This window comes from Perna viridis, chromosome 13 (assembly GCF_037379345.1).
Source record: "Perna viridis isolate PV_CMFRI_1.1 ecotype Kerala chromosome 13, ASM3737934v1, whole genome shotgun sequence".
Lineage (NCBI taxonomy): Eukaryota > Metazoa > Mollusca > Bivalvia > Mytilida > Mytilidae > Perna > Perna viridis.
Genome location: NC_142457.1, coordinates 36,087,296 through 36,212,855, shown reverse-complemented (window position 1 = coordinate 36,212,855; position 125,560 = coordinate 36,087,296). Strand labels below are relative to the sequence as shown.

General features: G+C 34.1%; 3 protein-coding genes across 11 annotated transcripts; 1 reads left to right on the top strand and 2 right to left on the bottom strand.

The window, feature by feature from the left end:
* Positions 1-31,594: 31,594 nt before the first annotated feature.
* On the bottom strand, positions 31,595-42,235 carry LOC148600646 (uncharacterized). 2 transcript variants are annotated; one of them, XM_088557981.1, is made up of 6 exons: positions 41,886-42,235; positions 39,810-39,927; positions 39,135-39,246; positions 38,150-38,289; positions 36,387-36,544; positions 31,595-32,099 (listed from the first exon to the last, which is right to left on the bottom strand). In XM_088557981.1, the coding sequence occupies exons 1-6, from the start codon at positions 42,091-42,093 to the stop codon at positions 32,029-32,031; spliced, it is 807 nt and encodes a 268-aa protein (XP_088414107.1). In that variant the 5' UTR covers positions 42,094-42,235; the 3' UTR covers positions 31,595-32,028. The 2 variants fall into 2 exon arrangements, with proteins under 2 accessions (XP_088414107.1, XP_088414106.1); XM_088557980.1 differs by lacking the exon at positions 31,595-32,099 and having other exon boundaries at positions 34,936-36,544.
* A 12,374-nt stretch (positions 42,236-54,609) lies between these two features.
* On the top strand, positions 54,610-83,986 carry LOC148600645 (uncharacterized). Of its 7 annotated transcripts, none has more exons than XR_015917826.1 (4): positions 72,397-72,582; positions 77,865-78,002; positions 79,062-80,734; positions 82,062-83,986. XR_015917826.1 is itself a non-coding variant. In XM_088557905.1 (4 exons), the coding sequence occupies exon 4, from the start codon at positions 79,125-79,127 to the stop codon at positions 80,562-80,564; it is 1,440 nt and encodes a 479-aa protein (XP_088414031.1). In that variant the 5' UTR covers positions 72,397-72,582; positions 77,865-78,002; positions 78,739-78,835; positions 79,062-79,124; the 3' UTR covers positions 80,565-80,952. The 7 variants fall into 7 exon arrangements, 6 of the variants coding, with proteins under 6 accessions (XP_088414030.1, XP_088414031.1, XP_088414026.1 ...); XM_088557905.1 differs by lacking the exon at positions 82,062-83,986 and adding an exon at positions 78,739-78,835 and having other exon boundaries at positions 79,062-80,952; XM_088557904.1 differs by lacking the exons at positions 72,397-72,582; positions 82,062-83,986 and adding an exon at positions 54,610-54,648 and having other exon boundaries at positions 79,062-80,951.
* An 18,737-nt stretch (positions 83,987-102,723) lies between these two features.
* Positions 102,724-114,082, bottom strand: LOC148600644 (uncharacterized). 2 transcript variants are annotated; one of them, XM_088558678.1, is made up of 2 exons: positions 113,959-114,082; positions 102,724-110,097 (listed from the first exon to the last, which is right to left on the bottom strand). In XM_088558678.1, exon 2 carries the CDS (start codon positions 110,091-110,093, stop codon positions 108,588-108,590), a length of 1,506 nt encoding a protein of 501 aa, XP_088414804.1. In that variant the 5' UTR covers positions 110,094-110,097; positions 113,959-114,082; the 3' UTR covers positions 102,724-108,587. The 2 variants fall into 2 exon arrangements, with proteins under 2 accessions (XP_088414804.1, XP_088414805.1); XM_088558679.1 differs by lacking the exon at positions 113,959-114,082 and adding an exon at positions 111,224-111,311.
* Between the last annotated feature and the right edge of the window lie 11,478 nt (positions 114,083-125,560).

Here is a 125,560-nt window from a genome sequence, read left to right as displayed (position 1 = left end):
ATGGGCCAGGCTTCTAATTTTGATAAACTATTAGTTTTGCGAAAATCAATACAAAATCGAATTGTCTGGTCCTTTTTGCGAACTAAACAGATGTAACTTGCCCATGGACTACAGATGGGTTCTATGACGCCCGTATCCAACATTTTTTTTCTAATTCCTGTTCTATAATAACTTTCTGAGTATTTGAAACTCTCGCAGGAGAAACTCTTACTGGTTTAACAGATCCAGTTTTTATTTGATGCTTAACTACATCAGTTTGGCCTAATTTCCCATCTGGACCAACAAATATATCTTGAAATTCTAATAAAAGTTGAGTTATCCCCCCTTTATTTTCTAAGGTTAAATCTGGGGAATTATTTTCAAGTAAAGTCTGAAGATGTACAGGTAATATTTTATCATAGCCTATTACAGGTTTTTCAGATTCAGTTTATATCATGTCTATAATTTCAATGTTTCCTACTATAAGATTCCTTTTTAGCTTCACTGATTTGTCATTAAGATTCAGTATTGTTATATAAACCTTTTTTTCAGGTATCAAATTATTTCAGGATCTGTCTAACAATAACCCTTTTTGTTTAATTTTAAAGTCAGATTCTATCAAACCATATATATATATCTAAACAATCTCCCTGTATGTGACCTTTTATAAGTATTTCACTTTTAGGGTAAATATCAACATTTTCAGACAACTTTATTCTAGCACAAGTGTCTGATTTTTGACATTTAAGTTTTACAGTGTAACCACTTATGACAACAACTGGTTCTGAAATTCTTAAGTCACAGTTGTGTTTTTTCAGGAAGTCCATGCCAATAATTCCACTGAATTTTGCTTATCTGAGCAAAAATCACTGGATGTTCAACGAAAAAATTATATATTTCCATTTAACATTTTATTTTGCCCTTGACATTCAATTTATTTCCATCTGCTATGTGTAGAGTGTTGTCAGCTCTGGACAGATCAGATGGCCTAATACCTAGCATCCCTATTTATTCATCTGACATTATAGATACAAGCGATCCTTTGTCAACTAGCATATTTAGTTTTATATTATTTATTTCTACAGGAATGTAAAAACTGTTTAGACTGGTTGAAAGGACATTTTTCTTAGGACAATTAGGCTTTTCAATTTTTTTTAAAAGTTTCGTCTTTAACTTTTGGCCCCTGTTTTGCAGAACGGGCTGACTTGTAGGCCTCCAAATCAGCCTACTATGGTTTCCCTCTGTTTGGGTGTCAGACTGGGATTCTGACAATTTTTTGTCCCGTAATTTGAAACACCTACTTTTAACATGTCGTTTCACCCCACAATAGGTGCAAATCATGTCCCTTTTTCTGAAGGGCTTCTCTTCAGAATTTTTATTTTCTAATTTCCATTTTTAACTTTCATTTACTATTTTCTTTATTTTTTAATCTAAATCTGGTTGTTCCTTAAAACTCTCTCCTTTAGGAGATTCATTTTTTTAATTCTTTAAAAATAATTTGTCTCATTTTATTTTCAGGTTTTAGACTTGAGTCATTTTCCTTTTCAGCTATAGTATAAGAATGGACTCTAATCTCATCTGAGAAATGGGGCTTTCTTAATTGGTCAATTGAGCCTTCAAAAGCCTCAAATTCAATAGGATCTAATGTCTTAGGCTTGTTTAACAACTGCACGTATCTTTTTAAGTCATGATTTCCCATACCCTCAACAAAGTGGTCCATAACAAGTGAATCTATTGAAAGTAAATCTAAATTTCGGTATGCTTGGGCAGCAAGTCTCCTTAATGAATGTCCGAAATCAGAAATAGATTCTAATTTTTGTTTTTTTTCTATTCTAAAATTCAAATTTATGAGCTGTTCCAAGCTCAGTTGGATTAAACCTTTGACTTAACATCTTTTTGATAAAAGAGTAATCATTTGATTGCTGTGGGTTTAATTTACTGAGGCTCCTCAGAGCTATTCCCCTTAGGCTCATTATTAATTGCTGTGCCATCTCATGTGGAGTCCATGTATTCCAGGTGGCTACCTTTTCAAATTGTATAATGTAGTCCACCCAGTCAGTTGATTTTCCATCAAAAGTATCTGGATCTTTGTGGCGCCTTTTCCCAGGGTTTATTAAAACTATATGGCCCAGTATTCCAGGTATTAATATGGTAAGGAGGTCGATAAGGTGGGATATTTTACAAAAGTGCAATACCGTATTCACATAGCATTCTATCAGACCAAAGAATGCTTGTATGTAACTAAATCAATTACCTGCCTTCACAGTTGGTATTTCTGCGTTGTCTTATTCTTGCAATGCAGATGTTAATGTCGTTTCTACTATAAACTCCCTATGAACTATATGCGTCTGTATACACGATTTCTAACATTAACGTGATTGTATTGCAAAACACAATTTTGGAAAGCAGTGAATGATTTGATCAAGGATCAAGTGAGGTATTTATGGTATATGCAGAAAAAGAAAACTTAATTTAGAGAGATATACAAACCCGATAATTAATTCGTAAAATCGGTATTAGATCAATAGAAAATGCCAATTCAAATGTAGTTGAAATAGGATAGGTAAGTTAGAGGGACCTATTAAGTTTGGCTGTGTGTTCAGGGTTTTAAAAGAAATGTAGTTACGTAGGGAATTTTTTGTACAATATTTATTTACCTCGAGTTAATAGGGAAGAAATCTTAAGTTTAACGTACGTCACTTCTGCCAAATGTCCATAAAAAGCTTGCGAGACACCAAAATATGATAAAATGTTCAATGTAGAAATTCATTATAGAATTTATTGTTCTAAAACTAAACTTGACTTATTGAACCATGCTGGAGATTACCGAAGCCTGTAGGTGTCAGATTGCTGTTTAATTTTTAAACGCTAAATTTGACTACTACGGAAGCCTGTTGGTGTCAGAATGCTGTTTTATTTTTAAAAAAATGCTAAACTGACAACTTGAATTAACTACGCTGGACTGTCAGGGAAACCTGTAAGTGTCATATTTCTATTTTATATTTTAATCTCTAAACTGATAGCTTTGATTCAACTACTTTTACGGGAGCCTGCTAGGGTCAGAATGCGAATGCTGTATTATTCTTAAATCGGAAAAAAACAGCTTTGCTTTTGACCACATAGGATTATTGTGGAAAGCTGTTAGTGTCAAAATGCTGTTTAATTCTAGAACAACTGGGCTACTAGATCCATTTATACTGACTTCCCCATATTTCATTTGAACGACCAAACAGTCTTTTTATAACGACTAAGCCGTTATAGTGAATTTGTGTGGTCAAGAATGGTGTTCATAATTTTCCGAGTTCAGTTGATAGAGCACAAATGTATTCCAGTATCGTGAAACATACAGAATTACTCCCATAGAAATAATGGCAGTGAAGGGTTACACAATGAAACAGACGTCTATCTGTACGTTCAAGGAGTTACCCAATGGACTAGATGTCTATCTGTACCATCACGGGGTTACACAATGGACTAGATATCTAGCTGTACCATCACAGGGTTACCCAGTGGACTAGATGTCTTGCTGCAGCACCATGAGGTTATACAATAAAATAGATTTCTAGCTGTACCATCACGGGGTAACACGATGAGATAGATGTCAATCTGTACCATCACTGGTTTACACAATGAAATAGATGTCTGACTATACCATCGGCAGATTTATCTCATCGTTAAATTGTATTATAGTAATGAAAGTTAGTGTGATGATGACGATGTCGTTCAATGGCCGAAACTTCCAAGATTTAACCTATAGAAATTTTGGTAGTGAAGTGTTGCATAATGACGAGGACCTTAGTTTTCAGCACTCCCTGGATTTATCCTTGAGTAGGGATGACATCGAAGGATTACACAATAACAAGGACCTTAGGTTTCGTCACTCACTGGATTTATCCTTGAGTCGGGAGGACATCGAAGGATTACACAATAACAAGGATCTTAGTTTTCAGCAGTCACTGGATTTATCCTTGAGTCGGGAGGACATCGAAGGGTTACAAAATAACAAGGACCTTAGTTTTAGCACTCCCTGGATTTATCCTTGAGTAGGGAGGACATCGAAGGATTACACAATAACAAGGACCTTAGGTTTCAGCACTCCCTGGATTTATCCTTGAGTAGGGATGACATCGAAGGGTTACACAGTAAAAAGGACCTTAGTTTTCAGCACGCACTGGATTTATCCTTGAGTCTGGACGACATCGAATGATTACACAATAAAAAGGACCTTAGTTTTCAGCACGCACTGGATTTATCCTTGAGTAGGGATGACATCGAAGGATTACACAATAACAAGGACCTTAGTTTTCAGCACTCACTGGATTTATCCTTGAGTAGGGAGGACATCGAAGGATTACACAATAACAAGGACCTTAGTTTTCAGCACTCACTGGATTTATCCTTGAGTAGGGAGGACATCGAAGGATTACACAATAACAAGGACCTTAGGTTTCAGCACTCCCTGGATTTATCCTTGAGTAGGGATGACATCGAAGGGTTACAAAATGACGAAGACTTTTACAGACCATTTCTATCACTTTAAATTATTTGAAGCTTGGTAAACTGAAAATCGGTCTAAACCGGACGAAACTGAATTTTAAGTACAAAAGAATTACGGTTTAGACAGGTTTAAATGAACTACAAGTATCAGTCGGTTTATCGACGTATCGGTAGATAGAGCAACATCCCAACAATTTTCTGTAAAAGACATGTTACATACATTTACGAATAACATTTTTCACCAAATATAAAGATTCGATCAGTTCTAACCTCTCAAGAAAACTGTCCTAGACATGTCAGAAGAACAGTTCTATGACAGTTCTAAGGCTATCTGTTCTGACAGTTCTAGCAGAGCTGGCTCTACTAGTAGAACTGTTCTCCTAGAATCAGCTCTACTAGAACTGTCAGAAGAGTTGGCCCCACAGTAGAACTGTTCTCGTAGAATCAGCTCTACTAGAACTGTCAGAAGAGTTGGCCCCACAGTAGAACTGTTTTCGTAGAGCCGGTTCTGCTAGTAGAACTGCCACAGGAGTTGGTTCTAGAATTGTTCTATGACACTTTTAGAACTGTCCTAGAGCTGACACTTTTGACAGATCCTATGAGAAATTAAAAACCGATCTCATATGTTATAACCATTTAAATTTATATGTAACATTAGTTCTAATTGGTCGATTATTTTCATTAAAATTTACTATAATTGCCTGAGTGTGACATAATGCACGAACTCATTTTATTGCATATAACGTCATTCACAATCACGTGATACTTTTATAATACATATTTGTAGATAATTATATCTTATACTGCTTAATAACTTTTATCATATTTTTAAAGTTATTTCTTCTAACGAACAGAAACAAAACAACAAACAACGAACGATAAAAGACACAACATAACAATTTGTTTTAAAAACTGCCTGATTCTTACGGAGTCTTGTATTTAACTAAAGTTTTGCTTCAAAAGTACTATTTTAATCATCAAAGAGCAGACATTCCATTAAAATCTGACAGATTTACTGCGCACCAACTGGTAAACGATCCGCGTGCATTTACATTACATAATACGAATAAAACTTCGCTGTTGACATTGTAAATAATTATGTATCGCCCTAATGTTTTCAAAAAAATCAAAAGTCAATATATTATAAGTAATGCTATGGCAGAATGGACGAATTTACAGAAACAAATCCCACACAAAAGAAAACAAAAACCAAAACAAAAAAAAAAACAAAAAAATCAAACAAAAAAAACAAAAACAAAAACAATAACAAAAACTAAAACACAAAATAAGAACACAAAAAAAAACATAAAAAAGTAAAAAAAAACAAAAAACAAACGAACAAACAACACAAAAACAAGACAACGAATACAAAAAAAACCAAAGCAACAAATAAAAAAAATAGAAAAAAATAATGAAAAAAAAAACAAGACAAAACAAGACAAAAAAAACAAAACAAAACAAAAACAAAACAAAAACCAAGAAGAAAATTAAAAAAAAAGAAAGCACGAAAGGAAACCAGTTATGGTGTATTTGTTAAAAGTTATTTAGCAATTGGCGCAATATTCTACCACTCCAAGAGAACTTTGATTTAGCGATATGATTGGCGCCATATTCTATCACTCCAAGTGAACTTTGATTTAGTGATATCATTGGCGCCATATTCTATCACTCCAAGTGAACTTTGATTTAGCGATATCATTGGCGCCATATTCTATCACTCCAAGTTAACTTTAATCTAACGATTACGTTGGCGCCATAGTCTATCATTCCGAGTGTACTTTAATTTAGCGATGTGGTTGGCGCCATATTTGATCATTCCGACACCATTATAGATCATTCCAAGTGTATTTTAATTTAGCGATATGATTGGCGCCATTTTTGATCACCCCAAGTGTACTTTAATTTAGCGATATGATCGGTGCTATATATTCCATCATTCCAAGTGTACGCTAATTTAGCGACATGATTGGCGCCATATTTGTTCATTTATAGTGTACTTTAATTCAGCGATATTATTGGCACCATAAGCGATCATTCCAAGTGTACTTTGATTTAGCAATGTGATTAGCGCTATATTCGATCATTCCGGCGCCATATTAGATCAATCCAAGTGTATTTTAATTTAGCGATATCATTTGCGCCATATTTATTATTCCAAGCGCACTTTAATTTGGCGATATGATTGGTGTCAATCTCATGAGAAGACGCTTACCCTACCGGTGCACCTGGTCCATGCTCACAGTTTTTAATGGAGTCCGAGTTGCTTATTTGCTTTTATTACTTTGTATGTATGATTTTAGTTACTCTATGTTCTTTGTTGTGTGTGTGTCTGTTTTCAATGTCTGGTTTTTGTCCCTGAATTACATTCTTTTGATTACCGCTATAACGTTGGTCCCCTTGATTACTCTGTCATATATTTTACAAGAAAAAAGAATGAACTCAATAAATAAAAAAAAGAAGATAAATTAATAACTATATTTTATAAATCAATTATGTATGTGCATGTATCTTATTCTTAGGAACATTTTAATTCAAATCGACAGTTGAAATGGTAAACTATGGGAAAAAAGCGCATTGAACCACGGAAGCTAATTATCACACTAAAAGATACGGAGTATTGATAAGCGCTGTCAGCTTCCTACAGGAAATATATGCACCTTTTACTAACACGATATCAAAAAGAATTCGTGCCGTAATTTTCATTGTCATGTTTAATTACAAGGTAGTAAATAGACGATTTTCACACAAGTCAGCCATTAACATGTACGTAGAATCTATAATTGACAGATAAAGGGTTTTGGATTTGAAGAAAACAAATTCCAGTAAGAAATATATGTACATGTATGTGGAAATACATTTCTGAACACTAAACTATCAGAAATGTTTCTTTGTAGTAATCAATTCAAGTTTGAATTCTTTTGTCCTGTCTTCCGTTGCAAGTTATCAGATCTTACGCCTATTGACCCAAATTGACTTCGATATAAACGAAGAGCTTTTTCGGAACGGATATGAATGTGAGATGGTCTTTTGTAATTCCGTCTAAATATCGGCAAAAATACCGACACGTCAGCGGTGGGATACTACAAAAACATTGCATGAACGTAAAATCAGGAAACAATGATGATCTACATGCACAGTGTAGAAAACCGAATAAAACAGATAACACATAAAAACTGAAGACGTCTCATAAAAGACTGAACACTGTCAAAACGAAATATGCAATAACGGAGGAATTGGATCTCCCGAGGTGTACATCTCTGTCCCAATCAGTATATAACCCCGTCCTTTCATGTAATTAGTACCGTATCACTTTTTTATGAGTAGAGCTCATGGCTTGTAATGTTTACAGTCTGTATTCTGACACCAATAAGCCTTCATAATAGTCCAACGCAGTTAAACAACATTTAATAAAAAAAAGTTCAGTGATAAAAAATAAATGAGCCTTTAAGCCTTTGGAATGATAAATCAGGAAGCGGTTACATGTGTGCGGAGGAAATCGGAAGCAAACCTAATATACGAAGTATCCTTTGCAAAATTTCATTTTAAGCTGAAATGCCTTAACTACACCTCACAAAGAGTATACATACTGAACGTTACATCGATTTCAGTCTGCATATTGTACATTACATCGATTTCACTCTACATATTTTACATTTCATCGATTTCAGTCAGTCGACTGATATAGTGATTTTTTATATAATATAAGCACTTACCAATAAAGTTGTAGAAACTGATTTAAAAGTACAAGGAAATATTTCCCGCCAAATTTTATCATGTTATCAAGAATTCGTATAATTATACAGCGTTTCCATGGGAACAGAATGTGCAACAAACACAAAACTCGAGTATTTGAAATTATCTACTCTTCTACGTGTGTAGTAATTATTATTGAACAAAAAAAAAACAGTTTTAAATTCTTTTTCTTGGCGATTGTTAAAATGAGCTGGAATTTCATTTGAAATACGCTGCAAATGAACTCTTAAAAATCTGATTTTTTTTCTAACATTCTAAAGAGAAATTTCCAAACATATTCAGTGATACAGAGATCATTATAAGGAGGCAGACCTAGGATAAGGGACATAACTATTGAAATCAGTGATTTGTATCATATTCAATTTCACCATCGCTTATCAAGCTTTCATTTGAAACACAATGAAATCTATCCAAGTTACTTTGATGCTTACATGAGATTGATGATACTTGCTGAATACAAACGTTGCAATCATTTGTGTTTCATTCCTTAGGTCTTCCGCCTTAAGTAGAGTGATGAGTTTTGTCAACTAAAAAGATTTGAATGTCTCATATTTTTGCCTGATTCTTACAAAGATCTCTACCTTTTGATGCCTATATCAACATTGGTTGAGACAATCTATTGTTACAGAATGCAATTTAACAATGTTACCACTAAAGTCTAAGGCAATAAATCTAATACACGTTCTAATAAAATCAAAGCAATATTACTGCTGTACTTGTTTAAGTAAATCGATTGAAAAATTCTTCCTTTCTAAATAAATCAATTATTAAAATTCCAAAAACACCCATTTTTACAAAATAATAACATGATCATATTAAACCAGGAAAAGGATTTATTCCCTCAATTGCATCTGATAGCAAAACCGTGTCTCGATTAAGACACGCTGCTGTTATCATTAACATACCTCTACACAAGAAAACAAAGTATATTTTGCAACCAAGAAAACTATTCGTTCAAAGATAATAGTTCATTGTAAAATTCGTCAAAGTTTCCTAAAATTGCTGACTCAACAAGAAAGACACAATTCCAGTCATTAAGCTTGACATTTTAATCTGTTTCCGGTATACCGTGAAATCAAAAATTTTTGTGCTCATTAATTAAAAAATATAACATGTAAAAAGGCACACATACACACAAACAAAACACCCCCCTGAAAAAAAAGCAATAAGACAAAAACACCCCCACCAAAAAAAAAAAACAAAACAAAAACAACAAAAAACAACAAAACAAAAAAAAAAAAAAAACAACAAAAAACAAAAAAACAAAAAACAAAAAAAAGTAATGTGACTTGTTTAAAAACTAATCACATGACATTTTATTTTGACGCAAAAATTGGGTCCAATAAACAAATTAACATTTACAGTGCTAAACCAAACAATACAAGTCCAATACTGGCTGGGCATTTTTCTTACTGTACAAATATCATTATACATGTATTTTTTTATTCAAACTATTCATTTATGTATTCGTGTACATCTATATATTTACAGAATATTTAGGAGATAGACATAGGGTAAGGGACACAACTCTTACAAATCATTGCAATGTTTGTCTTTAGCATTTTGCATCAATCTAATTTAAGCATCAAAGTAACATGGATTGATTTCATTTTGAAATCAACGAGTAAGTCATTAAAAAGATTTGATGACATCACATTCATTACAAAATTTATCTATAAGATGAGGGACGAAATTTTTAATCCAATTAGAAATCGTGTTACTTCTGAAATTGAATCATTCTACACGAACCTGAACAAAATCTACCAAATCTATCCTGGAAATCAGGAAAATGTCATTAAGTTCTTCACCCTCTAAGAATCATGCAAAATATGTACAAGATGTGGCACATGAAGGAAAAAAAAACAGAATTTTTTGCATTAACCAAGTATTTATACCCTATAACCTCCAGAAATAACCGTCAATGTGTTTGTAAAATTTGCCTTGTATAGATATTGATAGGTCATTTGATTGAAATGCACTACAGAAAAATGGCGGGAAACTTTTCAATTCAACTTTTTTCTTATCTGAGCAGTCAAAAAATATCTACGTCATCAATCCTTCAGAATAAATTTAAATAGTTTTTCAGTTGTTTTCTATATGTATTGAATATATTTGAGGCAAACAAGACCTAATTGACAAAAATGATGTGCCAACCATTGCCTGATTCTTACACAAAATGATACTTAAAAGTCAAACGATGGAGTTTTGACGAAGGCAACAACGAGAAAGTTAGAAATGTAATGCAATGTTAAGTAAACTTCCGGGGAAGTATCTTTATGTAAAGTATAGGCAAGGAAAAAACCGTACACATCACAGGTAGCATATAAAAAATAGAAAATAGCATCCCAGTTAAAGAATTAGTTTAAAGATGCATCCTGATGAAGAGAATGACAGAATTATCGAACTGATCAAATCTTCTACAAAAATATTCAAAAGGAATAGTTAAAAGATTTTCAAAGGAGAAATCCGTATAAGAAATGACGATACCAGGGTAAAACCCGAAAACTTGGAATCAACTGCAATGGTCTTGATTAGCCTAAATCATTTTCGATAGGTTAAACAAGTTTTATATATAGCGCCAAATTACCCGCTTTCATTACAATTCATTTACGCTATATTTCATCACAAACGGGCAGTACATGAATTGGAAAACTCCACGCAGCGGCAGACGTTTGTTTTGTCTCCCATTAACTGTTGCAGACTGGCCTTTCGAAATTTTCAGGCTTTATTCAATTCAAACGCCGTTTGACAATTGGATAACGTCGTGTAAAATCATTCACTTTACCCCGTCTTTGCAAATTTCTTGTATTTTCTGAGAGGGCTGGCTGCAGCTCCTAGAGTGAATTTCGAACGTCACACGCTGTTCGGAGCTTAATGAAGTTGTAAAATCAGTATTCAAAACGGTACATAGGATATTTTCTAATCAACCTGTTCTGGATTTCTTAAACCACATCATCCTGCTTTTTATTTGAAATTTGATCCTACACCCCGATCAAAATATAAACGGTATATAGTATTTCTGTTAAGACGAAGGAAGAATATCATCACAATCCAACCTTAGAAATAAATCATTAAACGAAGGAAGAATATCATCACAGTCCAACCCTAGAAATAAGATCATTAAACGGAGAAAGAATATCATCACAGTCCAACCCTAGAAATAAGATCATTAAACGGAGGAACAATATCATCACAGTCCATCCTTAGAAATAAGATCATTAAACGGAGGAACAATATCATCACAGTCCAACCTTAGAAATAAGATCATTAAACGGAGGAACAATATCATCACAGTCCAACCTTAGAAATAAGATCATTAAACGGAGGAACAATATCATCACAGTCCAACCCTAGAAATAAGATCATTAAATCTTAATCAAAATATAAACAAACAGTAGTATGTTTGTAAGGTCTACTCGAAAAAAAATCATAAAAAGAGAACAAAGTTCTCTTTAAGAAGGGAAAGAAAAATCACCACATCTTCAAAGTCCTACTTAAGAAATGAAATCATTACATGCAAATCAAAATAAGAACGACTAGTGGCATTTCTGTGAAGTCTTATCATAAAATACCGAAGTCTTACCTTAGAAAATTAGGATATTACACCCAATGAAAATATACAAAATTAGTGGCATTTCTGTGAAGTCTTATCATAAAATACCTAAGTCTTACCTTACAAAATTAGAATATTACATCCAAGGAAAATATAAAAGATTAGTGGCATTTCTGTGAAGTCTTATCATAAAATACGGAAGTCCTACCTTAGAAAATTAGAACATTACATCCAATCAAAGTACTAAAAGCGAAGAAGTATCTCTTTGTACTATCTTTCAAATGATGTAATCACGTGATGTAATCATCTCGTAGAGAAAGCTACAGAAGAGAAAACAATCGAACTATCATGTGTGTTGTGATAATATTTGACGGGGAACTATAAATATACAACATTGCCAAATTAAATCTTTATGTTCCATGGTACATCAATAACATATTTTGTTATTATTGTGTCTTGCTGGTGAAGTCATTTGAGACTAACGATCTAGGTACAGATGATAAGGGGAAGATCTGATATACCGTGAAACCTGTATAAAACGAAATCATTTTTTACTATAAAATGTTTGTTTATGAAGGTGAAAAAAATAAATCAAATTGATTAAATAAAATTGATTTAGATGGACTTTGTAAACAAAAAACCAAGAAAAACAAAAACAAAATACAAAACAAAACAAAACAAAAACGAAAATAACAACAATCAAACAGACCAAACCCTGAATAATGTGAAAATCTATTTAAACCAGACACTTTGTAAGTCCTATTATATCAATTTAAATGTTTCCGAAGACCTGTCTAAACCGAACTAAATTGAATTTTATATTCCACAAGGGTTTAGTTTAGAAAGGTTTCAATGTATCTCTGTTACACTGTAATTTATTGTATATTGATGACGTAATAATGTTACTGATACATATTCGATTGTAACCGGAGAAGGCTAAATCGGTCTTAGGTTATAACACAATATTGTATTTTAATTTTGTGAAATTCGGGATAGTTCAGCGTTATGGAGCAGCAGCGTCAATTTCGAATCACCTAAGTATTTAAGTCATGTCCCTTAACAACAAACTAAACGCAACTAAAAGCGTGCATGTATATTACAAATTGCGCAATCGATTGACAGTATTGACACTGTATTGTGGTGTTATTTTTGTTTTATGGTATTTTGGAACATCCCAAGCTCTCCAAGCTCTTTCCGGGGGCCCTGGTCCTGGCATTCCGTAGACCGAGGAGCCTAAGAGATGCTATTTTTTGCGACGTAACTTGCAAAACCGAAAATACCATATACCTTCTCCAGTGCCGATGTGGTATGCAGTACGTTGTCGAAACAGAACAACCTTTCAACAGGCGTATGAATGGTCATCGCAGTGACTACAAATGCAAACCAGACATCCCTCTGAGTCGCCATCTTTGATCTGCCGGACACACCCAGGAGGATCTCCACAACATTAGAGTATCTCGGGAAAGCTTTTGGATGAAGAAATTGCAAACAACTTCTCCAGATGGAATTAACGAGCAAAAATAATGCATTTTTAGGTCTTGGATCTAAGGCTGGTACAGCACTACTTGCTATACATCAATACGCCGTACTACTATATTTGGACTTTATTTTTTTAAATTGTTTTCTACAGTTAATTGCAACTTTGAAAAAAGACCCTCTTTGTTATTTTCATTCAGGCTCCTCATCAGTTGCTTAAGTGAGCCTTTGATAAAGGTACAATCACCGACAGCGCACGCGATTCAGCTTCTGAATCTGTTTTGATCTTGAACTTCGTGAGTTTTATGCTCGTTAAGTTTTGTGAGTTTTATGCTCATATAGTTTTATGAGTTTTATGCTGAGGAAGGATATCTGTTATCCGAAATATTCAATTTAAATTTTACCATCTTCTGGTGATGTTAAACATATTTAGACGTTTATTTTATTTATTGTTATGTATATATATATATTGATTTTAAACGTGAAATGCTATTATTGATGTATTGATAGTATGTCTCAATCATTGCAGCATTACAATAAAATAATCCAAATAATCGGAACAGCACGTTCAAAAGCAACATCTACACAAATAGCAACAATATTAATATCACCAACATAAGCAACAACATCAAGATCAACAACAGCAACATCAACAACAACAACATCAACAACATCAACAACAACACCAACATCAACCACAGCAAATCAACAACATCAACTACAACATCATCGACATCAACAACTACAACACCAATATCAACATCAACATCAACAACTACAACACCAACATCAACAACATCATCTAAAACAATATCAACACCAACAACAATAACAGCATCAATAACAGCAACAACATAAGAAACAACAGCAACAGCAATATCAACAACGCCAACAACTACTCAAATAGTAACAACATTGATATCACCAAAATGAGCAACATCAATATCAACATTATCAAGAGCAACATCAACATCAACAACAGCAACATCAACATCACCACAAACAACAATAACAGCATTAATAACAACAACAACAGTAGTAACAACAACATCATTAACAACAAACAAACAAAAACAAAACACAAAACAAAACAGAATTCAAAATCACAATAGAAAACTAGCAGAGGTCATAGGTTTCTGAATGGGAACACGCATAACTTTACTGAATTCTGATTGAAAAGTAATCAAAGGAACCAAAATTCTAGCGGAAATTTTTAAAAAATGTAATCCAGAAACAATGTCTGGACATGGAAAACAGAGATACACAACAAAGAGCATAACATAACCAAAATAATACATACAAAGTAACAAATTTAAATGATCATCTCAGACTTCACTAAAAACTAGGAGAATGGACTAGTTGCACCGGTGTAGTCTGCTTTTCTAGAAACACCCGCCGAAATTGCTCATTATTAAGTCAAGTCCATGGTAGACATAGGAGGAGAGGAAAACTATGACACGTTGAACAAAGAAGTTTTTTATTGTGCAGATGAATACACCGTAAGGATCCACGAGTTAACTATGACGACCAAAAACTTCTGTAGTGATATCTTCAATCTTGTAGCAACATTACCCTGTCCCAGAAGCCCAATTGTAAGAGGTCCAACGCGATAAAAAAAGTCTGCGTAGTAACAGCAAGATCTGGCATAACGTATAAATTATGATATGAAAACTCCAAACTCAGGTGCTGCAGGGATGTTGTAACAGATGAAAGGAAAGTTGACAATAAGTAATGAAAAGTCATTTCGTTTGTTGTATAGTTTGGTCAATGGTTTTCTTTTACCATCGATCTCTGAGTGTAGGTAAAGATCAGATGCTGATTGTACAGTGTCTGTAGTATCCTTTTAAATTATTTCAAGTTCTTTGGGGTAGAAGCGATGTATCAAATCCTCGAAACTAGGATTGATTAACGATAATATGTCGTCTATATAGCGGAAACTGAGATTAATGGATCTAGCTAAACGATGTTTCTTCTTTTGGATCAGATCAGTTATTAAGTGAGCATCATAGGATTAAAAGAATTGTTCGGCAAGTAGAGGAGCACAATTTGATCCCTTTGGAATGCCGTCGGTTTGTTGAAAAATGCGTCCACCTCACTGGACAAATATGTTGTCGATCAAAACCTCAAATATTTTGAAAACATCTTCTTCGGTATATTTGGAAGATGATTTGGAATTAGTTTTTACAAAGCATGAGGAATCTCTATCAAGAACTGTTTTGGAGTAACAACGGTGTATAATCTTCTTTAAATCGGGATTTAAACTGAGTATTGGAAATATAAATAAAGAGTTGCAAAGTCATAGGTTTTAATGCTTAAAGCTGTTGTATTCTGATAATAATCCTGACATGAGTGTTTCCAGAAGATATTTCGATTTTTTCGGAATCCACATTGAATAAACTACATGAGTAACAAGAGTCGTTGTAGGACTGGAGAACCTCTTTTGAAAGCTTTGAGTATAGAAGTTAAAAGTTTTGAAAGAGATTTGGTGGTACATTTAGCAGATCTAGCTGCTAGTATGTAGCGTTTTTATGAATTATTGTGTAGTTAAGGAATCCAGTATATAGACGGTAGATCACAACTAACGTCTTTGGTAGAGAGACCAAAAGAGGATAGCACAGATTTATGGTTTTCCTCTACATCTTCTTTGGTAGCAGTATAGGTCATATTACTGCTATTATTTTCTATGTCTACCTCTGACAATAAAAATTGGATATAATACGTTTTGCAGACAAAACAATGTTGTTGTGGGCTTTGTCTGCTGGTACGACAACACATTTATCATGTATAGAAGAAAATGGTTTTGCTGCATTGTGGTATTTGGGAACTGATGAAGCATGGACACTCATTGGTCTACTTAAAACGTTTACACGTTTCAAATTTAAAGACCTCACAGTCACTCCCCACTCTGACAGAGAATCAATGTCTTCTTATTTTCGTTTTATTATTTGTCTTGCGTAGTTCTTCACGACATCCAGAAGAAGTTTAAATATACAATTCAAATTTATAGAGCGTGGTTCGCGGTACTCGGGACAGAAAGCGCCTTTCGGAGAAATTCCATTCCGATGTGTTTAAAATCTCCCGTAATAACGTGACCGGAAGGACTACATTTCAATGGAGAGTTGTTGCAAGAACAGTAAAGTGGTTTAGCTTTGAAGTCCTTAATCTCGAGGTTCTGCAATAACCTTTTGATGTGAAAGCATGTAAGCATGTAAACTACCCAATTCTATTTTTGTTATTGAGTTACTTTATACGTCTATCCACATTGAAAACCTAACAGTTTCTATTGTATTTCAGTGTCATTTGCAGAGTGGTGTCCTTTAATTTTGAATTCTTTGGTACACTCCTTATAATTTTGAATTCTTTGGTACACTCCTTATAATTTTGTAATTTATATCACCTATAAACAGGGATTTTATGAAAAAAATACATTAAAATTACAGTTAGCTATAATATTTTAGACAACATATCAAAAGTAAAAACATGTAGGCTTTCCAATCTTGGATCAGATTAGGCTTTTCCAACCTTGATTCACATGTAGGCTTTCGCCCTGTGCAGGTCCGGGTGTTAAAAGAATAGGCCTGCAGCAGCGCTAAGCTTGTCGTAAAAGGCGACTAAATAGCGCTCAGAACTCTAGCCGGGGGCTAGGCGCTCTGCCCACAGAGAAACTGGGATGTGTGCCCCAGGTGGTGGAATGGGGTACCCCTGGCATGTTACATGCTGGTGTTGTCAGGCTATAATACGGAAAACCTGACCGCAAACCATAGTGGTGCACCGTGTTGGGAAAGATGTCACGTTCCTAGCACGTTAAAGAACCTGCTGTGGTATTCGATAGGAGTAGGAATCTTTGCGCTCCGCCACAGGAGGCTAAATTGCCCAACCTTATCCATCCCCCCTTTTTCTAGTGGCAATCAAAACTTGTCGACCTTGTTATCCTTGTGTCCCATCCTTTTTTTCATTTCATCATCATTTCATTTTCATTTAATCATCCTTTTCATGTTCGCCGTCTGAATATGGCTGAAATATTGCTGCTCGGACGTTAAACCCCAACACACAAACAAACAAACATGTAGGCTTTCCAACCTTGGATCAGATTAGGCTTTTTTCCTACCTTGGATCACATGTAGGCTTTCCAACCTTGGATCACATGATTCATATCTGGAAAACTAAAGTAGAAAACGGATTGGTCCATTTCAATGTAAACAATATGCGATTTATTTTTCTTCCATATTGTGGTGTCTGTATAAGAGAGTAATCAAGAGTCATTCAAAAGAATGTAATCCAGGGACAAAGACCAGACATGGAAAACAGACATACACAACAAAGAACATAAAGTAACTAAAATCATACATACAAAGTAACAAAAGTAAATGAGCAACTCGGACTCCACTAAAAACTGGGAGCATGGACCAGGTGCAACGATAGGGTAAGCGTCCTCTGCTTTTCTAGAAACACCCGCCGAGTTGCTCATAAAGTCAAGTCCGGGGTAGACAAACGAGGGAAGGAAAACTATGACCCGTTGAATAAATCAGTTCTCATGGTGCTGATGGATACCCCATAACGATCCACGAGTTCATGACAACGATCATAAAACTTCTGTAGTGATGACTTCAATCTTGTAGCAACATAACCCTGCTCCAGAAGCCTATTTGTTAGAGTTCTAGCGCGATACAAAAAGTCTGCGTAGTTTCGGCAAGCTCTGGCATAACGTATGAGTTGTGATATGAACACTTCATACGCAGGAGCCGAAGGGAAGTTGCCACAGATGAAAGGAAAGTTGACAATTCTGAATGAAAAGTCATCACGTTTATCGTAAAGTTTGGTCAATAGTTTTCCTTTACCATCGATTTCTAAGTGTAGGTCAAGATATGAGGCTGACTTCACAGTGTCTGTAGTATCCTTTATCTCAAGTTCTTTTGGGTAGATGCGATGTATCAAATCCCCGAAATTAGGATTGTTTAAAGATAATACGTCATCTATATAGCGGAAACTGAGATTGAAGGATCTAGCCAACGATATTCTTTCTTTCTGATCAGATCAGCTATAAAGTCAGCCTCATAAGAGTGAAGGAATAGGTCAGCAAGTAAAGGAGCACAATTTGTTCCCATTGGAATGCCGACCGTTTGTTGAAAGACACGTCCACCACACTGGACAAATATGTATTTTGTAGACATCTTCCTCTGTATATTTGGAAGATGATTTGGAATAATTTCTTACAAAGTATGAGAAATCTCTACCAAGAACTATATATATTTGTATCTAGGTGTACCATCTTTTTTGGAAAAACAACGATGTATAATGTTTTTAAGTCGGGATTTTAACTGAGTATGGGGAATAGAAGTATACAGTGTTGAAAAATCATAGGTTTTAATGCTATTATATTCAGATAATAGTCTTGAACTGATTGTCTCCAAAAGATCTTTCGAATTTTTCAGGATCCACATTGAATTAATACCACTACGGGAGTAACAAGTATTGTGGTAAGACTGTAGACCCTCTTTTACAGTTGTGAGTATAGAAGTTAAAAGTTTTGAAAGAGGTTTGGTGGTACATTTTGCAGATCATGCTATGAAACGTTGTTTGTATGGATTCTTGTGAAGTTTAGGAATCCAGTACATAGACGGTAAATCACAATCATCGTCCTTGGTAGAGAGACCAAATGAGGATAGCACAGATTTATGGTTTTCCATAATCTCTTTTTTTGGAGAGAGGTTTAGCAGTGTAGGTCTTATCACTGCTATTATTTTCTACGTCTACCTCTGATAATAAATATTAGATATGATTTAAAAACGTTTTGCAGACAAAAACAATGTTGTTTTGGGCTTTGTCTGCTGGTACGACTACATATCTGTCATGTATTGTAGACAATGTTTTTGCTACATCGGGGTCTGTGAAAACTGATGTAGCCTTGGCTCTCATTGACCTACTATAATAATAGAATTATATTCACCTTTCTGTAGTCTTAGCTGCACACTGGTATGTCGGGGGCAAGCTCAGGACGTCTGTTCGGTACAGCTGATCTGGTAGAACTCTCTCACTCAGTTTTTACTCATTCGTAACGTCAACTTCCGGTCAGCCAGAAACCGGTTTCCACCACACTACACTATCATACCCTTTATTTATCATGCCTAGAACAAGTTCTCGACGACAATTTGACAGTTTTGGTTTGATTATTTTTTAATGATAAACATCCAAATATACAACATATCATAATCATCTGTTGCTAAAATCATATGACATTTACATGTGTTCACTAGTGTAAGTTACATTATTATCAACATGTGTTCGCTAGTGTAAGTCACAATTTATCAACACGTGTCCACTAGTGTAAGTCACATTATTATCATATAACTCGTATGTACATATTGGCTTGCTAACATCTTCTTTTTTTTTGTGAAGCAGAGATCTAACAGTGTTTATTTCAAGAATAGACTTAGTTGAGTGAAACAACATTGACAGATTGCTGTTTTTTTTTGTACATGCAAGTTTTGAATTTTATCTATTTTTTCTGATTCTTTGAACGATTGTGCTTAATGATTTGTTAGGCGTCAAAAGTGAATGCATTTCCTTTGAACATCACTTTTTGTACATTAAGTGGCAAATCATCGATATAAGCAATATAAATGCTCTTATAGAAAATGAAGTATTTTTATTGATTTTCAGTCATTGAATAACAGAATTATTACTACAATTAGTCGAAAACAGACCACTTAATGTTTTATTGACACGAGGTGTATCTGAATTTCAGGAATCGCCATATCAATAAAAATAGATTGACAGAGAACAGTAACCAGAGATCCTTTCACAAAAAATCATAAGAGTATGACGTCATAGTAAATAAAAGTGTTGTGACGTCATAACTTAGGACTAATTTTACTCTTACGAATTTGTCCATGGAATACATTCTTTTGATTACCGTTATAACCTTGGTTCCCTTGATTACTCTTTCAAAGTGTTATATGGTTATTTTATGTTCTTTTTTGTATATTGTGTTTCTTTTGCCTGTCTAGTCTACTCTTGTAATACGTTATTTTGATTTCCGGTCGATTCTTGGTTCCCTTAATTACCCTTCCATAGTCTATGATACTTTAACAAGCAGAAGTTAAAGGAACTGATCGGAAATATCTTCACTTCTTTTAGATTCGAGTTATCATAGATCGTACAATATTTCAAGTTTTCCGAGGCGGAACAATATTGTTTGAACCTTTTGCATTGGCTACACCCATAAAAAAGCTTCAGCTTTGAAATAGAGGTAGTTTTTTTTAAATAAAGTTTCCCATTAAAGGCCTCTAATTATATTCAGAGAAGAAGGTGGTTTTAGTTTGTTTGTATTCACTTGCAAAAAGTAAAAGGAATATATTCGTTTGTACTAGTTTTAGACCCTGTTACTGATAAAAAATATCTTAAAACATTTATTAACATATTTGTCTTTTAAGTATCACTCCAGTTAAGAATCATGCAACATGTGATACATAATTGGAAAACCTATCTTTTTTTTATTTTTGATATTTTGTTTGAAATGTTATAGTTAAAAGAAATAACACGTGGTTTTTCATATTACCAATGCTCATTGGAGAGAAAAACTGAATGCACTGTAGAATTGAAAATTATGGGAGGTGACTTTGTGAATGACACTAAAATACAATAGAAACTGTTTAATTTTCAATATGGATTATCTCCTCAGAGCAGGCATATTGGAATGAATACTTATACATTTCATCATGTAGACCCATTAACCAACTTACTAAGAAAAATAAAAAAAATGTGTAGCCTTTTTTTTTTTTTTTTTTTTGGGTGTATCACATTTTATAGAATTTGCATGATTCTTACAAGGACTGTTACTTAAGATGTTAACTTAAAAAAAAGATTTATGAGCTGTTACAAAATTTACGATTGAAAAAAGAACGGATATCGTAAAACGTAACAAAGGCACCAGTTTCTAACCTAAATACACAAAAGTAAATACTTCAGAGGTCACCAAAAAAGCATTTATCAAGTGGAAACATACTTTCAGAAAGCTTTGAAAGGTCCCAACAAGCAAAGTTATAAAATCCACAGTAACAGAACGATAACTGTTCTTTAAAATAAAACTAAAAAGTTGACTGTGGACAGGCGCAGTCATAATGACTAAAAAGTTATATAACGACACGAAGATACATTAACGACCAATATCTTATGATTGTGGACAGGCGCAGTCATAATGACTGAAAAGTTATATAACGACACGAAGATACATTAACGACCAACATCTCCTGACTGTGGACAGGCGCAGTCATAATGACTAAAAAGTTATATAACGACACAAACATACATTAATGACTAATATCTTCTGACTATTGACATGCACAGTCATAATGACGTTGCATATGATGTATAGAAAGGTGATTTACGGTCCGTTCACATGACCAAAAGGTCCAACGAACTAAATATTATGTAGAAAGTTGTTTTTATGCAGTAGGCATTATTGATTATTATGATGGAGAAAATATACAGGTTTTGATATCAATTATATTAACACTTGTAACATTTGTTCTTCTGTGGCCCCGTGCAAGCCCGGATGTTAAAAGAATATCCCTGCAGCAGAGCTAAGCTTTTCGTAAAAGGCGACTAAATAGTGTTTAGAAACATAGCCGGGGGCTAGGCGCTCTGCCCACAAAGCAACTGGGATGTGAGCCCCAGGTGGTGGAATGGGGTACCCCTGGCGTGTTACATGCTGGGGTTGTCAGGCTATAATACGGAAAACCTGATCGCAAACCATAGTGGCGCACCGTGTTTGGAAAGATGTCACGTTCCTCGCACGTTAAAGAACCCTACTGTGGTATTCGATAAGAGTAGGAACCTTATAGCTGAAATATTGCTGCTCGGATGTTAAACCCCAACAATCATATTCTTCTTTGTAACTTGCCGAAACCAAACCTGATTAACTAAAAAACCTGTTTAGACCAGACCTCGTTTTGCATTCTCTTGATTACTTTCCCTTGATTACACTTTCTTGATATCAATTTAAATGTATTTTGTACCCAACACATGTCTAAATTTAACGATTTTTTTAAGTCGAGAAAACGAGGGGAAATCCCCTGAACAAGAAATCATCGGGAAGAATAAATTGTACAATTCGAAATAAGTAAAAAAGGACAGAAAGAAAACTGAATACGACAAACCAGGCTAAACTGGTTGGTGAACTTAGGTGCTCCGGAAGGAGTTCTGGCTAGTTGCATTTTCTTCAAGCACCATAGTAAACTTGTGTAAACCGAGCTGCTCTGGACCTTAATACATTGGAATGATTCAGACAGGTGTTTAAGGATGTAGACATAGGGTAAGGGATACACCTCTTACAAATCATTGGAACGTTTGTATGCGGCATTTTACACCAATCTTATGTAAGAGTAATGAAAGGGAACCAAAGTTATAGCGGTAATCAAAAGAATGCAACCCAGGGACAAAGACCAGACACGGAAAACAGACATACACAACGAAGAACATAAAGTAAATAAAATCATACATACAAAGTAAAAAGCAAATGAGCAACTCGAACTCCACTTAAAACTGGGAGCATGGACCAGGTGCGCCCCATCGTTTATTTGTCTGTAGTTCATTGGTTGTCTTTGCTTTTTTATGTGCGTTTTTATTTGTTTCACGTTGTTTTCTTTTGATTAGATTGATTTTCGTCTTTTATGAATATCTTCACTTCGTTTATGGTGAGACCTTTTACAATTTGCTATACGGTATGGGTTTTGCCCATCATTGATGGTGTGGTGACCTGCAAAAGTTCAATTGTTCATTGCGTGGCTTTTAGTGGATAACTGTCGGATTTCATTCATACCACATCTCCTATTTATACCAAGATGTTGCGAAAATTATATGTCTGTCACAGTAACAAATACTTTAAACATAATTTCAAATACATTTTGGGTTTTATACAGCTTCATAAAAATATAAGGACTTGCATATCCAACAGATGTAAGAGTTCTGGATATGAAAAACGGCAGTCTTATTTATTGAAACAAGACCCACGTAAATCCATGCAATCACAACAAATATGATGATTCAAAATCAATCATGGTTGAAGTCAGACTAGTTGATACCATAAAAAGGCTATACATTTTGATGGTTGTTATTAGGTTTGTTTGTAAATTTGTCCTTATGAGATTTTTCATTCCAATCTCTCTGGTCTTTCTCATCCAAAATCCACTACTTGCTATGGCATTTTAGTTTTAGTGTCATTTATAGAGGTATCTACCTGAATCTTGAAATTCAATGATACGTTGTATATAATTTATATCTCCTAAGACCGAGATGGATATGGAAAACAACATATTAATATTGTCAGTTACTCAAATAAATCATACTCATTTTTGTAACGTTTAAAAACGCGTCGTAACTATGTACCCTTTGTACCCTTTGTAACGTTTAAAAACGCGTCGTAACTATGTACCCTTTGTAACGTTTAAAAACGTGTCGTAACTATGTACCATCTGTAACGTTTAAAAACGCGTCGTAACTATGTACCCTTTGTAACGTTTAAAAACGCGTCGTAACTATGTACCCTTTGTACCCTTTGTAACGTTTAAAAACGTGTCGTAACTATGTACCCTTTGTAATGTTTAAAAACGTGTCGTAACTATGTACCCTTTGTAACGTTTAAAAACGTGTCGTGACTATGTACCCTTTGTAACATTTAAAAACGTGTCGTAACTATGTACCCTTTGTAACGTTTAACAACGCGTCGTAACTATGTACCCTTTGTACCCTTTGTAACGTTTAAAAACGTGTCGTAACTATGTACCCTTTGTAACGTTTAAAAACGTGTCGTAACTATGTACCCTTTGTAACGTTTAAAAACGCGTCGTAACTATGTACCCTTTGTAATGTCACGTGATTATATGTATTGGCTAGTATACATTACGTTTTTGAGTTGAATACACAATTTCAGAGAGCTACATATACGTCTTTGTTACTCTTGTTTTACACAGTTTAAAACAGTTAATATATCCGCGACATTGGTGCCGTGACCAAACGGCTGACGAAAATGACGAAAAAGAAATCCATACGAGTAGGACATTGAGGACAAATCACAAAGTTGATATAGAAAATTCATGAGGAGTTGTAGAATCCAAAGGAGCAACAGGGAGAAATTGAAATTTGTGTGAGACTTTAAAGAAGGAAAGAAACATTCTTTCCAAATTAGATAGTGAGGAAACTAAGAATGATTCTATAGAGACGGAGATAAAAGAAGTAGACAGGTATGATCTTGACATGGACCGTATTCTTATTGAAGTCAAAAACACATTTAGTCACAATGACAACAGTAAACCAAACATACACAAATATACATGTACCAAGTCAACAGAATCATAATCCCAGTAGAGAATTATTACATGTATTAGCTGAGTATACATTACTTAAAATATGTGAGCTTTCCACCCATGCATAACATTTGGCATGAAATGAAGATGGAGTGCTACTTGAACCCCCTTATACTGACGTAAAGGTCCACTAATCTTCTGAAATTGATCAATCTAATAAATACCTGTATGGGTTACAAGTAAAACAAAAAGTAAATACCAACTTCGTGTTAAGTCTTGAACTTGACTTTTTCGTTTGTAAAATATAAGATTAAAATTATACTATCTTGGCGACATTACACATTTTTATGTCGCCTAAATATTTTGTAACACAGCAATTTACGTTTAAAAGGCTGTCCGTGCAAACATCAGGCAGATCTTATGATCTTATGGTGGCACAGGGTAAATTTTATCCCATTGCATGTTTGTTCCAATGTAATGGGTATATCATATGTGTGTCAAATAATGTAATGTGTGTTAAAAATCGACAAAGGATAGCTCAGAACATACTTTTATTTAAAGTTTCCTAACCAAAACAAACAAATTTTGCTCAAATTAATTTCCCTTAATTTAATGAATTCCAATGCATTTTCTTTAATCATCTTTGAGGAAGGATGCATTTGTATTTTAAAATGGATAGAAAAAAAGAAAACAAAATTTGTCACGTGAAACTAACTACCTTGTTTTTCCATGGACTCCTTCTTAGTATTATACTAATTTTTTCTTGAATTTAATAAACATTTTGAAAATCTTTTATCGAGTCGGTATTATGATTCATAATTAAATGTAACTGTTCGTAAGAATCAGGCAAAATTGGAAAAATCAGAAACATGCATATCAAAACCCCACCGATCTGACAATGTAATACCACTCAAGGATGCTTTCTCTAACTGAAAAGACCATTATTTGATCTCTGCATCATTGGATTTGCTCAGAAATTTTTCAATGGAATCTTAGAAAGATGAAGTTTTTGACAGATGTATCTGCATTTGCATTTGATATAGTCATTTTCAGTACATTTCAATGGTCCGACATGATATGGAAAATCTTGTCTGTTTTCCCTGATTCTGATGCTGCAATTAGTCAAATTACACTAACAAAATTATGTTTTTTTTTTGTCATACCATGTTTCACCTACTGCCTGATTCTTACAGGGACTGACACTTAAACTTTGCATTTAAGGGTTCCTAGGGTTGGCTTAATTTTTGTTAGAATACGTTGTTATATTTTTTATACCATGTTTCACCTACTGCCTGATTGTTACAGGGACTGACACTTTAACTTTGCATTTAAGGGTTCCAAGGGTTGGCTTACCTTTCGTCAGAATACGTTGTTATGTTTTTTTTTTCATACCATGTTTCACCTACTGCCTGATTCTTACAGGGATTGACACTTAAACTTTGCATTTAAGGATTCCTAGGGTTGGCATACCTTTTGTTAGAATACGTTGTAAATTATATGCAAACGACGGGAAAACATGAGCAAAATATATTCTTACAATTTGATGATTTCTTATTTAGTCAAAGATATACATTATATACTTAAACCCCCTCCTTTTCTCTGAAAACTTTTTTTTTGATATACAAGGAATGAAGCCTCAGTGCTTTATTTATTTTGAAATTAGTAATATAGCGAACTTTTATAAACATGATAAATAGCATCTGATGCTTTAATTCTGTTCTGTTTTAATGACTTTAGTGGTGGGTATTGTAAGTTGTTGGGGCATGTGGCCAAAATACCATGCATACAAAAATGGATAGCACCAAAAAAATGCAAATGCAATCAAAGCCTGAATTCAATTTTAGTATCAAAACGATATTTTGACGAAGAAATATTAATGAAAACTTCATTACTAATTTGCAATCAAATTCAATTTCTTTCATATTTGGAGATGGGTATTAAATTCGTTATTCTTGATAAGATTAAATAAATTCCCACAGGTATTTGTATTTGTAATTCATTGTAGAATTTAATCTTATTTTTGGAAGTGCAAATTTGTCGTTGGGCTTCATATGACTGACATCGTTTGGCTTCATATGAATTATGCATTTGCTGTTATCGCTTTGCAACCTTATGTAATTGAAAATATTTAACTATTATAGGACGTTGTGTTGAATTCCAGATCCTTATCTCATTAAGTTTTCTTTTTTTTTAATAGTTCTTCTGGCCAATAATTGATATTTTACAAAATACATGTACTTGTAAACGTCATGTTTTATGACAATTTGGGATGAGGGTAAGGAATGATAATTAAGGGGCATTGTAAGAATGGATACAAGGGGGATTAGGAATAAGGAAGGGAATTGTATGAGGGGATGCGGGGATTAGAAACGAGGAGAGGCATTGCATGAGGGGACGGGGGATTAGGAATAAGGATGAGCATTGTATGAAGGAAGTGGGGATTAGGAATGAGGATGAGCATTGTATGAGGGAAGTGGGGATTAGGAATGAGGAGAGGCATTGTATGAGGGGACTGGGGATTAGGAATGAGGAGAGGCATTGTATGATGGAAGTGTGGATTAGGAATGAGGAGGGGGCATTTTGTAAGGGGATGCATGGACGATTAGGAAGGAAGGGAGGCATTGTATGAGGGGAGTAGAGATTATAGGAATGAGGAGGGGCATTGTGTCAGGGGAGTTCGGATAAGGAATGAGAAGGGGCATTGTATCAGAGGAGTGGGGATTATAGGAATGAGGAGGGGCATTGTGTCAGGGGAGTTCGGATTATGTTTTAGGACATTGTATTAGGGGAGTAGGATAAGGAATAAGGAGGGGCATTGTATATGGGCAGTCGGGATTTGGGATAAGGAGGGCATTGTATGAGGGGAGTGGAGATTAGGAATGAGGAGGGGCATTGAATGAGGGGATGCATTGGTGATTAGAAATGAGGATGGGCATTGTATAAGGGGATGGAGATTTTGAATGTTGAAAATGGTCAAATCAGTTTTAAAAATCACAAAAACAAAAACACCCTCTTCCAAAAAAAATAAAAAATAAAAAAACAAAAAACAAACAAAAAACAAACAAACAAAAAACAAACAAACAATAGTTTAAAAATTTGCAAAATGTCAATATGTAACAAAGAACATTGAATGATAGGAAGCAGTATACTTAAAAAACTTGGTATGTGAAAGATATGGAACAGTCTATGGAGAGAAAAGAAAATTTGTAATGTTTTTTTGGAAAGTAAGGGAATTGTGGATAAATGTTATATTTGAATATTTGAAATGTTGAAATGTAGTTTGGAAGGAAACCGGACATTTCGGTCCACGGACAACTCGGCCCAGGACCACTCGGACCGTGTCTCTGGATCAGGATTTCGAATATAAGTGGCCGAGTGGGGTCATCGTTGCTCGTGATAGGATTGTTTTTATATAATTAAATGAAAAGAATACTTAAATAAATACATTTTAATGATGTCATAATGAAACAGTTGCATTTAATCAAAAACCAACATTTCACTTTGAGAAAGGATGCATTTATGATATAAAATAGATGAACATTATTTAAAGAAAAAAAAAAAATTCATGTGTCTACCACTGCCTGGGTTTTGCTTGGACACCCTCTTAAGGAGGTAGGCCTAAGGTAAGGGACATAACTCTTGAAAACAGTGATATGTATCATATTCAATTTCACCAAAGCGTTTAAAGCTTTCCGTTGAAAAAGAGTCCAAGTTACTTTGATGCTTACATGAGATTGATGGTGAATACAAACCCTCCAGTGATTTGAAAGAGTGGTGTCCCTTACCTCAGGTCTACCACCTTTACATGTACATTTACTTTTTGAACACGTATTTTACTTTTTTGTTTATTTCGATTTATTTTTTTCAGAAAAATGGAAATAAATAATATAGACGTATGTCTATCGTTTTGCAAATTTCTATCTTTAATTTTAAAATTCAATAAAAGACGTTAAATTTCATATTACGTACATAAATAGTTCAAATAACATTTTATTAAAACAATGCAACTCTTTTTACAGTAACATCACTCTTAAACCTTTCTGAACTGTAAAACGTGTTTGGTTTAGAGAGGTAGTCAGTTTAGAAGGCGTTCGGTTTAGAGAGGTGGTCGGTTTACCAAGGTAAAAAAAACCATTCGAATTGAAAAAATGCACTGGTTTAGATAGGTTGTCAGTAAAATCAGGTTTTACTTGACTGTCTGTGACATTTTATATATTTTATACATTTTAAAATATATATACAGTGAAAGATGTCTTAACTGATAGTCTTTTGAATTGGATCAGTTTAAACAGATGTTCGAAGTTCAAAATACATTCAAGTTGATGTAAATGTCCTTAAAAAGTGTCTAGTTCAAATATGTCTCAGGTTATTCAGGGTACGCTATACACAGGTTTTGGGAATATTCAAGGTACGGTATAGACAAGTTTTTCAACGTACCACTGCTTTTAAGAATTAAAATCAGTATGTATTAATACCAAAATAAAGCATTTATTTATAGAGAAATAATCATAAAGTTAATATAATGTCAATTTCATATGCACAATTATTGGATAAAACAAGATTTGCGACATGATACTGTAGTATCATGCGTTCAAATACATTGCATGTTATTTGAAAGCATTACACGTTCGACAAGATTACTCGCTACTTGTAGAATAATATGATATAATCATATCTAATTAGGTAGTGGGAACGAACATGATTATGATTCAATTATAATGAAATAAAATCTGCTTAAAAAACTTTATTTCCGGGATATAACAGATTCTTCCTTTATTAAACTTATAAAACTTGATTAAAAATGGTAAGGATTGCACTATAAAGAAATTGTAATTGTATATGAATTAATAAAAAAAATTATGCGAATTCGGCACGAATCGGAAAAAGCACCTGGTCAGCCTCGCGTTTTACACCATTTGTAAGCCTCATCCGTATATTGTTCTTTTTTTATATTTCAAGTCAATATATTTATTTTCCTATTATACAAAGTTATTTTCTTTATTTAAAGAGGATAACCCATATAAGAACAACTCTAACTTCCACTGGGGCCCTCTATGACACAAGTAAAATCTTAACAAATACACAACATAAATACAATAATGATATATACATTGAGTAGCCAGTTTTCTAAATACATAACTCATTAAAATTTTGCGACATTATAAAAAATGAAACAAAGAAAAGATTTAGAAAGAGCAGTAATCAAAAGAATGTATTCCAGGGACAAAGACCAGACAGGGAAAACAGACATACACAACAAAGAACATAAAATAACTAAAATTATACATACAAAGCAACAAAGGAGTTGACCATTAATTTTTCAAGGGGACTTGGTTTTCTTTTTGATTGTTTGTTTTTTTGCGTGGAAAAATGTGTACTTTTCTAACGCATGTACTTGTAAGTGTAATTGTATTATTTTCTTCTTCTTTTATTCACATAATTTATTTTTTTAACCCAAATTATCTTTTCTACAAAGTCAGGATCAAAATAAATAGTGCGTCCCTAAGCAAAGTTTCATATCATCATGCCAATGACCTTTCCTGGAAACAAATGGTTTAATCTGTGACTAAGAAGCTGTTTTGTTGATCCTAGCTTTAATTTGATCCAGGGGTATGGGAGGAGCTGATGTTTTACGACGACGACGACGACGACGACGACGACAACGACAAACGCAAAGTGAAGACTTTAAAAATTGATATAGTCCGTTGAGGAAAAACAAAACAAACTCCATTAAAATACACTTGCAATAAACAATCTGACTGCTCCAGGTATGCGTTGCGTCAATGACGTATTTTTGCAGTGATCGATTAATTCAAGATTAGCAGTCTCTACCTGCAACCCTGGTGCTATAAGCTGGTTATCCTGAGGCTTCGCCCAAGTTTTTACTTCATGATCAGTGGGCAGAAACAGAGTAACCTTGATTAGTATGTTATCAAGAATTCCGCTTAGGTGCACGCTAGAATTAAGGAGCCTTCTTGGTGTGGTTTAAGGGTCCAGATTTGGACCTTGTCATTGGATGCAGGTGTTTTAACACATAAAAATGGGGGAACGTTTAACCCCGGACTTCAGGTGCAGGTATTTTTATTACACATAAAAAAATTCTTAAATTGCTCAAAACAATGGGTAGGAGTTTACCAGTCATGCCAGTTTACACATAAAAAAGGGTCCGGGCAGCGGGCGCAGATGCTCATACCTGTAGATATGGGAACGTTTATTTCGACATGTTCTACGCCTTTCCATGTCTGGACAGTTTTGCACTTCAGTAAAATGGTGAATGTGGTTTAATTAAGCAAAATAATGAACGTACAATACAGGTGTAAGGCATGTACATATGATCCTAACAGTACGTCAATTGAGCATGCGCGAAGGCGTATTATAAATCACGGACCAAACGGTGTCCGAATTGGTATATTTCCCCAAAAAAATCGCGTTTTCCATAGAACGAAGATTGTTTCAAAGACAAATTTAGAAAGAACACCTGGGTCGGATCCAGGATTTGAGTTTGGTGGGGGCGGGGGGTGGGTGCGTTAATTGGATAAAATGCCGTGCAAAGCAAGACAAACAATATTATGGAGTGAAACTTGTGGTATTTTTTTTTCTTACAGATTTAAGAGCGGGCGTGCGCCCCGCATACCAGTCCTTGAATCTGTGCCTGGGTAAACACTTTATTTATATCCTGTATCACAAATATATTGGACCTTGTATTGTTTCAGTGGAGTTGCGGCTCAAAGAAATCGGTTTCTTCCTTTAGTATTAGAGGTACCATCTACATGTATATCCTTAGTATGACAATGCAAAGTAGAGGTACTATCTATATCCTTGATATGACAATGTGAAGTAGAGGTACTATCTACATGTATATCCTTAGAATGATAATGTGAAGTAGAAGTACTATCTATATCCTTGATATGACAATGTGAAGTAGAGGTACTATCTACATGTATATCCTTAGAATGATAATGTGAAGTAGAAGTACTATCTATATCCTTGGCATGATAATGTGAAGTAGAGGTACTATCTACATGTATATCCTTAGCATGACAATGAGATAAAGCCCTACTCATTAGTCTCCGCACCCTCCTCCTCCTGTGGCGCAGCTATGACTTCCATGATCATCAAATTCGTCTCCATGCCATGTTGAATTCCACCCATCTGGTCCTCGTTTCATACGAGTTCCTGACGTCCATGTACTCCGTCGAGTCGATTTATTGTTTTGTATGCCTTTCTTTCCACAACACCAATAACCTAACATACAAAGCATGCCGAGAGCAACAACTCCTATAATCACGAAGATAATTATTTCCATCATTTAAAAATTCACTTTTTACTGATAAGAGGATATTTTCTATTTCAAAGCCACATACTCCGTCCCTTCAGAGTTTTACAAATTAATACGTAAAAACCAAAAACAGCTTGGTAGATATGAATTCGGTCGAGCATAAACTAGGTAAATTTTTCACATCGAGTTCACATCCACGAAAGCACAGGAAAGGTTGAACCATGCCATTTAATATCAGGAAGATGTCTTTTGTGATAGCCTACAAATACATATGTACATTAAGAGTAATCAAGGGAACCAAGGTTATAGCGGTAATCAAAAGTATGTAATCCAAGGACAAAGACCAGACATGGAAAACAGACATACACAACAAAGAACATAAAGTAACTAGAATCATACATACAAAGTAACAAAAGCAAATGAGCAACTCGGACTCCACTAAAAACTGGGAGCATGGACCAGGTGCACCGGTAGGGTAAGCGTCCTCTGCTTTTCTAGAAACACCCGCCGAGTTGCTTATAAAAAATCAATTTCGGGGTAGACAAACTAGGAAAGGTAAACTATGACCCGTTGAATAAAACCTGTCTAAACCAATCTCTATTTAACTTTATTGGGCCGTTTTAGACAGGTGTTTGGTATACCAAGGTTACAAGGTTAATATAAGGGGACTTTACAAATGCCTGATTTAGACAGGTTTTGCGATTACTGATCGGGATTCTCTTTAGACAGGTATCCACACTGAGAGTTCTGTCTGGTAAAGTCATCACGGCTAAGCAAGATTATATCCATTCTAGAGAGGTCTGTCTAGTAAAGTCACCACGGCTTAGAAAGATTATATCCATCCTAGAGAGGTCTGCCTAGTTAAGTCACCAAGGCTTAGCAAGATTATATCCATCCTAGAGAGGTCTGTCTAGTAAAGTCACCACGGCTTTGCAAGATTATATCTACATGTATTCTAGAGAGGTCTGTCTAGGAAAGCCACCACGGCTTAGCAAGATTATATCCATTTTAGAGAGGTCTGTCTAGTAAAGTCACCACGGCTTTGCAAGATTGTATCTACATGTATTCTAGAGAGGTTTGTCCAGTAAAGTCACCACGGCTTATCAAGATTATATCTATTCTAGTGAGGTCTGTCTACAGTTAAATTCGAACATCAGACACTGTTCAGAGCTTAACTTCAAATTCATAAAAAAAAAAAAAATGATACAGTGAGTGCGACCGGAAGTGGCAAATTGTACCAACGAAAAAGTATTTTGATGAAATTTTAAAGATCGTGAAATGATTAGCACCATCAAAACATACAGTGAAATCTGTCTAAACCGACCCCCTTTTTTACAGTAATAAAAATGCTTTGCTCAGACAGGTTTCGTATTATTATTCCTTTTAAACAGGTTTCACTGTAGTTAAATACCGAAATACCAATGAAAAAAATAACAGCAACAACAACACAGAACTAACTACCGTACACATATATTATCGACAATTTGTAATAAATTACTCCTTCAGTGAGCCTCTCAAATTCTTGTGGTAAGACATCACATACATGTATAAATGTATAAAATTATATCATTGAAAATTGCTTTACACAATCACAAAATACAAAAAGAAACTAGATGAATACAAAGCAATGTGTTACAACATATGATGCCAAGAAGTAAAGGACAAGGTCATAATTGGTATAATTGTGTTTACCTTTTTGTATTAATTGCACGTGCGCAATACATTATGCTTCCGAATTATTTTGTTCTACTGCAAGCCGTATCTTCCGGAAGTAAATGCTATATATGTTCATCAACTATACATTGCAGTGACATGACAGACAAAATAAAAGCAATTTTGTACGGTGACTAACTACAAAATTATAAGAGAACCAATTCAAACGTATTGATGGTTTTTATCGTAGAAATTAAATCCGTATACATAGTGTTTTCCGAAGTAAAAGTACAAGTATACAGTAGTGTTGAATTTACGAATCATGCAAAATATCAACCTAAGTTAGGTCACCAAATAACTTTTTATTTCATTCCTCCCAAAGCCTACTGGAACGGTATTATTTGATAAATGGTATTTCTTCACTACCGGTATGTTTGTGTGTATCGTGTACTTATTCTGTCCTATATTAGATCAAACTTAAACTAAATGTAATTAATATATTACAAAACGTTACATCAACATATTTCACGCCTATACTTGATGTTGGCCATTCAGAAGATACTCCCTACTTGCGGAGCTCGGGATGCAGCCATATTTTATCCTGTTTTTGCAGAGTTACCTCCCGTAAGAGCAGGTATAATTTCGAAGTCTCTCTAATCGACTCGGGTGCAGAAAAAGAGGTAACTCGAATGAAATTGGAATCCCCAGCAGACAAACACAGCGGTGCTTCTAAAATTTACAGGGTGTTTCATTTTGTTGGTAGGTTACATAAGGATGATTTTCATTTGTATCCCGGGCGAAGAAAATTTATGGTAGGGTCAGTAGAACGAGAAATTCCCTTTTAATTTGACTTTCGAGTATCGTTCAATCCAAAAAACGTTTCTTGTCTCGCATCGATCGGCCTACGTCCCTAACATAAAATCCTTGGTCCGACCCTGTTCTCGGTCTAAATACGCCATAACTTAAGTACATACATGTACATGTAAAGCTATAATAGTCCTTTCTATATGTTAAGCCCCGTTCATCATCATCATTTCACGTTGTTCATTTAATCATCCATTTCATGTTCGTCGCCTGAATATAGCTGAAATATTGCTGCTCTGGCGTTAAACCCCAATAATGAATCAATCAATCCATATTTTAAAGAAAAACATATTGATTTCCGCTAGAATCTTGGTTCCCAACCAAAGAAAGAAAGATAAATCTAAACAATAAATAAACCAGATCCCGTCAAAGCTAAACATCACGTGAAATTCTTTCATAACAAGTGAAAACTGACTCAACCGAACCCATTTTGGACTTTAAAAATTTGTTCGATTTAGACAGGTGTTCGGTTTACATAGGCTCAAAATACATTTAAATTGGTACGAAAGTTTAAAAAACTGTCTCGTTTAGACAGGTTTTCGGAAAATTAATTAAAAAATCTATATCAACACTGTGCAATGATTTCATAATAATATTTTAATACTTTTAGAATTACAGATTAAACAACGTAGGTTCTATCCACAGTGATTAAGTGATTCAGCTTTTTCCTGAATTCTCAGTTATAGGAGATGCACATCTTTGATATGAACATAATAATTCTACAGTGTCTAAGTCTGAATTATATTGGTATTTAACTGATTACACAACGTAGGTACCCCCTGAACATGAAAGACGGACAGACGGACGGTGTCGAGTGGCTACTAGACCTACTTTCAACTTTGATGACACGCGTAAATACTGTCCACATTACTGTCCACATTTTAAGTAGCATTTTAGCTACAAGTCATGGAAAATGTGATACATGGTTGAAAGGCCGACATATTTTTATTTTTTATCTTTTGTTTAAAACGTATGAGTATATATAATATATCATGTGAATTTTCATAGAATCCATGTTCAAAAGAGATATAAATTATATAGTTTGAACTGTTAAATTCAAATATAAGGGTAATAACTCTGTAAATGACACTAAAATACAAGAGAAACTGTTGGATTTTCAATGTGGATTATCTCGTTAGAGAAGACAGATTGGAAAGAATAATTATAAATTTCATCATAAAGCAACTCAATGACAAAAATAAAAATGTGCAGCCTTTTTGGGGGTGTATCACATTTTACATAATTTGCATGATTCTTACAAAGACTACTACTTAAAAAGATCCTTAAGAGGTTAAAATAGGAACCTAAATAGTCCTTGATATTAGTTCTCAGTGGACCACAATTGTTTTGGGACCTGTCGCATTTTGAAAATAGTTGTATTTAAGTACGTCTCCATCTAAGAATCAGACAAAATGTGTATAAGTTGTGGCATATGAAGAAAAAACCTATTGCATTTTCCACGTATTTATATCTAATAACCTTAAGAAACTACTGTCAAAGTTGTCCATTTCTTGCCGAAACTTTGTACAAAATTAACACAGGGTGGGGGTGGGGCTTATTCCATCCCCGGACCTTCCTTGGATTCACACTGCAAGGCCCGTATCCATTCAAAATATCCAAATAAAGAATTTTCTTATATTGTCCTAGACTTAAAATTCAAGTATGTATTTGTGTAAAATACTTTTTAATGTGTATCATCTAAGTCAATCTAATAAAGAGACTATTTTCATTTAACTGAGGTCAGCTGAATTTCAAGCCCTGCTTTATCACTTCCTAAAATCCCTCTCACTTAGCCATCTTTTGATGACATCATAACTACACATGACTCTTCTAAAGGGACGCTAACGGTGTTTACACAAATCTCTTGTAATATGTATAAGGACACTTCCCTGAAGACGGCATTAAAAATCCCCACCACCACCTCCCCCTCCGTCATCATTTCCTCCTCCCCCATCACAACCCCCACTATCGTAATGTGAAACTGCATGGAACCCCGTTGTATTCGATCTCACAGCTGTCGACCCAACACCTTGTCCACTTGATCTGGTCTTCTGTTCCACTTTAAGTCCGCAACACAAGCAGCCGCAGCAACAAATACCAATTAATGCAACAACTCCCCCAATAAGTCCGTAAACAACTTTCATCAGTATAGGATCTTCCTTACATTGGGCCGTCTTGAACACTCTCCTGAAAACAGGTATATTTTGGAAGAGTTAGGTTATGAGATGTTTGACATTATTGTGTACATACTACTGGCGTCTGGTCTTATCAAGGGGTTAGATCTAGTGTAAGGGACAAAACTCTTACAAATCATTGGGATGTTTGTATTCAGCATTTTACATCAATCTCATGTAAGCATCAAAGTAACTTGGACCGATTTAACTATGCTTCAAATGAAAGCTTGTATGGCTTTGGTGAAATTAAATTCGAAACAAACATATAATTAATTTCAAGGGTTATGCCCCTTACCCTACTTATATCTCCTTAAGTACAGTTCGGAAGAGATTGAGTGTTGATGTATGACAACAAGTCACATATGACCGACAATTTGACTGATTAAGGACTGGTCGATAACCGATGACCGATCTGGGCCTTGTTCTGTTAAGACAAATTACATGTGATCGACTCAATTTAATTTCAGAATTTTCATTGGAATAACTCTGAAATTGTCCGAACATTCCGCTTCAATTTCTGCAATGAATACACTCAATAAATATGTATCCGATGTTGCATACATGTATTAATGTTGAGTGCAAAATCGATCGTTGACTGACATTGGACACTGATATTCCCTGTGAATTGAAGCATTTATCTATCGCCGTTTCATGCACTATCACTGTCCTTCGGGCAGTCAATTAATCGTGATAATGCTCTCTAAATAGACAACTACTTTTTTTGTACTATGTATATAAACTTGTTCCTTTTATACATGTATTTAAAACAGAGGATAAATGTATCTTCAAGTGTCGGTATTTTGAATTTTCACTTTCAATTCCAGAAAATACGTTTGTACACATTTAGATATTTTCCACGTGAAATTCATGTTAATCGAGCTTCACATAAAATTTACGTAAACTTCACATGAACGTCACGTGAACTTCACGTGAAATTCACTTAACATGAATTGCATGCGAACAATTCACGTGAATTTCGCGTGAAGACTCAATTCACCCGAATTTCAAGTGAACTCTGTCACAAAGTTTATTTGCTCAGACCGGGTGAAAATTATGTGAAATTCGTGCGAAAATAACGTGAAATAATTTTGCCTGTGAAGCATAGGGGAAAATATAGTCCAGATGGCCTCTTTCACATCAAATAATGGAAGAAAAATTTATCTTCCTGCCTTAAAACGTTAATTTATAGTGTATATAAAAGAACTGGACGAGTATTTCCGATTGGTTTACATACAATGTAAATGTATCAACAAAAAATCAAGAAACATAAAAAAAATGACAATTCAGAAACATCGATTCCGAAGACTTGACCAATACGTCAAAACAGGAAGTCAAATCGAAATAGTAAACAATGTATAGGTGACATGTACAGGTTAGTGAAACCTGTCTAATCCAAACCTTTAGTAATCCGAAAGCCTTTCTAAACCTGACAGATTTTAATGCCCTTTTGTATTAATTAAAATGTATTTCGAACCTTTGTAAACTGAACACCTGTCTCAACCAAACACTTGTCTAAACCGAACACATGTCTAAACCAAACACCTGTCTAGGCCGCACCAATATTAGTAACAAAATGGGGTTTCGTTAAGGCAGGTTACAGTGTATTTTATTGACTTACTTGTACTCTCTGATCATATATTTAAGACCTTCGCCAAACTGGTTTTCTGTTAGATATTTATCTCGGGTTTCTTCGTAAATTATTTGTATACATTCTGCAGTCAATATTTTGTTTGCTACTTTACCAGGCGAAGAATAAACCTGTAGATTAAACAGCTCTAATTATAAACTATGTCCATGTATAGTGCTGTTATTACACACTGAACAAAAAATCTAGTTTCCTATGTTGTTTTGTATCGTTTATGGAGGTAGACCTAGGGTAAGGGGCATAACTCTTAAACGTCATTGAAGCGTTTTTATTCAGAATTTTACATCAATCTTATGTAAGCATCTAATTAACTTGGATTCATTTTATTCTGCTTCAAACGAAAGCTTATATCACATATCGCTGATTTCATGAGTTATGTCCCTTACCCAAGGTCTATCTTCTTAAACCTATTATTTACTCACTTCTGACTTAACTTTAAAAAAAAATTTAAAAAATTACAAAAATAAGGATGTTGGGGTTCTTTGTTTCAACCCCCAGATCCCTCTCCGGAATAACCTCAAATTGACAAATATATCTCATATCTATTCATCTTAAGCAGCTTTAAGTCTTATTTTCTTTTGCAGTGTAATCGGAGAAATTTCATCAGGATAGAGGTAACTGCCCCTGATTTAGCTCCAATCATTCTAGCCTAACTTCTATATTTCAGTTCTCATGTTACAAATAGTTTTAAAAATAACATTGTGAGTTGTCAGCAAAATTTTCCTCACTGTCTAATTCTTATAGAAATTGGCATACGTCTTCGGAATTAATTAACGAATAACTGACGACGATGTAGTAAGCGGAAAATAGATCTACAGGGTAACAATTGCGAATAGAATCTTTATTTACTCGACATATATCTATTATGAACATTCTATTTCTTTGGTTAAAAGTATTATACTTTTGCATTAATAGCCTAAAATTGATAGAAATACATATTCTCTAATCGCCCTCTTACCTGCCTATCCTCTTTCGAAAAGAAAATGACAACATCAGCATGACATGACCCTGTAAAATCCCACTTGTTTCTTAGGGCGTCTGCAAATTGTTTGGCGTTTAACTTTTCATTTCTAAAATGATATTAAACGTGGAAAAGAGTTATTCGGAAATTCTAACGAAATGCTCGTTGTAAGGTCGAATTTCATTGGGTAACGTCAGAGTATCGATTCAACGGTTTGCCGCTCAAGATATTTCATTGCCGATCGACGTTTTAAAGTGCAAAGTTCACAGATTCATCCGACAATTACAATTAAATGGAGATACACGTACAAATAAGATGCTCTGATGTATGTATTCAATCGGAATTACATGCCTTCGGCTATTTCCGCTACACACTAAAATGACCTTGGGTGCACAAAAAAAGAAGAAAGTGTTCTTAATTGTACGGCGTTGTAGTGATTTCTGCTAATAAAAGTTGTTATACATCCACCAAGTGGGGCTGAATATCAGTATTAAGTATCTCAAAGGGTTTTGGTGCAAAGAGTGGAGTTAAAAAAATCAACAAGTTCAACTATAATTCTAGAATCAGATTGGATTTTTGAAGATTTGCAAAATAACAAAAAATGTTCCAAGTATGAGAGTTAATTGTTCGTTTTTTTAGATTTTAACCCACGTTTGCATAATTTATACTCACCCAGACACGATTTTCATTTTATTGATTACAGCGAGTGCTATAACATAGTTATCCAGTGTGTCGTCACAAAGAGGTTTGTGAGCCGGTACATTCAACAACATTTCATCTATCTCACCAGCTGTAAAATAAAGAAGAAAACACTAAACTGAGTAAAGTGTTCAAAGTGCCTCCAATTTGCACCAGTATATTTTGTAACGTTGGTTCCCATGGCAACGGAGGTCCAGATTTACGGTGAAAGTAACAATGATGTGAGATACGTTTGTATGTCCTTCTTGCCTTCCTTTCGGTTGATGGAGAGGGGCATCACTTATTCATCACTCCTCCTACACCGCTGAATGAATGTAATGAAATTTTCACAGAATCTTTATTAATACATATGAACATTGTGTACCTAATATTTTAGATTTTGATGCGAATCAATTTGGGGTTTTCACATAGCAAAATATAGACTTTGTCATTTGTAAATTTTGGGACATGAGGACCAATCTCTTATCCGTTACCTCTTCTACACCACTGGATGGAATTTAATGAACTTTCTCAGAACTTTGTCATATATTCCCATGTGCACCTCCAATTTTAGATTTTGATCCGAATCAATTTGGGGGTTTCACATAGCAAAACATGGACTTAGTTATTTATATATATGAGAACATGGGGGATTAATCTCTTATCCGTTACTCCTTTAACATTGCTGAATGGAATTCATTGAAACTGTCACAGAATCTTTATTACACATTATTGATTTTGATCTAAATCATTTGGAGGTCAATAGATGCATGTTATGATCAAATGAGGAGTTTAAGGTATCAGTTTAGTGAAAGGGTAATCAAGGGAAACAAGATTCTAGCGGAAATCAGTTCCCAGTTTTAGTGGAGTCCGAGTTGCTCATTTGCTTTTGTTGCTCTGTGTGTATGGTTTTGGTTGCTTTGTGTTCTTTGTTATGTGTGTCTGTTTTCCTTGTCTGGTCTTGTCCCTGGATAATATTCTTTTGATTTCCGCTAGAATCTTGGTTCTCTTAATGACTTACTCTGACATCCCCATTCCCTCATTCCCCATCACCCTATATATCGAGGAATTGAAATTTTATCCAATACAGTTACTGTACTCCAAGACATCAACTCTTATATGAGTAAAACACAGTCAACAACCGAGCATCGCATTTATACACTTTGCTTCCGTTTGTTAAGGCTTTGAAAAAGGGACGATGGCTGAAAGGGACGATGATCGAAAGGGCAAATTCGTGAAGAAGAAATTCTCCTTCCTGCATAAGATTATTTATTTTTTTTTTGTGTACATGTAATATAAATGACTGATTGGAATTTTTCAATAAGGTTTCTTGACCGGTCATGAACTGTGTACGCAATTGATATTAGTTAATATGCTATAAGAGTAATCAAGGAACAAAGGTTATAGCGGTAATCAAAAGAATGTAATCCAGGGACAGAGACCAGACCTGGAAAACAGACACACACAACAAAGAACATAAAGTTACTAAAATCAAAACATACAAAGTAACAAAAGTAAATGAGCAACTCGGACTCCACTAAAAACTGGGAGCATGGACCAGGTGCACCGGTATAGTAAGCGTCCTCTGCTTTTCTAGAAACACCCGCCGAGTTGCTCATAAAAAGTCAAGTCCGGGGTAGACAAACGAGGAAAGGTAAACTATGATCCCGTTGAATAAATCAGTTTTCATGGTGCAGATGGATACATCATAACGATCCACGAGTTCCTGATGACGACCATAAAACTTCTGTAGTGATGACTTCAATCTTGTAACAACATAACGCTGTTCCAGAAGCCTATTTGTTAGACTTCTAGCGCGATACAAAAAGGCATTGTGAACAGATAATGTAAATAAAACTCCAGAATAACAATAACAGATTGTCGCTTAATTAACGTCATATCTAAAATTTCGCTGGCGGATTCGGGGGGGGGGGGGAGTAATCTCCCCTTTGTTGCAAAATTTGGACGAAAAGCAAATAAATAGTAGCCCCATTTTACCTGGGTTCCCTTTGAACAACCTTTTTCTTCAAAAGGGAATTGTATGTGCTTTACAAAAACTTTCAACTTTACCTGCCTGACCGTTCAGTATTTCACACGGGTCACATATAAAGGTATCCTTACAGCTGCGCCCGCATAATCCACTTTCTCTTTTAGGGTTCGGGAAAGAGTAACGGTCCCATTCCTCCCTGCACACGGGATCCGGACAGTCTTGTCCAGTGGTAAAAATAACCGACGTTAGGGCTACAGTAAAAACTTTAGTAATAAATGCAAAATCCATCAATTCGGTAATTAAAACAAGATTCCATATTACATATTTATTTAATCGTATGCCAACGCACTCGTTTAACACCCAATGGCAATGTTCGTCACCCGACCCGGTGGTTTTCCCAAAGATGGCGGATTTTACACAAAAATGAAAACATAAATTACCTCTAGGTGCACATATACCACACAGCGAAGTACTCCAAAGAATGCGTGAAGGTTAAATGAAGTTCATATCATTTTATAGTTGGTTGTTTGGGTTGGAAAGATTTTTAGATGTGTGGTGCATTTGATCTGCGAACAGTAATTAAGTGTTTTACAGTCTACACTTTACTACACCAAGTTATTGTACACTGAGTTCAAATATACCGTGCAAAATAAATAGCTACGCATTTGTGTTTGGCATATACACACTGTATACAACCCATTACGCGCATGCTTTCTGGTACACTGTTTAATGTATGAAGACTTCAATCGCTGCCATTTTCATTTGACAAAATGGAATGGTCTCCCATTCGACGAGGGAGGTTGGGGATGGATCCGCCCCGTTTGATTTTTTTCTTTTTGTGGTGGGTAACTACTTGCGGTCTTTTTGCTCACTGTTATTTAAGGAGGTACAATGTAGACTTAGGGTAAGGGAAATATATCTTGAAATCGGTGATATGTTTGTATTATATTCAATTTCACCAAAGCCTAATAAGCTTTCTTTTGAAACAGAATGAAATCAGAGTTACTTTGATGCTTAGATGTGGTTGATGTGAAATGTTGAACACAAACGTTCCTAATCATATTCGATTTCACCAAAGCCCATCGCTCTTTCATTTGAAACAGAATGAAATCAATCAAGTTATGTTGATGCTTACATGAGATTGATGTAAATTGCTGAATACAAACGTTATAAAGATTTGTAAGAATTTTGTCCCTTACCCTAGCTCCTTAAGTGTGAGTGACAGTGAATAAACATTTGTTTCAATCTAAGAGGTCAATTCATGTAAAAGAATTTTTTATATAATCATCACTATACTAAAACAATTGCGAGTTGAAAGTCCGTTTTACAGTGTCCTATTGGCCTCGAACATCTCTAGTTCTGTATTAGAAGTGCAATAAGTATATTATAATGCAAGGGCGGATCCAGACACTTTGGAAATATGGGTAACAGTCGGGTATTCCTAAAAAAAGGGGGGTTCTAGGACATTATTAACCAACTTTTGTCAAGTTAACATATGTAAAGGACAATTTTGAAACTTAAACAAGGAAATGGAATAAGGGTGGGGGTCTGACAAAAAAAAAGGGCAGGGTGGGGGTAAGGTGAGAGATAGTCATTTCATGTATACATGTAGACTTATTCAAACCTTTCAGTTCGTCTGATAAAATGATGAACACAAGCAAAATTATCTATGTTTTCATGAAAGACTTTCGTCAAAAAGAAGTTCAATTCTTACGTTAAAACCGTCTAACCGTGCCGGCATGGAATTTCTATGTTCATTATACAAATTGTCTTCCATAATATAGTGGATAGAATGTTCGAATGGATGTCCACAACTACAAGATGGGGTTGGCACTACATTTATATGAAATAAAGTATTTAGCGAACTGTGCATGTTTCTAAGCCTATTATGTATAGTATTATCTTTCCTTTCGCCAAAATTGAAACTTAGGGTTTTTTTTATCGAAGTTCTTTTATGATTCTTTTGAAAATTCTTATGTTTCTTGCATTTCGTGTCTCTAAATTTAGCTGATTCCAGTCTTCTACTGTTGAATAGAAAAATGGCCTGTCGGTACTAGTTAATCTGAAGTGGGGGTATAGTGTAATCCGCACTGTTGCGTAAATTATACGACGAAATCTTGTTATTAAGTGGGGGCATAAGATCGCTGAAGTATTGTGGACACAGATGGTGATGAATATAGTAAAACATGTTAAGACGTTTGAATCGTCTTTTATCTTCCAATAACTCCTAATCCGTTTCATAGTAAATAGATTCCCTGCTGGCAAAAATATGTTATTCTATAACAATAAACCTTTATTCAAGTTGCATTTTTTAAAACTATTACTAACATCAAGACCACAACCGGAAGTATATTATTTGACAGGACGAATGAAAACTAGATAAATTCGAGCTGAATATTTTCTACTCAAAACCAAATGTAGTTTTTTTAAGAACGGATATTGTTTTGCTAGCAGATTGCATCATATTGTCAAAAGGAGGGTGCCAACCCATTGTAACCCCCTCCGGATCCGCTACTGTACTGCTTGTGTGAAGGAAATCAAGGCAATAAGGATTCGAACCGCAATGAGAAGAACATTGTACAAGATAACGACTAGGTTGAGAAAATAGATTGATTGATTGTTGGGGTTTAACGTCAGTGCGGCAATATTTCAGCTATATTCAGACAATGAACATGAAATGGATGATAAAATGGACATGAATGATGATGAAAGGAAAAAAAGGAAGGGATGGGACACAAGGATAATAGGATCGACAAATTTAGAATGCTATTAGAAAAAGGGAGGGTTGGGTAAGGTCGGGCACTTTAGCCTCCTGTGGCGGAGCGCAAAGGTTCCTACTCATATCGAATACCATAGCAGGGTTCTTTAACGTGCAAGGAACGTGGCATCTTCTGAGCACTATTTAGTCGCCTTTTACGACAAGCTTAGCGCTGCTGAAGGCCTATTCTTTTAACATCCGGACCTGGACGGGGCTAGAGAAAATAGATATACACAACAGACAACATGAAAGAACCAAAATAACTCGTATGAAGAAACAAAAGCAAATCAACAACTAAAATCTTTGAGCATTGACCAGGTGCGACGGTAGGGTACATTAGCGTCATCTGGTTTTGAAGAACATCCGCCGACCACGTCCGGGTTAGACACAAGAGGAACGAAATATAATTTTTGTGTAGTCACAAGATCACCATCCCTCCTACAAATGTAAAAATGCTCCTAAAGGTTAAACAATTCCATTTCATTCTTTAAGTTAGGCCAAAGAGAGATAACAGTTAATTTCATGAACGCTCTCAAAAAATTATTGAAAAAGTGAAAATAACATACGTCACTTACAATAATATTCATATGAAAGAACTTATGTAGCTGTCTTTGTAAGAATCATGCAAAACCTGAAAAATGTGATACACCCAAAAAAAAGGCTACATATTTTTAATTTTGTAATTAAGTTGTTTAATAAGTCTTTACAATGAAATGTGTAACTATTCATTCAAATCTGCTTTCTCTTAGGAGATAATCAACATTGAAAATCCAATAGATTCTGTTGTGTTTGAGTATCATTTACAGAGTTTTCTCCCTTAATTTAGAATTCTACAGTGCATCCTATATAATTTTTATCTCATAAGGACACGGGTTATATGAAAAACTGAGTATTAATTTATGTTTACTGTGGCAATTTTAAACAAAATATCAAAAGTGAAAATATGCAGGCCTCTTACCCATAAATCACATTTTGCATAGTTCTAAGCTGGAGTGCTACTAAACACATTCATGTCTTCTTAAACTCAGGTAAAACGACGAAATAATTCCGCCATTTTGTTAGCATGAGGCCACCATTTGTGCATACATGCACAATATTTGATCTTTCATGGGCTTTTCTTAAATCGGTGCTAATGAAATCTTTCAGATGCAATGATGGTGCTTATTGAGGGATTTCAAACTGGCTTGACTATCCTTTCGGTCTCGCATAGACGGAAAGCAGGCAGGTGTTGCCAGGTTAAAACATAATATAGGGCTTGTAAATCTCGTCACGTGACCTACTGTATGAATACACGAGTTAAAGCATACCTGTTAGTATCAATGAGTGGGTACGTTGGAGATCTGTTAACATCAGAGAGTGGGTACGTGGGAGATCTCCTGTTAACATCAAAGAGTGGGTACACTCTTTGAGACCTTCACGTTTCCATTTTAGCGATCGTGCATTGTTTATCGTGCGTTTACACATCGTTTTGCGTTCGTTTAAACGCACGATAAACGCACAATAGAGGCGTTCGTTTAAATGCACGATAGGAGCTTAGTTTAGACGCACGTTGGGAGCGTACGTTTAAACGCACGATAGAAGCGCTCGTTTATTTTAGTACTTTGATTTTTTCCCTTGATTTAACTTTATTTCTCTGTTTTTTTTTTGCTATTATTAATTTTTATAATTTTATTAATGTTAATTTCTATTTTATTTTGTCTTCATTATATGTCAATATTATTATTTTTTGTCGTTTGTTTATAATGCGTTTAAACGCACGATAGGAGCTTTCGTTTATCGTGCGTTTAAACACACGCTAGGAGCGTTCGTTTATCTTGCGTTTGGTGAGCGTTTAGCGTGCGTTTGGGTATCGTGCGTGCGGGAAACCTAAACGTCTCAAGGAGTGTACGTGGGAGAGATCTCAGATTTCAAGTATATTATGTTCGAGATTTTGCGTAACGAACTAAGACTTAAAAAATCAATAAATATGTTTTTAAAACATGTGAAAAACGCATCAATAATTTTCAAAAGGGTTTTTATGAAACTTTAAGGAAAATGACTAACACTAGTAAATCTTCAAATGGTCTTTTGCAGTTTGATCTTTTGTTTTTGTTTTTGCGGTTTATATTGCGTTTGAGTCTCTGAAAGCGGGAGACGCATGCCTTGTGGAAGGCGCGACTCAAATGAGGGTAGATTATAATAGGGTATGGAAAAGGCCGATTTCTCTCATTAAATCTCTCATTTTACCAGAAATTGGAGGGGGCGGGGTAGTACATGTAATTTGAAAACAATATGTGAATTTTTTTGAACCCCTTCATGTTTATAGTGAAACATAGACCATGAACTAAGCGCCCACAGTGTCAAACAGTTTGTATTATTTTTCTAAGCATGATTCATTATTTTTCTGAGCATGATTAATTATTTTTCAATTTTGCCTGATTCTTACAGATTCCAGTATTTAAGTTTACAAACACCAGGTAGGTACATGTACATGTAGGGACAAATCCAGGATTATTGATAGGAGATTACATGTAATTTGGTCTAACATGTACTAGTTTCCCAATCGTTTATATACTTCTTCTTGTTGAGTACAAAACCACCACCTGGTGTATCCTCGTACTGGTTGATGACTATATACAAAAGTGATCGGTGCTGGAAGGACCCAAGGTGCAAGTTAAAATCCATATTTTGCAGTGCAGCTAAAAACGAGGATGTGTTGTTTATCTCAGGCTGGTGGATTGCAACTCACTCTTGAACGATTCCAAGGAGTTGCAGGCTATCACTACATGTACATTAGGACAATACATCGGAAAAAGCTACACCCATTTTAATCGGAAGTGCACATGCGTGCTTTGTGAAATATGTCTCACCATGGACACTTCACTTATAAATATAGCGGATTAATACGTTGTTTTAGGATGTTATTGAGTTAGCGGAGTTAATTTCACTGTCATACAATTTGCCAAAATGCATTCTTTTGAAAGTAAACAAAGTAAATCTAAAAACACTGTTTCCGACGACAAGTTCGCATTTCAAATATGTTATAAATCCTAAGTTATTTAGCGGAGTGATACATTGTTTAAAGGTAAGTGATTGGGTCTGTGGAAAATTTAAATTTCTTAACTGTCTATCTTCCTTTGATAGAAATATGTCATCTATTTCTTTTATTTCAATACATCAAGAAAACAGCCTAAAACTTATTTAAATTTATTCTGAAGCATCTAAATACAAAGATAGTTTTGACTGCCATTTCCCCATAGTGTATTTCAACCAAATTTGACAAGTCAATATCTTGAAAAAGCAAAATTTACAAATACTTTAATGGTTATTTCACTGAGGTTATGATCATGAGATACAAATAGTTAGATAATGCAATAAAGCCTATGCGTTTTTTCTTCATGTGCCGCACCTTATACAGATTTTGCTTAATTCTTAGAGAAGTACTTAACAACCCTTTTAAGCACCATTCTTTGTAAGAGTAACCAAGGGACCCAAGGTTATAGCGGTAATCAAAAGAATGTAATCCAGGGACAAAGACCAGACATGGAAAACAGACATACAGAACAAAGAACATAAAGTAACAAAAATCATACATACAAAGTAACAAAAGCAAATGAGCAACTCGGACTCCACTAAAAACTGAGAGAACATGAACCAGGTGCACCGGTGTGGTAAGCGTCCTCTGTTTTTTAGAAACACCCGCCGAGTTGCTCATAAAAAATCAAGTCTGGGGTAGACAATCGAGGAAACTAAAAAGGTATTTAAATTTATCCTATAGATTTTTTTGACTACTTAAGTAAGAAAAAGCATGGGAGGATTTTCACGCCAACTTTCCATAGTGTATTTCAGCTAAAGTTGACCTATCAATATCTTAGAAAGTTTAACACTTTGGTGGAGGTTTCTGGGGGGGGGGGGGGGAGGGTGAGTTATAAATACTTTGATAATACAAAAAAAAAAGAAAGTTAACAAAAATGCGTTTTTTTCTTCATTTGTCACACCTTATACACATTATGCCTGACTCTTAGACATAGAAGGACTTAAATCTTTGTTATTCTTAACAGCTCACTGACTATATGTACCCCAGTAAAAACTCTGACAGATCGAGGAATTAAAAAGGGGAACAATGAGGTGACAGACGAAGACCAAGAAATGTATTAATTAAAGGAGGCTTCTAGTTTACTTGTACATGTATCGTTGCCTCAATTATAACAAATTTTACACAAAATTATCATTTTTCAACATAAGAGGAGCGATTTCAATTCTTCCTACCCCTCTAAGTAAATTACTCAGTGTACAATCATGTATGAATCAGGTAAAGCTGCTTATCTTTTATCTGATAGTGCATTATGCATTTTCAATTCGACTTGATATCCTTGCCTAGAATAATAATAACGATTTTCTCTCAATATCTGTGGAAATTATATATTTTTTTATATTTCACAGATTCAAAATGTCTTTTAACAGAGCTTTCTGTCCCCGAATCGTCCATTTGCTGAGTTTTTCGTTTAATGTATTATTGTATATATATATATACAACATCTCAGAATATGACGACTCTATTTGCTACACTGCTCCATCGGATTAAATTGATACAGGGAAGATAACGTAAACTTATAGAAGGGTCTGAAAAATTACAGATGAACTGTCCCGTACTACCATACATCGTGTACTAAGTTACTGCCCTAGATTAATCCTACGAGGTGGAATGACCCGGCCTGCGAAAGCTATATTTTTATATAGCCTAGCTGGCCGAGTGGTCTAGGGAGCTGGACTTAATGCAGGCGGTGTTGCCATAGATGTCACAGCGGTACGAGTTCGAGTCCCGCGGAGGGAACGACCAAAAATTTGCTTCGCAAATTTGACAGTTCTAACATCGTTGTGAATTTTTCAGACCCTTCTATATATATATATATATATATATATATATATAATATACACACTTTCGTTGCAATTTCACGAGCAGGCTAGTATGTACATGTATATTCACGAGGTAGGTGCAATACTTTCAGTTAATCATTAGGGGAAATGCCCCCCCCCCCCCATCATTGTGGTACTTAAATAGTTTAAATATCCTTGACTTCGCTTACGAGTCTCGAGCAGACGGTAAAAGTACTGTAAAGATAACGCGCTTTGTAAAAACAAACGTGTCCGTATTCCTATCCCAGCAAAATACAAAACCAATGCCTTTCGAATGAATTACTATTTTGTTTAACTAGATACATGTAAGTGTCTGTCTTAAACATCCGATTAAATATTAACTGCAATATATATATATGTGATTATTTCGGTTCATAATATGGCTCTCATCATCATGAACTCGTGGATCGTTAACGATGTATCCATCTGGACCATGAAATCTGATTTATTCAAGGTGTCATAGTTTTCCTTTCCTTTTTCGTCTACCCGGACTTGATTTATATGAGCAACTCGGCGGAATTTTCTACAAAAACAGAGGACGTTTACCCTACCGGTGCACCTGGCCCATGCTCCCAGTTTTTAGTGGAGTCCGAGTTGCTTATTTACTTTTGTTTCTTTGTACGTATTATTTTGGTTATTTCATGTACTTTGTTGTGTTTGTCTGTTTTCTTTGTCCCTGGAATGTATTCTTTTAATTTCCGCTAGAATCTTGGTTCTCTTGATTACTCAGGGACTGCCTATTTGTATAAATTAATTTTCTCTGCAGAGGAGGTTTCCTCTGTAATGTTCAATTTATTCACAGAAGATAACAGTTACCCTTTAGTTAGGAGTAACTTATCTTTTCATCTGTTCATCTTGTGTTTAGGTCAAGACTACCGTACATCAGGTAATTTGGCAAAACCAGGTTTTATTTTTGAAAAGTAATAAGCAAATGAGCTAGGTTTCGCTAAAAAATAAATTTTAATTTTTCATGTATATTACTGTAAGTCTACAGTTCTGCTAAAACGTTTTTACTTTACTTCAACGCAACAGAAAACAATCTTTTTCATTTCCGTTTGATCATCATAGTGGTTAACTTTAGTGAATATTTTTGTCCCTTCCAAGTACTCCAATTGACACCATTGGCATATGAAGAATGATTTCCTCTTAGATACAGTCCGTTTAAGTTACTGGCGTGACATGCACCATACCACCACCCACCTTTGTAGATTTTAGCCCGATTTATCGTTATCCTTGTCTTTTGTTGTAAATTTACTTCCATTTGGATGAGTTTTCATAGAATCTTCCGAATTACAAATATAAGGTGAAAATGATTTTTATATGAATTATATATAATTGTCTTTTGGATGATTCTGTCATCTGGATATCAATTGTAAGGTTATCGATTTTAAACTATTAGCTGCATACGTGTACTAAATATAAATTCACGTATCGTAAAACTGTAACAAACGAAAGCCAGCTGTGAATAATAGAACATTAAATATTAAACACAGATCCTCTTCGCAGACCTAATAAAACCCGCATTACTCCGCTCTTTTATGTGCTTGCTCCCTGTATACGTGTTCTATGACTTACTGATATTGCATAAAAGATTCGTAAAAAATCAATATTTTGCCATGCAGTATACTCATCAACTTTAAATAGAATAAATAGTACTAGGGATAGAACAAACTCTCCTGTGAATTCATTCAGGTTTTATACATAGGATATACGTCACTTTTTTCTTTGTACAGTACTTGAATCGGGTAAACTTACCATTCTTTTGTATATGAGGGATGGGTAGATGTGGAATAGAGATGGGTGGAATAGGGATTGGTAGATATGGAATAGGGATGGGTAGATTTGAAATAGGGATGGGTAGATGTGGAATAGTGATGAGTAGATGTGAAACAGGGATGGGTAGATAGATGTGGAATAGGAATGGGCAGATGTGGAATAGAGATGGGTGGAATAGGGATGGGTGGAAAAGGGATGGGTAGATGTGGAATAGGGATGGGTAGATGTGAAACAGGGATGGGTAGATAGATTTGGAATAGGGATGGATAGATTTGAAATAGGGATGGGTAGATGTGAAATAGGGATGGGTAGATGTGAAGTAGAAACCACGTAAAAATTAATTCGAAATAAGAGATTGAATGTTGGAAAATTGAAAAATATATGAAATTCTAATCGATAATTAAATAATTGAAACAATAAATAGGTAATAAGGATTATATTTATTGGGATGGGTATATGTAATTAAGATTGTATTTATTGGGAAGGGTATATATAATTAGGAGTGTATTTATTGGGATGGGTATATGTAATTAGGATTGTATTTATTGGGAATATTATAAAGAATGGGGTGGTATAAAGGGTATATGAGAAGCCTATTACGAGTTTATGTTTGGTCTTCAAACATTATGTTGAATCAACTTGGAAAGATTGTTTGATTTGATATCAGTGTTTGGATTTAAGTTTGTATAATTTAGTAAACAGCTTCCTGCAGGACATATCTTGCTGCTCATTGATTGACGAAGCCAGAAAGTAAGAGGATGATTTATGCTTAATATATAGTGCTTACTTAAGTTTCATTGACTTTAACGTAAATCTTTGTACCTGTACATACATTTATTCATAGATCTAGCATTCTGTGGTCGATTTTAAGCATGCAGTGTGATTTGTTCGCTAATTTTTCACATGTGAAATTGAATTGAGAATTCGATGCGACTAAACATCTAGAAGCAGTCTGAAATACGTCTTGTATTAGGTGTTAAACTTAAGGTCCAGTGATCTAGTATGTTAAAGGAAAGAGGAAAGGTCAGACATAAACACCTTTACAAACATAGCCCTAATTCATATCCTAATCATTATTATTGATAATGGACTTACCAGCATCGCCGCTGCATCTGCCCATACCCAGATATAATTATAATATCCAATACGTTCTGTGAGCTACAGGCTAAAAACCTTTAATTCCACTTTCCATAGGCTTCTATGCTAATTTCACAATATTCAATGGCTTCTCTGGATTTACCTTAACTTTAACCTGCAGAGGACTATATATCAGCATGATTCTACATATGTCAGCTCACAATCCTCAGAATGGCATGTGGGGTTAGCAGACTTGCAGTGCAGTACTGGTCACCGGAAGTGAAGGGTCTATAAATAGCATGGGAAATCTCAGTGTTTTCACAAGATAGGGGTATACTTAAAAATCATTATGGAGATTAGGCTTCACATTACAAGAAGCAAAATGCACCTATAAAATGTACAGAAATGTTTTTCCTTTCAGAAACCGTTTAAATTTTTTAAATAAGATGAGAACTTTTTTCACAGCACTATGAGGAACAGGGGTAATTTCTGCGTAGGACTATTTTTGCGTACGTTCCAAATGCTCATTGGTTGAATTGGTGGTCTGTAACCTACAGTTAACTTACCATCACCGCAGTTGTATCTGCTCACAACAGATTATATCAACTACTTCCTGTGAGCTGCAGTTCACTTACCAGCATCCCGGCTGTATCTGCTCACACCCAGATTATATTCAATATTTTCTGTGAGCTGCAGTGTACTTACCTGCATCGCTGCGGTATCTGTTTACCTCCAGATTATATCAAATAATTTTTTATGATGATATCCAATACTTTTTGTGAACTGCAGTGTACTTACCAGCATCCCCGCTGTATCTGCTCACACCCAGATTATATGATTATATCCAATACTCTCTGTGATCTGCAGTGTACTTACCTGCATCCCCGCTGTATCCGCTTTTATCCAGTTTATAACCACTACTCTCTGGTCCAACCGTAAATGCGTACTTACCAGCATCCCCGCTGTATCCGGTTATATCCAGTTTATAACCACTACTCTCTGGTCCTACCGTAAACGTTCCATATTTTGCGTATTTTCTATCAAGTTCGAAGTCTTCTAAATCAATCCTTAACATGTACGTTCCTTCTGACGTTATTTGGTGGATGTTGTCGTTTCCTGGAAGAAACAGATTATATTATAATGATGCCAGAAGGACAACTGCTTAAATTAGAAAATTTTGTTGTTTTTGCTAACATGTTACTATGTCTACAGTGAGTAAAATGCATATTTTCAAATATGATAAAATAGGTAATCAAACCTGCATCAAGTAAATAAGAAGTTGTTTCTTAGATGATGACATTATTTTCTTGTCAATACTATGACCGAAAAAAAAATCAGCATTGACAAAATAACTTAATTTTGTAAACTTAATGCAAAAATTACCAGAAGTCGTTATGTTTTCTCATTTGCTGAGGTCTCACAATTAAATCTTTCAAAACTTCGTGATTAGTTTTCAGTTGTGTCAAAAACGTAGATATATACAGTATCATGTGTTTTGTTGTGAAGTTGTTAATTTTCATCGGTGTATAATACATGTGTATTATGTGTACTTCGTTACAACTGTAATACATTATCTATTTACTTCAATGTACCACAGCTTTTTAGTTGAACGAAGCTTAAGGAGGTAGATCTAGGTTAAGGGACTCCTCTCTTAAAATCACTTGAACATTTTTATTCAGCATATTACATCAATCTTATGAAGCATCTAATTCACTTGGATTGATTTTATTCTGCTTCAATTGAAAGCTTTAGAGGCTTTGGTATAATTAAATATGATACAGACATATCAATGATTTAAAGAGTTATCTATCTTACCCCAAGTCTATCTCTTTAAGTGCCTATACAGACTATTTTCATTAACAAAATTCTTAAAAGCGTTTATAAAATTATATATAGAAAGTTACCGAACAATGATTCGTGGCAAAATAGGTATGACACCTAAACGGAGAAGTTTGTACCGCAATGGTCCTAACTTGGCATTACAAACGAAATGTTGGCTTAAATCTAGATTTTACAGCGCGCTGCTAATTCTCTCTTTTCCATTGGGGTGTGGATATACCCGTGGCGATTAAAAAAAAAAAAAAAAAACGGCAGCTAGTTAATTTTTAACCCAACATTTACAATTATTTATCTATATTGTCATCATATAACATGGACTGAATTTTCGAGATAGGTCCAGCCTCGTATTGGATTTTCTAAATATGGTCTTCATTTCCTTATATGGAATATTACGTTAAAATTTAAACATTGTGTACATGTAGTAAATCAAAGAAGGAGATCGCAGATCGCAGTAAAGGAGGTGAAACGGTAATATGAACTGAATATATCACTGACAGGTGAAGAATTTAACAACATATATTATTTTATTTAACAGATATGCTTTGTGTATACATGCATGTGATTGTGAATGGCCTGGATTATTTTGTATGTTCAAAGAGGGGGTAAAGGAAAAGAAGTTAATTAAAAAAAAAACTGATAATTCCAGCTATTCCAAATTCATTCTAAGTTTTATTATGTCAGGAACACTTTGTTGTGCTTTGTAGAACAAAATTATTCTGATAGGCAAAATTTCAAATTCAATGAAGAGAGAATGTATCACAGGGTTCACAAGAGGTTATTTTTAATGGGGCTGCACAGCCCTGTAATTTGCTTACCCTGTTAAAATATTTTGAGGCTCACCCTATAATTTACTTGCCCCACCATAACAAGATCACCATTAGGTGGGAAGAGTCACAATGAAGAAAACTATAAGACAAGAAAATAAAAATAACATTTATTTGCATTTAAATAAATGAAAAACTTCAATTAAGTATCTCCAAGAGTACTAAGAACATGGACTAATGGTTGATTTGTCCCATTCTAGAATTTCAATCTGTGTTGGTCCCTGTGTTAGGGGCTATAACTTTCTTAATGATCAGAATAGTAACAATAGATTAATTGATATCTAGATTCTGTTTCAGCTTGAACAAGATCAGAAGATTTTTGTATCCCCACTGAACCTCTTGATTTCATTAAGAGTTTTGTTACCATGGAATAAAGTGGTGTAAATGGGGTTTGAAACTTCTGCTCTAATTGTTTCGACATACAATTTATGCACAGTTTTTTTAAAACCAACTGTGTGGTATAATAGAACTTCTATCCCCGTCATGTAGTATCTTGCTGTGGAGTATCTTCATCCCTCCTCGCTTCTACTAACCAAGCTCTAAACTGTAAAAATGATATTCTATATTGTAGTAAAAGTGTATTATAATATATACATGTAACTAGATATCATTGAGATGGAAACATCTGGGTGCCCACATATGAATTTCTCAGTTAATTAAAAAAAATCTTTAATTTGACCTTGAGGTGAAGGTTCAAGGTCAAGGGTCACCAAATATGATACACAACACATTGTCTTTGGTTGATCTACCCACATACTAAATATCAAAAATCTTCATCGAACGATAACAAGATTGACCCTAAGGTCAAATGTGACCAAATATAGTACACCAATATAGAACCATTAATTGTGATTTGTTCATCTATTTCCATGCTAAATATCATAAGCCTGCATTGAAAGAAAAAAAAGTAAGTTTCCCGGACACTAATTTCTCACCAATAAGTCATAAATTTGACCTTGCGGTCGTATTGGTTCCGAGGTATCGCCGGGGGCCAATACGGCTGTCGAGACCAATATGATTTACCGAAACCTACATGTATAACAGGGCCAAAATGAAATTACATATTAATTGACAATTTTATTAACCAACTCAACTAGATGATTTGTAGAACAGATGTTTTTGCGTTTTACCAAGAACATGTATGTTTATTTGCATTGCTTAGTCTTAAACATCACTTTTTGTGCAAAGTAGAAGATTGTTTTGGGTGTTTCTGCAGCTTTTAATCCTGTTGATCAAAGTTCCTGAAAGAACACAATTCTGAAAGCACATTTTAGATATACAAATGTGCAATTCAAGTTATAGTATGCCCTTTTGTTTTGGACATTACTAAAGGGTTGCCTGTTATAATAAATTATTTGTTCGCATATCATAATTATGTTGATTAAGTTCATAACAACACACTGCTACATACGGATGAAATCAGTTCTAACCTCCCACAAAACTGTCCTAGAACTGTCAGAAGAACAGTTCTATGACAGATTTAGAACAGTTCTCGTACCATTCTAGAGTCAGCTCTTCTGTCTTGACTTGATTAAGGATCGGATTAGTGTTCCGTTATTTTGTTGTTACGCTTACTCAACTGTTTGAGTCGAATTTAAAATATAAACAAATTTCTGCGTTAATTTTACCGTAAATATTTTATGATTTAACAACTATCCCGAAATCAAGGATAATATGTAGAAGTCTCGAAAGCGCGGGGAGGGGGAGGGGGGCACTCAAATACTTCTTTGGTAATTATGTCCTAGTCATTGAAAGCTAGAAAATAACGTCCAAAATTTTACAAACCAAACTTTGCCGAATCTTGTGAAGAGACAAACAAAATTAAAAAATGAAGAAAGTCTACAGGACATTTCTGTATATTGATCTGTGATGCAACTGAAGATACTTGTGTATCAGATATTGCTGTCTAAAATAAAGAAGAGAGGGTGGACAGGGGAGTCTTCATCCCCGCTTCCCTTACCCTAGACCATTGCTTCCCGATCCCTTTTATTAGCTTTCTGTATCTTCCATTCCCCGTTCCCCGTCCCATCAACAACCGCTCCCCGTCCCCGCCATTTTAATCACAGATTTCCGCCCACTTAACCCCCGTATACGTATCGATCCCGTCCCCCTCACAGAAGAAAAACCTCCGTATAGAAAGTCTGCATTATTATATTCAACAACGTTCGACAACTACATTACTTGAATTTGTATTGACATACCTTTTATTTTACACCAAAATCAATTTATTTTTATAATATCGTTTTCGTTTTCAGTCAGAATCGCAACGCAATATACTAGGTATACCTCTAGTATGAAAATACAATTTTATGTATTCAAATATGGTGTTTTCTTCATACGTCTGTTATTTTCCCACCAAGTATGAGTTTGATATGCGAAATATTAAAAAATCGAGAACCGCGGACCCAGAAATTTTTTGATAATTTTATATTTCGATGTTACATGGTATATTCTAACCACATGAACAAATTAGACAAATCATGAGTCCGTCGCCCCGCCTTAATTAACAACACTTCTTGATCAATATTAAAATTATACAAATTCAAAATTCAATTAAAATTCGAATTGGTTGATTGGATAAAGCATAGTCAAATACAATTTACAGAAAATTGATATTTGCGTAATCCAATACATGTATTGACAAAGAACACCGTGCACCCCCTCACTCATCAACTTCATGGTGATCTTAGGTACCTTTATACCTACCGTTACCGAATCAATTTGTCACCAAAGAATATTCTCGGATTCTTTTCCTGTATAAGTCTATAATTGTACCCCTCTGGGTCAAAAAGCCAAGATTGTTGTGACTCAATTGTTTGAGATTCTTAGCCTTCCTAGGATAGAGTGTGAATAAACTAAAAAATGTTAAAAATATTACACCTACCCCTAGAAAACTGGTCTCAGTATCAAACAAAATTCTCATTCACAGCAGAATTTAGTCATTCATAATTAAGATAATGATGTACCTAACATATCTGATCAATTCAGGCGCTTATATTTTCCTTATGGGGTGACATTACTATAAGATCGGAAGAATGGGAATTTTCTACTATATCACCCGATATTGTATTTTTTTTAAATACCGTAGTTTAAACAAGCTTTTGTGTGATACGGTTCATTAAATTCATGTCTTAGCTTCAAAATGAGCCCAAGTAATAAATATTTGAACTTTTCTAAGTCAAGGTAGGTGCAAAATTGCAACTCTAACCCATGATAAAAAATGCCTCAACATGAGCTAAAATGTTAATTTTTGGCATATAAACGGTGCACAATAGACATGTTGGGTACTATTGTTTTAATTATCGATGTATTCAACATATTCTCTCATTTCAGGGGACGGCGTATTTCTCAGTTTTAATGTGATGATAAGGAGTTTTTCATAAAAAAGGGAGAATTTTCAGAATTTCATATTTTCTTTAATTTCACCTATAATTGGCAATTTCTTTCAAATACCGTACTTCAAACAAACCAAGCTTTTGTATAGTCAAATACAATTATATAGTGCCTTAGCTTTCTAACTAGCCCAAGTAATAAATATTTGAAGTTTTGGTGCACCTGGTCCATGCTCCCAGTTTTTAGTGAAGTCCAGTTGCTCATTTACTTTTGTGACTTTGTATATATGATTTTAGTTGCTTTATGTTCTTTGTTGTGTGTGTCTGTTTTCCATGTCTGGTCTTTGTCCATGGATTATACTCTTTTGATTACCACTATAACATTGGTTCCCTTGATTACTCTTTCAAGTTCAAATAGGTGGAAAATTGCCACCCTACCCATGATAAAAAATGCCTCAACATGCACTTAAATGTTAATTTTTGGCATATAAAGGGTGTACAATAGACATGTTGTGTTCTAGCCTGCTCATTTAAGGCGCGTATTTTTTCAGTTTCATCTGTGGCAACATCCCTTCGGCTCCTGCGTATGGAGTGTTCATATCATAACTCATACGTTATGCCAGAGCTTGCTGAAACTACGCAGACTTTTTGTATCGCGTTAGAACTCTAACAAATAGGCTTCTGGAACAGGGTTATGTTGCTACAAGATTGAAGTCATCACTACAGAAGTTTTATGGTCATCATCATGAACTCGTGGATCGTTATGGTGTATCCATCAGCACCATGAAAACTGATTTATTCAACGGGTCATAGTTTTCCTTTCCTCGTTTGTCTACCCCGGACTTGACTTTTTATGAGCAACTCGGCGGGTGTTTCTAGAAAAGCAGAGGACGCTTACCCTACCGGTGCACCTGGTCCATGCTCCCACTTTTTAGTGGAGTCCGAGTTGCTCATTTACTTTTGTTACTTTGTATGTATGATTTTAGTTACTTTATGTTCTTTGTTGTGTATGACTGTTTTCCATGTCTGGTCTTTGTCCCTGGATTACATTCTTTTGATTACCGCTATAACCTTGGTTCCCTTGATTTCTCTTTCATAAAAAGGCGTATTTTCGGATTTTCATATTTTCTTCCATTTCAACGTTAATTGGCATTTTTCACAAGTACCCTACTTCAAACAAAGTTTTGCATATACAAACACCTATATGTAGCATCTAAGCTATCATATGAACCAAGGCATCGCATACTTTAACGTATCACAAGCAATAAAGGGGAAAGAATGGTACCCCATACCTACTAAAACCCAGAATTCGTATGTGGTAAATTTGCATTTTTTTTAAATGGTGTTGGATACATGTATGCCAATCATTCATCGTAGTTGCGTCTTTGAAACCTAATATGTATAAAAAAAACAATGATAGCAAACAAAATCAAATCATGTAAAACTGATATTTTAAACAAAAAATATACAGTTTACGTGTTAAAATAGGTGATAATCGTTTTATTTTTAAATTTCCCTTTTGTTTGAATATTTTGTCGTCATCGGGACAATAAAAGCATAATTTGGCTTGAAAATGTGATTGATACAAGAAGATCTCCATAATAAATGCCAGACAGACATTGCGTGCAGTTCCTGTATACTATAAACGATAATTTTCTTTCATACGGGGCAGATTTTAGTGGGTATGGGTACCATTCTTTCGGTCAAATGGCATGGAATATGTTTAATGGTGCATTGCCTTGGCTGATTAGAAAGGTAAGATGCTACATAAATGTGTCTGAATATACAAATGCTTGTTTGAAGTAGGGTACTTGAAAACATTGCCCATTACAGGCGAAATGGAAGAAAATATTAAAATCCGGAAATTCCCAATTTTATGAAAAACTCATTATTGTCAGCTTGAAACTGAAAATAACTCGCCTGAAATGAAAAGATATGTTGAATACATCGATAATACCATACTTTAATAATTAATATATGATATAATGAACATGGTATGTCAAAATGGTGGGCCTTGGGGTGATATAGGACTCTCGGGTTGATATACCGCATGTCGGTGATACAGATCATTTTGATCTGTAATATTTAGTTTGCATCATTCAGGCATCCTAAATATTTAGCATGATATCGCAACTTGTAATGTACATGATACGAATCGAGAGATGAGTTTATAGTTTCAGCTGCTTATAAAAAAGACCTAAGTCTACGATGTCCTAGGCGGATCCAGAGGATACATGTATAGTAGCGGCCTCTCTCAAAAATGCTCGAAGATTTCTCCCTTTGAGTCCGCCACTGGTTTAATAGCGGCCATTGAACCATACGTTCTAGATTCACATAATTTTGACTCATAATTACGGAGGAGGCATTTAATTTATCGTAAACGATTTCAATAAAAACTGTGCTCTCTCCTTTAATAACTGCGTTATTATTAGATCGACCACATACCTGTACCTTTATTTCTAGGCAACGCTGGTAACTTTTAAGCTAGGGATGCATACGTAAAATTTATGTAGCAGGCGACTACTTAAATGCTTCTTTAAGTGTCAACTAGACTTACATGTGTAGTGTTATTTAGTACATGTACTCATAAAGTTTGTGTTTGTCTGTTAGATTTTGTTTTTTTTTTTAATTATAAATTTAGTAAATTGTAAATTCATGGCAGAACAACATGGTCACATTTATCATTAATTACAACCAATTAAAACCGAATATGAGTTCACAAATCATCTAAGAACCTAATATGTGTACATCTTTGTTGTGTTGAGTTCAACACGACTAAGATGCAAAAGGCTATGTGAAGAAAATTTCATTTACAAGCAAACACGGACCCATTCACTGGAATACATGTACAATACACTCCTTTGTTCGATAAAGGGTTCAGAAAGGCAGGCCAAACCAATAAGATATGTACTGTTTTTAGCCATATACCAAAAATGTACATACAGAACTGCATTCAATCTAATTATGATATCCATAAGTAAATGTACATAAACATAACAAAGTTTTGCATTGAAAAAAAGCCATTTGGTCAGATATACATTGTTGGAAAGAGGTCTGATTCGTCATTAACATACATGTAAGGTTGATTTTATCAAAACTTTGCTAATTAGCTAGGCTAGCTCGATCCGGTTTGATCTGAGAAGGCCTAGAGTGTACACTTATATTGTTCATGGATTGGTGATTTCGTATATAGTATATATAACGTTTATTTAGAAGTCGGATGATATATTGTGGTTCTTCTGAAAGCTAGTTGAAAATGACCGGCGCAATTGAACATTAACGTTTTAATGTCGGTTGAGTCGTCTCTCTGAACGAGAAATCCGGTCAATTACATTTCATTGAGGTCGCAAAGAAAATGTTAAGTGTTGCCGAACAGTTTTCTGTTGAAAAATGAAGCTGCAGGTGCATAAGTTAAAGTCGGATGCTCGGAATTTCGAGTCGGAGGCTCGGATGTCGGAGTCAGAGGTTACTGATCGGATTCGCAAGATGGCAGTGATTTCGATATGGAGTATGGCGCATTGAGGCAGTCGCAGTTGCAGAAGTTGAATCAACAAGAGAAGAAGATGATGTTGGAGAAATAGTTGAAAAGGAGAAAAGAGGTTGGGATGAGTGAGAAAGAATAGAAGAAGAAGGATGAAAGAAAAGAAAAAGGTGAAGATCTTTCTGGATTAGTTTCTGGTAACATTAATTATAAGAAACATGTTAAGGTTAAAGACAATCATCCGGTTTCATAAAACTTCTCAAATTGAGATTTTCCTGAAATCCTTAAGCTTCCCCAAATCAAATTTGACCAATCAACATTTGGAATTGGCGATTTGAGGAAAAACACAGGACTTGAAGAAATTTTCAACTTGAGATTTTGTTTAAACGAAACCCAGGCCAGGATGTTAATATAAAAAAGTAAGGAAAAAAAGTAATAATATTAAAGTATAGCTTCACGTAGAGTTAGAAAGATTCTAGATTTATACAGTTCCACGGAATCAGTTAGTTGTTATGGTAGTTCTGATACGAATGATTCTGATGTATCTTGTAAAACTTTAATGAAACGCAAATACAGACGTAGAAAGAAGTCTGGTATTTTTTTTTATAATCTGTATGATGAGGTTGTGATTTAAATATGCTGGGTCTAAGATACATTTTGATGATTTAGAGTTAAATTTATTTCCGGGTACTGGAAATTTTATTCTGAGCAAAGATTACTGGGAAAGAGAGAGACGACCGAACATAGTTATTAGAATAAATTACATATTACACAGAACTTCATGAAAGGAAGGGTTTGAAAAAACAAAACAAAACAAAACAAAACAAAACAAAAACAGCATGCCCATATAATAAGGCAAACAGAGAATGGTTTAGCTGATTGGTCTTAGTACTTCTAAAATTTGAAACCCATATTTTGATTAAATATGTTAAGACTTGTGAAAAATCAAATTTGTTTTTTTAAATTAGAATTTCAAGTGAGAATGTAAAAAGGACGAGATATTGTATTTGTCCTCGGCGTTTCAGAGAAAAAAGTGTGTTCATGAAATGTCGCAGTTTGGTAAATTTAGAGGTATAGATCGGTTCCTCTATCACATGTGTGCAATTTGTTGGATGAAGGACAGGAACCGATCCTTACATCCTTGAAGCATGTTCGTGAAATTGTCCACATCAAAATAAATGACTAGAGTCAGAGTTCGATGTATATACGCCGAGCAAAAGGCTTTTGAATTCAATCCTATGGCATTTCGTCAAGTCAGTAATCAAAACTACTAAAGGAAGAGGCCGGTTTCTTTTAACCGCAACTCATCTTAAATCATACAAGATCGAATATAGTTGTGATACGAGGTATAGATGTAGTGTGGTGTACTTCCTAAATTTGAAATAATTTTTTATACGGAATACGCTTTCGCGCATGCTCAATCGACGTACATGAATATTGTACGTTCATTATTTTACTTAATTAAACGACATTCACCACTTTTTTAGGTGCAAAACTGTCCAGACATAGAAAGGTGTAGAACGTGTCGAAATAAACCTTCCCCCTTCTATGTATAAACATCTGCGCACGAAGTCCGGACCCGTCCCATTTTAATGTGTAAACTAGTATGACTGGTAAACCCTTACCCATTGTTTTGAGTAAAATATTGACTTATTTAATGAATTATTTAAAATTCAGGAATTTAATATGCACCTTTTAACTTGGTGGAGCAGAACTTTAAGAAAATAAAAGGGTGTTCAACACTTCCCCCCACCCCACCCCCACAAAAAACCGACTGGTTTATCAATCACAAACAACAGGAAATGACAGTTTTACACATTTTAATAGAATGAATTGAAAAATGTTAGTGGAAACAATTTCCCATGTGCCAACCATTCCTTATGCGGGTATGTTAGTGTAAACAATATTTATTCATGAAAACATACAAAATATACTATTAATTTACATAAATTAACAATTAAGATTCAGAAACAAACTCAAAGCTTTTATAAATCTGATTCCTATTAAGATAAACACACAAAAAGTAAACACAAGTATGACAGCTTGCTCAGATTGTTTCGTAGAACAAATATATAGTATTAAATGTCATAATTTATAATTATTATGATTAAACAATAAGTAGTAAAGTGTAAATAATTTAAGATATTTAAAGTTAGATGATGAAATGCAGGATATACTTGCAGATTATTAGGATATGAAACGTTTTGTCTTAATTATGAAATTTTGTACCAACAGAAATATATCACTATTTTGTTTGTCGGTTAATTCATTTGAACAGTATAATAAGAGCTTTTCATCAACCGTAACAGATAATTGTGTTAAAGGATCCAGCAAATATCTTTGTTGATTTTTGTATAAGGGACAAGTTGGTAAGAAATGACTATTAGTTTCAAGGGAACCGCGGCGACAGTGGGTGAATCAGTTAAATTCCTTACAAATAAATGGGAATTTAGAGAACTTGAGTTCATGCGCATACGTGCGTGTAACATTTGACCGAGACGACACCCGGTGTAGAAATAGACTGGGACTTTGTTGTTGAGATCTTGAAGTTTCCTTTTAAAAAGCGAAATTGAATTACATGTCCTTCTCCGGTTGAAGCAATTTCCAGAGTTTGATAGATGAAGGTAGGAAATAGCCCGCATAAAGACTGGTTCTAGTGTTTATATTTAATAAATTGTCCGTCTGTTGAGTATTATGCTCGTGTCTACTACCGACACGGTTGGGCACTAAATTAATTATTGTTGACCATTTTATGAAAATATAATAATTTGTGTCTCTTACGTCTGTTTGTCAGTTTTTCCCATCTAGTTTCGTCATAGAGTTTTAGAATGCTGGTTAATTTTGTTCCACCTGTTACAATACGAGCAGCGTCTAATTGTACATTTTCAATTTTATCAATAAAAGTTTGGTTTTGATTATCCCTGGTTACATCCGCATATTCCAAAATCGGACATACAAAAGACAAGTTTAATTTTTCAAGACTAAATCTATCTAGAACTGATTTTAATTTTCTGAGAATGTTGATTCTTTTGTACAATTTGTCAATTATGTAATTGCAATGGTCTATCCATTTACCATCACTCGATATATAAACACCTAGGTGCTTGTGATTTTCAACAGATGCAATTTCGTGACCGTTCATTTCTAGTGAATGGTGAATAGGTTTATTTACTTTACCAGACACAATCATTGTTTCAGTTTTTTTGAGGATTGAATTTCACTAGCCAATCTTGAGACCATTTATAAATTTTTGAGATATCACTATTTAAAGTTTCAGCCGCGCTAATAGGATTATCAACAATAACATATAGGCTTGTGTCACCAGCAAATAGTTTGATTGTTGCTTGAATTTCGTCAACAATGTCGTTTATAAATATTAGGAACAACAAGGGTCCAAGAATAGACCTTTGTGGTACTCCAGCATTTATACACAACCAATCCGAATGTGACCCATTTAAAACAACCCTTTGAGTCCTACCCTATAAATAGTTACGAAACCGTTCTAATATACTACCCGATATCCCTGATTTTGTAAGCTTGAATAATAGACCTTTGTGCCAAACTCTGTCGAAGGCTTTTACTTATGACACAAAAGACAACTCTTATTTCTTTTCCAGCGTCAAGAGCTTTTACGAAGTCATTAGATCTGTTTATTAATTGGTTCACAGCAGAATCCCCTTTCGTAAGTCCAGACTGATGTTCGCATAGGAGTTGGTTTTGTCTTAAATGATTATAAACGTGTTTGTATACACAGCGTTCCATACATTTCGACATAATACACAAAAGGAAAATTGGTCTGTAGTTTTTTACGTCATTGGGTTTACTATTTTTAAATACAGGAGTGACATGCGCTTTCTTCCACTGAGATGGAAAGATAGATTTTTGTAAAGATTTATTAAACAGTTTGCAGAGAGGTTTGTTTAGTATGTGTGAGGCTTCCTTCAATAATCTAGGATTAATTGAATCGGGACCAGATGCTATTGTACAGTTTAAAATAATAAGTACGTCTTCTATTTCAGTTTCATTTAGAGATAGTTGTGAAAGTGTAACTTGTACATGGACCTGAGTATTGGGCAAATTGGCGTTGGTTTCATCTGTTAGACTGTGCTGAGAAAAATAAATTGAATTCTTTAGCCTTATCAGTATCATTAAAAATAAGGTGATCTCCTTTTAACAAAGGAGGAATGCTATTATCTTGTTTTTTTTTTAAACCACTAAAACTTTTAATAATTTTCCACCAGTTACTACTACACGAGTTACTGTTAGAAATTTTGTTAATAAGAGACTGTTTATATTCTTCTTTGGACGTTTTAACCTGTTGAGTAACTTTGTTTCTAATTTTCCTAAATTTTTCCCAATCTGAAGCATTATTATATTTTTTTGCGTGTCTATGAATACGATTTTTTCCCTGACCGATCTCTTAATTTCATTTGACAACCAGGGTGGTTGAGAATTACGTATTGTTACAACTTCATTTGGAATATTTTTATCTGCAGCATCTAGTATAGCTGATGTAAGATTTTCAGTGATTTGATCGATATTTTCATTATTTGTAATCAAGTCCCAGTTGACATCCCGGAGATCATTTCTATAAGAATCATAATCTGCACGATCGTATAGCCATATTTTACGTTTAAATGTTCTACAATTATTTTTGGTAAATTTAGAAATGCCATAATAGGACAATGAAAACGAATTTGTTCCGTTAGAGAAGGACCGACTCCGCTATATGCAATTGGGTTCGTGTTGTTTGTCATTATTAAGTCTAGAATAGAGAAAGAGTTTTCGGTAAAAATGTTTTGGTTCATCAATTAATTGATTTAAAGAGAACTGATTCAAAAGTTGCTTAATTTTTGAGTTATGATTACAGTTTAACTGGTTTTCATTGAAATCACCAGTGATGACGATATAATTATTATTCGTATTTAAGGCCGAATCAATGCTATGCTCGAGTTTTGACCAAGTCTCTTGTGAACTATTTGGGGTTATGTAAAATGTTCCAAATAAAATCTGTTTACCATTCAAATGAAGTTCAATCCATAATCCTTCTAGTCCGTCAATTTCTAGATCACTTCTACGGCGTTAATATTATTTTTAACATATACAATAACTACAATAACACCTCCACCTGCCTTAGCAGGTCCTCGATCGAGCCGGAATGGGCTGTGATAATTTTTATTTTTAACAGAATCATCTGATTGGTTACTATTTAACCAGAACTCAATGAACGCTAAAATATCGGAATCACTATATTCTGCCTCAGTAATATCAAGTTTTTGATAAATACTTTGCACGTAAAGATGTACGAACGAGAAAGATGATCGGAATAATTCGTTAAAATTAGAGACATCATCAGAATTTACCGAGCTTACACTGGATATAGTGTCATTTAAAGGTCCGGGGTTAGATTCAATTCCAGTCAATATAAGAAGAATGAGAACGACGATTAACATAAAAAAAATATGAATAATTTAGGCATATCCTTACATGGGGACTTATTAGTAACAGTCACTGAAGATGGATTGAGAAATTCAGTCAAGTTTTGTTCGTAAGTTAACACGAAATTGATCAAAACGCTAAAAGTAACGGCACGTTTTTTATCTTTAGAAAGGACTATTAAGTTGATACAAAATACTTCAAAGAATGATAATCGTTTTTTCTTAGAAAACGTGACAATAAAACGACCCACTCTTACTCGGTATTGATCAATACCGATACCCATTCAATATAAGTCACACCGGGTGAGTAGAACGGAATGGAGTAACAGCAGACCGGGCAACAACAATATGTGCATGTATAAGTGCATTTCATCTTGAGTTTATACATTTATAAACAAAGATAATGTAAACAAAAATAAGGCAACGGGAGTTGACATGTGATAGAATCTAAGAGGATTAATTTGCATTCATAAACAATTCTACAGGTGTGAAATGACGTATTGAACAAATAGTCCAGATGGTTACGCATAAGTGATGAAAATTACTATCAGAGCTTGGGTATTATAGTAAACTTTGAATGAAATGAATAGACAAGAATGTACCTTCTATTTTCTATGTGTCACCATACCACGGGAGAAAATATTCATACATTTGATTGTGTATATTTTATAAAATGATTACACAGGCAAAACAGTTGTTGTTTTTAACATACATACGCATACTAAAGTAAAATATGAGATTATTGTTTAAGAACCGTGTACAGTATGTATGTGAAAAAAAGGAATAGATGACTCAGGATGTCAAACTTATTTTAACAAAATACTGTGGAAAAAATGAGTATTAGTAGCACTAATCACGAAGATTTACAGTATTCAATGGATGCACCTTACTTACCGGCATATGTAAAAAAATATAAGCTTGAACATGAACTGAAAAAATGTTGTACCAAGTCTGAAAAGCTTATAGTATACATATGGTTGTCTTTCTTTTATTACATTGTATGATAAAATGCACAGTTCGGATAAACGCATCCTAAACCTTTTAATATGCATTGAAATTTAGTTGAGTATCCGTTTGTCTTTCTTGTCGTCCCCCATTTCATAAACAAAACTTTGTACAGTTCTTAAGCAGCAAAAATACAATAGGTGCAAGTTCGATTTTGAGCTAGATAAAAAATTAGTTTTCGAGTTAGCAACTCACCACTTTGATAACCTACTTGAAAGCATTATTGGGCGTAATTCCGTGATAACTAACAGGAAATTTCGCAGAATGATAGGATAGAATGCTAGAAAGTCCCCTTTCAACTTTTCCTGCCGATTCAACCATAACATGTAAACGATTACGAGCGAACAAGTCCCAGTTTGGACGTTGCTCACATTTGTGTATATCTTATTAAAGGGCAACTGCGGAGTGAATTTGCGTCTAAAAAACGATATATTGAAAATAATCGATATCAAGAGATATGGCTTAATGCTTCATCTGCGTCTAGATGTTGTAAGAGGGACTTCAACAATCAAAAAAACATTAACACCCTAAAACCAGACCAAAAAGCCCCATATGACGTGTACATAGGCAGAATTCTTGATAAAATAAAAATCAGGTTTACTCCCTTGCTGCCCATTGGCCATGGAGTGAAACCTTTGGCGAAGCCTCGGGATAACCAGCTAATAGCACCAGGCTTTCAGGTAGAGATAACTGCTAATCTTGTATTAATCGATCGCTGCAAAAATAGGTCATTGACGCATCGCATGTCTGGAGCAGTCAAATTGTTTATTGCAAGTGTATTTTAATGGAGTTTTTTTTTCTTTCTCAACGGACCACATCAAGTTTTAAAGTCTTAATCTCCTTGCGTTTATCGGTGTCCTCATCGTCGTCGTCGTAAGACGTCAGCGCCTCCCATACCCCGGAGTCAAATTAAACCTGGGATTAATAAAACAGCTTCTTAGTGCCAGATTAAAACTTTTTTTCAGAAAAGAGTGAATTGGCTATGAGGATATGAAACTTTGCTTAGGAACCTACCATTTACATGTAACTTCCGGTATGGAAGGGGTGCTTAGTTTTTTTCTTTGATTGTTAAATTTATTCCGAACAAACAACAACACGGTTTTAGGAAAAACATAGGATGTTCAACAGCTTCATCCGCACTGCATGAGACAATATACGAAAATATTGTACGTAATAGTAAAGTCTGTGTAGCCTTTTTAGACACGCAAAACGCATTTGATACTGTGTGGCATTCTGGATTACTCAACAAGTTGTACCAACTGGGGATTACGGGAGACATTCACAAGCTTATATATAATGCATACCAAAATATTTGTGGAACAGTCCTATTTGATGGTGCAATGTCTTCAAACCTTAAGACTCGCCACGGTACGCCAAGGAGGAGTACTATCCACCTTCCTTTACCAACTTTGTATGAATGAACTTTAAGAAATACTTGAAGAACTGAGTATCGGAGCCACTGTGAAGATTGTATATTCTGGTTTGCCGACGTTAGCTGACGATATTGCTTCAATAGCTACAACTCCACATAACCTGCAAGTCATGCTGAACTGTTGCTATGATTATTCTATGCGTTGGAAATTCAAGTTTAATCCAGCTAAATTTTCTATTTTAGTTTTTGAACATAAATCACGTGTGGTTGGGCATGTTTGGACATTAGGAAAAGGCGTTATCGAAGTAATGGATACACAATGTCATTTAGGTATTCATATTACTGATAACTTAAAATAGGAACTTAAACTTGATAAAGCTTATCAAAAAGGTCGTAATGCTCTGTATTCCATTGTTGGAAATGGACACAAACAACCGGATATAAACCCAGTGACTACTGTAAAACTTTACCGAAAAGTCGTCATACCAACTGTGTTATATGGCTGTGAAACATGGAATAACTTACGTCAAATTGATATCACAAAAGTCAACCGTTTTCAGCATTATGCAGTCAAAATTATACAGGACTTTCGTAGACTTACCCGCTCGGATATGTGTGAAAGTTTACTAGGTATACATAAACTGGTAACTGAAATCGACAGGAGGGAACTCTCTTTTTTTTCAAAAACTTACAAATTTACCATATTCGTCAACCTATTAAGAAAATCCTTCTAAAATACTCTACTCACTTGTGTATAAGCATGACAGTGAAATTGGTTTCTTACCGGATGTATTCGAACTATTTGTCAAGTACAACCTAGCATATACCTTTAACGACTATGTTTCCTAGTATACATTCCCGAGTAAAACCGTATGGGCGAACATTCTCAGCCATGCAATACATACCTTTGAAACTAGCGAATTGCAATCTCGAATGAACAATGATAATGAGTTTATAAGATTCAAAGAAATCCAAAACAAATATGTCCCTGGATCTGTTTGGACTATTCCAAAGACGGCTTCTGAACTACGAATTTCATTCTATGTCTCAAAAATGATTAAATGTCCACCTCAACGTTAATATGTTTGTTTATCTGGACAACTTTGAAAGTGAAATACTACTTCAAACAATGATGGGTAAAGTTCTCCCTCATGACAAATTTAGTGACTCCACAAAAGAGGAATTTTTGAGATTGTCATTTCATTTTCTAAGACTCATGAACATTTCATATCTTTCCGAGTGAATAATTTTAAAATGTCAGTTAGGATAAATTTATATTAAACTGTGCTGTATTGTACATACATTTTGTGATTATAATGTATTTTTGTCTTTTTCCCCATCTTCAAACTTATTTATTCATTAAATTATTCATTTAACTAATCCTTATAAACTTTCAAGTCTTACATTTTCAAAACTTTTGTTTCCATAACGAATATTGGTCTTTACGAAGAGTATTTATATCTAATTATAAATGACATACATAGATATATATATATATATATATATATATATATATATATATATATATATATATATATATATATATATATATATAAACACAAAAATACGTTTGTACATATATATATATGTATGTACAAACGTCTCAGAATGTGACGACTCTATTCGCTACACTGCTCCATCGGATCAAATTGATACAGGGGAGATATATAAACGTATAGAAAGGTCTGAAATTTCCCAACGAAATTAGAACGGTAAAATTTGCGATGCAAATTTTTGGTCGTTCCCTCCGCGGGACTCGAACTCGTACCGCTGTGACATCTATGGCAACACCGCCTGCACAAAGTCCAGCGCCCTAGACCACTCGGCCAGCTAGGCTATATATATATATAAACTTGTCATGTTTAGCATTATGAGTTTTCATATAATCTCACTTGTCTGTATTTCAATCCTAAAAGGTCTTCATGAACAGTATTTTCCCATGAACATTACATATACACTATCACGGCTATTCCCTTCCTAAACTTACAGTCGTCATGGACATTTGCATGAATGGTGCATGTACATAAATAATTATGTTAGTTGAAACTTGTGACTGACTCATCTTTTCAAAATGAATTGGTGTGTGTGTGTGTGTGTGTGTGTGTGTGTGTGTGTGTGTGTGTGATCATAATGTTTTGAATATATATTTGTTGTATACTTATATCATGTTTATTGAATGTAAATCTCTGTAAAGAGGAAATAAAGATTATGATTATGACCATTGATGTATGATAGATGATCATTACGTAGATCCTTTCAACGATTAGTCATTTTGTATGGATTTAGTTTATGTAATTAGTACTGTCTCCACACTCTGCTCAATCGGGCATCCTCTAGTTTATGTACTACGTCTCAGAGATAATAAGAAAGAATATAATAATAAATTAATTTGCGAATTGTTAGAATTTATTTCACCAATAGGGTTTGAAGGATCTTTTAATTCAGATTCAGATCAATCTTGTCAGGGGGTACCCAATCATACGGGTGTTATCAAGTTTTGAAGAGGGAGTGTGGAAGTATGTATACAAAGAAGCCTCCTATGGTACTTTACGTAGTCTGCATAAAAAAAAAACTGCAGGAAAATCATTAGCTAATGATGGAAGTTATCATTTGTTAAAACATTTGTTATAAACTTGCCTACATCAAAGGACAATACTATTTCGATTTATGGTTGTGATTTCATTTCGTCTCGATTTCCTTCGATTCATTTAGATGTATTTCGTTTCGATTTGTTTCGTTTCGACTTCGTTTCGCTTTTTACAAGAACTCATCTTGAAAAGACCCCTTGATCCCCTTACCAGGTTTGATAACAACGTGCTAGATTAGTTATTTTGTTTTGTAGTGTTCCTAAGTAGAACCGCAATTGTCTTCATCTATAAGTGTTTTCCAATGTAAAAAGTTCAATGAGTGCAGTGAGGTTCTACGGCAGACGATGATTTCAACAATTCACATAGACTCGGTTACTCTGACCTATATAAGGTAATCTTGGTCATATTTACAGTTCATGTGAAATGTAGGTTTTTTGGAAGAACTCCATAAATGCCATTGCTTTGTTGTTAAAAAAATCGCTTCAGTTCGAAAATTTTCACTTTTTCAAGTGCCTATAAACCATCGTTTAACTTTATGTAAATAATACCACTTATAAAGGTGAACTAATCTCGTAGCATGTACCAGGAAGTAAAAAGATAACAACGGGGCGTTTTCCGAAAACTGACGTTCAAAGAAGTTAACTAAGTGCCAATATTTGGGAATACCGGACAATTAAGAGTATGATCTATTCTCATTTGAGCTTTACTTGAGTTCATTGTATCATCCTCCATTTTTCGTACAAAATTTGATGAATTTCTGCTCAAACTATGTCAAGGTTCAAATTATTAAAAAAACTTTTTGTGTTGGTTATAGTCTTTGACAGAGATGTATAATATACATATTGTATACTTAAGTCTCTGTCTTTAATTATCATTTGTTTGTCATTGCTTAATACAACGTGGGTAGATAAATATTTCATTTTTAGTGCAGCTCGGCGTATATAAACTTTACATCACATTCACAGTCGTTACAGTTTATATATATTTATAACTAATGATGCATTATCATTGTACTGCATTTGGACATATAAATTTGAAATAATTTTCTACATTACAATTTGTAGGCTATAAATATTTATTTATCTACAGACAGTTATTTGTTTTATTCTAATCAGTTTTGAAAAAAGAAAAGATTGAAAATATGAGTTATCTTTCTTTGCTTGAAAAAAAATCCAAATAAACTTGATTCAAACTAAATGATAAATAAGGATATTTACTGTATTTGATAATAATACGTCCATTGTGTCCTTTTATACCATATTATATACTTCATACAAAAATAAAACAGAATAATAAGAGATTTGCCAAGCGCAGCATGGAACGACAACAATCAGATGCCGATTCAAGGACTGGCATGCCGGACGTACACCCCCACCCTATATCTGTAAGACAAAAAAATTTCATTCAATAGCATCGCATTATACAATGTGGATGGATAAATATTCCATTTTTTAAGTGCAGCTCAGTGTATATAAACATTAGATCGCATTTATACACAGTCGTTACAGTTCATATATATGTCTAACTAATGATGCATTATCATTATACTGCATTTGGACATATAAATTTCTTCATTACAATTTGTGGGCTATAAATATTTATTTATCTACAGTTTTTTTTTATTCTAATCAGTTTTGAAAAAAGAAGAAGTTGAAAATATGAGTTATCTTTCTTTGCTTGAAAAGAACCAAATAAACTTGATTCAAACTAAATGACAAATAAGGGTATTTACTGAAGTTGATAATAATACGTCCAATGTGTCTTTATATCCCATAGTATATACTTCATACAAAAATAAAACAGAATAATAAGAGATTTGCCAAGCGCAGCATGGAACGACAACAATCAGATTCCGATCCAAGGACTGGCATGCCGGACGTACGCCCCCACCCTATATCTGTAAGACAAAAAAATTTTACCACAAGTTTCACCCAATATTATTTTTTGCCTTGCTTTGCATGGCATTGAATTCAATTAATGCCCCCCTAAACTCAAATCCTGGATCCGCCCCTGACAATATCTAGACATATGTTCGCTTGAAGCACAATCTTTGCTTCTATCAAAAGCCAAATATTGACTCCGGCATCAAAATATCATAGCGAAATTTATACCTCCATTATGATAATTAGCCTTCCCCCAGTATGATATTTAACCCCTGCGATATTTTGACCCCCCAATCACAAGTTGAATAAAATAGAGGGGTAAATATCATAAGGGGTTAATTTATTGCATCACAGGAAGGGGTTAAAATATTGCGTCAGGGGGGTTAAATATCAAAACAGGAGGTTAATTTATTGCAGCGTGGGGTTAAAATATAGCAATAAGTTTAAGCTATCGCAGCAGGGGGGTTAAAATATCACAGCAGGGGGCTCATATATAGCAGCAGGGGGTTAATTTATTGCAGCAAGGGGTTAATATATTTTTTAAAGAGACCTGTATTTTCTCTTGATATAACTGAATTAACAGTTATATTTTGATACACCAGTATTACAATGTAGTATCTGTTTTTTCTTGCATGTAACAGATTATCTCAAAATGCAAATGCATAGCTTGGCTAAGTGCTGAATGATAAAACCTGCAACTTGGTGAACTTTGGACAAGTGTGGGCACATAATTTGGTTTTGACACGCTTCAACATGGGAGCTTATTTGAATAAGATTCAGATGATATTTTTTAAAGTTTTTACACATTGTTCCTAAGGAAATGGTAGAGGGTCAGATAGTTTTTGGAGGTTTTTGCCCCACCATTTGTTTTAATCAAGGGCTGAAAGGCAGATATTTTAATCCCTTGATGCGATAAATTATCCCTTCTGCTGCGATATTTTAACCCCCTGCTGCAATAAAGTAACCCCCTGCTGCTATATATGAGCCCCCTGCTGTGATATTTTAACCCCCCTGCTGCGATAAATCAACCCCATGTTATGACATTTTAACCCCCTGATGCGATTAATTAACCCCCTGTTATGATAACTTACCCTCCTGCTGCGATATTTTAACCCCCTTTCTGTGATAGATTAACCTCCCTCTATGGGTGTAAAAATATCATAAGGGGTATGTTAAAATAACCCAGAGAGTCAGTATTTTATACGATATATTGACACCGGGGTTAAAATATCAGATGATATTTTATCCCAGGGGTCAATATTTTGTGGGGGTCAAAATATCATATGACACCGGTTATTACCAATATTGTATTTTGATAGGAACTGTTCATTGATAGAATTAATTGCCTGTGACTTGGAGCAAGTTAGGAAGACCATGTTAGTTTTTAACAAATTTAAACATATGGATTTGCAGTTCCATTGATACATCTGGGTTAGAAACAATATCCGCACAAAGAATTTCTGCTTTTAGGGTGTTTTTCAATACCTTAATCTTGGAACCTTATGACTCCGATTCTACTTTTTTTTGGGTGTGACCCTGATATTGGGGTGGGGGGATAGTTTCCATTTCAAACATAGCTCTAACTACGTAGGAAACAAATCAAGGTCCCTTTTTTCCATAAAATGATGAAGTTTTAACCCCTTTTTTGATCTTATAATTGACAAAAGCTTGTAATGATCCCTTCAAAAGGCAGAAAACAGCTTCCCCTAAATAAACTTATCTTAATTCTTGTGGTAACCGAGAATTTTAAGACGGCCTTCTTTTCCTGTCTCCCTTTACCCTCATAAATGGCCGACCCCTTATAACTTGGAAACAATAAGAGATATATGTTTCAGAAAACTGATTGTAAAAATGCAGATTGGCTTTATCATGAGGAATCCTTTGCAAAACTTTTTAAATCATAAAATACTTTAAAATCAATTAGTTTTTTTTTTTTGTTTTTTTTTTCAGGCATGGCCTACGTTAGCCCCAGTACTACATTCTGCAGTTCGCCATACCCCCCACCCACCAATTTTAAGAAATAGGTTTGAGATTGGAGATTTTTATGATTTTATTATGCAAATAAAAATAATTAGGGAACCATTAGCTGTATAATTGGATTGAACCGGCTTCACTTAAAAATGTGTCAGCTGTGTATTTCAGGAAACTGAGTTCAAAAAGGGCACAATTCCCACACAATTTCATATTAGTATTTATTCACAACTACAAATTTTCTCTTTAATACAAACAACATTTCTTTTAACTCTGGTCAGTAGTATGACAGGAGTTGTTATGAAAAAGAAAAGAATATATAAGGTACTTCTGTAAACCAAGTTCAAAGTATCATTTCATGTTTGAGAGAACAAATGTTCCTTGTATAAAATGAATTGTGTCCTAACTAGTACCTCTCTTTGAAATATATTTAGTAATTTGCCTGGAATTTCAAAAACAACCTAACTGGGATGAGGAGCTCTAAGAGTGGGACGAGGGGCGCAGTGCTGGACTAGCGCTGTTTATTATTTAGATGATATTGAGCCTATTTTGTTACATTGGTTCATCCTAATCTTGGGTCAGATTGTCCTTTAATGTATTGAGAGGGCATATAGCTCATGACACACAAAGTGAAATAAGTTTCTGTATATCAGATTTCAATCCTTATAAGTAGAACTATTTCTCGTAATTGTAGGTTGGTTTTTTGTGTACCTTACTTAAGTAAATACTTCTGGACACTGTGATTGTGCTAATGTACGAAATCTTTTAGTTATTCCTGCCAATCCTGGCTTTGACATTAGAATACTACTTTTAAAAAAATGTATTATGTATTAGAAAGCCATAATATTATATTTTTCTTTAAATTTGTGTGCCATTAGTAGAAGGACAGGGAGAGACACTTTACAATATTGGTTAATTTCAATATTTCCCTAAATTGATAGAGTAATATGCAACGAACATCTTCAAAAACAAAAGCAGACAATTTTTATACATCATTTTCTAATGATAAAAAAAAAATCAACTTTTAATATTAAAAATACAATTTCTAATATTAAAAATGCGTACAAGTGACACAGTGATAATGAAATTTAGATTTTTAGTATTAAAAATTTATATTCTAATATTGGAAAATGGTTTTCGAATATTAGAAAATTATTTTTTTTTTTCAAATTAGAAATCGGATTTCTAATATTAGAAAATGATTTTATATATTAAAAGATCATTTTTGAATATTAGAAAATGAATTTTTAATATTAAAAATGATTGTAGAATTTTTTTATATTAAAGATCATATTCTGAAATTAGAAATCGATTTTTTGATATTAGAAATTGATTTTTTAATTTTAGAAATTGGATTTTTAATATTAAAAATTCATTTTCTTCAGTTAAAAAATCAATTTCTCTTGTTAAAAAAAGTTTTTATTTTTGATAATAGTAATTTCATGTTTAATAGAAAATCAGTTTCGACATATACATATCAGATTTTATTTTGATGTCTAAATGTGTCGATAAAATATGCAAACTTATAAAATGTTGTATGACAATTGAAAAAAAGTGGCAAAAGATAATGATTTGGAAAACAATATTCAGAGGTAAGAGTAAAGGAAAAAGAGTTTTGTTCTCTATTGATAGATCAATGGATACGGCAATATTCGTTTTTTTAGAAGAACTAACTTAATTTTTTTTATAATAAAACAAAATACTATCAGTATATGATGAAAAAATATGAAAAATTGAATTAAGTTGAAAATATTCTGTATTATTTAGAAAAAAAGTTATATAGTGAATATATGACAGTGTGTGTTCCATTTTTTCCCAGGTCATTGATACAAGAAAGGTGTGTAACTCGACCACTCCACGTGAATGAACACAGATTGTACTTGCCAGGTCATTGATATAAGGAAGGTGTATAACTCGACCACTCAAGGTGAATGAACACAGATTGTACTTACATAAGGTAATATATCATCTGTATTGATGTGGCACGTGGATGGAATTAGGGTAATACATTTTTTTGTAAATAGTTGGTTGTCACGCAACAATCTTTGGATCATCTTGTAAATAGCAATGAAATTTAATTGTTCATACAAACAGGTTTGTTTTTTTTTATTATTCTCATGTTGATAACAAGCTTGCATTTAGTTTAATTCAAATAATATCCTGCCATTTTTTTCAATTATGCCTGTTTGAAATAACTTTTAAATCTTAAACTATGTTTACTTCAGTCATTATATAAAAAAATATCGTTTGGTTGACAGAAATTTAGGAAGTTTTTGACTAAAGAGAAAAAGGCCAAATTTTGGGTCAGTTGTCGATGAGACAGACATTTTGGAAGTTGTTGATTTATGTAGGAGTAAGGGTCAAATTTAGGTTTCTGTCAGATATGTTGGAAATCTATATGGTAAAGACTGTTGCCTTATTCAATTTATCATTTTTTTTCTATTATTTTTTTTAATTAAAAAAATGTCCCTGGTACTTTTGTCTATTGAAAAAAAAATTCAAACAACCTATTTACCATTCCATTTTTTTTTTTTTTATTGAAATATTTTATTCAACTGTCATACTTTTATCGATATTGATGTTTTTTTTTTCTCTCCTTTTAATGAAAAAAAATGAACTTCTATTTCACTGCTTCTTGTCGCGTTTCCTATTTTTTTTTTATACTTTTCTTGTCACCTCTTGTCTCTAATTAGTGAGACCTGAGAGCACCCATCGTTGACAGTCCGATTGCATCAATCTGACAGGTCTGGGACCGCCGCTAACTTGTATCCCTGACTACGGTTCATGTCTGTAAGTTAATATTATTACAATGATTTGCCACATACTGACTGTTAATTTCAAAACTTTTTTTAAGACCTACGATTTTTATATATAATGTAGGGCCATCATTAAGAATTAGTTTTATAAGGTCTAAACTCGTTCGAAAGTTATTAAAACTCAAATCTGTGTAACTGACGTTTTAGAGTTTTCTCCTTGAGTATTAATCTAAATATCTAATTCTCTGTTTATATTACAGAATTATGACATCTGAAAGCTGCAGCTTCTGTCTGTCACTAGAAAAGACCAGCACTCCTGAAGTATGGGTCCACAATGTGAGGAATCCCTCTGTTCAATATGTAGTGAGCACCACAGAGTACGAAAAGCAACCAGGGACCACAGCACCATTCCTTATGAAGATTACCTAAAATTACCATCTTTTATCCACAAAATTCAACTCGACTGCAAAGAACACAAACAAAAATATCAATTTTACTGTAGGTCTCATGATTGTGCTATCTGTCATAAATGTTTGCTGGAATCTCATAAAAAATGTGAAGAAACTTTACACATAGATGATGTGATCCACAATGTAAAATCATCAGCAGTTTTTGAAGATTTATGGACAAATATAATGACAACTCATCAAGCTGTCTTGAATGCAATCATTGATAGGGAAGAAAATGTGACAAAACTACAGAAAAAGAAGGAAAAACTATCAACAGAGGTGAAAAAAAGAACACAAAGTCTTATTGATCAAATTAAGAAACTAGAAAACAAAACACTATCAGAGTTAGAGTCAGTTGTAAATGAAAATATAAATGAAATCAAAGCCACCAGAAAAATCCTGGAATCAAATAAAAGAAAACTTGGTGAATTATTGGAACAGGAAGAACTCATTAAGAACCATGCATCAAATTTCGAAACATTCATTGCAACAAAACAAATGGAGAGAGAAGTCCAAGAATCAGAAGAAATCTTACACAAATTATTTGAAAAAGGAGCCATGGATAATACAGACATAGAAATGAATGAAAACATCACAGCAGACGACACAATTTTTGGAATAAAAACTCTGTGTGACATTAAAGTATCAAAAGAAAAAAATACAACATCCATAGACATAAACAAACCAAACATAGGTCAGGCAGAGGTGAAGACAAGATTCCCCAGACAACTGACACTTAAACAACAGTTTACAGTAGATCAAGGTTTGTGGACTGGTTGTTGTACGCTGCCTAATGGACTCCTGGTGTTGACTGATTGGGAGAATGGTGTAGTAAACATACTACACAGTAATGGTCAACACAAATCATCAGTCAGATTTAATGGAGGAGGAGGAGCAGTATACGATGTAACAGTCATCAATGAGAACCATGTTGCTGTTTCTAATCCTGACCCAGAAACAATCTCCATCATAGATGTAGACAGGAGTAAAATCATTAAAACACTTCAGATAAAGAGTGATGTCAGTGGAATTACACATAGTGATGGACATTTATACTTCTGTGTACCTCAGGTAGGAATCCAAAAAATTAATATAGATACAGAAAAAATAGACAAACTCCATGATGACCAGACTGTTAGTGTTAGTTCATATATAGACCGGAATGTTGATCGTGGTTCATATATAGACACAGATGGCAACAGAATATGTTATACCTGTCCTGACACAATACAATGTCAGGGCCTCGTGGATTATCAATGGATCAACTGCAGAATATGTTTGTGTGTGATAATGAGAAACATAATTTATTACTAATTTCAAGGGATGGAGATAAACATGAAGTTGTGTGGCCCTCGGTGTGTACATTATGATAAAGTGAACCATCATCTCACTGTTGTTGATGATAATATGGTGGTCAGGATATTTACTGTATATTGACTTTTGATGGAGAACCAACACTGAGATAAACAAATTCAGATTTAAAGGTAAATAAAATATGTTTAATTTATAATGATTTAATTTATCAGAAATCTTTAATAACAATATCAGAAATTTTTCTTTTTTTTTGTAAGAAGTTTTTGTCACAAACATGTTTTAATTTACTGACTTAGTTAATAATCTTTAATAACATAAATTTTTACTTTTTTATTCACATAAATGTAATAATTAACTTGATTAAAATCTGTTAAAAATTATACAAAATTTGTTTATTTAGTATAATGAATGATTGTTTGGAAATTATTATATATTTCTTTGTAAATTAGTGTTGGTCTTCATCAAGTTTGTCAAATACATGTATCTAGATATGTCATCAGTGAAAATCTTTTCACTTCATTGTTTTTGTTTATAGTTGTATTTATCATTTTCATGTTTCTAACTTTGATTTTTTTCTTAAAATTTGAAATTCCTATAATTGTTTTACAAATATTTCTTACACGTACAACATCAAATGGTGTAAACAAATAGTTATTACTTATTTTAGTCATGAATATCATGATTACATGTACATGTATGTATTCTGTTAAATTATGACTAAAAAAAACAAAAACATACTTTCAAAAATGTAAAAAGAAACTGTAGAAGTAGTAATGTAAATACATGTACTATACATGTATTTTATTTTTATCCATGATTTGAATTGTTTTACCAGACATTTCAACTTCAACTCCTGCATCATGTGATTCTTTGTGATTTTGGCTAGTATTTGCTCATTGAAGCCCAAATATAGAAATTAGAAATTTCAATCAAATGGGGGGAGGGGCGGGGCCCAATCCCCTGAATCTGCCACTGTGCTTAGGCCAAAATGAAAGTATGTGTGTTTACCGTCACATGTTTATTTTGTTTTGTTTTTGTTTTTGTTTTTGTTTTTTTTTTTTTTTTGGGGGGGGGGGTGTACAATTGCTGACAGTGCTGGCACTGGAGGCCACCATTGTTGTTTAATACGATAAATACCAGTACCGGTGACGGAAAAGAATTTCCAGAATTTCAGAAAATTGCCAATAAAAAAGTTAGGGTCACAGCAATAAAATGATGGTCGATTGGATGACTGTAAACACACATTTTTTGGCCTTAGGTTAACACTTAAATTTTATAATTATCTTAAATTAGTTCAGATCTAATGAAGGTTAATTTAATAGGAAAACTCAAGTGAAATGATGAACAAGGCCAGTGAAGCTTTTTACTGTGATGAATACACCTAGTTAGTATTTTTGTACCGTTAGTAACACTTTTTAAGGCCTTGCCATTTCAAATTACATTGTACATGTACATATATTTTAATGGTTGAATGATTTGGAATTTTTCTCATGATAGACTAAGACAATGTTAATTTATCAAGAAGAACAAGGCTCAGTGGAAGTGGATTTTAAAAACTTGGTGAATTTGGATTTTTCCATGTGGACGAGGCCATCATGATTGATCATGATCGATGTGGATATTAACATGATCAACGACAAACCGTCTATTTAGAAGTTGTGACATATTTCAATATAGCCTGTGGAATATGAATGCATCATAAGGACGCAGTCAACATGGACATTTTAAACATTGGATATTTTCTAGAGACTTTAACAATTCATGGAGTCTTCTATTATGTGCTCAGCCAATATTTTTTTTTTGATGAACAATGTCTAGTGAGAATTTATTTATATATATGTTGAACTTACATGTAGCTACTTAAGGTTTTTTCATATGTACATGTATAATCCATTGTGTCTTCAGCTATCCACATATCTTGAAAAGCTGTAGATACAAGTACAGTACAGGTGTTTAGTGATCATGGTGTTTGTTCGTCCTTCAGCTCCCCTGAAACCCCTGAATGGAATTCGATGGAACTTTCACATATTCTTTATACATGTATTATGATGCTATTGTGCATTTCCTATTTTTTTTTCTAACTGAATGACTTTTGGGGTTACCTGATGCAAAATTTATCTGGATATGTGGTGGGGGAGAAGGGCTTTCCTAATCTGCAACTTCTATGATATCGCTGAATTGAATTTGATGTTACTTCCGCAGATTATTCATTACTTGATATTATTTTGAATCTCCTATTTAGTTTTTGCATCTGAATTGTTTAATCATTGAAGGGGTATCCTAGATGTATATGGTTTTTTGGGTAGGAAAGCGGCAGGAGGATATCACCAAGTGAGGTTTGCTTACAGGTTTTTTTTTAGTACATGTAAAGAATTGTTATTTTCTTATTGAGATATCTCTCTTAGAATTATGTAATGTATGTATCGAGTGTCAGTCTCTGTAAGAATTTGGCAGTTGTTGAACCATGGTATGAAAAAACCAACAGTTTTGCTAGTGTAATTTGACTACATGTATTTGCTCTAAATTCAAAGAAAAAAAGTAAAAAAATTTCATATCATTTTGATAACATGAGTTATAATCACATTGAAATGCACATAAAATGAAGAATTCAAGGGCAGCAAATTCTGTCAAAAATTTCATTTTTCTAACATTCTCTTGAAAAAATTTCTGGACAAATCCAGAGATGCAAAGATCAAATTATGGTATGATATAGAGAAAGTATCCTAGCATGAAATTAAATTGTCAGATTGGTGGGGTTTTTACAACCATTTTGCCTGATTCTTACAAAAACTTACACTTATATATTAAGTTCAAAAAGAGATACAATCCATTAATTTAAATTCTACATGTAAGTAATTTTTAAGTACATTGTAATGGACATTGTAGTTCTAAGGGAGACAATCCATTTTGCTTCCAAACCATGTCAATGCTATCCATCAGTCATCATTAGTAGGAGTTGATGATTGTAACAAACAAAACTTTTAATCAAGATTTTATCATTTTGGGGACTTACATGTAGTTGTTTTATTTTTTATTGTTTTTTTTTTTGTATTTGATTGTTTTGTTTTGTTTTTGTAGACTTTATTATAATATTATAACAACATTTACCACTTAATTTTTTGTAAGTAATTTTAGTGCAAAAGAAATTTAAGTTTTAAAGTTGATATGACAATTACTTAATTATACCTCTATTTTGGTGTATCAATTAAGTTTTCTTCCAATTCATTATTACTGTGAAACATTTTAAATCAAGCCATTGTACTCCACAATAATCATAAATGAGATGAGTTATTGCTCCAGAATTTTCCAAGTATCCAAAAATTTACTTACCGGGGTACAATTGTTGAATTAAAGAAAATCTGATAATTTTTTGTGTAATTGTCTTTTAATTTTGTACAAATAGAAGATGTAAAAATATAAATATATATTCTACAAAACTCTCATTTTGTTTGTCTTCAGGGGCTAGTTGTAATTTCCTCCCTTGTCAACAAGTTTGAGTGATCATAGGACCATTTTTAAGGATTGGTTGTTTTTTACTTCTCTGTATCTGCCAAAATAGCAGAAAATACAGATATTAAGGCAATGGTTCAAGGTAAGGCTTGCCTTATCTCTTGGAAACCAGTAATTTATTTAATGATGGATGGTACTTCCATGAGCTAGCACATTGAATAGATTGGTGTGAACATAGAATAAAGTATCCAGCTGCTTCTTAATTACTGTCTGTAACTGTTTCCTCAATTATTGTACAAAATGGCGATAAAACAATGACCAGCCGGTTGACCCTATTTTTTTCAGGATGTGACAATAAACACACATTTTTTTGGCTTATTTCTAGGAAACCAGTGAATGATTTAATGATGGATGGTAATTCCACGAGCTAGCACATTGAACTGTTTAGTGTGACGATAGGATCATGTATAAAGCTGTTTCTTACTTACTGTCCAGTACACCAACTGGAAGTTTGGGCAACAACAAAGACATGCCACTTTTGCCTGTCTTTGGCCACTTCCTGTAGGCTTTCCCATGAGTGGTTAATCTTGTGCATTTCCAACACAATGGTATGATGCCACATTATCTCTGCTTGGCTTTCACACAGATAATTAACTGTTATCAATCAATAAATAAATCAATCAGTCAATCTCTTCCCACTGACACCATAAATAAAGCATTCACAAAATTTATACAAATTACAGAAATGAACAAACAAAAAAATATTAAGATTCTAACAGGTGTGGATCCAGATAGGTTAATACAAATCTGCAGTCCTATAATGGTGTCACTCTGTCGTCAGTTTCGTTACTGTCGTCGTAGATATTTCATGTTGATGACTTGAGTATAAGTATATAGACCTTAAGCAAATTAAATCACAAATGAAAATCCAGTATTGATTTTGGGGTTTTTAACTTGAACTGATTGTGAATGAGGGGCCAGAAACAAATCTTTTCCTGTTTTGCAGATAATAGCTTGCGTAAAGATGAATGGATCTTACAAATTGTACATCAAGGTGGCATACCCCATCTCAAAAGAAAGGCTTGGATTGACTATGGGGGTTATGCTTATTTAGGAATAAATGGCCAAAAAGAGACATAGCTAATTTAGGTCAAGTTCTCTTCCTGTCTCAACTGTCTAATTGCATTGAAATTGAAATCTGTAGCAAGCTTTGAACTTGACCCAACTCTTCATGGTTTAACCTCAGCAGTCTCCACAAGCTTAGCCCTGCTAAGCATTTCATTTATTAAATATTTAATTAAGGCTCAGACAATTTTCTAATTGGGGGGGGGGGGGGCTCAAATTTTATGTTGATTTGGATTTTTTTTGCCCACATGCAAAAATAATTTATTTTTTCAGCAACGGCCGGTGTTAAAAGTCTTATTTGAATTATAACTCACATTGTTTAGGGATGGTGGCAATATTGAATCATATTTTTTAATCGTATGACGGAGAACAAAATTTTGGCATAAATTTGGAATAAACTTATTTTTTTTATAACAAACCAAGCCAGACTCCCCCACCTTTCTCATTTTGCAGTCCCCTGATTGTAACCTTATTCCTGCATGCACATCTATATATAATGCCTTACTTTCCTATGAAGTTTTATCAAAATCAGTCGAGCGGTTTAGGAGGAGTTGCCCTTCTGAGATTTTATTATTGCAGCACTCAATTATCTCCCCTTGGCAGTAATTATATTACTTCATGCACATCTAAACATGTTGCAAACCTTTCTATAAAGTTTCATCAAAATCCCTTTCATTGTTAGAGAAGATGCACTTATGATTTATAAACATGAAACATACTCGATTTGGATTATCTCCCTTTGTAGTCTCCCTGACAGTAACCATATTTCTTCATGTACATCTTCATATGATGCCAGCTTCCTACAAAGTAGGGTGGTTTGATTTTATAACGAGTTAAAAATAAAAAAAAATTCCAGAGTTGTAGTCATATACGACTATCCACCGGGAGGCGCTGAAAAATTTGGTTATATATCACCAGAAATTAATACACAATAACTCTCAATAATTTTGGGGTGAAGCGAGGAGCTAGTGCCTCTGAGGTTTGTAAGTAGAAAAGCTGAGGACCTCTGATTGCCCTTGCGATCAACCCTTGATTGAAATGGTACCTTATGACTCACCGATACCAATATCTCAGGCTGATAACAAAGGCAATATTAAAAATTGGGGTGCATTAGTAAAAACATTTTTTGTGGTGGATTTTGATTTTTATTCTCCAAATTATTAATTTCAGCCCCCCATCCCCTCCTTCCTCCTTTCAGTAAAATATGGTCAGTGCTGCCTCAACTGGATATTGGGACTTCACTTTACATTGGCTTGTAATGTAAAGCCTCAAATAACAATCTGATAAAAAATAAAATTAAAGAGAAGCTAAAAAATATTGGTCTAAGGGAGATAACCAAAAAAATAATTAAAAACTTGATTTGAAACAAAAAGCGCAGCTCAAAATTTAGATATTTGATAAAGTGAATTCTGTCTAAATCAGACACTTTGTTGAAGATCTTTATATCAGTGTAAATGTAGATTTTGGAACCTTAGAAAACCAACAACCTATACAAGTCTTAGAGGAGCCAATTTAAATTTGAAGGATGTAGGTTTAGACAAGTTTCACAGTATGTAATTCATACAAAATAACATACATAGATAAATAAATATAGTGACTTTCCTTTGTTAGTTCAGTCTGTGCTTTTCGTCATTAGCCCAAAACCTGAGGCTAGTAAAGATTGATTCGGGTTAGTGAAAAGTCTGAGAATTTAAGTTGCATTCTTATAAAACAATTACTGCAATTGACTGTTTGGACCAACAGCTGAAAGTTTTGATGATACAGACTGTAACAGTTAGTAAATAACACAGTTTTTGTGTAAAACGTGGATTAAAATGTCAATTTTCATATCAAATAGCATAAACCCTACAAATCTGGAGAGCATAAATCACCTTCAATTTACTCTGATAAAAAAGATACTTGAACATCAGAAGTTTATCATGATGATCCCAACTGGTTATACTCCACCCAAAAAGAGGGTCAGGGTAGTTAGTAGAAAGGAAGGGTCTAGATACATTCTGGAGCACTCAAGAAGTCAGGCTGGTTTGTACAAATGAGAGTCTAAATCCATTCTCCAAGATGAAGGCAAAAAATATTTGTGGTAGGTCCTCAGTTGCTGAATCCATAGATGATGATGAAATGCCATCATCTCAAACAGCCCCAAGTACATAGTACTGGAAGATGATATTTACTCAGTCAAGATGAACATGGAACAATTGAGATGAAAGCAGACGATTTCTTCCGACACATACTTCTATGCCACTGGAGAGACACCAGACCTGAAAATAGAACCGAAAAAAATGTTGTACTTACAAGCACAAAATATGCAACTATTTATCTCATGGATTTTATTTTTAAACCAAACCTGTCCTAACAGACAGAAAGACTGATACCCAGACCACTTATACACTTGACTAATTAACCTGAGGTTAATAAACTACCTCCAACCTAACACGTAACAGACAGACATGAAACCACAATATACATGTAAACTTTAGGCTTGACTAATCAAAAAGTTAGACTGGCACCTTGACAACGTTATACACTTGACTAATTAATAAGAGGTATATAAAAACTACATCCCAAGCAAACAAACAGACAGACATGAAATCACTATATACACTTCAGGCTATACTAATCAGACAGTTAGACTGACACCTTGACTACTTTATACACTTGACTAAGTAACCAGAGGTATAAAAACTACCTACAAGCCTAACATACTACAGACAGACCAACAGACAAGAGATCACTTTATACACTTGACTAATTTACCACATGTATATAGAAAATACCCAAAAACCTAACAGACAAACAGACTGACATGACATCACTTTATACACCTGACTAATTTACCAGAGGTAGAACAAAAAACTACCTCCAAACCAATAAAGCTACAGACAGACTGACATGACATCAATATATACACCTGGCTAATTTACAAGAGGTAAAAAAAAAACTACCTCCAAATCAACATGCTACAGACAGACAGACACGAGATCACTTAATACACTTGACTAATTTACCAGAAGTATAAAAAACTAGCTCCAAACCCAATATCCTCCAGACAGCCAGACAAAAGGTTACTTTATACACTTGACTAATTTACCACAGGTATATAAAATACCTAAAAACCTAACAGACTGACAGACAGACAGACAGGAGATCACTAAATACACTTGACTAATTTACCAGAAGTATAAAATACCTTCCACCAAACCTAACATGCTACAGACAGACAGACAGACAGAGAGACAGAAAGGAGATCACTTAATACACTTGACTTATTTACCAGAAGTATAAAAAAACTACCTCAAACCTAACATGCTACAGACAGACAGACACGAGATCACTTAATACACTTAACTAATTTACCAGAGGTATAAAAAAACTAGCTCCAAACATAACATGCTACAGACAGACAGATACAAGATCACTTTATACACTTGACTAATTTACCACAGGTATATAAAATACCTAAAATAAAAACCTAACTGACAGACAGACACACAGACAGACTGACACTTTATACACCTGGCTAATTTACCAGAGGTATAAGAAAACTACATCCAAATCAACATGCTACAGACAGACAGACACAAGATCACTTAATACACTTGACTAATTTACCAGAGGTATAAAAAACTAGCTCAAAACCTAATATGCTACAGACAGCCAGACAAGAGATCACTTTATACACTTGACTAATTTACCACAGGTATATAAAATACCTAAAAACCTAACAGACAGACAGACAGACTGACATGACATCACTTTATTCACTTAACTAATTTACTAGAGGTATGAAAAACTACCTCAAAACCTATCAAGGTACAGACAGACAGACACGAGATCACTTTAAACACTTGACTAATTTACCAGAGGTATAAAAAAACTAGTTTCAAACCTAACATGCTAAAGACAGACTGACATGAAATCATTTTATACACTTGACTAATTTACCACAAGTATACAAAATATCTAAAAACCTAACAGACAGACAAGACTAACATGACATCACTACATTCACTTGACTATCAAGTAGAGGTAAACAAACACTGCCAAAACTAATGTGTGACAGACAGACAGACATGAGATCACTATATACACTTTACTAATCAATCCAAGATATAACAGCTACCTCCAAACCTAACGTGTGACAAACAGACTGAATCACTAATCTGTTCAGTATTGAAATTATTGCCATATTCAACTCAGGGGATACCAATCCATAAAAAATAAACACATTTTTCTGAAATTTGCACCAAAAATAGATCTTATTTACTGAACATTTTCGCCAGAAGTTTCACTCAATAATTTGTTTTGCCTAGCTTTGCGCGACATTAAATTCAATTAATGCCCACCCCCTTAAACTCAAATCCTGGATCCACCCCTGATTAATGACATTTTCAGAGGCATAAATCCAAGGAGAGTCAAAAATCCCTTCTAAATACAATTTTCTTACAGCAAAAGGTAATAAAATACATAGAAAACTGATTTCAACAAAAATAAGTTAAGATATTATAGCAAATACCTCAAAAATCAGAAAATTAAATTTATACTGTAAAGGGAGGTAATTCTGCAGTACATGTACAGTTTATTCAAGATGACTCTTTATGATTGCATGTTTTATTGATTTTTTCATAAAATAAAAAAGTAATTCATGTATTTTCTTAATTTCAGAGCTGACCAAACCACATACAGACTTGTGTACTTTAAAAAATCCTCCACAAAGTTGAATCAGAATAGAGGTTTTTTTTTAGTGTGTTTCTTCCAATGTTTTTTGCTGTCCTGAACTTTACATCTTTAATAGTATTTGCAACAGATATGTGGGGCAAGGATCAAATATACATGTACAAGGGATTTTTTTTTTCATTCTGTAATTTCATGTGGAAATTTTTATTTGGTCCTGTGGAACAAAGTCAAAATTTAGGACATTTGGCAGTGGTCACTTTTCATATCTACGAGGTCTCTAAAGCATAGAATGGCACTCATTAAGAAATGTTTCTATACATGTTTCCATTATGGTAAAGTTTTATTGAATTTGAAGTGGTGTAAATTTTTTTATATGTCAAAATGGGTCTCTTGAAATGCATTTCAAAATTAATTGTGTTCTGATACATGTACCTATTGGAGAGGTCACATTTTCATATGTTTTGGGGGGTTATTTCTGAGAATTAACAGAATAAAATTGAAATGTGGCTAAAAACCAAAAAAAAAATATTTTCATTTTGTCCATATCTAAATGGGTTTCCATGGAATTTTCAATGTAAATCTCTTAATTGCTTATGGCATCATGGTAAAATTGGGCATATGAGCTAATTATTGTCTCATTATGAGTTTCTGCACACACAGTGTCATAATAACAGCAAATAAACACCATTCATAATCAGTGGAAAGTGTATAGGTAACAATTTGAACATTTAGAACTTGTTTTTGATGGGAAAGGTCATTTGGTAATTTAACAGTTTTTGTCAGTTGTTGCAACCTCTTGTAATACATGCACAACTCTGTACTCCATTGGTATGCAATTCTGAAAACAAATTTGAGAGAGAAATGAAAATGTAAAAAAAAGCATGATTTCCCATTCTTTTACATATATTTTGGATAAATATGCCACTTAAGCCCCTACCAAGTTGACAAAAAAACAGTTATTTTGGAGCCGGTCTTACAATAAAGAGCTTCAAAGTAGAACAAAACCTGACCTGATATGAAATAGAAAAATCCAGTTGAGTTCACATGTACCACATAAGCATCAAAACATGCATTTTAAAATATCTGTTCACTATTTTTTTTGGCTGTAGGGATGAAATCTGAGTATAAATGGCATATTTGCCAAAACTGGCAATTTAACAGTCCTGGTCTTGGCTTGATTTAAATTACATCATCTGATAGTTTAACCTAAAAGACAGCCTCTATTATTTTTAAAGTGCATTTAATGTGTCTGGAGCACTTTAGAAGCAAGTTTGGGTTCATTCATTTACTTTTAGCTTCTAAAAATAAGTTTTTATATAAGTACACCTGTACTAAGTGAAAATGCTCTAATACTGCAGTATCATGTATTAAAACACATATTTTTGTCTTAAATCAGATGGAAACCTGACTAGCTGGTGTTTTGTACTTCAGAAACATGCAAAGCAATGGAAATAAAGAAAAAACGACAGAGTAAATCTTCAAATATTTGAATTGAGGCCATTTATAGGACACTTCTTTATCCAATCTGCACAAAGTTGAAGTCACAACATACATGTACACCATGGATATAAGTTTGCATAAATCTTTTTTTTTTAAACAAATTTCCGTAAAACTTTGCAGTTAGACTAACAAATTGATGAGCTTTACACAAATGAAGTATTTATTTGAGTTTCAGAACAAGCCGATCTAAAAGGTAAGGGATCACACTTAATTCCTCCAAAGACTTTTTGTTGTATACGAATATAGTGTGTTTCTTCCTAATTTTGTCATAAATGCACTACAAATTACCTGTGTTATCGTACCTGTACTGGCAAACTTTATCGCTCACCTAGTCAAACTTGGTCATTTAGTTTCTAGAGCTGGACTCTTGACCTTACTGTACTATTTTCACAAGAATCATTTAATTAATAGAGTAAAAGTATCGAAAATGGTCATACGTGCGAACTTACACGATTTAATCATATTTATTTGTCCCGCAAACCACAGATACGTGAGGACAGGTCCCTATATGAGTGCCCCAGAGGCTCTGATATACAAAAAAAAATGTACATGTAGGGACCTGCCGATACATCGGTAACTAGATGTGCATTGTATTGACCCATATTGTATAGAAAAAGGGAAAAAGCCAAAAAATATGTGAAAAGTCTGTCAGAAAAAAAAGGGGATACGCACCAAGAGGGACATGTCCTCAAATACCTGTGTCATCAACACGATTAAGCAGGTCAAATTTCTCCCAAAACCCAAACTTAAGAAACTTCGAATTTAAACCCATAAATTTGTGTTTCAATCTCATTTCTTTGATAAGATGCATCATGAATCTGACAAAGAGCCCAAAAAGTGTGACTTACGGTGAGTTTTGTGAGACTATTTAAAACTGGACCAAAGCGTTTTAGTATATTTAGCTGATCCTGAGATGCCTTCTTACACAACTTACCAATATTATGAATATCAAAATTATGCTTTAATATAATCAACTTCTATAATATTTTTTTTACAAAATAGCGGAAGTCAAATGTCTCAATTAAAGCCCGCTCTGGTTACGGGAACAACAAACATATCATGGAACCGGAGTATTCTGGTTTTTGACTTAAACTGGAGTGAACCAGCCCATTTATTGGTATAAATAAATTATCACATTATTCAATATTTCAATATTCTGTCTTCAGTGTAGACACGTCTTGAAAAAAAATGGACTTAGAACAGACACTCCTTGCCTGGAGAGTTTAGCCAATCTCCAGATGCAATAATCCCTTTAAGATTCAGTGCTGGAGATACTTTTTTTTTTATTTTAACCACAATTGGTGGTGGTTAAAACAAAAACATATCTTCAGCACTGAATCCCTAAAGGGATAACAGATGCAAGAATTACAGGACAAAAATCATGTTAGGAAACTTATTCAATTTGGCAGATACATGTAAGTCATTTTTAATATTATGTTATGTTATTTGAAATACAATTTAAAGTAACAATGGTTTCCGCAATAGACAACTATTTCTCGAAATATTTGGAACTTGATTAAACCCAAGTGGGTCCAGTATTGTATTAAGATTAAACAAGTACACAGGAAAAAATTGTTCTTTTTACTTATAACTTTCATCAGGAAATAACGCATGGCACGCAATTTCAATTTTCTTTTCGAACCCCACTAAGTTAACAGTATTTGGCCAATTTGGGAAAAAGAACTGCGATCAGGTGACTTGCGTTTCCATAGAAGAGCGTCCTTAAGCTCAAAGGGTAAAAAGCACAGCAACACCGACTGCGTTGGAAAATCCCCCCCAAACAAAACAAAACAAAACAAACCAAACCGAAAAATAGTTAAGAACAAGGAGTGGCATGTATACATATGGACCATCCATTGTTTACAAAGGGACCGTTCATTGTATACACAGGGACTGTTCAATGACACACTGCCTACAAAAATGATGATACTATATAATTTTCAATCTGCCCACTGACTGTCTTAGAATTTGAACTCCCAATGCCCTGCCTTATTTCAGCATTTTACCCCCACCTCCACACACACAAACCCAGATTTCGGCTTTAAAGGAGAGATGTTTATACATGTATGTACATTGTAAATATGCATGGGTGGTACACACATTCACTACCTGTAATATTGGTAATACCATTTCACTATTAATGTAAAAGAAAACTTCTGAACGCTATTAGTGGATTCAGTGGGAGTACATGTATATTACGTCCCAGAAGTTTATCCTGGGGGTGGGGGGATATTCCAATACCATATACTTGAATGAGTTGATCGTGTTAGATTTAGTGGATATTTATTTAAATTATTATTTATTTCATTAATCCTTATACAAGTACATGGAAATAATATACTAGTAATAATTTATTCCTTTAACTGTCTCTTCCTTAACTGTAACCCCCAAAAACACTCAATGGGTGTGCTTAGTTGTACTTAGACAGGCTTTTCAGGTTACACACAGGGCGTGTTTGTGCTACTGTTTTAAAGAATTACACTCAGCAATTATCGAAATATTAGTTGCTCTCACTCATGCAGAATAAGGATATGATTATTTATCAAAGAATCAGCTTTGGCCTTTGTCAAACAAACAAAAAAAAATATTATATGATTTCATGAGCGGATCCAGAGATTTCGAAAAACTGGTTCCAGAATAATGGGTACAAGGCTAAGAATTGCTGATCTGAGGTACAAAACATAATAAAAAATGTCATTAACAACTGTCTATACAATATTATATAATTAGTCGTGAAGGACAGTATCCAATTCCAAAATGAGATATATATATAGTTGACTCGCTGATTAATCTTTATTCTTTTTTTTTATTTTTGCAAAAAAAAATTTAAAAATCTTCCAACAAAAATGGGATTTAAACTTCTGACCCCTACATTCCAAATCTGCCAGAGGTTCAAATATGTACTAATAGTGGTTTTAATAATCATCAAAACAAGTGCTGTCCCTTTGGCAGTTACTGTGCTATGAGTTTGTCCGCTGTATAAATAATGACTGGTAATTATCTTAATGCTATAAAAGGATATGTTAATTAATCAGCGTACATTCTAATTGACACACTGTTCAAGTCTTGGTTGGTTGACATTTTTTGGGCGTGTAAATTTCGGGCAGACAAGGAGAGCAATTGGAACTAATTTGCCATTTCCGCTACACTAAAAAATAACCTCAGATGCAAAACGGATAATTTCTTCTTGAAAAAAAAAATGCCGGAATTGTAGTCATACACGAAAAATAATGCTACCCACCAGGTGGTGCTAACAAATTTGGCTAGATATTACAAGAAATAAAGAACAATAACTAAGTGAAGAATGTTGGTCTCAGTATCGTATTAATTTTCCCATAGACTTCTATAGTGAAGTGCATATTTTTAGGATTTTTTAAAAAATATGTAAATTGATTCAATAAAACTTTCACTTATGTAGCATTTCTAAGGACATGTGAAAAAATAATTTCCCGCAAAGAAAATAGGGTGAGTCCACGAAGATTGGACAGAAAAGTGGTCTTGAACTATAAATAGCCATTTTCCCTACTTTCACTTTCGTTTTGCACTCACCAAACCAACCTTTTCAGTGGAACATTTTTATGATATTATGTTAGATTTTCTTTTAAAAAAGTTCTTCATCTTACAGTGTGATGTTTGCTCTAGTTTTTAAGTCATTGTTCATGTCTTTTGACAAAACATTAGTTTGTAGAGAGGCAAAAAGAAAATGCACTATATTTTTATGGCATCCATGTTTTGACGCACACCCGCTCAGGGATATGCAATACGATACTGGTACCTGTTGGGGCGAAGCGAGGAGCTAGGCAAAAACAGTAATGGTAAAAAATATTTTCAGATGTCATATTAATCAAATATAATACACTATAACACCATAAATCATTTGCTTTAAATCTATAAATGGATCCTACTAGACATTAGCATCAAAATTAACTTTTGGCGTCTCAAGTGGAGACAACTCTTCAACTAAATTAAAATAAATATAAGTTCCTATGAAAGGTAGCAAAGAAGGTCAAAAGTAACGAAATTGAACCCGTGAACAAAACATTATTTACAAAATACAGTAAATTATGCGTAGTAATAATATGAAATGGGGAAAAGTTAGAATATAACATTTGGAGATTTAGGAAAACAACAAATTATCTGTTGGTGCTTTGTTACTTAGCAAACATGAAAACTGTGCGTTAAAGGCTTTCAATAATAAAGTTCTAACACTTACCTTCCTAATAAATTGTCTAAACTTAGGAAAGCGTTGCAAACAAAACTATAAGTTCATGTTGCGTTATGAGTAAATATGAGTTATCTCCCTTGCTAACCATTTTAAAAGATGCTAATCTATTGTAAAGGTACTCAACAAATGACTCGAATTAAATAACAAAACTTAAAGATTACAAATGAATTCTACATTACCAAAATTCATCACTTTAAACAAAAATAAAATACTTCACAAAAAAGTTGAGGGGCAACTGCCTTTACGACCCTTTTAATTTGCTTCCGAGAATAAGTTACCCAATTGCAAACAAAATAACAAAAATATAATTGAGTTGCACGCATTGCAAAAATGCAACCGAGAAGCCTCTTTAATTAAGTCTTGCACTTAAAAAGGAAAATAAAATTTACTAACCTGAAAATATGCAAAGGTCTGTGAATGAAAATACTTTATTACAACTGGCTGGTTAAACTCCAAATCAGGAATGAAGGGTAACTACACCAAAAGGGGCATTCACAGATTTACCATAGTTGATTATGGTATATGGAAGATAATCCTCGAGGCGCAGCTGAGAGCATTTCTTTTTCATATGCAACTATCGTATAACCAATTTAGCTCATACTTTATTTGCCGAGATATCAATGAAGTTCAATCATAAACATCATCATTAGACCAATTGAAGACTAATTAGAACTCGTGGAAGAAACTGCAAACGGAACTTAGGACAAACCCTATAATTGGTATTCACATGAATGTCAACTCACCAACAATATACAAGACACCAAAAAAAAAAAAATATCTGTCATATGAAAGATGTCAGACAACGTACATGTAAGCTTCGGAAACATTCCTCTGCTTGAACCAGATAGTGACGAATCTACGAATTTTCGTTATATGATATTCCAACCCAAGACTTGTACTTTCAACAGGAAAATTGAAGGAAAAAAATCAAGTTACATATACAAATGTACTTTCAACCGACATAAACCATTTTTGACGGTAGGCCCGGTTCAGCACCACATTATAAAAAAAATTATACAAGGATTTTATAGTTACGTGATACATACACTTAATGTGCAATGCTATTAAAAACAAGTACTTTTTTTCAAACTAGAGGCTCTAGAATGCCTGAATCGCTCACCTGGTCAAAACTAGTCTTTATAACTTTCTAAAGCTGGACGCATGACCTAACCGTACTAATTTCACAAGAATCATTTAATCAACACAGAGCAACTTAGTTAACCGCCCGGTTTTCATATTACAACATAAATCTCTAATTGTCATTTGTTTTCTAGGGCAATAACTCATAAATTGAGCAACAGATCTTTATGACAATTTCAGAAGAGGTCGGTTTTACCATGCTGATCAATTTCCCCCCTAGAAAATTAGACTAAACCCTTTGGTTTTCAAGTTATTTCAACATGTCCTCATTTTTGTTAGTGGCGGCATTTATTTCGGCAGATATTGTTAAGGATATCCTAACAAAGATTCATGCAATGTTTGGTTACAATCTATCCTATGGCTTGAAGTTGTCTAAGAGAAGATTTTTAAAAAATCCATTTCAGTACCCATAACTGATTCATTTTTCAACGGATCTTGCTGAAAATTTCGGCATTCACGTACATGTAGGTAATTCCATCATGCTGAACAATTTTAATCACTGCCAGATTTTAAAATTGAAATGTAAAATTCAGGGAAAAAATCCATTTCAGGACCCATTACTCATTCATTTGTCAACGGATCTTTCTGAATATTTCGGCATAGGTCCACCCCATCATGCTGAACAAGTTATTCCCTACCAGATTTAGCTAAACAAAACTGTTTTTGCGTTTTGGCGTAATTCTACAATATGACCCCTATAGTGTATTTTTAGTAACGATGGCCATATTTTCGCAAAATCAAAAATCCCCACATACAGATTGTTAAACATGTTCTACATAATATTCATGCAGAGTTTTAGTTTAATACATCCAATAGTTAAGAGGAGAAAATTTTCAAAATTGGAAATGTGTAATTCGGAAACAAGATCTATCTCAGGACCCATAACTCATTCATTCGTCAACGAATCTTTCTAACAAAGTCGGCATAGATCAATCGTGATTAACAATGTTACCCCTATATCAGATTTTAGCTAAACACATCTGTTTTTTAGTTATTTGCATAAGTCTACAATTTGACCCCTGTGGTCAATTTTTAGTAACGGCGGCCATTTGTCTGACTTGGGGATATGGAGGAACGGAATTCCAACCTCTCACGTTGTAGGAGTAACTCAATACTTACCCCAGCAATGCTAGAAATGTCTGCCAAGCTATTTTCTGACTTGGGGATATGGAGTAACGGAATTCCAACCTCTTACGTTGTAGGAGTAACTCAATACCTACTCCAGCAATGCCAGATGTTGTCTACCAAGCTATTTTCTGACTTAGGGATATGGAGGAACGGAATTTCAACCTCTCACGTTGTAGGAGTAACTCAATACCTACTCCAGCAATGCTAGAGTTTGTCTGCCAAGCTATTTTCTGACTTGGGGATATGGAGGAAGAGAATTCGGACCTCTTACACTGAAGGAGCAATTCAATACCTACTTCAGCAATGCTAGAGGTTGTCCGCCAAGCTATATTCTGACATGGGGATATGGAGGAACGGAATTCGGACCTCTTACATTGTAGAGGTAACTAAATACTTACTCCAGCAATGATAGATTTTGTCTGCCAAGCTATTTTTGACATTGGGATATGGAGGAACGGAGTTCGAACCTCTTACGTTGTAGGAGTAACTCAATACCAACTGCGTCGGAACTAGAATTAGTAATTATTCAGCAAAATTACCTTACGTAATGTTCTGAAATATGAGTTATTTTACTGAGGCTTATAGAATTGTCGCACTTTAATTCTTGCTGCAAAATCCTGACATTCTGTTACGCTTATTATAGTATTTGTATGCTGTTTTCTTTTATAACTGCAAGATGCTTGGCTTTAGAGGCATGGACGAACACCGTGATCTATGTACATAACCATTGCTGGAATTCTTTGGACGGGCATCTAAAATCTTTCAGGGTGGTTATAATCAACACAAGGTACAGCCAAAGCATATTACATAATGGGAAGACATGGTCAACCTAACCGTCAATACCAGCCCACATGGAAGGTAGCCGTCAATAATATTCATGAGAGGGTCGCTTTAAATTTGAATTTGAATTAAGTGATTCGTATAATAAAAATATTAATTAGGTATAAGAATAAGTAGATCTTTTTAAATATTGTCATATTTTTTTTTCAAAAGTACAATCAAGGGCGGGAACTTTTGAAAAAGGGAATTCTGGATAGTTCCCGAGAAAAATGGAGTTCCAGGCTATTTGCTAATTTTTGCCAAATTTACAAAATTCTCCAACAACTACATGTACGCAGACTTTTTGTATCGCGCAAGAATTCTTACAAGTAGGCTTCTGGAACATGGTTATGTTGCTACAAGATTGAAGTCATCAATGCAGAAGTTTTGTGGTCGTCATCATGAACTCGTGGATCATTACGGTGTATCCATCTGCGCCATGAAAACTTATTTGTTCAACGTGTCATAGTGTTCCTTTCCTCTTTCGTCTACCCCGAACTTTTTATGAGCAACTCGGTGGGTGTTTCTAGAAAAGTTCTACCCTACCGGTCCATCTGGTCCATGCCCAAGTTTTCAGTGGAGTCCGAGTTTCCCATTTGCTTTAGTTACTTTGTGTGTATGGTTTTAGCTGCTTTATATTCTTTGTTGTGTACGTCTGTTTTCCATGTCTGGTCTTTGTACCTGGATTACATTCTTTTGATTTCCGCTATAACCTTGGTTCCCTCTTCCTGTAGGTACATTATTTCAGCCACGAATTAATTAAAAGTTTGACCCATGGCGGATTCAGAGATTTATTCCTAGAAGGGGTTTCCACATGAGAAGAAGGGGGATTCGAGGCCAATATTTGATCATTTTGTCCTTAACAAAACCTCTTCCTCCCTCCACTGGATCCGTCACTGATCATTACTCTTCCGCAAGGCTGTGAAATTGTCGCTTTTGTAAATTTGCAGGATCGAGGACATCTATTACTGACTGCTCATGGCAATATGTCATAACAAGCGCATCTTACAATGTTACAAATATTCCCAATAAACATACGAAAATCAAGTAAGGAAAAGAGATGAGAAGTGAAGACTAACTTGAAGTGTTAAAACACCGTTGATATCCTGACCTCTGTCCAATGAGCATTCCATTATGTACTGAGCGCTTCGTGAACAAGATCTATGAAGTTGGCTGTTAACGTCTGATCAAGTGGAACTGTACAGTAGTCTTTGGGACTGACCATTTATCTTTTAGGGGCAGATGCTTTGCGTTTTTAAGCAGTTATGATTCCAATTTTGGATAAAAAAAAAACATTGTGACCAAACACACAAATAAATAAACAAACAAAAAATAAAAACTTTAAGGTGAATGCTTTTTAAAATTGCACTCTTCTAAAACTTGATCCTTCCCGCAAGATGTTTAATGGACAGGTCTCTTTAAGATTTCTCAGAGGGAACTATGATTGCCGGATATCTCGACGGAAGAAGGATCTGGATTTATAGTGTTATGAATTGTCTTGTACAATATTTTGGTGGAGTTGTTTATAATTTTGTTTAATAATCCAAGCAACAAGCATTTACGGATGCAGCCCCCCCCTTTAAAAAAAAAAAAACAAAAAAAAAAACAAAAAAAAAAAAAAACTATGGTAATCTGCTAAATATTGTATTGAATATGGCAATTTTTATCATATTCTTTAGTAAACCTGTCATAATCTGGTTTCCTTTATACTGATTTTGGCAATTATGTCCCATTCATGAAATCCTGGATCCGCCCCTGAGAAGATACAGTAAATCTAATTTACATTCAAAGTCGATCTTGGCGAAAAGTGAACATGTCTAGACAATGTCGCCCAATGGAAAGAAAAATGGAGTATTGTTGGTACAAATGAGCAGCCAGAGTAATTACTGGAAACTATAACTGCAACTAACAAATATTCTACCCTAAAGTGCATGCAATTTTTACCGTGTTATTGACAATGCGTGCATTCTCCGCTACTAGCAAAAGTTCGTTCTGCAATGCGCATGATCAAAAGATATTTGCGAGCTACATTGGGAGACAAGAGACTGTCAAACATTGCAATAATTAATGCATATTCATAGAGACATATCTGTGTGCATATCAGATGTTATTCACAATTTTGCCACCAAAAAAAAAAAAAACAAAAAAACAAAAAAATAATAATTAAAAAATAAAAGATTTTTCTTTCCTATGATAATTCATTACATTGTGAATGATTCTTTCCCATGCTTTCTTTAGTGGTTTAATTTCGTGAAAATCGATACACTCAATGTATACTAACATGAAATGTCTAAAGACAACAATAACAAAACTGACGACAGCATGATACCATTATTCCACCGCAGTCAACAATGATGAAACTGACTATAGCATGATACCATTATTCAACCGCAGACAACAATGACGAAACTAACCACAGCATGATACCATTATTCAACCGCAGACAACAATGACGAAACTAACCACAGCATGATACCATTATTCCACTGCCGACAGCAATGATGAAACTAAGACAGCATGATACCATTAATCCACTACAGACGACAATGATGAACTGACGACAAGATGATACCATAATTCAACCGCAGACGACAATGACGACACTGATGAGAGCGTAGTACCATTATTCCACCACAGACAACAATAACGAAACTGACTGTAGCATGATACCATTATTTCACTGGCTGTACTTGTGTAATTGATACAAAAGCTGGTGTCCGCGATTGTTTAATGGTGAATTAATAGGATGTTACACCATAAAAAACCAATCAATTAATAAAACAACAAATAAAGCCTTTAGATAAGAAACCAGTACAGTAAATACAAAATCCGAAAATGACAGAGTACATCGAAAAGGAAATTGTCGTAGACGACAATGACGAAACTGAAGACATCATGATCCCATTAATCGACGACAGACGACAATGATGAATTGACGAAAGCATGATACAATTATACCATCGGAGACAACAATAATGAAACTAACGACAGCATGTTGCAATTATTTCACTACAGCCAACCATAACGAAACTAACTATAGCATGATACCATTATTCCACTACAGAAAACAATGACGAAACTGAAGACAGCACGATACCATTATTCCACTACAGACAAGGATGAACTGATGACAAGCATGATACCATTACTCCACCGCAGACGACATTGACGACACTGACCATAGCTTAAACCATTATTCCACCACAGACAACAATGATGAAACTGACGACATCATACCATTATTCCCCCACTGACGACAGCGTAATACCGTTATTCCACCTCAGACAACAGTGACGATACTGACTATAGCATATCATTATTTCACCGCAGACGACAATGACGATAGCATGATACCATTATTCCACTGCAGACGACAAGACAATGACAACAGCATGATACCATTAGTCCATCGTAGGCAACAATGACGAAACTGACGACAGCATGATACCATTATTCCACTGCAGACGACAATGACGACAGCATGATACCATTAGTCCACCGCAGTCAACAATGAAGAAACTGACGATAGCATGATACCATTATTCCACCGCAGACAACAATGACAAAACTGACAAAAGCGAGATACAATTATTTCATCGCAGTCAACAATGATGAAACTGACTGTAGCATGATACCATTATTCCACCACAGACCAAAATAAAGAAACTGACGACATCATGATACTATTATTCGACGGCAGACGACAATGACGAACTGACGACAGCGTGATACCATTATTCCACCACAGTTAATTATCTGTTTCAAACTTTTCTTGTTTAAAATGTTAATTAATACTAGTGAAATCGAAAGGAACCCTCTTAAATAAGGCCTCCAGCATGGAAGGCATGACCTCTTTAGCAGATACAATCAGGAAGACATGAAACATATCATCATCAGATGGTAGCGATAAATTGGACACATCTTGACAAAACATCAACAAGACCACACTTTAACAGCCCTTCCATGGACACTAGAGTTACAGCCAAGCAGAGATAACATGGCGTCATACCATTGTGTTTGAAATGCGCAAAATTAACCCCATCATGGGAATATCTTCTGAAAATGGCCAGAGACAGGCCAGTACAAACAAAAAAGAGATTTTAGTAATATATGTTTTATTTTTTTTACACCAGCAATCTGAATACTATTACAAGACAATTTACACAAAAAATCTCAAATGTGCTTGGATTAGAAGTAAAATTCTGGATACTTGAAACAATTCAGGAACAATAACTCTTCTCTTCTAAAGTTGAATAAAATCAGACTAATTATGGAGGACTGCAATGGTTTGATAATGTTTCACAGTAATTTTGAATTGAAAGCATATTTAATTTACACACGATCAAAATTGACATACATGTATTATTAAGTTATTGCAATAGTAACTTTAGAACTTAAACTTCTATAGCATTAAAAAAATTACCAAAAAGTTAAGTGGTAAATGTTGTTAAAATAGTGTAATAAAGTATACAAAAAAGATCAAAGAAAAAAATAACGAAACAAAAAAAAACAAAAAAAAAAAACATAAGTTCCCACTATGAAAAAAAAACTTGATGATTCAAACTCGTTTGTTCTCAGAAACAAAATTTAATTACTGATGACTGATCGACAGGATTGACATGGAAGCAAAATGGATTACAATGTACTTTAGAATTAATATTATTGGACTGGATCTGTATTGAAACTAAATAATTAAATAAGTTTTAAATCAGGTAAAATGCATGTCCATTGCCCACAAATATGAAAAAAACAATTTTACTCAAGGATACCTTCTTTATCTGAAAAGATTATACTTTGATCTCTACATCAATAGATTTGTTTAGAATAATTTTTTAAGAGAATGTAAGAAACAATAAATTTTTGACAGAATTAGCTGCCCTTGAAATGTTCATTTTGTGTGCATTTCATTAAGATTATAAATATCCTTACCAAAATGCTTTGCTTTTCAAGTGCACTGTGGTGTGGTGTTAAAATAAAAAAAAAACAAGTAATATTGACATATATTTGTTTTGCCTCATAACAATTTTTCCAATTTAGCCAATTACCAATAATGTTTTTAAATTTGGAATTATCTACAACTGAATGAATAATTACAAATGAACACTATATGTACATGTATTTTATACATGTTATTAACTTCACTCTTCAACATGCTGAAGTGCAAGTTCAAACAAATAATCAAGACACAATGTATAATACATGAAAAACTTTTCATAGCTTAGTTCTACATAAACAAAAGTTCTCACTAGAGAAAAAAATTCCATCTTAAAAAAAAGAATCCAAATAGTCTGCCTTTCATGCGATAATCCATATTGGCAGAGCACATCATTAAAGACTCCGTGAATCGGCAAAGCCTCTTGAACGAGTCCATGTTGACAGCATCCTAAAGATGAATATATATTCCACAGAATGTATTGGAATGTGTCACTTCTTTGATGGACATTAAATATTAGGTTTGTCATTAATATCCATATTGATCATGACATATGTTGGATTCGCCCATTATCGGAAAATCCAAATTCACGAAATGTTTAAAACCAACTTCACCATGCCTTGGCCATCTACATGTAGATACACGAATATTGTCCTTAGTGTTTCAGAAGATAAATTTTAAATCATTCTACCATTCAATGTACATGTACATGTAATTCCATATGGTTAGGCCTCATTAGTTCTAAAATAAAAACTGGGTTTATTCATCTCAGGGAAAATCCTAACTGACATTTTTAACAAGTCACTTGATATTTCCTATTCAATTGTCAGACTTTGGTTTGGTGGAATTGAACTGTGAATAATTGATGTAAACATACTTACAGTGGGTATCCAGGGGGTTCATGGGGTGATGGAAAATTTGTGTTACATATATCTTCATTAAAAATATCCAATGAGCAAATAATGACCTGAGTGCCCTTTGGGGACCCCCCTTTTTTAAATTTCTCAATCCAACTCTGTAAGTACATACACACGGAAATGAAACATATATATATATATACAAAAAAAATAAACAAATATTGTAAATGAATAAATGTGCATTCTACTCATGCCATGTACATTTATATATTGATAAAAATTACATTTAAACATAGATGATGTACTGTACACATGGTAAGTATTGAAGAAATCTCCATGCATTTACAATTAGTGAAAATACATGTGATTTCCAGTTTATTTACTTTAAGTCAAAAATATTTCAAATTTCAAGAAAAAAAAATGAATATACATGTAACTTCAGAAGAATTTATAAATGTACAGTACATGAAGAAATGTATTTATTTTTTTTTAAATGAAATTTGAGGTGAATATAGATGTACAAGGATATCACAAGTTGTCAAAGTTGAAGGTGAAATGTCTTGTATAACAATTCAAATCCTGTATAAAAATAAAAATAAAGTATAATACATGTTTTTACATACTACTTCTTTTACAGTTTCATTTTAATATTTGAAAGTATTGTTTTTTAAGAGTCATTAAAAGGATGCATACATGTACATGCATTCATAATATTTATAACTACAATAAGTTATATTTGTTTACAGTGCCTAACATGTTCATTGTTTTAAAGAGTCTTTTAAAAGAATATACATGTATATACATATATGATATTCATGACAAATAACAAATAAATATTTTTTAAATCATTTGAGTAGGACTAAATCAAAGATAGAAACATGAAAATGATAAATACAACTATATACATGTACAAAAACAATGAAGTGAACAGATTTTCACTGATGACACATCTAGATACATGTACATGTATTTGAAAAAAAAAACAACTTGATGAAGACCAAGACTTATTAATAAAGAAATATAAAATAATTTCCAAAAAATCAATTATTTTACTAAATAAACTGTTCAGGGTTTCACATTAAAGGTTGCCCGATTGCCCGGGGCAAGTAAATCGCCGGTCTGGGCAAGTAAAAACGACATCAAAGTTGCCCGACTGGGCAAGTGAAAAAAATATGTGCCCAAATTACATTATTTCTGATCATCGCAGCTCTAAAACATCGAAAATTACTTCTGTATAGTTCGCCATTCTTCCCGACCTTGCCGACCTAGATTATCATTGGATAGTTTTCTGATTTTCCCTTTGCCAAAAATAGATTGTATGATATTAATGTCGACCAATCAGATGCGTCCAATTGTACATCTATTTTTGTTATCCAATTGAACATCGCGATTTATTTATGGAATTTCTTACTTTGGAAAACTGTAAGAAATCTGTATCGAAAACTTCGAAAATATGAGAGAAAAAGAGAAATAAAATTCTATAGAAGATAGTTATTGTTGTCCATTTGTTAAACTAAAGATGTGAAATAAAAACTCCTCACATGAATACTTGTAATTTCTTTGCTTCTTGTTTTACCCCTTATTCCCGCAAAAAATATGACGGCTTTTCGATTTATTTGGCTTGCAATTAATCAGTTCTCCCCAAGTGTCGAGGGAGTAAGCATGGCCAAGCAGGGGACACTTGACTGTTTTGGGGTAACTGGGGTCCCCGAAATTCCACAGAAAAATACAAAAGCTGACTATGAATTAAAACGAAAACGTGGGTTTAATGATGGATGGCTGAAATTTATGTTAAACCACTGTCATCTGCATTATAGTTGAACAGTTTCTTGCCATCCACGTCTTATTAAACAAGGGTTTCTGGTTTAAACACTATATAGTGACACAAAGTTCTGGGCAAGTGAATCACATATGTCACTTGCCCGACTGGACAAGTGAATATAAAAGTTAACGTCAAACCCTGAAACTAATTTAGTATCATTTCTTTTAAAGATTTTTTATTAAGTTAATTACAAAATGTATTACATTTATGTAAATAAAAAAGTAAAAATGTATTAAAGATAATTAAGTCAGTAAATTAAAACATGTTTCTTAGAAAAAAATTCTGATATTGTTATGAAGATTTCTGATAAATTAAATCATTATAGATTAAACATATTTTATTTATCTTTAGATCTGAATTTGTTTAATAAATTAATATTGTTTTAGTCCATCAAGAGAAGAAAAAAACACTAAATCATAATAAATGCACCATTCAACAAAATATACATGTACATGTTATAATCTTATTAGTCATAAAAATACAAACTGGCATTGTTCCTCACATGAATCATACATTAGATTTGAACCAATTATAAAATACAGGTATAGGTGTTAACATAATTACAGTGGCGGGTTCAGGGTGTAGTCCCCCTTTGAATAATTTTTAATTTTTGCAATCTATGGACCTTAATGAGCAAATAATAACCTGGCACCCCTCCCCTTTTTCATAATTTCTCCATCCACCCCTGTTAGTGCTAAATATATAAAATCAAATACACATACATGTACATATATATTTACAACAACTGACTTAAAAATCAACATTTTATACATGTAGCTGTACATGTACCTAATGTGAATCTATAAATTGAAGATATTTCTATTTATCATTGCATTTGCAAGTACATGTAATCACTGTTGTGGTTAATTTAATGTCCTTAGTAGTATCTTTCAATAATATACATGTAATTAATATTTCAAGAAAAAAACACAATAAAAGTTATGAAATAAATAAAACTTTTAACAAAAATATGTTGATTTTAGTTGAAGCAATGAAGACTTATAAGGATATCACATGTTGCCAAAAAAATTCTATGAAATTAATTCAAATCATGACTAAAAAAATGCTACATGTACATTACATGACTGTACTTTTTTTAATTATTGTTTTAAAGAAATTTATTTTTAAAAGTCTACATGTAAATACTGGGTATGAATAAATCGCTAATACATGTACATATCTTTTACCTCATTCATATCTTGATGTGGTACATGTATGGTGTTAGATATTTACACAAAGTAATACTAGTATTAAAATTTTTGATTTTAATTATTTTCTGTTTTCAAAGGATAAAATTTCATTTATTTAGAAACATGAAAATGCAAATATATACAACAAAAGGCAAACATTATTTTCAATGATGACACATCTACATGTAGATACATGTACATGTATTTGACAATCTTGATGAAGGCCAACTCTGATTGATAAAAAATGTAAATTAAATTTATTTTACACTGTACTCAATATGAATTTTCTGTACTATTTGAAACATTTTTTAATAAGTTAATAATTATCATATTTTTGTAAATCTTATGCCAAGATAAAAGTAGAAAGTTCTGTCAAATATTGTTAAGATTTTTGAAAATGAAGTCCAAAAATTAAATCATGTATCTTTTCTTTTTATCAAGTTAATTATCATATGAACAAATATATGTTTATTTATGTCTGACAATTAAGAAAAAGATGGAAATGTCTGATATTATTAAAATTACTTTAGAAAAACAAACCCTACATGTAAACAAATATTTAATAATTTATTTTTTATGAGAATTTTGCACTGAAGGTATTGTTTATCCGCCATCCATATTATCTCACAATTGCAGAGCTGAAATACCATGATTTCCCGTCATATTTCTGCTATTTACATTTAATGAAAGAAAAACCTAAGTTCCGAATGAAAATGTTACAACTGGTACCTAATATGAAACTCACCACATATAGTATTCAATTGGCAGGGAACCAGAAATATGGCGGGAAATCATGGTATTTCAGCTCTTCAATTGTGAGATTATAGGGAACATTTCAAAACATCCATAGAAAAAAGATGGCGGATAGACAATACGCTGAGTGCAAAATTCTCATAAAAAATAAATATGGAAATATTTCGATCTCGGAGGTAAGAAAGAGAAATAATTGTATGAAAGTTGTAGTACAGAATGACATGAATTAAATGCCAACTTTTTTAAAGGAACTTATGAGTAATTTAAAAGATAATTAAAAAACTGCAAACAGACTGAGGTGAATTCGAGTATACATTTAAAAAATAAAACATGTTTTCTTACCTTGAAGTTGAAATTGAATTAATCTCAATAATTTGTTTATTTCAGTGATGGTTCTCCATCAAAAGTCAATATACAGTAAATATCCTGACCACCATCATCTCATCAACAACAGTGAGATGATGGTTCACTTTATCATAATGTACACACCGAGGGTCATACAACCCATCACCTCCACTGACTACAACTTCATGTTTATCTCCATCCCTTGAAATTAGTAATAAATTATTTTTCCCATAATTACACACAAAAATATTCTGGTGTTCATCCATTGATAATCCAAGAGGCTCTGACATTGTATTGTGATCCTCGAATGTGAAGATAACTCTGAGGTCAGAATCTAAGACAGTAACTGTGTTGTTGTAGGTAGGACAGGTATAACATATTCTGTTGTCATCTGTGTCTATATATGAATCATCATCAACAGTCCAGTCTTTATGGAGTTTGTCTATTTTTTCTGTATCTACATTAATTTTTCGGATTCCTACCTGAGGTACACAGAAGTATAAATGTCCATCACTATATGTAATTCCACTGACATCACTCTTTATCTGAAGTGTTTTAATGATTTTACTCCTGTCTACATCTATGATGGAGATTGTTTCTGGGTCAGGATTAGAAACAGCAACATGGTTCTCATTAATGACTGTTACATCCCATGGTCCTCCTCCATTAAATCTGACTGATGATTTGTGTTGACCATTACTGTGTAGTATGTTTACTACACCATTGATACAATCAGTCAACACCAGGAGTCCATTAGGCAGGATACAACAACCAGGACACCAACCTTGATCTACTTTAAACCGTTGTTTAAGTGTCAGTTGTCTGGGGAATCTTGTCTTCACCTCTGCCTGACCTATGTTTGGTTTGTTTATGTCTATGGATGCTGTATTTTTTTCTTTTGATACTTTAATGTCACACAGAGTTTTTATTCCAAAAATTGTGTCGTCTGCTGTGATGTTTTCATTCATTTCTATGTCTGTATTATCCATGGCTCCTTTTTCAGATAATTTGTGTAAGATTTCTTCTGATTCTTGGACTTCTCTCTCCATTTGTTTTGTGGCAATGAATGTTTCGAAATTTGATACATGGTTCTTAATGAGTTCTTCCTGTTCCAATAATTCACCAAGTTTTCTTTTATTGGATTCCAGGATTTTTGTGGTGGCTTTGATTTCATTTATATTTTCATTTACAACTGACTCTAACTCTGATAGTGTTTTGTTTTCTAGTTTCTTAATTTGATCAATAAGATTTTGTGTTTTTTCTTTCACCTCAGTTGATAGTTTTTCCTTCTTTTTCTGTAGTTTTTTCACATTTTCTTCCCTGTCAATGATTGCATTCAAGACAGCTTCATGATTTGTTTTTATATTGGTCCATAAATCCTCGAAAACTGCAGATGATTTTACTTCACGGATGACATCTTCTATATCTAAAGTGTCTTTACACTTCTTATGGGACTCCAGTCGACATTTTTGACAAATAACAGAGTCATGAGACCTACAATAATATTGATATCTTTGCTTGTGTTCTTCACAGTCAAGTTGAATTTTTTTGTCGATGAATGATGCCATTTTTCTGCAATATAAAGAGAAAACTATGAATTTTAATTTTAGTCCAGGAGACAATTCTCTTAAAATCAATTATATATAGCTTAGTATAATCACTTTTTGGGATTTGGCATTGGTTCTATTTTTTTGTTTTGACGTTGGTGGTCAAAGCAAAAAAATTTCTCCAGGGTCGAATCCAAAAATGGATAAGGCTTGTTACAAAATGTATTTTTATTGACTTTTTAATGAATTTAGACCTTTCATACAGGTTAAAATCAGTTACATACAGCTGTGCTGCGAGACGTAGCTTGAACTATTATTTTGTGATTTGGCACTGAGGATATTTTTTTCTTTTGACACTGGTGGATTCAGCTTATTACCATTTTTTTTTATTGACTTTAGAATAAGTTTATATAAACCTTTCAACTTTCAACTACCCTGGACTTTTTATGAGCAACTCGGTCTGTGTTTCTAGAAAAGCAGAGGACACTTAACCTACTTTGTATGTATTATTTTAGTGACATGTACTTCATGTTCTTTTTTATGTCTGTTTTCTATGTTTTATCTTTCTCACTGGATTACTTTCTTTTGATTTCTGCTAGAACCTTGGTTTCCTTGATTATTATTCATACAGTGGGTTAACCCTCATGGAGCGCAGTGGTCAAAATACTAAGCCTCTTGACCTGACTAAGCAGATACGCTCATCAGTTGTTTGAATTGTAGCGACAAATAGCAATATTTGACTCTTTTTTGCTATTTGTCACTTATATTCAAACGACTGTGCGTACATGTATATTAAGCCCTTGTTTTCCGTTAAAAAAATCCAAAGTTGTGATTTCAAAGGTTAAACCTACTCCAGCAATGCTGGAGTTGGCAAGCTATTTTCTGACTTGGTGCCATCCTAAGAGTTGGGGTATGGGGGAACGGAATTCCAACTTCTAACGTTGTAGGAGTAAGGTTAAACCTCTCTGGAATCTCGAATTTAAGTACTTGCATGCGTCATCCCTTTCGGGATCGGTGGTGGTCAAAACAAAAATATATCTCCTGCACCGAATCACAACAGGAATTACTGTCATGTCTTAACTTGGCACAACCGTATATATCGTTTGAAAATCAACACAGTTATTGAGGGACAATATGTTTGTATGACTTACAGACATGCAACACCGTCAGGGATTTAAATTAGCGGTGGTCCTGCACCTTTCAGACAGACGCAGAGTTTCTGTTTCAATGATGACGTAGGTCTGCGGGTCTCACTAATTGGCGACAAGAGGTGACAAAAAGCGACAAGAAACAACAAGTGGAATAGCGCAAAGAAATTTTTGTTTTTATTTAAACAGAGACATACAATTGTTTATTTATGTGTTTGATTTAAAGCAAAATAAATAAATAAATAAATAAAAGAATAAAAAAAAAATAGGAAATATTGTCTTTAAAAACCAGGAAAAGAATATTTTTCAGGTAAAAATGTGAAGATAAAAAAGGTAAAGTAAAAGTAAAGTCCGAAACAAACTCAATATAACATCAAACGAAACGAAGAACGAAATCGAAAGAAATGAAATATAACAGAACTAATCAAAGCAGATCCATTAATTTAATATAGAAATTGAAACATGTCCCAATAATCATTATAATTGATAGGATTTTAGGCTATGCCAAAGATGGGCGGAGCACTTGTGTAATCGTCTACTTCCGTCAGAATATTTTAGCCAGTCATAGTTCTGGTCTTACATTCTACATACATGTATATAGGTCGCTGACTCTTCGTTAAAACAATTAATTGTGTTTTGGGTTGGAAGGAAAAACTATTTGAAAATAATATACGTTGTGAAGTGGCTCAGTTAAACGTACATAAGAATAATGAATAAGTTAACAATAGCCACATTTAAAGGTAAAAAGGGAACTACATACGAATATATTCAAGTTACCTATTCATTTTTAAACGCATAATAAACCATTTGATGTTTAACTAGAAATGAAAACCCAGCGAGATTGTAAATAGTCTTCAATCATAGAAAAAAGAATAATAAAAGGAATGCCGAGTACTAATTGGGAAAACTGTCTTATGCAGGCCTTGAGGCAGTGGTTCCAGTCAAGAAACATTATAAAGAAAGGAATGGTATGCTTTTATTTGTCGCTCATCGTTTGACCATTTTTGTTACAAAAAGGTACCATAACCCCCAAAACCATCCTGACGTATCATTCACTGTATCATAAATATATTTTTATTACGGTTACCGCCTCATGACAACGGAAGCTACGAGATGGCAAATAAAAATGAAACTTTGCATAGACGATGGCATATGAATTTCGATAATGCACTTCTTGGAAATTGTGCCATATTTTGGTCTAGTATTATTGCTTTTTGCAATATTAATCATTCTATTTTGCTATTTTGGCCATGATTGGTGAAATTATATCACAGGGGCTTGCTCACACTATGAAATATGCAGCCCGACTCTATATATGAAGAAGTATTTGGTGGTGATACCTGTGTTTATTTATTAGGTTGTTTGGAGGGCAGTAATAAGTAAAAAATATATTTGATTTTATTCGGGGTGGGGGGTGGTTGAGTTGAAGCGAGTTACCCCAAAATCTGGGATTCCCGTTTTCTTGTTATATTACTATTCGGACTGCATATTTGGGAGTAGGACCAATCCCCTGTGATAGTATTATAATACTTTATCGTTTATGTTAATGTACGTGTCTCTGTACTAGGTGCCCAGAAACTAAGCGCTTTCACATGACACATAGGTGTCTATGAAACAACTTGTAGCACTTGAGCTATGAACCTTATCAACTGAGAAATGAAGATAGTTGAGTGTAACACGTTTCTGAGGATATGATTTATTTCAATGATTTGTGGCTTAAGGAGGTAGAGCTGGGGTAGGGGACGCCTCTTGAAATCAGTGATATGGTTACATCATATTCGATTTCACCAAAGCATATAACGCTTTCATTTGAAACATAATGAAATCAGTCCAAGTTACTTGATGCTTACATGATATTGATGTCAAATGCTGAATACAAACGTTATAATGATTTGTAAGAGTTATGTCCTTTACCCTATGTCTACCTCCTTAAATTTGAATTATTTAACAGACAGTTTTGACCTGGAGGTCGATAAACTGAATTTCGACCTGAAAATTTAAAATTGGGAATGGTCAACTAGTAGTTTGTAGTTCAATTATGGGCTATATCGGAGTGTTCCATGTAAACATATATCGAACCCGAACATTACGCAAACTGGCACGCAACTATGATGCATAATGTATTTTGGTGTGTGTGTTTCTAAATGTCCCTCATAATCAGAATGGTGAATTTAAGAAAAATAAAACGATGAGTTTGATATTAACCATTTATAATAATAAGCTTATAATAAGCTTATGTTAAGATACGTTTGAATTCGATTCCCGTACTTTCCTTTTATTCCATATTTTTGGAATACGACGAATATTTGAGGCGCTAAAACGATTGATATAAATTGATTCAGTACATGAGTACTTTGATTCTACAGCATGAATCACCTCTACCATTGGCAGTGTCTGAATTCTACGTGGATTGGTACTTGAATATACATGTATTAATACTTGTTATATATGGATTTGTGTACATTGTATTGAGGCAGACCTCATTCTGTTTCGATATTTCAAAAAAAACAAACAAACAAACAAACAAAACCAACAAACAAAAAAACAAACAACAAAACAAAAACAAAAAAAACGAAAACAAAAAAAAAAAAAAAAAAAAAAAAAAAACAGACTAGTCTTAGTCTTAAAGTTTGACCCTTGACATATTTATCAACCATTATGAAATAATAAAGCACGGACAATACAAGAAGATGGTACAATGAACTGAAGTAAAAGCTGAATGGAAAAGTAAATCTTACTCTTTACTGGTCAGTATTCCCAATTAGCACGAAATTAACTTATTTGAACGTCAGAGAGGAAAACGCCCTGTTGGTTTAGTACGGAATGTTATCTTTTTACTTCCTGGTATAACCACAGATTACACACGATTAGTTATGGAAGCTCATAGGGTACACCCGAGTTGTTTTTTTTTTTTTTCAAAATAAGTCAGAATAATTGGTTAAAACTTGTCTTGTCGACATTTCAAAGGTCAGAATGTTGTTTTATAAACAAACATGTCGACTTTTATCATCATATATTTCTCGACTTTTTTCCCTAGTTCAAATGATCGAAGTGTGTGCATTATACATGTATCATGGCGGCTTGTTTTTGTCAACTTTGTAAACCACATGTCCACATATTTTATTTCAATACACAATTACACATGCGCAATCACGAATGTCGAACGCCTGTCAGATTGTTATTTACATCGGCTAGTTCTACATCCCATCAACAAATAATTTGCCGAAAGATAATTTATTGAACAAAATACATCTTACCAAGCCAATATAATATTATTTCCACAGAAAACACAATGTTAATGCTACAGACGTATGCTTTTCTCCCACAGGCGTATTTTAACCTGACAGGCGTATTCAGTCGTATTTAAGTAGAACCGGGAATATCTGCCAATCAAAATCGAGCTACATAAAGGACTTCGTCGACAATAAAATGACTTTTTTTTTTAATTTTATACTTCACTTGAGAAATAATTTCTTAAAATCACGTTTTTTAATTAAATCATTCAAATACTCTTTTCAAACTATTTAAATTCAGTTTCATTTTAAATTTACGATTTTCGTCGTATCTCGAAAATGCCCGTATGTAAATACGATCAACAGTGGAATGCTTGAAATCGAAGTACAACGAGAAAACAATGATATCTTGGCAGGTATCCGTCGAAGAAGAAGCGAAGTTATATACCAAGAAGAGAAATATACGATATTACCATGATGCTTGAAGCGGAGTTTTGACGGAGGTGTCAACAAATTAAAACCACACACGGTTACTGTACTGTGTACACAGTCACAGGTTAATTTATAGCACGCCCGAACTTCGTCAAGTTCATGAAGTTTTTCACAAAATTAAATTCAAATTCTAATATTCGGTAGGCATTGCCTAAACCAGCGAGCATCATGAGCTTTACCATATATGTACCGTCTGTGCGAGATTCGTAAAAAATATTAAAGGACATTACAATGATGGGGGGGGGGGGGGGGTCGACCCGGATGATTTTTTTCCTGCAAGTTCAGTATTTTTCTTAACATTTAAGCAGCGAGCAAAATCAATATTTCTATTTAAAAAAAACTGCCTTGTGAATATATGGGGAATTTTTTTTCAATAAATGAATAACTTGAACATTCCCCCCCCCCCCCCAAAAAAAAAATCAAACCCCATAACCCCCTTTCCTCTCACTCTTAAAATGGTCAATAACTGTACAGCACTTTGCAATACTTTACATTTTTTATCCCTTAAGGGCATCTCTAGCAACATCAATTTTAGTTTCAATCTGTACAGATGCCGGAAATATCACAGTTCTCCACCGATAGTGGGAATATTTTACATTTGACATAAACAAAGTTCAGATGACAGCTGCAAATTCCAAACAGAAAATTATTACCTTTCCTATCTTGGAAAAGCTATGCTGCGATTTAGATAATATAACAGTGGAAATACACGTACATACATCCATGTGTTTCCAGAAGTTTTTTATAAACATACCATTCACTTCTTTAAATAATTAAAACAAATTAGAAAAAAAACTTGAAAACTATCAGAAAAGATGAATTCATTTCTACTGAAACATAATCTTAACCCATATTTTCTAATTTGTTTGATTGAAGGATATGACGTATTTTTGGCGTAAGGACAGTCACTTTTTATTACTTCCGGGACATGACTTTTTTTTTCGTCAGTGTATTGGGGAACCTTTAGGTTACAGACCACCAATTCAACCAATGAGCATTTGGAACGTACACAAAAATAGTCCTACGCAGAAATTACCCCTGTTCCTCGAAGTGCTGTGAAAAAAGTTCTCATCTTATTTAAAAAAATTAAACAGTTTCTGAAAGGAAAAACATTTCCGTACATTTTATAGGTGCACTTTGCTTCTTGTAATGTGAAGCCTAATCTCCATAATGATTTCTAAATATACCCCTATCTTTTGAAAACACTGGGATTTCCCATGCTATTTATAGACACTTCACTTCCAGTGACCAGTACTGCACTGCAAGTCTGCTAACCCCACATGCCATTCTGAGGATTGTGAGCTGACATATGTAGAATCATGCTGATATATAGTCCTCTGCAGGTTAAAGTTAAGGTAAAGTCCAGAGAAGCCATTGAATATTGTGAAATTAGCATAGAAGCCTATGGGAAGTGGAATTAGTGGTTTCTAGCCTTAAGCTGAGGCCATGGCAAAATGGAAAGTTTCTTGGAATAGCTTTAAACTACTTGAAGATCTTGTAAACTTTGCTATGAGAGGAATACACTACAAAAATCCTTCAAAATATGCATTTTTTTAAGTTATAGGTCCAAATTATGGAAAATTGGTCTTTTCGGCTGCATTTTATGTCCTATCTTGTGAAAAGTGTAGAAAATTTAGTAAAAATATCAAATATTTAATTTTGAGGGCTATATTTACCTACATATGGTGATAATCAGCACTTGAAATCAAGTTTTGTGTAAATTTGAGAAAAATTCGATTAGAAATGAGGAAAAACTCACTTTCATTACTGCGGTTAAGGACATATAAGCATTTCCCTATGGCAACATGGAAAATCCATTTTTGAGTACTTATTTTGCTTTAGGTGCCCTTTACTTGTCATGTTTTATTGTGAAAACACTGTATTTACAAATTAAAAGCCAAAGATATCACCTTTTGTGAAAATTTAAAGATTTAGGGTTTTTGACATGTGATCAAGAAAAAGGGAGAGGCATGTCAGACATGAATTTTTGAAAATAGACCAATTTTTTAGAAAATGACTACTTTTAAAGGCTATCTCGTTATTAATATTGTTAAAAAACAAGTTGTGATTGATTTTTTTTATTTGAAAAGTCATAAAAAGTTCTTTGCAAACTATTTCTGAAATTAAGTACAGATTTTCGAATAACACATTCGGAATTCCAAAATTAAAGCTCGGAATTCTGAGTAAAGTCGGAATCTCCTGCTACGGATTAAAAAAGTAACAAAAGCAAATAAGCAACTCGGACTCCACTAAAAACTTGGAGCATGGACTTGGTGCACCGGTAGGGTAAGCATCCTCTGCTTTTCTCGAAAGGTAAAAAAAAAAAAAAAATAAAAAGTCCGGTGTAGACAAAAGAGGAAATGAAAACTGACTTTTTTATCTGCATTGCAATACTTATTTTCACTGTAAAAATTTGTTTGGTTATCCAATTTATTTTAAGCTATAGAAGTGACATTTTTACTTAAAAGAGGTTAGAATAGCACATATCACATGAAGATACAAGAATATCTTCTAAGACGTTGCATTTGAAATGATGAAACTTAAGAAAATTTGTTTGTTAAGGACTTATTTGCACTATACAATTAAATTTCTTGACACAAACTACATTGTCTTAAACACAAATGTAGGGTTTTCCAAAAACTTGCCATAATCATTAAGGAAAAGGGGACTTTTAAATGGTGTATGTCTTGTGATCTTTTGAAAGCTTTATTTGTATGGCATCAAACAATACAAGATTTATTAAAATTGAACATGGGATATTGATTTTAGAGCAAATTTAATACTTGGTTTGCTTCCCCAGATTGGAGATAATTCTGCCTTGTGTTCTACTACATGCATTCATATAATGAAAAATGCTATATATATGGCAAAAAGGAGAAAACACATAAAGACGCAGATATTTTTTCACAATCTGGGCACTGACAAAAGTATTTATTTGATGTTTTTTATCTAATCATTGGTTTTCAAACCCCACAAAGACCATATGAGGATGAAAGTATAGAAAATCATAGAGTTTCCCCAGAACTTAATACTGGGTACTAATAGGCTTGTTTTCACTTTCTTTTCTACATTGCAATACTTATTTGCACAGAAAAAGTTTGTTCGGTTGTCCATTTTATTTGTTATAAGCTAAAGAAGTAACATTTTTTTGCTTAAAAGTGGTTAGAATAGCACATATCACAAGAAGATACAAGAATATCTTCTATGACGTCGCATCTGAAATGATGAAACTAAAGAAAATTTGTAGCCACGTGCACATGGCCATAATTGTGTTTACTTTTGACCACATGATGAGGGTTTTGATTGGCTATATTTTGATATATTTACATTTGATTGACACCTCCCGTTAGGATGTATTGTTAACATGAAAAATAGACAAAAAGTGGCGAAAGTTAAATCTGGTGGTATATTGTTGGGATATAACATAGAATATGAAGATTGTATCGAATGCTTTGACACTGCTTGTAAATATGTTTTAAGGTTTAGAGTAAAGGGTGCACTATACGGTTACATTAAGGCGCACTGTTTCGCACACCAAGTTACCCCGGTCTAATTTTGTAAAACTTAAAATTAAAAGTTGAAATTTGGTGGATATATTGTTTAAATGTAGTTAAGCATTTATACATAGACAGATGTAATATATGTTATGGTAAACAGGTGTAATTTAAAGGAAGAATGGTATCCGGAACGTTTTAGTCCCCTGCCGTATTAGTTTCTCTCCTCAGGATTAGGGTGCAGGTACCAGTATCGTATTGATATTCTTGAGCGGGTGTACGTCAAAACATGGAGGCTAATAAAATAGAGTTCCTTTTTTTTCTTATTTTTTTTTAAAGAGCTGCATTTAATTTTGAACTTGAATTTTGGCCATATTTAAAGATGTATCCAAGTAGAAAAAATGTGTGATTTTTATTTACAGATTCAAAGACAGGAAAGAGGAAGGATATCCAGTTGATAGGGAGTACTGCAGCACAACAACAATACCAAAGTGAAAGTAGAAAACTTGTGCTTTTGACTTCAAGGTTAGATGATTTTCCAATCTTCGTGGACTGGTCTAGGTTTTTTAAGTTAAAATCAAATTTGAACATTTCCTGAAACATGATATATGTATGAAAGTTTATTTGAATCAACTTTTCAATTTTTAAAAATTTTTTGAAACATGCACCGTTAGCATTGGAGCCAATGGAGAAATCTATACGATACTGAGACCTAGTACCACTACTTTCGATTTAAAGTTAGAAAAAAAATATGCAAATTATGTCAGATGCTGCAACTAATTTACATAACCTGGGTAGGTACTAGTCACATGGCATTTCCAAAATGGATCCCCAATGGAAAATTCTGCAATTAGCCAAGCTTAATTCTAAAATTGATCTAAATCAGCAAAATTCCAAAAATTGTAAATTTTGGTCTACTAGATTTGCTGTTAATCAAAGAGAAAGAGGCTTTACTAGAGGCCTTAAATATGGTCGTTTGAAAGTTAAATGGCCTGGTGGCAGGATTAAATATCATTTAGCTCACAGATTTATGTATATGCTTGTGCATGATCTTTTAGATATACCCCCGCACTTGCATGTTTCGCACATTTGCCATAACAGTTTATGTATTAACGCTGAACATTTGTCCCTTGAACTGCCAGAAATTAATAATAGTAGACAAATTTGTAAAAATGTGGACCCCCCAGCATGCCAGCATCATTCAACTTACCCAGATTGTGTTTTTTAGTTGCAGAATGTAAGTTTTAAGTCCTAACAAAGTCTTATTTTCCTTTTGAATATCCATGTTCATTGCACGTTTTCTTTCGTGTTTTCATTTGCATCACTTCACAAGATTCAGAGTCAGCTAGTCCTTTTTTATATGTATCAGGCTCATCTGGTATTGAGTCATAAGTCTTAAAATTCCTGATTGCAGAATCAATTCTAGCTTTTTTCATCTTTGGTGTCTTTTGTCTCTGTCTATCATATTCATATTTCTCATTCTGTCTTTTCAGCTTGGTGACCGGACGCGAGTTTGGTGGAAGTGGTACACCAAGAGCCTCACACTTCAGAAGTGCAGATTCCCCTGGCCCATGATTAATCCTGTGTGCACTTGAATGAGTACGAGCAGAATAGTTCCTCGGGTGAGTAGATTCTTTTGGATCTGACTTGCGATAGCCTCGGTTTACGGCCTCACACTTTTGTTTGTCCGACCAAATCGAATGTTTATTATATTACGCACAAGTATCTCATCATCATCTGTCATGTACAAGCATTTTGCTTCCTCATCTGGCATAAAATCTTTGCCCCAGTGATCTTGCTCAGTACCTTTACATACATAGGAGTATGATTTGCACTCCACAATGTCCTGTATAACATGCAATGATACTGTCTGCTGCATAGCTAAGTCTGTTCACAAGCTTGTTCATGTCTCCTGCACACTCCTTCAGAGCAAAGTTGAACTCTATTGTGCATCTGTTGCTTAAGTCAATAGCAAATCGTCTTTGGAGCATAGTACGGTCTGCCTTAGTTACAAACTGTAGCATCATTTCACTGAATTTGGCATTGTCACAGGCTCGCACTTGTGATTTGGCTAAGTGTCTGGTGTCGCGAAGGTTCTCAGGTATGAAATTTAAATTTTCTTCTTGTTTCCGGCTAAATCCTCTGAATGCATGGCTGTCCCCATCTGTTGTTAATTGTCCAATTATAAGTGGTTCTTCATCTTCATTTAGCATATCAGCCAGTATTTCACCATATCTCTCTTCATTGCCAATTGTAGCACTCCATTTCATGTTTGCTGAACAGTGACCAGGGTGGCCTGGACACTCTGGATCTCCTCCAAGTGATCTTAAATAGCTTGCTGTCTTACAAAGCTTGTTTGCATCATGAAGTCCAATAAGTTTCTTCTTTACTGTCACATTTTCTGCTAGTGAGCTTGTAGCCTGGGTAGCAGGCTGAAACGGTGTTGTTTTACGGTGACCGAACAAGGATTTGTTGTATTGTGTGTCAGTTTCAGCTGGTATAGGTGTGTTTTCTGGGAACCCATGTCTTAGAAGTGTCCTTTTTACAGTTTTTCTTTGTTCCTTCATGTTTTTTTTGTTCATTTTCACAAGTTCTTCTCCAGTGGTGTTTGCTTGTCTCTGCATGTTTGTACTAAATGGTGCGGGATGACTGATAGTGCTCATAATCTGGCACCATGCACTATTTGAAATGCTACTGTCTGCTAGTGCAATCTGCAGTCTGATATTTGGTGCACCTGCCTTTCTGCCTCTCTTGCCTGAGTCTACTTCTTCATAAAGAGGAACCATTTTAGTTTTGTATCCACACAATGTACATACCACACTTTCCATCCAGCACATGGTATGCTGTCGCTCTTTTGAGTAGTCAAACTGGAAATTGCCTGGACAGTCTGGAAATTGGTTTACATGTTCATGAAATGCTTCAGTGAACAGCTTACAAGTCTTATCTGCATGTAGAAATCTGTAAGTGTCCTTATTGCCTTGTATTTTAGGGTGCATGTACTTTTCAAATATGTTCTCCTCCCCAGGTTTTTCTCTAAGTACTGTGATTTTTGGTGGGTTTTCCATTTTTTTCACATTCTCTTCCAAAATAGGTAATGCTTGTGGGTTTAATGTTTCCTCTGCTCTAGTGTTTGCATCTGGTCTATGAAAAACAGTTTTTTGAGGCTCAGTTTCCCATTTTATGGTAGGCACTTGTCTTCTTTTATCATGTCCATGCTTGAAATAGCCACTTTTTGACTTGTGTACTTTTGGCATTTTTGCACTTTGAATGTGGATTTTTGGAATTCTGTGTATATATACTTTTCTAGAAATATTTCTATCATACTTGCTAAGTGCCAAGAGGTTGCATTATTTCAAAATTTGCATTAATGTGCCAACAGTGTCATTTTTACTGGTATGATTATGAGGCTGATGAGTGACCCGGAGCTCCAACATCTAAGCAGTTTAAGTGGCTATTCTAGCCTAGGTGTGAAGTTTCATAAAATCATTAACCATCACAGTTATTCAGCATTAATTGTTCTTTTAAATGTTCAGTAATATATTTGGCTCAAAGAAAACAAAAAGTTAACAGTACAACTTTTATTTTGAAAAAAGTCAAATATTCATACATGACAATAATAAAAAAATCACATAAATTACATAATACAGAAAAGGTCAACAATTTTCATAAATTTCAAATATTTAGAACATCTATTACAACTTTATGACAAATTATCCCAAACATCTTAAAAATTGTGTTTGAAATTTAAAAATTAAAAAAACTAAAAATTTCACTATTTCCATTGAAATTTCTTATTTCGCAGAATAGGGTACATGTATAAATTTGTCCGCTACAACCATATTTCCCATGGAAATTTAAAAAAAAATTACAAGGTATTTCAAAACATATCACATTAACTGTTAAATTTTCTTAAAACTTTTTCGCAAACTTTGCCTTTAGTAATAGGTACCAGTATCGTATTGATATTCTTGAGCGGGTGTACGTCAAAACATGGAGGCTAATAAAATAGAGTTCCTTTTTTTTCTTATTTTTTTTTAAAGAGCTGCATTTAATTTTGAACTTGAATTTTGGCCATATTTAAAGATGTATCCAAGTAGAAAAAATGTGTGATTTTTATTTACAGATTCAAAGACAGGAAAGAGGAAGGATATCCAGTTGATAGGGAGTACTGCAGCACAACAACAATACCAAAGTGAAAGTAGAAAACTTGTGCTTTTGACTTCAAGGTTAGATGATTTTCCAATCTTCGTGGACTGGTCTAGGTTTTTTAAGTTAAAATCAAATTTGAACATTTCCTGAAACATGATATATGTATGAAAGTTTATTTGAATCAACTTTTCAATTTTTAAAAATTTTTTGAAACATGCACCGTTAGCATTGGAGCCAATGGAGAAATCTATACGATACTGAGACCTAGTACCACTACTTTCGATTTAAAGTTAGAAAAAAAATATGCAAATTATGTCAGATGCTGCAACTAATTTACATAACCTGGGTAGGTACTAGTCACATGGCATTTCCAAAATGGATCCCCAATGGAAAATTCTGCAATTAGCCAAGCTTAATTCTAAAATTGATCTAAATCAGCAAAATTCCAAAAATTGTAAATTTTGGTCTACTAGATTTGCTGTTAATCAAAGAGAAAGAGGCTTTACTAGAGGCCCTAAATATGGTCGTTTGAAAGTTAAATGGCCTGGTGGCAGGATTAAATATCATTTAGCTCACAGATTTATGTATATGCTTGTGCATGATCTTTTAGATATACCCCCGCACTTGCATGTTTCGCACATTTGCCATAACAGTTTATGTATTAACGCTGAACATTTGTCCCTTGAACTGCCAGAAATTAATAATAGTAGACAAATTTGTAAAAATGTGGACCCCCCAGCATGCCAGCATCATTCAACTTATCCAGATTGTGTTTTTTAGTTGCAGAATGTAAGTTTTAAGTCCTAACAAAGTCTTATTTTCCTTTTGAATATCCATGTTCATTGCACGTTTTCTTTCGTGTTTTCATTTGCATCACTTCACAAGATTCAGAGTCAGCTAGTCCTTTTTTATATGTATCAGGCTCATCTGGTATTGAGTCATAAGTCTTAAAATTCCTGATTGCAGAATCAATTCTAGCTTTTTTCATCTTTGGTGTCTTTTGTCTCTGTCTATCATATTCATATTTCTCATTCTGTCTTTTCAGCTTGGTGACCGGACGCGAGTTTGGTGGAAGTGGTACACCAAGAGCCTCACACTTCAGAAGTGCAGATTCCCCTGGCCCATGATTAATCCTGTGTGCACTTGAATGAGTACGAGCAGAATAGTTCCTCGGGTGAGTAGATTCTTTTGGATCTGACTTGCGATAGCCTCGGTTTACGGCCTCACACTTTTGTTTGTCCGACCAAATCGAATGTTTATTATATTACGCACAAGTATCTCATCATCATCTGTCATGTACAAGCATTTTGCTTCCTCATCTGGCATAAAATCTTTGCCCCAGTGATCTTGCTCAGTACCTTTACATACATAGGAGTATGATTTGCACTCCACAATGTCCTGTATAACATGCAATGATACTGTCTGCTGCATAGCTAAGTCTGTTCACAAGCTTGTTCATGTCTCCTGCACACTCCTTCAGAGCAAAGTTGAACTCTATTGTGCATCTGTTGCTTAAGTCAATAGCAAATCGTCTTTGGAGCATAGTACGGTCTGCCTTAGTTACAAACTGTAGCATCATTTCACTGAATTTGGCATTGTCACAGGCTCGCACTTGTGATTTGGCTAAGTGTCTGGTGTCGCGAAGGTTCTCAGGTATGAAATTTAGATTTTCTTCTTGTTTCCGGCTAAATCCTCTGAATGCATGGCTGTCCCCATCTGTTGTTAATTGTCCAATTATAAGTGGTTCTTCATCTTCATTTAGCATATCAGCCAGTATTTCACCATATCTCTCTTCATTGCCAATTGTAGCACTCCATTTCATGTTTGCTGAACAGTGACCAGGGTGGCCTGGACACTCTGGATCTCCTCCAAGTGATCTTAAATAGCTTGCTGTCTTACAAAGCTTGTTTGCATCATGAAGTCCAATAAGTTTCTTCTTTACTGTCACATTTTCTGCTAGTGAGCTTGTAGCCTGGGTAGCAGGCTGAAACGGTGTTGTTTTACGGTGACCGAACAAGGATTTGTTGTATTGTGTGTCAGTTTCAGCTGGTATAGGTGTGTTTTCTGGGAACCCATGTCTTAGAAGTGTCCTTTTTACAGTTTTTCTTTGTTCCTTCATGTTTTTTTTGTTCATTTTCACAAGTTCTTCTCCAGTGGTGTTTGCTTGTCTCTGCATGTTTGTACTAAATGGTGCGGGATGACTGATAGTGCTCATAATCTGGCACCATGCACTATTTGAAATGCTACTGTCTGCTAGTGCAATCTGCAGTCTGATATTTGGTGCACCTGCCTTTCTGCCTCTCTTGCCTGAGTCTACTTCTTCATAAAGAGGAACCATTTTAGTTTTGTATCCACACAATGTACATACCACACTTTCCATCCAGCACATGGTATGCTGTCGCTCTTTTGAGTAGTCAAACTGGAAATTGCCTGGACAGTCTGGAAATTGGTTTACATGTTCATGAAATGCTTCAGTGAACAGCTTACAAGTCTTATCTGCATGTAGAAATCTGTAAGTGTCCTTATTGCCTTGTATTTTAGGGTGCATGTACTTTTCAAATATGTTCTCCTCCCCAGGTTTTTCTCTAAGTACTGTGATTTTTGGTGGGTTTTCCATTTTTTTCACATTCTCTTCCAAAATAGGTAATGCTTGTGGGTTTAATGTTTCCTCTGCTCTAGTGTTTGCATCTGGTCTATGAAAAACAGTTTTTTGAGGCTCAGTTTCCCATTTTATGGTAGGCACTTGTCTTCTTTTATCATGTCCATGCTTGAAATAGCCACTTTTTGACTTGTGTACTTTTGGCATTTTTGCACTTTGAATGTGGATTTTTGGAATTCTGTGTATATATACTTTTCTAGAAATATTTGTATCATACTTGCTAAGTGCCAAGAGGTTGCATTATTTCAAAATTTGCATTAATGTGCCAACAGTGTCATTTTTACTGGTATGATTATGAGGCTGATGAGTGACC

Bases quoted from the DNA above. Each gene is read 5' to 3' on its own strand.
- LOC148600646 (XM_088557980.1), bottom strand. From the start codon at position 42,093: ATGGATTTTGCATTTATTACTAAAGTTTTTACTGTAGCCCTAACGTCG. The intron at 39,928-41,885 runs GTAAAGTTGAAA...TTTATTTTACAG, and splicing joins AATACTGAACGGTCAGGCAG to CTGGTGAGATAGATGAAATG. The intron at 38,290-39,134 runs GTAAGAGGGCGA...TTTAATCTACAG, and splicing joins TTTCGAAAGAGGATAGGCAG to GTTTATTCTTCGCCTGGTAA.
- LOC148600645 (XM_088557905.1), top strand. From the start codon at position 79,125: ATGGGTCCACAATGTGAGGAATCCCTCTGTTCAATATGTAGTGAGCAC.
- LOC148600644 (XM_088558678.1), bottom strand. From the start codon at position 110,093: ATGGCATCATTCATCGACAAAAAAATTCAACTTGACTGTGAAGAACAC.